This window comes from Caloenas nicobarica, chromosome 1 (assembly GCF_036013445.1).
Source record: "Caloenas nicobarica isolate bCalNic1 chromosome 1, bCalNic1.hap1, whole genome shotgun sequence".
NCBI classification, from domain to species: Eukaryota; Metazoa; Chordata; class Aves; order Columbiformes; family Columbidae; genus Caloenas; species Caloenas nicobarica.
Window position 1 is genome coordinate 68,354,387 of NC_088245.1, and position 125,474 is coordinate 68,479,860.

At 44.4% G+C, this 125,474-nt stretch overlaps 1 protein-coding gene across 1 annotated transcript; it reads right to left on the reverse strand.

The window, feature by feature from the left end:
• Window positions 1-4,950: 4,950 nt before the first annotated feature.
• On the reverse strand, window positions 4,951-105,782 carry IQSEC3 (IQ motif and Sec7 domain ArfGEF 3). The gene is made up of 14 exons (XM_065643995.1): window positions 105,289-105,782; window positions 60,021-60,101; window positions 40,928-41,216; window positions 33,613-34,706; window positions 27,484-27,645; window positions 16,720-16,842; window positions 15,919-16,085; window positions 13,683-13,822; window positions 12,688-12,813; window positions 11,460-11,559; window positions 9,214-9,375; window positions 8,328-8,420; window positions 7,625-7,668; window positions 4,951-5,388 (listed from the first exon to the last, which is right to left on the reverse strand). The coding sequence occupies exons 1-14, from the start codon at window positions 105,780-105,782 to the stop codon at window positions 4,951-4,953; spliced, it is 3,513 nt and encodes a 1,170-aa protein (XP_065500067.1).
• Window positions 105,783-125,474: the final 19,692 nt, after the last annotated feature.

The window sequence follows — 125,474 nt, forward strand, 5'->3', positions numbered from 1 at the left end:
TTTCACATTGAGTTGCCATCTCTTGGACAAGATTATTTCTTCCTGGTTTCCTCTGGATTTGTCCTCAGAGAGCCTGAGCGCTGAGCTACCTCCTGCTGCATCCGATGAAGAATCAGCAGCGGCGGCGGCAGCAGCGGCTGTCCCCGACGCCAGCGGGAAGCCGGGATGCTCCGCGGTCCCCGGGAGCCGACCCTTGGTGTGTGTCCCTGTGTCTGCGCACACCAATGGAGCCCGGGGGACACGGGGATGGGGGGAGGCTGAGGCAAAGAAGACATTAGCGCACAAGTGACATATCTCAATATAATTTCTAAAACTCTATTAATCGAACAGATAAAATACCTCTGGTCTATTTTTTTGTTATTTTGTTACAAAATATTAGCCATTTGGACTCTTCGCTAGGTGTGACCACACCACTTTTCCCCACTGAAGCTTTTCTTGGTGATATTTACAGCAGGAAACAAGTACAGACAGACAGGTGCTTTCAAAAGCCTACACACAGGTAACACTTCTGTTGTTAGGTTGTTTTGTTTTGTTTTGTTTTTTTGCAAAAGACACATTCAGATGGGGTTGTGAGTAGTGTTGAAGAGCTGGGTGACTTCAAAGCTGCTGTCCCAGGCGTGGCTGGGAAAGAGCGGGCAGGACAAGGACAGCTCTAGCTCACGAAACACGGCCGGCAATCCCTGGAGCCTACACTAGCACAGTGAGGCGGCTGGTGGAGCGGGACACGGGGGAGCTTGCTCAGCAACTCGCATTTCAAAGCAGAGACTGTGCCAAGCAGCAGCTTCCTTGATTTAGGGCTCGGATTTGTTTTGGAAACCTCACAAACACATGCAGATAGTTGCAGGTTGAGCCTTCTGAAAAACATGTAACAAAACTCAAACTCTTACAGCTCAGAGGCCCTCGAATACTTCCAAATCTGGCGGTATATTCCTCTTGAAGAAGTCTGAGTATTGATGAAATTCTAGTTGTGGACCATACTCACACCTTTCAACTACAGGGAGGAACAGAAACATGAACAGTTGGATGATTTGAAGGTCTTGCAGAAAGAACTAAGTGTTGCCACCACAGTGGCACAGATTATGGCATTAAAAGTACTACAGCAGTGAACAAACACTGCATTAAACCCGAATTGTTTGCACAAAGCTTGATTCTCCCGTCACATTTTTCCGTCCCTTTGCTACTGGTATAAACAGACTAATTTCACTGGATCTGCACCAGAATGGGCAAGAGAGAATCGGGCCAGGGCCTGACAGTTTGTGTGATGCAGCTCTCAGAACACCTTGCTCTCCGCCACCTTCCAGCAGAGCCACCTTTTGTTTGGCCACTGAGTACCCAACATTCACTGCAGAATGCTCTTTACTGGGTTTCTCTTTCCTCTCTCCCCTTTCTGCTTTTTTAATATAGAAAGATATTAATTCGGCAGCAAAAAGTCACTGATTTATTTGGGTCAGTCTAATCTCTGCAGCAGCTTCCTGCCTGATCCCACCACCTGGAAAATTGTGCTAGGTTCACGATCAGAATCACTGCTGCAAGAGCTGGTGATTTTTCTTTGGGCTGGTCCCTCCGGGCCAGTTGTGGTACATATTTTATCCTTCGTTAAAGTTGTCACCGACACACTCCTTCTAGCCTGCACCCTGTCAACCCTGTCTGTGTGCAAGGGTGTCTATTCACAGTACTACTGCTACACTGAGTCTGTGTGTCTTGCTTGCGTGTGGGAGGGCTGCGGGAGCAGACAACACAATAGATGAGATGAGGTGTAGACATGCTTTAAAGTGCTTGTCATCCTTCGAGACCAACCTTCAAAGGAAAAAAAACCAAAACCAACATATTTTGAAGCGAAGTCCGAAGGGCTCAGCTACACAGGAGAATTTAGAGCAATCTGTTCCACGACAACCTGGAATAGACTGTTTTGGTGTCTCTCCAGCTTAACCTGACAGAAGATGTTGCAGCCAGCAGGTTAGAAGACAGCAAGGGTTGTCTATGTTTGCTTCTCTGTCCAAAGCTCAAGGCCAGCAGTAGCCTTTGCAGGGTCAGGTAAAAGGAGCCAACTCGTCCTGAGAGACTGCCGTGCCACAGGTACCCCGGCACTTCGGTTAACGCACTTCCATCCTCCACCCAGCAAGGAGAAGGAAGCTTCCTTATTTCTTCTTTACATTCTTGTAGATCTCCCAATCAATTATTAAAGCAGCAAACCTCTCTTGTAGGAACTTCATAGACATTGTTATAAATATTTTATCTAAAAAAATTATTTCATCAAGTACCTTAAGGTTTTTGTTGTTGTCACTTTGTGTTAAGTGTCAAGTAAAATCTAATTTATTTATTTTAACACACACAGAGAGACCTTCAGTGGCTCACTGCACTCTGGGAAAAAAAAAAAAAGACTGCCATTCCTCTCAGGCACCGAAGTAACTGCTGAGAAGGGAGAGCAGTGCCAGTGTGTCCTGGATACAAGCCCTCTCACCGCAGAAGTGAGTGCAAATAAAATAGCAGCCACCTGCTACATTGGCCGGACAATGGCGAATGCCACACGAATGCCATCCCAGGAAGCTATGGGCAGGTTGGATGAAAGCCCAGCTGCCGTGAGCTGGCGGGGTGTCACCTTGGAGGGAGATAGCAGCAGACCAGGCCAGCTGTGCCTCACAGCTGGCTGGAGGGTGAGCCCTGGCTGGGGGTGAGGACCTCTCCCCAGGCCCAGCTTTGAGATGCACAGCATCCTCACTGCCCTGGGGGGCTGGCTAGAAGAAAGCTTCTCTGGTCTGGAGGGAGTCTGGGCTTCCCTTGAGGGTTTTCTAACAATCCTTTTTGTCTTCTACTTCCACAGCCCTCCCTGAGGAGGTGCCTGTTGGCTCCCGGTCAGTACATCTATTGCATATAAAAGCGACAGCCTAGTGCCCTGCTCCAGAGAGATAAGCAAACAACTTAGACCTGTTGGCACACCTGGGTACTTGGGTCAGTCTCAGAAATAAGGGGACCTGGAAGCGAGCAGGCTTCTGCCCTGGAGGGTTTCACTCCAGCCACTGCCCGCTTCCCTAACCCCAGCTGGGCTTATGCCCAGGGCAAATCTGTGAACTCTTTCATCTGAACACTTCAGCAGAGCGAGTAGACATCCCAAAAGCACCGAGGGGAGCCAGTCCCTGATGCACCGTGGGGTTCGTCACTGGCAATAGCCCCCAGAGATGAGCATACTAGCATAATCTCTAAGGAAATTGCTCTGTGGCTTTTACCCCATAAGGTAAAAACTAGTTTCCTGCATCTGCCTTCACTGCCTCTCTTTCCCTGACATTTTGCACATCCCCACCACTGCCAACAGCTTCTGCCACTCCTCATCCAACAGCTGTGTCATCAGCACCCAGTGCTCACATCTCAGCTTTGTACGGGAAGATAATTTCTTTCCCTCTTAAAATAAAATAAAAATAAAGACCCTAAAAGGCATTCTGTCCTATTTTAAAATCCTAAAGTTGATCTTCTTAAGCCTCGAAGAGAGATAGAGCGAGACCAAAGCCTTTAAGCTAATTAATACCTTCCCCTCCCTACTGCTCAAAGAGATATTTTTTTCTAAAAATACATCCATAGTCCATTTTTAATGCTGTCTTCCTTCACGTCAATGTCCTCAATAAAGCAGAGGAGCTGAGCTGTCTTCTCTATCTCAGGATCTTCCCCTCCCCTCACTTTGAAGCTGGGATAGGGAGGGAGAGAGGAGAAGAGGCCCTGGAGTCTGGTATCTGGGCAGCTGTTCTGTAAGAAGGGCTGATGGAGGCGACAGTATAGCCAGGCAAGAAATAGAGATGGGATACAGACCTCACACAGGTGGTCTCCAAAAAGCCCCTTCTGTCTAACACAGGAGGAAGAGCCCAAGTGAAGGGATCATCCATACCAGAAGGTGAACATAACACTTGGCTTTGCTTTCAGAATATAAAAAACAGGTGGGCAGGAAACACAAAACCAGCTTGAAGGAGGACAGCAGAGGTGGGTCTGTTTTATGCTAGAGGAGACAATCTTTCTGTGTGTGTGTGTGTGTGAGCTGAGGTGGGAGGGGACCTCTTGGTGCCACCTCTTTGGAAAAGTACTTATTCATTCCAGGAAGATCCCTGGGCTCAATCCCTCCCTTCTGCTCCCTCAGAACTGCTTGGTGTTTCCTTTAGTAAGCATGCGCCGTACATACGCTACCATACAGGTGTATTTACATGTGATGAGGTCTGCCAGGTCTCAGCAGAGGTCTCTGGTACAATGCTCCAATATAACAACAGAAAGAGTTTTGGTGTTCAGAGTGAGGCCATCTTTGCATTGCACTGCAGCTCAGGACAGTCTTTCCTCTCGAGCTCTCTTCCACTCATGCACTCCTTTGCTTGGAACTGGCTGCTGCAAGGAGATAGTATCTGAAGAGCAATGAGGAGAAAGCGTGAGCAGCGGTACAAGTTCTCAGCTCTAGCTTAGCAGGCAGCAGCAGCGGTGGGAGGGAGAACTCCACCCCCGGGAGCGCCCCAAGGTCGGTCCTTGGCACGGGTGAGTCTGTTTCTCTCCGAGGCTGGCGAAGTTTTGAGATGGGTACAAACCTATGGCCAGGTAAATGCAAGGCAGGGAAGGAGGCTGAGGAATAGCAAACGGAAGACACGGTGCCTATAAAGCAGCAGGTCATCAAGCCTCTCAGGAACAGGGCAGCAAAGTGCTACAGGGGACGACACGAGCACGGGAGGCCAGCAGGGCTGGCAGGGTGTGAGGATGTGTGGGCATGTAGGCTGGCAGTTTCTACAGATGGCTCCTCACAATTAGCATAATCTTGAGGGGAGACAGGGTAAGAGTTAGGTCAGTCAGCTTTTTTTTTTTTTTTTTTCTTCTTCTTTTACTAAAAAATAATTCACAAACTAGATCTCTGTAGGCAGAAAGGGTCCCCGGGAGGTCGTGGGGAAGGGAAGCAGGGAAGTCTGTGCTGTTTTGGTGCTGGTGGTGTGGCTACACGAGGCTGCGTGAGCCACTGGAGTACCTGCGCCTCTGAAGCAGGGAGCTGGGGGGACAATACTGGTGGGGGTGGTTGTAAGGGGGTGGTGGAGGTGGGAGGGGAGGCTGATGGACCAGCTTCATGGGGGTCCCGGAGAGCCCACTGCCCACACCGCGCCAGGGGGTGGAGGTGCAGGAATCGGAGGTGACGTAGCGTGTCAGAGTCTGGTTGAGGGCCGGCTCCATTCGAGCGAGGCACGGCTTGTCCAAGACAATGACTTTGACAATCTGCTGACACTGTACAAGTGTCCCTGCTGAGGCGGGGTGCGAGGGCACCAGTGCTGTCTCCAGCCGCTCCCGTGGCATGTTAAGATGCATGCTGGGCTGCATTCCACTCTCGGGCCCCAGGGCGGAGTTGTGCTGGTACGTTTGAAGCCTGTTGTGAATTGACACCTAGTTTAGAAACAGCCAAAGAAGCATTAAATGTTACAAGACTTTTCCCATCTGCTGCTACTGGCTGCCCTGAACCCCCGCCACCAGCCAGCCTCACGTGCATTAAACACCTCCCCACAAAAAAAAAAACAGAACGGGAACAACCCCTGGCTGCACAGTCCCCCCTAATGGTCCCATCATCCCCATCTAGGCCTAAATGCCCCTGTCCTTTCCAACATGTCAAAGGTAGCAAGGCCGGCGTTCCCAAATGCAGAGCAACTTTGATTATCCAAACAGCACAGGGAACGCAAGTCAACTCTACAAGTGGAGGCGTCCGTGAATTCTCATGGTAATGAACAGACCTGGGAGGTCATGCCCTTGTCCCCACCAGCAAAAAGGAGAGGGGAACCAGACAGCAAGGTTTCAGATAATCGAGGTTGTATGTTTCAGCAAAATGACGGTAGCTGAATCTGAGATAGAGAGAGACAGAGAGACTCAAGCCTTTCCCAGCTCCCTGCCTCTCTGAGTAGGAAGGTACACCACATGACTGGCTAATCTGTTTACAAAGGAAAAAGCAGAAATCTGATATACTCTAGCAAAAGGCAGCTCCCTCTGATCCATTTGATGGTTTGTCAGTGAAAGGCAATGATTTAAAAAAAAGAAAAGAAAAAAGAAAGAAAGAAAAAATGCTTGTCTAGCTCATACAATGATAAAAGAAATTCATGATGAAATGGCAGCAGATCAGATATCTCAAAGAAATGGAAATGCTCCTCTGCTGGCAGAGTATTACTTGGGCAGCTGAAAGGGGAAGGGAAGCAGGAGGTCATCAGGGTCCCCACAGAGAGATGCTGATAATGGAGTCAAATAAGGGAGCTCACTGAGTCCAGTTTGAAAAGGAGGAGCTGGCCTGGACTGGAGGTCCCTAGCAGGGAAGCACGGCACGAAAATGGTGCTTCCCAAATGGTGGATGAAGTTACAGCTCCTCCTGGCATGGACATGAACTGATGGAGACCCCAAAGTGGCCGGCTCAAAACAGAATGTCGGTCAAGTGATGAACCCTGGGTAGGAAACAAATGCTTGCAGACTGGCATGGTGCTTCCAGCTAAGCAGGGGTACAGATGGGCAGATGGGACAGTGGGCGTGCCCTGATGGTCTGGCATGTTGGGCAGCAGTGCCAGCAACTGGGAAGGAGGAGCGGTGGAGTGGCCAAGCTTCCCACCATGCTGGAACAAGGATGAGCTGTCTGTCCCTGCTCAAGCATGGAGGCTGCTCAGGCTCACTGCACAGCAGGACATAATATTGTATCGATATTTATTCAGGCAGTGGGACATCCCCTAGGAAAAACAGGTTGCTGGGCCTCAAAGTGCTAATGGCGTTAGGATACATGGAAGCCATTCTCCGCAAGGAAACTCTCCTCCCAACAAGAATAGCAAATTGGCTGGGAGAGGCACCTTCCCCAGGAAAGGGGTGTCTGTAGGGAAATGGGGTGCTCTTCAGGGAAAAGAAGCAGCACCCACTCCCCACAGAGAAGCTGAACTCTTCAAAGTAAATATACTATGACAAGAGGGGAAAGAACTATCCTGGAAAAGGGCAAATTCAGGGCAATGGAGATATTCCAGACAGGGAGAGAGTAGGAAGTAGTAGATAAGATTTTTCGGTGTGAAGATCACATTTTCCTGTTTCCCCATAGGCAGTGGGAGTATGGGTGTCTGTGAAGAAACAGGCAACCCACTGGATGCTAGACATCCCTGCAAAGACAGACATATACAGGACAGCCAAGCTCCCTACCTAGGAAGGTGAAGCTCTAGGGAAAGTCTCTGGTATATAAAGGCCATGCTCAGTCCCCTTCAAGGGGAGATGGAGAGACAGAGCTGCAGAGATTTTGCAGGAAAGCTGGGCTGCGGGGAACTTGCATGTGATGCTGCATGGAGTTAGCATGTCAGGGAAGTCTTTAGTGGGGTTCTCAGTCTCCCCGTAAGCAGTGGCGTGGGTTAGTCTACAGCGTTTGGGAGCTTGGTCCATGAGGGATGTTACAGTTATAAAAACGGATTGAAAATGCTTTGAAGTTTAGTTTGGATTTGAAAGTTGTATTACCCGTCCTAGCAGTAACTTTTAATTGTATCTCTGGAAATTGGTAAAATTGTCAGTCTGGCTGGGGAGGCATTGATTAAAACCTGAGAAAAGAAACAACAGAGAATGTGAGAAGAGCTGAAGTGAGAGAAAATTACTTACCTCAGCTGCTCTGCACTCTACTTACCTCCACTGTGCTGTCCGAGACTTTCTCTCCCAAATCCTTCTTGCCTTTGAAAAAAACCAAAAGATCTCACTTAGGTGGTCTGTACCTCTGGTCAAGAGCTGGCCCTCATATTGTGGCCTGGAGAGCTAAAGGGAGAGGCACAGGGCCAAACAAGACTCTCGAATGCAAGAAGAAATCCAGGCCCTCTTGCAACCTGATAGCTGCTTAGTGGAGTAGAGGGAGGCCCCTTTGAGGTCCTGTCCTTAGGTCCTGATCTCAGTGCCATTCTAGTGAGTTGGTAGTCACTCATCTCTGCACTTAATTTTTGCTGGCATGCAAGCCAAGGCACGAATGGACACAAAGCCTTCCATGCAAAGAGGCTGGTCCAAAGTGTTGGTGAAGAGGCTGGAGGAAGGTGATGGTGCAGTTACTGTTTTGTGTCAGTTCAGGGAAGAAAAACTGGGACAGGTTCTCTAGCAGCTACCTATGCTCCACCAGTAATGTCTCTTTGCTAGATGTTACAGCTACAGACCAGGTAATGAGACTTTAATGGCTCTTCTAGAGTATTTGAAGAGTGCATATGTTCTCATATTTCCACTATTCGCCCAAGGCTAAAGGATACAAAACTGATCATTTCTTTTCGCAGTTATTCTCACAGGAATCAGTGAGAACACATTTGAAAAGGCAGCACTCCTTGACCAAGAGAAGTTGGGTGTCCTCTTACCTGTTGGAGAGCCTTGCTTAGACTGCAGTTCCATCTGGGCTCCATTGGTCCTTAATGAGAGAGTCTTTGCCCCTTGCTGTTTCTCCAGCTCCCCTGCAAGACAGACATACAGAAGTGAATGAGGGATGGAGGGAAGGACACCAGTGTATTGAAGGAGCAACATGGGAAGTCAGCACGGAGAATTAATGCAAGAAAATGACAAGAGAGTGACAAGAAGGAAGGGAAAGAGGAACAGCCAAGAAAAAAAAATAAAAAAACAACAAAACCAGAAAATGGAGAGGACTTGACATGTGGAGAAACTTGTATATCTCCATACAACCTTCTGTGTATGACCTGCGTTTATACAGAATAGGTTATTGCTGCACAAGAGGGGACCACTGATGCTGAGCTACTTTGGCTCATCAGTTTATACACAAAAGGCCACCAAAGGCTACATGGACATCTAATCTGTGTGAGACAGGCCACAGAGGGACACAGTACAGACTGCTTGTCCCCTAGACATTCCTGGAGTGAGGGACAACTCTGCTAAGGCTACCAGACCTGTCCTGTACTTCCCAGATGTCTACAGATCATATCTGCATAGTTAAAAGAGTACAAGATGGAGAAGAGTCTTCTGGCTTCACTATTTCAGGCCACTGTATAACACATCCTGTTTCATAAGCATCATAAGTAGTTAAGTTCTTCCATTTCTCCTGCTAGCAGGTGGTGACAGAGTCTGACTGCTTTTTCCACCCTGTCAATGAACACAAGAACAACTCTGTGCAGACTTGTGCTACTCATTCTCTTTCCCGTTGTTCCTGAAGAACCCATTTCCTTTACCCTTTCTCCCTTGTACACAAAGGCAGTGTGATGGCATTGGAGTGTGAATTGTATTAGAGGCCCTTACATTCAATTCGTATCTGCTCCAGCTCTGTCACTTCTGCTATTGACTCTTTCAGATCTTCCACAAACTTCTGCATTTCCTCAGCACCCAGAGCACAGAAGTGTAGTACCTGTTTCTTCTCTGAGCCTGAAACTGGAGTCACCAGTGTGATACCATGGGGGTAATCTGTAAAGAAGATGTGTCAACAAAATAAAGAAGCGTTAGGCATTCTTGCTAGAGTAGTTGGCTGCTTTGGTACCTCTGCAGGACAGAGAGTTTCCAACATGAGCCCGAAGGAATGGCACACCTAGAGTTTGTCACACTGCAAACTGTGGGAACCTGCAGCCTTGCAGCCCTCCAAAGCAACAGAAGATAGGTCAAGCTGAAGCAGCAAGGCAAGTGCCACCAGCACCACAGCACTGCCAAAACCAGAAAACTCTAGCGCAGGTACACTTAGTGCAACGTTGGCTCTGGGAACCTGAGCACAGAGGTAGGACTGTAAAGCTCTTCTGAACAGTATATATGAGGTCAACAACACTTCTCCTGTGGGAGATACAGCATGAGAGGCGGGCTCCTGGAGTCAAAGCCAGAACAGCCATTAACATCCACAGTGGCAGGACTTCTCCCCAGTCTCTACTTTCATCAGCAGAGAACATGGCAGGGGTGTTAGCACAGCATGGGTGGGGAGATGTGCTGTGCGGAGAGAACAGTAAAGAGAAAGATGTGGGTTGGACTCCATAATCCTGGTGGGTCCCTTCCAACCCAGGACATTCTATGTGTCTATGGTTTATAGGTCTCCACTTAGTACTCCCCAACAGGCAAAACACATGGGGATGTAAATAAAAGGACACGCCCAGAGAGTGGAAATATCACAACAAAAGGCCTTATGTTTTAAAGGTCAGGTTGAGTGCAGAGAGGTGGTGGCTGGAGATTCAGCCAATGGAAGCAGGAGAACAAGAGTGTGCAGAAAACTTGCTATGCCTGTGACTGGACTTTCTCTACCTTTTGCTCAATGGCCAGTGGTTTCAATCCCTTTTCTTTTTCCCTCTCACCTTTACCCACATTTAATGTGTCTCCCTGTCCTGCTTTCTCCTTCACTGGTCCTGCATCTGCCTGCCTTTCCCACCATCTTCCTTTATCAATCTTTACTGCTATTTGCTGCCAGTCCTCAGCTCCCCCTTGTTTGTGTTCCAGTCCCCTTTTCCCGCCCTGTATCTGTCTCATCTGTTCAGATCATGAGCTCTTTAGGACACCTGCTTTTCTGGTTTTGCAGGGGATACACAACAGGATGCCTTTGCCAGAAGATCTTTGGGCACTCCCGGGATAGTCACGATACCCCTGAAAGCTGATCCTGGCTCTGATGGTGCCTCCTAGGGATGCTCAGTTATGAATGACTGTACATACAGGGATGTGAAAGCCTCTGCCTGCTACAGAGGGTCAGGTGTTAAGAGAGTGACTCATGCTGCCAACAGGGCAGAGGGAGGATGTAAAAAACTTAGTATAGCCACAGTACTGGTACAGTCTTCCTTCCTTGCAGCATGTTGTGCAGATGCTGACAAAAACCCCAGTGGGCATCAGTCATGCTTGCCTGGGACTGCTGTGCAGCCCCTCTCCCTGTGCCAGCAGGAAGCCTGCCTGTTTCTGGAACTTCTCCACCGCACAACCAGCCTCAATCATGACACGTCATGGCTCTATTCCCAGACCATCAAGGTCAGGCTGACTAGGGCTGGCCTCTTGCCATGCTTTGGTGGGTGCTGTTCCAAGGGCTCTGCTTCTGTCTTGGGAAGCATTCAGCACAGCCTGGCACAGTGCAGGGAGGCAGCAGGAGCACCTGAGCCTTTATCAATGTCAAAGGTAGAGGTGGGACTTGTGACTTTGGGCATGAGGGGAGAAGGGCTAAAGCTGGCGGCAGCAGCTTTGTCACCGAGGTTCTCCACATGCAGTTGGTTCCTGAGAGCTCAGTGAGATTTATCTGGGGATTGATTCCCTCATTCCTCCTCACTAGTGCTCTCTCTGCCACCATGACAAGCCAGATCCTTCAGTGAGCTTAAATGGAAGCTCGGATTTAGCAAGAGGTACCAGGGGCCTCTTCTCAATACACTGTACCTGCACAGTGATGTCCTCAGCACCAAGCCTCAGTTTTCTCCCCTCCACTTTTAACCCTGATGGAATCCTCTTCTGATGCACACTCACAGTGGGTGACACAGCCTCCTCTCTCCTTCTCCTTTTTCCTGCTAACCCTCCAGGCAATCAAGGAGCAATGGACTTACATTCATTCTCAAAGAGATGGAACTGCATCCCTAGCAGGCCGACTGACTTGCAAAATGTGTACGTTGAGGAGCTTTTCTTCTTGGGGCAAAGCTTGAGGATCTGTTGGAAGGAGAGAGGAATCATTTGGCAGGGTGCTGGGGAACAGTAAGGAAAGAAAAATGTGACCTGCTCAAAGCAAAAAAGCTTTTTGGAAGCTCTGTTACTTGTACATGGGAGTAACACTTGGTGACTGACAGGCTCTTCTACCAGAAAGCGGCCTGGCATGCTGCACTTGTGAAATTCTCTGTGCATAGCCCTGGGGCCCACTCAGCTCTCTGTCCCCCAGGAGTGCTGGCTTTTTGATGCCCACATGTCTGACTTTGCAAGGGTGATTCTCTTCACCAATGGCCAGATCAAAAGGCGAAGGGAAGCCTGTCAGAAATATCTGAGAGCTGGGAACAAGAGCATATATGAATGTTACGCTGCCCTCGCTCCCTCAGCACCGGTTCTCATGGACCTGATTTATCCCATGGAGTAGAGGGATAGCAAGGACCAGAACCTCTCCCCAGGTTCACAACTGTACAAATGGCTACAGAGGAAAAAGTGGGGAAAGCTTTCTTGTCCTCTGCTCCTACAAAAGGGTTTGGTTTTAGCCTAACATTTTCAACATCCACAGTTTCATTTTGCCATTACATTCAGCAGAACTTCCATCTTGTTTGGCATCCTCCCAGTCTCAGCGTACCTTTGCTCACTCCGGTACCTGTCTGAACTCAGTTGCAAGGTTGCTGGGGCAGTACACTTTTAAAAGTACTGTGCACATTTGGGGCTCCAGTAATACCTACTCTCCTACAGCCATTGCAATGTTAGAAGGCAGTGGTTTAAAAGTGTCTAGCAGGAAAGATTTAAAGTGCACGGGAGGGCTCTGTCTACTATAGTACAAACAGACAAAAAAATGAACCTCTCTTTCATGAAATGAACCTCCCTGCTGGCAAAGGCATGAGAGAGAGCAGTGACATTGCTTGGATAACTGCACGATACGACTGTTTTTTCAAGGGTTAGAGGAGTTTTAGATTTGGTAGGTTTTTAACAGTGAAGGATCCAGAGCTGTGTCTTACAATGTTGATGAACCAGGAGATGGCCTGTCTTTAGCACAGGGGGGAAATGGATGTTGTGGACCGTTTTAGATTTCTTCATAGAAATCAGGGCAAGTTTTATCACTGCAGTGCCTAATTGCCAGAACACACTCACCACCAGCAGGTCATTGAAGAGAAAAACTTCCCTCTGGTGAGCCGCCTGCTTCTGCACTTTGTTCACATCAGTCACTTCATACAAGCGGCTGCAGCAGACCAGTCGGCGATGGGGCACAGACAGAACCTGAAGAAGACCCACAAGAGCATGCAGGGGCTGAGGGAGGTGCCTCTGTGGGTCTCCCCCACCCTCAGTCAGCACAACCCTGCCTGGTGACAGTAGCACAAGTCAATTCTGCCCACTCTGCCCACTGAAATCATCTTCTCACCACCAGTCCCCAGCATCACTTTTCCTGTTGGTGCAATAGCAGAGAGAGCTATGCCTTTGTGATCTGGATAAATCAGAGGAGCATGACAGGCTATAGGCAACCCTCTTGCTCACACATCCTATCTTCATATACCTCTGGCTTCCAGTCACTGGGTGACTTTTCATCCTCTCTCACCCCGCTGGATATCTGCAGGTATCCTGGGCTTTGAGAAATTATTCTGCTCATTTTGTGTAAACAGTATGTATGTTTTTGCATTACAGATTCGTTACTGCTAAAGAAGCTGTCTCTGCATTTGAGGGTCTCTTAACCGCAGCAATCCTCAGGGAACTCATTAGAGATAGATGGGTGAAACTGTCTTCTATCAGTTTGCCTTCTGCTTCCTACATCCTCACAAGGCCTGAAAGTTTGAAACACTGCAGGGCTATTGTTGGAGCATTTGCAGGCAGGACCTACATTGGTAGGCAGGACCTGCAATGAGATTCTGGGGCAAACAATTACTGCACCAGATACTGTAAACTCTGGCCAAGGACATCACCCAAAATTAGGAAAGAAAGAGACAGCAAGGAAAAAGGTGTTTGGAAAAAAAGGAGTGAATTCATCAAGACAAGCAAGGAAAGTATTACAGAAGAGGAGTAGGTGCACAGAGGAAGAAGGCAGAAAAGAGGGCCAGTGAGGGAGGTGTGTGTGAGAGGAGTGAGTGTGTGCCAGCGGGGTTATGGGTGCTCACCGTTTTCATTCCAACTATGGACTTCTCCACTTTAGTGACATAAGTCACATGGTCCTCATTGGATTTTAGCTCTTTCTGCTGGATCCTCTCATAGATCCCCACCACCAGCTCCCGTGGGATGTCAGCACCGTCGTCCACCCCTGATAAACACAGAAAATATTGGGCAGGCTGGGCAGGGAGAAAAGGAAAGTGAAGAACTGGTGGTCCCTGACAAGCAACTACTACCTCTGCACAATGCAGTGCCGGGAAGACTGAAGGGAAAGAGCAAGAGTTTACTTTAGGCTGTTTTCTTTCTTTCTCTAAAGCAGCTAATGCACCAGGAGGAGAGACTGACATCTCTAAGGCCAATGCAGAAGATTTCATTATTCCTTTGCTCTGCATGGTGGCTCCTTTCCATGTGTTCCTTAAGGTTTTATAGCCACAATTTCACACTCATATATCTTGGGCCACTTAGCAGCAACCCCTGCATTGATTTCATATCATCAAAAGTGCTAAATGTGGAGGAGATCTATGGTGAGATCCAGCTGCTCCTCCTGCCAATGCAAGCATCAGCTCTCCTGTTTGCTTGGTGGCCTCCATAATTTTCCTTCTGTCATGTCTCCTAGGAGTAATACTTTCCTGTTACTCTGTCTGTGATATCTCTGTCTTGGCCCTGTCCCTTTCGTCTTTTACATCTCCTTAGATAACTCTCCAAATTTTGCTTTCTGACCCTTGCAGAGCCTGACAGAAAAGTTTTCTTTCACCCTTCCCTGAGCCAAACACCACAAATTAAACTGCCAATCTTTCCTCTGAACTGAATTCCTGCAGTCATTTTATTGATTTTCTCTGCTTTCCCTCCAGCTCCCTAGTCTGAGATGTACTACCCTGAGTGATGCAGGTGAGGAACTGCTGAGGAATGGGGAGGCATTGTTATCTCATGGCTCCCTCATCCATGTCCTTGCAAATGTAGCCTGAATGCTCCATCTTTTTTCAAACACAGGTTGGTGAAGCTGCTGACATGGGCATTGTCCTTCAGGTGAATCTGGAATGAACTCCCTCCCCTTGTCTGTAATGTCGTGACATTCACTTGCTCTAGTGAGTTGTGGTGTGTTACACACGGCAGGTGAGTGATCCTCGTGTTGGCTGAATTCATTGTGACGTGAACTGGCAGATTTTCAGGTACCCCTAAGTGTAAGTTAACATAAAAAAGCCTTTTGAGTTAGTGCTATCAGCTGCGATACCAAAGGGGATGATGACAGTTATCAGCCCCATTCAGTATCCCAGGAAATAACTTGAAAGAGGGTCTCAGTGTCACATCATACCAGTCTGAAGTGGATGACCAAATTGGGGAAGGTGTGGGAGGCTGAGATGACACTTTCTGAACAGTAGTCAGGACAAAGAAACAAGTCAAAGGAACTCACAGCAGTTCAAAATCTAGACAGGGATTTACACTGGCAAAATTTGAGGGAGCTTCATTTGAATAGCAGATGTGCAGTAAGAGACACTTGGAAGATGGCTGACTTAGGATGACCTAGGATTGAACATGGCTGGGAAATTAGACAAGAATTTGTCTAGACATGATGTCAAAAAGGCCAAACAATACTAAGCTGCATTAACGGATCTGAAAATAAGGAGGAGGCAGTGGCTCTATATATGAGTATGTTGTGATCACATTTGAAAAAGTGCTTTTAGCAACCTATTACCAAGATGGGAAGGACTGACCTTGAAAAACACAAGAAAATTGATTTGGGGAACTGATGTATCAGAAATTGTGAAGAGGTAATGTATGCATGAACTCTGTCAGGCTTACAGTCACTATAAGTAATGGCAAGCAATTAAGAAGGGGAAGATTTAGCCTGAGTAGAAGGAAAATGTGTTCATATATTCAAAGCAGCAAGGAGGGGAAGGGCTTGTTTAGCACAATCCAGCAGGGTCAAAGAAGGATGGAGCTGAACAATAGGAAAATGTAATACAATGGACTGCTTCCAAGCAGTGAGATCTATTAAAAGATGAAACCATTTCTCAAGGAAAATGGCTGGTTTCTGAGAAGGCTGGACAGCTTTTTGCAGAATACAAAGCTTAGATTTTCCCCTTCCCCGGTATCCTAGAAGACAGCTCAAAGGACCATCCATATCTGGCTCATAGGGAGCTGCAGCAGCCCTGAAAAAAAAAGCAGCTTCACTAGATTTTTGCTGCCTTCACTTAGGCAGAATTTAGAGCAGCAAGAGCGCAAAAAAAATCAAAGCAGGACCCTCACCTCTCAGATTGCGAATGAAGTCCTCCAGCATCATCTTCCTGTCAGGCTTGATGTTGGGGCTGTACATGTCCGTGTTGAGGAGAATGATTGCAAAGGCCAAGATGAAGATGGTGTCTGGGTTGTGAAACTGCTGGACCACATCTGGGTTACACATGCAGTACCTCTGGCTGCAGCAGAAGGGATGCACACACTTAACACGGAACATGGGAGTCCTCTGCTCCAGAGTGGCAATGGCTTCGTCACAAGTGGATCTAATTCACTCCACCTCTCACATTAAAGAAAAGGAACTGACTGCTCTCTGAAGGCAAATTTCCCCACCAATGGCTGAAGCAGGGCACTGAAACTTCAGCCTTCTTGTCCTCGGGAACCAAAAGAGCCAGTGGGACTAGAGACGACTACTCAGGCTGGTAATATAGGAGGTGCCTACTCCAGCCTGCCTTGCGAAGGGCAAAGCACTCCTCTGGATGCACCAAGGGAGCAACCCAGCACTCCTGCAAGCCTCAGTGCTGCTCTTCCTGTGAGTCACCAATGAACAGGGAGTCCCTTGCTGGCAGACATGTCAGGACTGGCCTCAGTCTGTCCCTTTGTGCCCTTCATGCCACTGAACATCTGACAAGGTCATGGCTCTGCTGTAGCAGTGGCACGGAGGACTCCATGCTTCAGTAGCCCCTCCATGATCACCTTCTTTGGAAGGGAGGTCCCTGGCTATTCAATTCATGGCTGCTGCATCTTTTCTGCCTTGGGTGTGCTCTCTGCTTCCACCTGGTTGCAGCAGTGGGGCTGCAGGGCTCATTCTCTTACCTGAAAGCCTCAATTAGCCGCTCCACCTTCTGCGCCTCCCCCTGCACGCGGATGTGAGCCTGGAATTTCCGCAGGGCTTCGTCCAGCTCCATGCCTGAGAAGTCCATCTCGTCTACCACACAGCTGTGGGAGGGGACAGAGCCTTCATCAGCACCTTCTCCCACAGATGACACCATGCAGGCTCCTTCACTGCAGTGCCAAGGCTCTGTCCCCATGGGAAATACCATGGGAGAGCCCCTGAGACACCACTACAGCTGCCCAGATCGTATTTAAAATGGGCAGTGATTTCAGACAAGTGATTCCTGCATTCTACAGCAGGTGAGCAATTCTTGTGCCTAGCCATATATATATACACATAAATATGTGCATATGTGTATATACACCACAATATATATATCATATCATATCATATCATACCATATCATACGATATACAGCATATATATTTACACATACACGTACAGAGAAAGTATATATATGTATTGATAGTTATCTGTATCTATATAGATACAGATATCTAGACATTTATATTGATATAGATATTTAGACACCTATATCAATACCAATATTGATATAGATCCATATATTTCTGCCTTTCCTATCATCTGGTAATCCTTCACACATTGTCCATTCCTTCCTCTCAGCACATGCACTTGTCACTACCCACTTGTCCATCCTTCTCTTACCTCTGTTCACTGGGCTGTTCCTGCATTTGTCCTCTCCTCACCTTCCATCCTGTCCAGTTTACATCCCCATTTGCAACCCATGCCTTCTTCACCACTCTTCACTCCCACTCAACCACTGCAGCAACAAGATCCATTATGTCTTTAAAGACCAGAGCCAGCTCAGAGAAAATAGGAAATGGAAGCTGTTGTACAGAAACAACATTGCAACATCAGCTGGCTTGTAACATCACGGCTGGGTAAAACTCTGCCCATGTAATCAAATACCACAAGTCCCCAACAATTAATTCTGCCCAAAACTCTATTAATTGTATACATTTCTACCCATTCCACACAATCTTTTCCATTTGCACCATACTTCAGTGCCATGCCTTCCTGCTATCTGCTGGAAATCCTTCACCTCCTACATCTGTTTTCACTTTTCCTTTCACAGTGATGCACTGCACACTGGTAATTCCTAGCTGATTGAAATACCCAAAGAAGGGATGCCACCTCTCTTGTTTCCCAGTTTATGAAAGTCTGACCATTAGTCTCCAAAACGTATGGCTGCAGTTCTTGCTGTCTGTATTGTCGAATAATCTAGTTGCTTTTAGTCTTGCTGCATTACATTTTGGTCATTTGAAATGACAACATCTTCCCCATGTGGCCTCACCATATTTGATTAGCGTATTCCTACCTTTTGTGTTCAGGTCATTACTGCAAGCATTAACCAAAAGACTAGACTCAGAAAACTCTGCTCATAACCTCCCTTAGACCCAACTTCCTATTTCAGCAGAGTATGTAGGAACTAATGTGTGTATCAGCCAACTGTCTCTGCCATTTATGATTCCTCTGCTAATTATCTCTCTTTCACTGTCAACTAATAATTTCTCATGTCAAATGCTTTGTTGAAGTCTAAAATTACCTTCTGTATGTCCCTTGTCTAGAAAACCAGTTATTTTAACAAAGAAAGACATTGAATTAATCTGCTCTCCACTGGCTTTGGTATGTACCATTTACCTTCCTATCTGTCATTCTTTCCCATAAATAAATTCTTGAAGTTCACATTCTATCTGACAGACCAAGAAATTCATGGGTGCCAAAATCCCATTTTCTTTAAGCCTTCCTTAAATACAAAGTTGCTAATTTGACAATCTTCAGTCATATGGTACCACCTTGACATTACAAGTGTATTAAAAATGCAAAGACTCCATCTTTTCTGCTTCTATATACTTTGGATGTTAATTCATCACCCTGTCCCCTCCCAACCTCCCCCTTTGTTTAACCCTCTGTATTGTGTTTGTTTTGCTTTCTCATATTGTAAAGGATAAACTGACCCCAAATTTAAGGTTAGGAGGAAATTTTCCCCAAGACAGGTTGTTTGGTACTGTTTGAGCAGTGGTACAGGGAAAATAGAGGGGGAGGGGATTAGCTCTCCTCCGGATCCTTCAGTTTCCTAGGATTATCTGGAAATTTTAGCTCTGCTAATAAAGGGATGTACTGTCATCAATTTCTTCTTCTTCCTTTCTATGATAAACTGGAGATATGTCTGTAGGTCACATCTATAGTGCTGCAGCTTGCTGTAGGCTATTGAGAAGTGTTTTGAGAGCTAGGCTGTTGCATGCCATGTGCAGCATTCTTGGAAGAAAAGTCTACTGCAAATGGGTGAGGGACAGGGTTCAAATGCTCAGTGATGTCTCTCCATTCCTCCATCCCCCTATTGATTCAAGAGTTGAGATATCATTGTTTAATTGGAGCGACACCCACAGAAGAGCTTACCAAGAGCCTTGGCTGAACACAGAGAGTTCAGTATCTTCTAAGGTTGGAGTCATTACGATCTCAACTAGGAAATGTGGGCTCTTTCCCTGCACAAACTCCATATAATCAATATGCAGGAACAACTGGTGAGGAGCAAGACCAGAGGATCAATGGGGCTGCTCTCACAGGAAATCTTACATGAAATCTATTTTTCCTCTCCAAGAGGCAGACTGCAGAAACACATATTGTTTCTGGCAACAGCAAACACTTCCTCCACTGCTTCTTTCCTTTATTATTTTTATTTTTCTCATACTTACACTTGCATGTCCCTTGGGTTGACATCAAGGCATTCTGCTACTTGGAATTTATCTTTGATAGAAAGAAAAGTTTTTCTCTGGTTAGTCATTATTGTGTTCACAGCTGCAACCACCTCTGCAGTTGAACTTTTGCTATTATTTTTTTAATCCTTTCCAATGCGTGATGTTTCTCAGTATTGACCCCAATGATTTTGCTGTTATTGTCTGCTTCCAGACGTGTGAAAGCAGAATCCTTACACACACCAGTGAGACCTGCTAAGGTCACCCTAGTAGCCCCAATCCACCAGCATTAAATCCTATATCTTTCACTCCCTCCCTTGTTGATCAATCCTTGTCCCCCACACACAGGCTGCTCTAACACCTCCTCCCCTTTGTGTACAAATCGCAAATAATACAGTCAATTCCCTTGATACAGAAATCATCAAGCCTTTATTAGGACACGTAGGACAAGGCAGCTGTTTATAGCTCTTTTCAAACTCAAACAGACATTGCTACATCAGTTATGCTCAGCATCTCCTTTGAGAGTTGCTTTCACAGACTGACAGATGCAGGTTTACTTTGTAAATTCTAAGATGAACTCCTGGGAGTCCCTTCCATTTGTCTCTCAGCCCAAAGAAGGGTACCTCTGTCCTGCTTCCTGAGAAAAGTTGACCAGGCAGAAAGGACAGGTTAGGAAGAAAGTTTGACTCAAGCAGAGTCAGCCAGAGCTGGCATTTGATTTATCTGACAAAGCCTGTGCCAAAGGCCTGAGGAACGGCTCCTAGAGGAGCCATCAGGAAAGGCTGCTACTTTCTGCTGCTAGACATACAGAAAGTAAGGTGGATCATAGTTGTCTGATTTTTTATTTTTTTTGTGAGCAAATTCATTAGAGAAAAGTCCATTCGAAGAGCCTTGTGCCATGGAGCTGCCATATTCCTGCTCCTTTTCTAGGTGGCTACAAGTTTTGCTGCCTCACCTGACCTCAGACTCCTGTACAGACTCCAGTTAGCTTTCCAAATGCACTGTGGTCCCCTGAAACGCAATGCGACTTTTCTTTGTGAAACCAGAGCAAGGAAGATGACATAGCATATTTTGGCAAGTGTACTGCAAGAAGTACATTGATCTTGTCACCCTCCAGAGCTGCAAAGTAAAAGGCAGTGTAACCACACATGAGGGGGGTGTCTCTCCCTAGAACTGGATTTTCCAGTGGAAGAGACAAAGGTTGAGCAGAGAGCAGATAACTCTCTGCATCCAAGGAATAAACCAGCAGCTTGTGTGCATGTGCCAAAACCAGTGCTGAGTTCACTTTCCCACAAACAGCAGAATGCCTATGAGATGCCTATTCCTGGACCACCAGGAGGCCTGATGGGTAATGAAGCAGAGGCCGAGTAATCACCTTATAAAATCTCCTCCTGTTTCAGCTCCTTCCTCCCCATGGATTTGCAGCAAGCCACGCTCATGGTGCATTTAGAGATGCCCAGTATCTGCAGGGATAGGACTTTGGATGTTTGGATCATGTTGCTGAAGTGAGTAGGGAAAGTGCTGACACCATGTCTCATAAATGAGGTGGTAGAGTTTGAGGGCTCTTGTGCCACCTGTATACACAAGGAGCTTGGTCTGTCCTGAGGCACTTGGCAGACAGGTGAGGGGACCAAAGAGTGGGCTCCTAATTGGATCATTCTGCTCATCTCTTACCTCTGTGGCAGCCATGCTGACTCCTAGGCTGCAGGGCACAGATCCCCCCAAAATGGGGTGGACATACTGGCATCAGACTTGCAAGGATTTAGCACAGGGCTAAGCATGGCAAAAAAAGCCTTGTGGCGAAAGGGTTCAGTGAAGGCAGGAAGCAGCTGTATCATGTGGGGCTGGCATCTGCTTGCCCAAGCGTAATGACCTACTTTCCAGCTTTTCTGCTCAGGTGACAGTGCAGCAGGAGCTGGGCTGCAACTAAAAGCATCTGTAATGAACCTGCAGCCCACACTCAGGGCGGGTGCAAGGGGGGAGGCAGCCAGGTGGAAAGTTTAAAACCACAAGGCACAATGATACTAATAAATAACATCCCTCTTCTCAGCTTCCCTAACCCCACAGCTTTCTAGAAGATGAACCAGGCTTAGGGTGGACTGCAGAGGAAGAGCTCAGCTCCTTGGATGGAGGCTGCCCTGCATGTGTTAACTGAGGCTCACAGAAAGAAAAGTGAGTAGGACTCACCGATTCCTTGCACTAGTGGGTATGGGTGTGTGTCCCAATGCTGCCCCCTATGCCCTCCTTGTGTGAGGGTGGTCTCTACAAGAGAGACCATGGCCCATACCAGTCTTCCCTTTCTGGGAGATGCTGCATTACATGTATTACCTGTTTTTTTCTGGGGCTGAGTCGCTCCTACTTACCCTCCCAGGGCTGTTGGTAGCTCACATGGCTACTCACTTGGGCATCCATTTCTTCCTAAGCAAGAAACTGCCCAGTATACTGTGCCTTGCACTCGAGCTGCCGTACAACGGGGAGAGCTGTTCCCACTCCTGGCACATTGGCCATGCAGGGGAAGGTTCTGCCCAGCCTTCATCTTCCCCTCCAAGGAGCATTGGGAATGCTGGTCCCCCAAGGGAATATGGAAACAGCTGTTTCCCTGGGTATCTAGGCAGGTTCAAGCTTCACCTTCAGCTTTTGCAAGCCTAGCATGAGAAAGCTGCTCTTGTTCACAAGTTTGGTCTGTACCACAGCTCTGCTTGCAGCAGGAGGTCAGAACTGCCTAATACTTTCTTTCCTCTGTCCTGTTTCCATAAAATCATTATCTATTTCTCCACAGCACAAGCTGCGGCACTGTGCTGCTCAAACTCTCCTGTAACGCAAGTCCCCTATTGATCCTCCATAATGTCCTCAGTGAGTAGAGGAAAGGAGGCTAGTTTTGGATAACCTGTCAAGTTCGCTCTGCCAGTCCAAGAGGAATCTAACGCTTCTTTGAGAGACAGTCTCTTTGCTGGGCTCTCAGTTCTGCGCTTACACTCCTAAGAGCAGTTTTTCTCTCCTTGACTTCCCATGAGAGAAAGAGAAGACAATACATGCTTGACAGACAGGAGAGCTGCTCACCCACAGGGAGAATGTGTCTAACAGCAACTTACAACCTAACACTAACCAGCCCCTGACGCAGTACAATGTCTCCTCTGCTTGAATCCCTGCCCCTTTCTCCTCCGACAGCATGTGTACCAGGACAGCCACTTCTGCACCTCCTAATCCCATGACCTGAACACAAACCATCCAGTACCAGCAGCACAGCTGGCTCCATTCATGGCATCGCTCACATTATCCTGTTCATGAATGAACTATTAATGGAAGCAATTCCTGAGTCAGAAACAGGTGGAGGGGAAGAATGAACTAAAGTGAAGGGAGGTATGAATGAAGGAGAACAAAAGCAACAAATAAACACAGCATGAAGAGTGCACAAAAAGAAATAAACAATAAATCTGAACATGTAATACAAAAGAAAGGAATGAAGAAAGGTTATAAGAATTATGATGTGTCTCATATTAAAAATATGCGCTAATGCCTTGGGCCTGACTTTTTCAAAGCAACAAAATTATTTTCCTGCAGTACTTGCCACGAATATTTGATAAAAAATACCCAGTACCAGACCAGCACTTTAATGGCCCAGGCTACCTTTTTACAGCTGTACTCCCTGGACCTGTAGACATTGAAATCCTGGGGTAGGTCCCCAGCGACTCATCCCAGCTGGCTGCAGGGCAGGTTGTGGCAACAGATTCCCAGGAGAAGAGGCTGCATCTTACTGTGGGATGCTGGATCACAGTGAGTGGTTGTTATTGTGAGATGCTCAAAATTGATTACAGATGGGATTTATCCCCTGTAACATAAAATACCTAAAAGCGAGGTGTCCAGCCTAAACTAGCACATTGAGAAAAACAACACTCTTGAGGGACCTATGTCTCTCCATTGACTAAAGGAATTCATAAATTGATGGAAGACACTAAACTCGGTGGTGGCTAACAATAGATGAGATAAATCCTACTTTTAAAGATTGAAGCCTTTTCTGCTAGAGAAAATGACATACTGCATCTGCCTAAACAGGCTTGAGCAGTTTAGTGTTATCAAAGGATGTGTGCCAATTATAGCCAGATAGTGTTGAAAATCCCCTGCTCTCTCCCTTGTTCCTCTGGCTAGTGTATATTATATAATTACTTGTGAGTTATCCAGACACCTTTTCTGGGTTCCAAGAAAATCAGTTAAAGGTTGAAAGACAGGGTAGGAAGATGGAAGAGAGAATACAATTTCAGGGAGTTTAGGCACTGGGCATGCAGTTGCGGGACGGCAAAACAGCATCCCGAAGTGCTCAAGCTTCATACTGTGCTTACCCGCACACAACCCCCTGCCCGTGTACATAAGAGGCTTTGCAGCCAGAGTGGCACTTCTCTGGAGTTTTGCATTTACTAGGTGGGCAGTAAAGAGGGATCATCTTCACAGCACCACTGTGCAATCCTGAGAGCTGTTGTCTGACTCCAGGAACAGGCAGTGGATGGCTTGTTTGTCAGCCAGCACAGCTTTAATATCTGTGGAAGCCAAGAGAAGTTTGCAGAGTATAGACTTAGGGCTGGACTTACAGCTGAGTCTGGAGTTTGCGACCTTGGCAGCTCTGCCCCACCTCCAAGTGCACAAGGGAGGCTGACACTTTTGCAGATGTTTTAAAAGCTGTCCTATTATTTATTCATGCAGTTGGGTTAATTCAGCCTGGCTGCAATAGAAACAATGCTTACAATACACTATTCTAACACAAGTTTTCACATCAAGCAAAAGCTAAACTAACACAGCAAGTGGCATCAATAATTGAAATGGCTTTTGGGAGAGAGAGGATGGGCCAGGAAAGCTCCAGGGCCAGGTCTGGGATGTGAAAGAGCAGAGACATCCCTCCCTGCACGCAGGCTTCCTCACTTGCTCACAGGTGGTCAGAGCCTGTCCAACAACTACTGCCTGCTCCCAGCCACCTTGCCTGGGCATTTGAGCTTGCCAAAACTAGCAGTGCTTGTTCTTCTGCCCACTTGGGCCACAAAAATGACTGTGACATTGGGCAAATTGTGCAGAAGCTACTGTAGGAGCCATCCTGTCTGTCTCGTGCTCTCCAGGGAATACCACGTACTGGCGTGCTAAGTGTGAGTAGATGTGAGGACTGCGAGACAGCCCTTGCAAAGTCTATTCTCCCAACCTGTGCCAGTGTTCTTGAGCTAGTTTGATTGGAGTTGGATGGGGAATGAGAGCCAGACGAGGTCTTAGACAGTTCTAAAATGCCAAAAGGTCTTTGAGCTGCCTCTCGCTCCCACACAAACAGCTAAGAAGTTGTGATTAGCCCTTGGGCTATATTCCACTGGAAAGGCCAGCACACTACACTGCACTGCCAGCCCTCTTCTTCCTGCAGCATGGACAGGAAAAATATCCAGGATTATAATCTTGGGCCAGAATATCTTCTGGAAATCCCTTGTTTCCATGCATGTCACACTGCTGGGTGTGCAGCCATTGCACAGCCAGCTCTCACAAGCAGTTGATTAAAATTTGCTTGCAAAAAACACCAACCACTACTATCCCCAAGATCAGAACTGACACAGGAAGAAAGTGAAAGTACTGCAAACAGTACAGCTACAACCAGTTGAACACGTGTGTTTTTTCCTTCCTGTTTTAGAACATTTTGTGTATATTTTATATCTACTTTTATCTTTGTCTTTAAGGATGACAAATCAGCAATTTATTGTGAGGAGGAGATGGCAGCACAAATTGTTAGTGCAAGAACATAATCTCTTGCCTGAAGAGATCAGACACAAGTTTGAACCCTGAAGACTCAATTGCTTGATATATGTCCATGTACACACAGTCCATGTCCAAGATATGTCTATGTACACACAGCCTCAACAGCTCAGTTCTCTTTTTTGAGCCTTGCTTTCTACATCTGTAAACAGGATGGCAGGATCGCTTTTTCATCGGACATCTGGAATGCTCCATTGAGAGGTGCAGTGGAAACTGAGAGTAGTGTGCATGCTGGAGTAGGTGTCCCACCTACTTTTATGGCCCTCCTGCAACATGCAGAGACAAAAACAGGCAACCACAACATAGCAACTCCTTGGCATTGAGGCTTGGAGGCAGACACCAAGCTTTACAATAGGAACTGTTCCCAGGAGCTGCTGACACAGTTTGTAGTCACATGTGAGGCAGAAGAACATGGTCATTTGCAGGGATGATGCCAAATTTAGGACTACAAGGAAGTGCCAGCCTATTGCTATTGCAATATTTCCCTGTCTGAGCAGAGGTTATGTTTGCACGTCAGCAGAGTATCTGTCAGGGGAAGCAGTCCACACATTGCTTGCTGGAGAAAGAGGCAATTACGTTTAATTGCAGCTCTCAGCATGAAGAGACTGGAGAGAACATATGTCTTATTGCTGGCCAAATCAATATCCATACAGTATATTAAAAAAAGAGCTGGAACAAAGGTCAGATACCTGCAACAATAAGCAGCAGCAATTGCAGCAGGAAAGAATTTTGAAATTTGGGCCCAGATTTGGCTCTTGAACTGGCATCCTCCAGTCTTTCCCTGGAGTAGAAGTAGTGTGTATATTGGATTCAGGGTCTCCATTTGGCTTGGTTTGAGAGAAACCACTGCAAAATTCAAGGGTGGTAGAGAACATTTTGGAGAGAATATAATAAAGGATCCAGTTCAAAGGACTTCTTGCCTAATGGAAAGGCAGGTCTCACTAAGGACTGTGCTTCTTTCTAGTAAAAGAAAGACACCATTAAGTGCTGGTCAACCCTTGATACAGGTATCTGAATGAGCTTGTTGCCCTCTGACTGCACAGGTCACATCACCCTGCATGGCAGCCCTCGCTTTCACACTCTGGTGCAAACTTGCCCTGCTTTCCCTGTAGCAATTCTCAGGCTGAGAGAAGTGCTGTCCTCTGTTTCTGCTGTCCCCTGTTTATCATACAGAGAGCTGTGCCTTCTCCTTTTCTCTCATCTGAAGTAGATCAGGACCAAGCAGGAAACAAAGGCTCATCTCAGTTCCTCAGGCCTAGCTTTGCAGAAAGCCTGTCATCTTGGACAACGCTCAAAACAACAATAAGATGCTTTTCTTCCCAGCACTGTAGACCCTGCTCTTCTGACACCGGGGGCTGACAAGTTAGCAATGGTTACAATGTGGAAGGCAGGGCAACAAGCAGGTGTTGAGGTACTATAGGTCTCTGGTATTCACAGGATTTTGCAGCCCAAATTGCAAGACTTGAAAGAGGAGAGAGATGTAGGCTGAGAGATGCATGGCTTGTGTGACCAGGAGAGGGTCATGGTGAGATGATTGAAGGGAACAACCCAGCAAAGGCAGCCACTGAACAGAAGCAGGGAAGAAACCTGAGATCTTGTTCAGAAAAAGGACAGCTCAGCCCATTGGAGTTTTTTATAGTGGGGATGTTCCTCAGTGCTCTGTGACTGCAGTGGTAATGAGAAACCCTTACTTAGCATGCTTCCTCACATAGGCCTCTTCATTACCACAAACAGGACCAGCTCCCCTTTTATTATCCCCGTAGTCCAATTGGACAATCTGAAAAGGTCACCCATCTCAAAACTGGACAGAAAGAGAAGCAGGTGTGGAGCCAGTATTCACTGCTCCCTGCTGGTCTCACAGCAAGGAGCAGATATTTTTCCTCCTCTGACTGTACTTCCCAGAAAGCATCAGAGGTGCTTTATCTGGATGGGGTGAGACCCCAGTCACAGAGTTTCCCAGCCACAAAACCTAGCATCACTAATTTTATCACCCAATGGTGCTGAGCTCCTGCTAGGTGATTGCAGGCCCTCTGAGGAGAGACTGAAGTGAAAGGGCTGCTGATATTAAGGGCGAAGCACATTGCTGTAAAATGCATTGAGAGGTGCCAGATAGGGAGTGGGAATGGTGAAGTTCCTGCAGAGTGGGGGTGGAGGGGCATGGAGGATGGGCTGCATGCTGGTGCAGCCAGGGATGGAGTGGGCTGGCAACTCCTTTACAATGCAAGGAGGAGGAGAAGAGGTTTCCACACTTACTCCAGGACATCCCTGTTGAACTGCTTCTTGCTGTTGCCTAGGAACTCCCCAATCATCTGGCGACTGAGGCCCTTCCGCTGGAGCAAGAAGTGTGCCACCCCAATGGGGGTGTCCGGGATGAAGCCTCGGGAGATCAGGAACTGGATCCCTTTGTCTGGGTTTCTGAAAGGGAAAGACAGAGACATGGTGAGTTTGCATGTGATGTCTTTGAGGCATTATTGCCTCTGAGTCACCTCATAGTTTGCAGCAATGCAGTCCTCAGTATGTGCATGGGCTCCTAGGAGTTCATGTGTTTGGCAGGGATGGGACTTGGTGAGGGCAGGGAAAAGTGACTTGGGGGAGTCCCCCCTGTTGCTGCTGAGGACAAAAGGATGCCATGGGACCTGCTGTGTCACTTGCACAGCATCTGCTGTCACCTGGCGATCACAAGTGCCATCCCACTGCCACGAGGGATCCTGCTGTACAGTACCAGTCTCATCAGTGACTCTCTTCTGCCATCCATCTGCTCCAGAGTCAAAGGCTTTTGTATCCTCCCTGCCCCAGCTTGGTTTGCTCAGGGGCACTATGAGGACATGATTGGACTGCGTGTCTCATGCGGACAGCACAGGAAATATCAGTAGGTTCAGCTGCTCCAAAAGCAACCCACAGAAAACTGTCCCCAAAGACCAGGGGTGAGGGCTGGGCACATGACTATTTGCTTTAGGGAAGATGGGGTTGCAGCTCCTGTAGAGAAAGACAAAGATAAAAACATGACCGTGAAAAGACTTAGGAGACATTGCTGCCACAGCCCATGGGCAAATGAGGCTCAAGGCAGAAAGGGGGATAAACAAAGGTGGGCACTTTTTCTGTGGAAAAACAAAAACAAAAACAAAACCAAAATTCTCTTTTTCATACATTTTTAGAGCTCAGTGTTGAGTGACACTTTCTACCTTCCCCACCTGAGCCTGGTGCTGGCTGCCTGAACAGAAATCCCATGCTCAGATTTGCTTATCTCTTCCTCCACTTCCCCCACCTTTAACTGTGTTGTTCTTCCTTTCTCTATTGATTTACCTCCTCAGGCAGAAATCTCTGTGTGTGGGTGGATGCGAGCATGCACCTGGAGAATGCCTTGTCAGAGCTGGGAAAGAGCTGTGTGCTGCTCTCAGACAGAGGGTTTTTCTCCCTCTGTGGCTGTGAATCCTCTCTGAGAACAGGCATGGTGCTGAGTGAGCCTGACTGCATGGTTGTGGGAGTGATTTTCTGCAGTGTCTGTGCCTGCATACGCAGCTCTTGGGGGGGTAGTGCATGTGTCTCAACAAGCACATGTTTGTGTGTGTGTCTATGTCCTGTACATGTAGATTTCTCTCATGCCATATGTGTTCATCAGAGCCTGTGTGTCTGCATATTTTTTTAGCAGGGCCTGTTGTGATAGGACAAGGGGTTTTAAATTAAGGGAGTGCAGATTCAGGCTAGCCATGAGGAAGAAATTTTTCACAATGAGGGTGGTGAAACACTGGCCCAGGTTGCCCAGAGAGGTGGTAGATGCCCCATCCCTGGAGACATTCAACGCCGGACTGGATGCAGCTCTGAGCAACATGATCTAATTGAAGGTGTCCCTGCTCATGGCAGGGGGTTGGACTAGATGACCTTGGAAGGTCCCTTCCAATCCTAACTATTCTATGATTCTAAATATTTTGGCTTTCTCCTTATGTCTCGTATAAGCACATGCTTCTATACATCCTGGGAGTAGCTGTGAGCCTGTGTGGTGCCTGCCCTACCATACAGACAGGAATGTGTGTGCATGTGTGTGTTGTGCAAGAGGTTTTCTTCCTATATTTCAGTCTGCTTCACTGAAGGGGGTCTGTCATGATGCACTGCTGCTGAGCAAATTAGTGCAATGCCAGGAAGATTTTCACATTCCTTTTGTTCTCTGAACTAGTGAGTGGGGAGAGGTAAGAGGGTAGCTTCTTCATGACAGGATGCCATACGCCCATCATTAACCCAAATTCAAGGATCTTTGTCAAGGCTCAAGGAGCTAGCTTGCTCAGGCAGTTTCCTGGGGTGAGGAAAGGATAGGATGAGATCTCAGAGCACGTGAATGCATGATATGCACAGGCACAGACTGTGACACTGTCAGGTGGTGAAGGATGTGGGTGAGCAACATATGTCTAGCTATAAGGGGATCAGCATTCAGGAGAATGGCCTGCTCCTTACAGGGGCCTCATGCGTATACAAAAAGTAGATAGGCTTGAAATAGTTCTGCTTACTCTGTAATGTCAAAAAGAAAATATCCTAGGCAGTGTGGCATCCCTGGGGAGAGTGGCTGGGAGAAAAAGTCACCCCATTAAATTCATGACCAGGAGAGCTTCGAGATCTGATATTGAAAAACCCAGGCCTTCTTCAGGGAAAAGCAACAGTGCACCTTCTGTATTATCACACGGATCTCTTGGTTCACCTTTAAAGAGCACAGGCAAAGTTCTCTGCTAAGTACAAAGGTCATATGATCAGGGCTAAAGTCAAGCTAAGCAACAGAGATTCACAAAATGCACCTCCACCTGCATACTGTGGTATTTGGCAAGGGACAGTATGGTGTCTGCAGCACGAGGATGATCTCAGCTACACTGGTGTGACTCCAAAGCCACTGGACTGACTTTAGATTCACTCCAAAGGTCCTGGAAGCTGAATATGGCCAGAGAAGTGCAGCTCATACAGTGGTGTGGATGTGCAGATTTCAATAGAGGTGGCACATACAATGCAAGAGGATGTAGGATAAAACAGTCCAGCTGTGACAGCCTTCTGCACTGCATAGACTATAACTCAAACATCCTTCCACACACTGTTCTTCCAGTAACAGCAGCCTTTCCTGATTTTTTCCCAGGATTCAATTTGCTCCCCACAAAATCCTGATAGCAATACAGGATCTCTGCCACTGAACACCTGCAGATGTACCCCATGTACTGCAGCATGCGGCTTTCACCCAGATGTGCAGCAGACAATTCCACTTTCATCTCTCCTGAGCCTGGTCCCTCCTATTTTCTTCAGTGTTGCAGGGGTGTTAAACACAGCCAGCAAATGCTGCGGGATTCCTCACGTCCTGCTGGCTTTCCCTCTGCCCACGCAGCCAGCTGCCCACACACATGGAGTTATTACAGCAGCGCTGCATAATGAAGCACTCTCCGTTCCAAGGATGCCACCCCCTCACTGTGGAGCGGGGATGAGGAAAGTGCCACAGCAGCACAGCATCGACACGTTCCCAGGGGCCTTCTCGGAGCCAGAGTGCTGCTTTCTGAAAAGGCAACGCAAGGTCGGATAGACTATGGCAGATGCTGCTGGCAACTGGAGAATTTCAGCTCTTGGTCCAGGGAAGCGGTCAGCAAAAAGGATGTGCACCCACGCATGCACGGCCTCAGCTCCGTGCCCTGTGGGTTGGTGCCCACACTATGAACCCCACAATGGTAAACTGGCTCCTTGTTAGAAATTGAAAGGGAAAACACCAAGCAAGTAACTGCAGAAAGCTGAAGGGCCTTCCCAGCCCCTTAGATGGAGGTGCACTGTGGTGTCACAAGGGGAGCCATGTGTCCCTTAGATCCCACTTAGAGAATAAAATAAAGACCTCACTCCCCAGAGCTAACAGGTCAGTTCCCTCCCTCCCTGTCCTTCAATATTTTGTCAAGAAAACAGCCTTACAGGCTATCACACATTATTTCAGCAGGTAGTCTCAAGGGAGCAGAGGAGGCCTGGCTAGGAAGTTGTGTTTCGGAACTCCACAGTAAATCTATTCCACAGAGACCTGCAAGATGCACTGAACCCAGGTCACTGAATTAAGGAGGATGGCAGAGCTGCTTCCTCAAAACAGACCTGATGCTGCTAATCTGTCACATGAATGTGTGCCAGGCAGATCGGGGGAGGAGGAGAGGCTGGGAAAAAGCATTTTCACTCCTGCTTTATCTCCGCATCAGTGCTCATGTCAACTGTACAGGAACCAACAGAACACGCACTGGCTGGAGGGACTCCTGCTGAGCACAGCTGAGTCTATTGAAACACAGAGTAGCGGAGACGTGAGCCCCACATCCCCCTCCGGAAGTACACCTATCCCAACACAAACACCAGAACATCTATGTGGACCTGGAACTATATCACAATCAACCTCCTCTGTGTCTGGTGCCTACCTTCTCTCATTCCAGCCTGCTTGTGTTCACCAGGCAAATCAGAGTGCGCCCGGAACCTGACTTTGATATATATACATGGACCCACCTGTTCACAATGCGATCTCAGAGCTTGTGAAATGTGCTCCTCAGTTCTGTAAGAGTCTCAAATTTATCTACTCTAACATAATTTCAGTCCTGGATGTGCTCTGAGCCCAGCTCTAAGAACTCTTCCAGGTTCCTGCCTCCATACTACATGTATATAAATCCTGTGCGTTGCCCCCTAGTCTGTGCAAAACTTCTGCCTAGGACTATGTAACCTTTAGTCCTCACTCTCACCAAAAGGCCCTTGCTAATGTGTGACAAAACATACTTCTAGTATGGGTGTGTTAAATCCCCAGCACCTTCATCAGGAGACTCAAATGGAAACCAAGACAGCATAAGATTGGGAGTGTGATGATGGAGCAAAACCCAGTACTTCTTATGGCTTGCTTTGAAGAGAAAAGTCTCATCAAAAGGCAATGTGAAAATCTAAAGCTCCTTATAGGAGCTCAGCTGCTTTCTGCCAATCCAAAATAGATTATACATGACCCCTCGAGTTAACCTCTTCTGACGGTAATCTCTGGACCGCTCTGCTTTTGCTTTCACACCTACAAACTTTTCATAGAATATCAGACTCAGATGTGTGAGAGACTGAGATGACTAAACCTGGTCTATCAGGTGAAAATCTACCCAAATACCAGAAGGAAAATGACAGCCAGAGCAGTCATACCAGGCTAGCTAAGCTCAGCTCTACCCTTGTCTCTCTCTCTTTACTTGGAAATGCCCCACTTTAAGTAACCAGGGCTGGGTTGTCACAGTTTAGCCCCAGCTAGCAATCAAGACCACAATAGCAGTTTGCTCACTCTGAAAAGGGGGGGAGATTTGAAAGGGAAGAGAGAAACTTGTAGACTGAGATAAACACAGTTTAATAAAATAACAAAATAATATTAAAATACCACTTCTACTACTAAGATATATAAAATGGAAGATACTCAATGCAATTCCTTACAAACTCTGTCTGCACCAAGCAGACAGACCCAGGAAGAGAGCACCCTGGTCCAAAACAGGTGATCTCAGGGGAAGAGAGAGAAAACGCCAAAAAGGCAGAAAGGCCCAGAGACCCACTGCAAACCAGCAGAACAGCAAAAGGCCAAACTAAGGAATTCCAGAACCAAACTCAACCAAAATGGAGCAGAATTTAAATGGGTCTCCATCTCCCTAGCTGGAAAACCCTACTCTCCTTAAATGTGAGGCATGATGTTAATGGCATGGAATATTCTCATTGATCAGTCTGGATGTCAGACAAGGTCTGTCCCATCCATGTCCCCCTTCCCAGCTGCCTCACACCTGCAGACAGAGAGCTGAGAAAGACCTTGGCTCCCAGACAACAACTAAGATAACAGTACGTTCTTACATTCTCTTTGTTCCAATTCAAAAACAGGGGAAAGTTACTTGAAGAAAAACATTTATTCTGTCCCAGGGTGTTATCTTCTTGTTCTCAAACTACATCCAAACAATGACTGTGCTAGCTATGTAAAGTTTCTAACTGCATGAAGAAAATTTCCTCGCTTTCGATCAAACCAGCACATGGATTTACATCCCCAGCTACACTTGTTCCTTTACAACAAAGTGGACCAGGAGCCTAGATCCCAGGCTCAGCTGGTGGATGCCAAATGGACAGCAACTGAGACTGAAGGTTTAGAATTCAGGAGACCATGGGCACTACTCATGGGGCACTTGGCTTGTTCCTCTGTTGGGCAGAAGATCAGGCCAGCACTTGGGGAACTTTAAAGAAAAAGCTCCTGGGCAGCCAACCTGTGGTCTGCATTGCATACCCAGATAGTCATGCCCTTGAATATGAAAGAACTTCCCTGGAGATTGATCCAGAGCAAGAGCCTACCATTACCTGTTCCTGTGAGGTATGAAATAGGCTAGGAAACACAAAAGAGGAAGAATCACTTACATATTAAAGAGGTTCAGCCCAATGCGGTAAAGACGCTTCCTCATGGTGTCTGTGGAAAGTGTGGGGGACTTGCAGCTAGCTGGGTTCTCGCAGTGGTACCTTGGGAGGCTGAGGATCATGGCCTGCAGTGCTTCTTTTGAGGACACCTCAGAGGCTGACTTGGCGGAAGTAGAAGTGCTGCTGCTGCTCAGCTGCTCTGAGTTGTCTGCATTCTCAGACTCAGAGCCTTTGCTTTGCCCTGTCTCATTGCTAGCATCAAACTGGAGCTTCTGCACGGCTGTCTGCCCAGGCTCAGCACTGCTCTCTCCTGTGCCATTAGTACTGACATTCACCTCGGTGAAAGTGTGGCTGTTCTGGAGAGCGCTGGACTCAGGTAAGTTCTCTGGGGCAGCTGGTTGTTCACTGGCTTCTCCCTCCCCTTCTCCTGGGCTTTCTTCAGCCTTGCTAGCTTGAGAGAGCTCAGCCTGGGCATTGCTGCTGAGGCAGTTTGCCATGGACACCGAGGTAGACGATGAGACAGAGATGTTCTGGTTGTCAATCTGGACTGTGACATCTCGAAAAGCCATCATGAGAGTGCTGCTGCTCTTGGGTAGGGTATCTGGCAGGAGCCCTTCCTCCTTCTCCTTGTCCTGCAGCTCAGCTTCTAAGTCTTGGTTTGGCTGCATTGAGCTGGCACTGAAGGTCTCCCTTATCTGGTATGAGCCCCCATCTTGGAGGGAGCACATGGTCTTCAGGCTCCAGGTGCTGAGGGCATCATCAATAGACTTGGCCAGTGACTGAACTTGTTCCGTGAAGGAGTCCTCCAGCTCAGTCAGTGCCCCACTGATGGTGGCTGGCAAAGATGGGGACCTTACCAATGGGATGCCCACGAAGTTGTATCCCTCCACCAGGGCTTTCTCAGTGGAGAAGCTCTCTGAGTTCTGGACCCGGACTTTCCTCAGAGAGATGCGGCGTGGCATGCGGCTCTCCAGCAGTGAGTTGCGGATCTTCTCAAAGTTCTTGCTGAGCTGGTACTGCCGGAAAGCAGTCTGGATGGTGCAGGCTGCCCTGCGAGATACCAGGTGACCGCCATATTTGTGCTCTAGCATTTCGATCTGAAAGACAGACAGGAGAAGTTCTTTTTTGTTAATTGACTTCTGATGGCTTTCTGTTACACCGATTCCTACACTGATTAGTTTGCAATCATTGTCAGAGGAACTTTTAACATTGAATTAGCTTTTGCCTGCACTGATGTGCCCCTGATTTCAACAGCTGGCCCCAATTTGGGCATGGCCAGCTAAAGCACCAGTACTGTGACCTTCCTCATAGCTGTAACATGATCATGCCCCTTCCTAGAGCAGCGGCCATACAAGCTGGAGCCTGGAGGTGCCCTTCCCTTGCAGAATCACTTCTGCTGGCCTTTAGGGCAAGCTCATCACTGCAAATACAGTGTCCCTGCTTGGCAGTGTTCTGGTAATGTCAAGCACCATCCCTTGTCTCAAAGTGTTACTAATGCTCCTCCCCTCCTTGGTCAGCTTAGGAAATACTCTCAGGGAAAGGAGAAACCAGTCAGAAAAAGGAAAGAAAAGTTAATTTTTAAATGCGGGAAATGTTGGCTTGATCATAGGAGCTAGTGATATGTATCAGCTTCCGTAGAAGTTAGTGGAGGCTGGGTTCGTTCAGTGTCTTCTAAAAAGCACTCTGAACTCCAAAGCGTCTTCCTTTCTGATATCTGAGTTTTTCAGGTGTCAGCCAGCAGTGAAATGAAAACTACCCAAGAAAAGAAAGACTCTCAGTTTTGAAAAGTAAAAAAATCCAGATTTTAAATGTTGAGACAAGATATTAAGAACAAGTAGAAGGAAGATTTACTCCTCCCTGAGCTGCTAACAACAAACACACATGTAAATACATACACACACAGCTAAGCTGTATCTCAACACGCTTCAACAAAGCAAGTATGTATGGTAATTTCTCTTCTGCAGTCTAGTATTTATACTTCCTGGTAATCCCCTCACTCTTCCTCTGCATCTGGACCTTCACTAACATGCTACAAGAGAATGTTAGATGACTTGGTTCCAGTGAGTAACTGATGGAGGACAAGGGGGACAGTGCGAAGACGATGGTGGATGATGTGACTGAAGAAAAATGGAGGATGAACTTGAATTACCTTCACTGAGGTTTGGGCTGAACTATGAGCTAAACTCTACATTGTCAGCACTTCACAGGACAGAGTGCAAGTGCAGACTGAAGTGTTTATATGTACGTGTGCACACACAGAAAAGCCAAAAAGAAGGTGAAGAGCAGGACTGGGAGTGCTGGTAAAATCAATCCTGAATTAACAGAGAATTCACTACATCATTCACATGGTGAGTATGAGCTCATTAGCAGATCCAAAGGATGAATTTTATTGATTGCATCCTTATCTCCAGACAGATACCACCTGCCCCTCAGCATGCCTTGCTGGCCCAGTACTCACAGGATGAAGGACTGAGTTCACAGAAGATCTGAGTTTAAGTGCAAACTGGTTTTCGTAGTCAAACTGAGACTAAGGCATGAACCTCAGCTTGCAGAGTCATGTCATATCATGCACTTCCTTCTTCTTTTCCTTTTTTGTAACACTACGCAAGTTGCAGATAAAACTATCAGTGAGTGATCTAGGTACAAGTGAAAGCCTGGAATGACAGCTGTGAGAGGTGTAAATCATCTCTGGCATCTTTCCAATACTAACTTCCCTGGAAGTGGGGGAAGATGCTATGACCTTAGGAGACCACAGAAAGAGAGGAACAACATGACCTCAGCCAGCCAGTCCTTGCACTGGTCTCCTGGCTGCTGGAGAAAATACTGAAGGTCTTGCCCACTGGCACCCCACCACCTCAGGGAGCAAGAGGTCTGGGGATCCTGCCGCCCTGGGTGGGAGGCTGCCATTTCTGGAAGTGAGCGGGTGGGCGGACACACATCCTTTCATATTTCCATTGCTGGAAAAGAAGGAAGGACCCTTTGCCTTGTGCTCAAACATAAGGTAGGCTTCTGTTTTCTGTTTGCCTAATTTAAAAAACATTGGCCTAATCCTTGCCCCGCTGTCCTCCCAGAAAGGGTCTGCAGAACTGATGCTGAAAATCACCCACACAGTTATCATGGATTCAGGCTCATTTACCACACAATCTTCCAGTAGGCTTTTGGATAAAAAAGGTGTCTGCTTATCCCCAGAGTTTGATGTGGCAGGAAAGAGGAATACAGGGACAAAAAGAGATGCTAGGTAGCAAGCAGAAGGGTTTTGCTGGGGTTCTTTGTCCTTTCTGAAATGACCATCTGAAATCTCACCATAAAATCAGCACTCTTGACACATCTCTTCAAAGTTGGCCTTCCTGGAAAGAGACTGAGTTATCCCTTGGCCCTTCCCTTCAGGAGAAAGGTTCATACAGATAAATGCAAATTAAACCAATAACCTGCAAAGGTCCCACTCAGTTATTATCGACAACTGACTGTGAGCACTTAATATAATGGTCTGGTTAATCAAAGTGTGGAGCTGATTGTGGTGGGAGGGAAAGAGGAACAAATGGGAGGGACAGACACAGCTATCTGAGGGACATGATAATAGCAAAATGCAAAATAAAGCAGAAGCAAGAGCCTTATAATTATCTGAGGTTTTCAAGGAGGTGACAGCCGTTCTGAAAACATGAAATTCTTAAGCTCTGATCTTATTAGAGGCCAAGACAAGATGTCATTGCTGATCTGAAGTAAAAGGCCAGTCATCTCACGCAAGGACAGTTCCCAAAAAGGCAGACTTTAATAACTACTAAGAGGAGAGATCCTTCTAAAAGTCTAAAGGAAAGATGCAAGCTGTCAGTACCTTGCAAAATCATCACCAGCTTTTTGCAGGCCATTATCTCAGTCCTCCCAAAGGGCTAAAGCATTAAGGAGCAGAACACGATATGAAGTGAGAGTAGTCTCAACCCAGTCTGTGCTCCAGCTCATGCCAGGTGTGCAGGGATGGGTTCTGCATGTGGTCCAGGGCCATCCAGCCCTGTCCAAAGCAAGGGGAGTCCTACAGTGACTTGTGGCTGGGGTAATAAGGACCAACGACTGGTCCAAAGGATGCTTGAGAAGGCTGGCAAAGGCAGAAGCAGCATTCCCATAGAGAAGTGCCCTTCCCCACCCTTGCTTGGTAGGAGCGGGTCTCCGTCTCTCTCTCCTCGATGCAGCCCAGCCATTTACTGTTTGCTGATGTCTGAGACATCCACATTTGCTATCAGGTCGAGCTAACTGACACTCCAGAGGAATTAAGGATTCCGCACAGCTGTTGACCTGTTTTCTTCCCCTCGAGAAGAGGAAAGGGCATCCATTAGCACCACAGCAGTCACAGGTAATGGAGATGTATGTCTGGCCTGCTGGAGGAAACTTCTCTTCCCATTTGAGAGGCAAGAAAGGCCAGACATGGTTGGCCTTCTCTCACTCCTAATAAACCCTATGAATCACAAGTAATTGCCTACTTAAAGCTGCACTTCTCTGGGGAATGATCTGATGGCCGGTGCCAAAGCAAGGGAAAAGCAGGAGGGGGTTGGGAGGATTTCAAAGAATAATTAGCTTAATACATTTCTGGGCCTCAATACGAACACTCAATTTGAGCAATTCAGGCCTTGTGGCTGAATTAGAAATGGCTGGGAAATATCCATTGCCATGAGGGATTGCACATGAAGGGAGCTTTAACAAGGTCAGCCTAAGGGAAGCCGAAGTGCCAGGCCTGGATATGGCCAAACATTTGAGGTGCACACCCCATGGCTTTGTTGCCCATAGGCATAAATTCATAAATATGCCAGGAGAGAATGGGCCTGATCTTATTCTCAGTTAGAACTGTTTTTTCACCCAGGTTGTCACTGAGCATGGTGACATGCCACCATGTTAGTAAGAAGAGAATCAGGCTCAGTGACAGAATCTGAGTCACTCAAGTCAATGCATGCATTGTAAAAAAAATTTTTAAGAAGACATACAGAGCATACATGCTCTATGTCACTCATTCTTAATGCCTCTCCCTCCCACCAGCCTTTCACAATGGAAGGACATTGCTATAGGAGTCATGTATTAATAGGACATTTTCCTTCACACATGGGACATCTGTTGCTCTTCAGACAGCAGAAGAGTACATATGCCTGAAAGCATGCTCCTCTCTTCTGTGATCCCCTCTATTTTCCCAACACCATAATAGAGTCTAAACATAAGGGAACTTTGGCACTTGAGTTTCCTTTCCAGCCTCCCAGCATAGTGTACTTCTGCTCTGTGCACTGTCAGCATGCTGTGTTTCATGAGACAGAGAGCAAGGGGAACCATGACTCCCCTCACCAACCGTCTAGGATGACACTGCACGGCAATGACTGGTAGATGACCGGCACCTCCAAGCCCTGCACCGAGGCTGTATGCTACTCTCCTTCATTACCAGCACTCGGTCCTCTCCCAAAAGCTAAATGTGACTTCACTGTGAGATTTAAAATGTCTCCTTCCACCTGTTTTTTCTTACTGTAAGTTCTATTAATGTATTATAATTTGTGCTGTTACTAGGGAACCACTGGGACAGTCTTGTGAGGGTTCTATCACCCTTATTCCGGTTTCAAGAGAACTACCTGACAAGGAAGTTGACAGGAATACCTATGAAAACACATACTAGAGGGCAAGACTGGAAGAATTAATACTCTTCACTCCCTGAAAATCTTCCCTCCCAGAACTAGAGGCAATCCACTGAGGACATCCATTGGGCTGGAGGAGCACATGTACTTTAAGCCCCCTTCGCTGTGAGAAAAGTGGTTTCACTTATGAGATAGGCTAGGTCCCTGCAAGGTCAGTACCGCAAGGCATCAGAATTTAATGAATGAGCAGATAACATGTCCCTCTGTCTCACATGCATCCAGGGCAGGTCTGACCTCTCCTGCAAGAACAGTGATAGGACAACATGACCTTAAAGCTTAAAAAACACAGGACAGACACTCCCCTGGACAAATCAGAGCAGCTCTAGGACACTGAGGAGGCTAAACCCATATATAGCAGCAAGATCTGGCCCACCCTGATGATATGCCACACCAGTTTGTGAAGCCAGTTAATTAGTATCTCTTGGTTTTTTTCCTGGTGTGAAGCAAGAATTCTGGATGAGTTGTGTATGTAGTATTTTAAGAAAGACGGAGCTAAAGAGTCAAGGTCTCTTTTCTGCTCAGGAATTCAGTGGGTCGTTGATCTGACATGTATGTTTAGGAACAGCAGCGATGCCCCGAGGGAAGTGGTAGCGAGGTGTCCCAGAAGCAGCAGCTTCTTCTGTGGGAACCTCATTAGCTAAGACCCTTCATCTGCAATAGCACAGCTCCCACTGAATTCTCCCACTGAAAGTAACCTGGATGCTTATGCCCCTCATCTCACATACTGCAGAGTCTGCATATCAAACAGCATCTGGTTGAGCTGCCATCCCAGGTAAAAGTCAGAAACAATTCTTTAGGTTTCGCTTTGCACAACAGCTCTCCTGGGCTGTAATCTGCAGAGATGCAGGGTTGGGGTGGGGGCACATTCCACCTCATTGCCTTTGAGTGAGGAGGCCAGCTGCTATTAGTCCCTGTCCCGTTATCCCCTGCTGTGAGCCCATCAGGAGGTGCAGCTAGAGGCGGGTAGGCTTCTGCTCTGGTGCTAGGCTGTAGCCTCGGGCACAGGAGGCAAAGCTTGCGAATTCAAGAACTGAATAATTTTCTCTCAGCCTGGTAAACCTGCCTGTCTCTTCAGCATCCATCACTGGGTTGAAGGCAGTGATGGTAGCAGTACACAAACATCACTGCAGACACCGTGCAGGACACTTACTGAACAAACCTCACTTCCCCTGAAAGCTCATGCTTTGAAGAGGCTAATGCGGAAGTGGGCTGGGGGCCTTCCCTAGTGTGATCCAAGAAAGCAAGATGGCTCTTGGAGAGTTCTCCCATGAGGGAGATCTTTTGGGACAATCAGATGCTAGGAGCCCTTCAGGCACTGTACGCTTGTCAGCAAGACAGCACCTCTGGATGTCACAGCTCTTGGCTGCCTACAACCCATCTCTAAGCCTACAGTCACAACTAAGTATCTTGGTCCATTTTGGACCACAGAACCCAGGCAACGAGGAGCTGAGCCCAGCAGGTTTGAGTGAAAGGGTGTAGCAGTCAGAGGTGGGGAAGCTACTTCTTCCATCAGCCCCACATAGCCTGTTCAGGCAGGGCAAAAGCTCAGGGTGCACAAAAGGCTAAAGTACTTGCTGAAAGATGTCCCACCGCAGTGTGAATGCAGTCCCACCCACCCCGTCCCCTTTTCCCACAGCCTGAGGAGGAAGCCTCTGTACCTGTTTATTCTTTAGGTCAAGGGAGAGCTCATAATCGGAGGCAGCTGCATGGGAACACGAGGCCGTCCCTTTGCTGCGCTGCACTCTCACTGGGGAGCCCGTGTGGTGGAGGCTCGCCTTCTGCACCAGAGGGGAACACCCCGCTGCCTGCTCTTCTTGGAGCTCCGCATGCTGGGCTTTTAGCGTCTGGGTGTCGGACCTGCCTTCCTGGCCACTCTGTCTGCCGGCCTCCTTCGGATCCTCCGTTTCACACCCGGCTTTCTTGCTTGTGGAACCGCTGGGATCGTCACTGTGAACAAAACGCAATGTTTCGCTTTTTTTATTTGTTTTTTTTAATTATATTTTATTTACGATTATCTTTATTGTTGTTCACTATACTCATTCACTGAGCTGCATTTTAAATGTTTAGGGAGCCTATGCTGTGAGGGGTGGGTCTCTCTCAGTGATGGATCAGGACTTCAGGTTGATGCAGCCAAAGCTCTGATCCCTCCCTCCCTGAGATCAGGCACCTGAGCTGCACACACCATATGAACCAGTCCTGTGACTGCTGGAGCTGCCCAGCTGCTTCTGCTCGTGGTGCTGCAGCTGGAGGTGAAGGGCCAAAGAAGGTGGCAAGGCCCACAGACACCTCTCCTGCTCCCTGGAGCAGCTAGCAGCAGGCAGTCACCCCTGGTGCCCTTGCTGCCTATTGCTCAGCATCTCCCTGTGTACCCCAGGGCTCCATCTGGCAGGAAGTCTGGATCCCAAGAATCCAGTTTTCCCCTGGAGTTTCTGTCAGCGACAGCACTAAGTGTGTGAAACCAGGGCTTGACAACAATGCACTCTAATAGAGGTGATATGTTGCTCTGGACAGGATGGTATTAGCATGTGTCTGATCCATTGAAGTGCTGAGGAAGTCTGTCGTTAACCTCTCTTGCCAAATATTTTCAAAACCCATCTAACTTCAAACAAGATTTTGGTATTCTGTGGGACTGTTTGAACCATGAGAGTGTTTGTTTGTTGTTACATTAGTCTCCTTCCCGTTGCTACAGGGGAATAACTTATGATTTCCAATAGCATACAGGCCAGTCCTCATGGACCCTGGGTTCTACTGCACTGTGTACATCAGATACAGCTTCACTGATTTCCAGGGAATGAGTATTTAGCTGAGAGCAACATCTAGTTTGGAAATAATTACTACAGAACCAGCGCACTTAATTCCATTGAAACCATGGATGTGTACTGCCTCGCACATTTAAACACCATTAAATTATTTCATTCACTTCTGAATCATATTTCTTTCTCTTGGATTTGCTCCACATACAACCAGCTCTGCTGTCATCTAGATAACAAACCATTTTATGATTGATGCTCATGTCAGAGCAAAATCACGGAAATTAGATATGATTTTGTGTAGTGCTCAAATTACTTTGAAGCATTTAAGTCTCATTTTCAAAAGCGATGTAAGCACTTAAGAGCCCAAGCCTTCTAACTGTAAATAGACTTTGCCTCCTAAGCCTCGGAGCACTTTTGCGTACTTACTAGTACTTTAAAAGGAAGTTTATTCTCTACAATGGCAGCTTGTCTGTTCAGTAGATTTAACAATCATATTTAGAAATATTCCCACAGTTTCTAAAAGGGCTCCAAATTTGGTGAGCCAAAGACAGTACCATAACTGCAGAACTAAGAAAGATGAAGGATTTAAAGGTAGAAAGCTTCTTCTTTTATACACATGCATGTAGTCACCAGTTAGACTTAAAAAATAAATTCACAGAAGAAACCAGTCTGTTATATAAACACTATATCACTAACTTTGTCAAAGCATTTTAAAACTACGTATCTGCACCCTCATCAATCAGGAAATGCCACCATTAAAATTAGTCCTTTTAGGTTGTACACCTTATAAATTTTTTCTGTGTTCTAGCCTTGTTACTATATAATTGAACACTCCTTTTTCTACACTTGAAGATGTACATCTAAAGTACGTACACATTTTTAACTCCTTCTGTTCTACGTCCATACATATTTCATGAAGTATTAATAAAAGACTTTTGCCTTCTAGCTCTCGCTGTAGCATTTTTATTGGCAGCCTCTGTTCTATCCATTCTCGTTTTAACCAGCATAGTAATTTCTATCCTCAGCTCAAGGGATGACGGGATGAACATAGATTTGATCATGTTTTCACTGAAGTACATGCTGAAACCCTCACAAGTATTTCAGTGGGGACCAGACTATGCCCTACAAAGCAATTTCAGCTAGATGCATAAGCTCTGATTCAGCACACCACATATCCCACATTGCTCTGCTGAGTCAAGGCCACAGTGCAGTGTGCTACACAGACTTTCTTTAGGGCAGATCAGGGCCCAAGGCTAGAGAATCAGTTGACTTCCCTTGGGGCATGAATGGACTCTAAATGCCAGCAAATATTCCCTGACGTGATGCTCTTGCACATATGCATAACTCTGTTTTTCTGAGGGCCTCCACTGACTGCTCATGATAGAACGTGAAGTGTGTGCGTAAGAGTTTGCAGCACTGGGGCCTGTTGCCCTGCAAGGCTGTACACCACCTCCAGTGTATGCTACCTATTTGATTTTTTATAGCACACAGTTTAGAGTCGGAAATATTCATAGTGACAGGATATCCCGCATGCACTGCTCATACAGAAGAAAAAACAGCAGGCTTTGTAGAATCACAGAACAACCTATGCTGGGAGGGAAGGTTGGAGGTCCCTATTCCAAGTCCTCGCTCAAAGCAGGGCCATTTTCATAGACAGATAAGTTTGATCTAGGCCTTCTCCGGTCCCCTCTTGAACACCTTCAGACATGAAGATTCCTCGATCTCTTTGGGAAGTCTTGTCAGGGTCCTTAGTGCACTAATAGACATTAATGGCCTCATCAGTCTTACCTAGGCCAACTCCAAATATCCTGCACAGCTCCCCCTTTTCAGTCCAGCCTGGAGCAGTCAGTCCCTGCCCCAAGAAGACTGTAAGGGTGCTGGTCTCCAGCTCTGCCACAGCCTTTCCCCTTCCATGGCCATGGACCCACTTGATCTGGACTCTGACCTGCAGAATGAGTCCCCAGCTTGACCTTGGACCTACCCATTGACGACTGGGCTGTGTCTGACCCTAGGTACTCTCACTGGAGCTGATTCTTACCCTGGCCAATGAAGCACAGGATGTTGGACCAACCCAAAATGCTCAGAAGCTCATCTGTCATCTAGGATATTCCTCAAGACACAGGAGAGCCCTAAGATTGCAAGCGCTAAGTGCATGCATTCAGTCACAGACATGTGAGAAGCACCACCAAGCTCAGCGCTCCCACTCATAGTGCTTAACTGAAGCCCCTAAAGACACTGTGCTAGGACAAGGACGTGAGCTAACCGCACGTACACGTATAACCTTGCCTTCCTCCTCCATGCATGCTCTGAGCCCACTGGATACACCCATTCAGAATGTATTGTGCTGATGCGTGGGATTTTCTGAGGGTCAAAATTCGGTCAAACCAAAATCAGATTCCACTGAAGCACTCAAAAGCATTTTTCAGCTAGATGTTTTTATGCCAAATATACACTTTTTAACCCCCTGCTGGTTTGGCTGTTGTGCTGTTCAGAAAGTAATAGCAAATACTCTTGCTGAAGTGGGAATAGTTTCTACATTCTCTTTTGTAAATAAATAAATTTTTTAAAAATACAGCTGAACCACTTAGTGGGAAAAAATCTTTCAAAAAAAGAGACAAACCTACTTCACCTTTGGGCAAGAGATTAAACCCAGGAAATTTCAGTGTCAGCTGGTAAAATGCAGTGACTACAAGCAATGGAAAAAAGGGGTAAAGACAAAGTTTGCTTAATAGTCTGAGTGTTAACATTGCAGCCCTATGGGTCCATTTACCACCCTGTATTCCTCCCAGTTTTACTCCCATGTTGAACCTGTTTCTGAGGAAATGTTGTGAGGAGGTCTATTCTCTGTTGTCCAACAGCAGCAATGGATGAAGCCCCCATATGAGAGACAAAACACACTGTTAGAGATCAAAACTGATGCTCCAGTGAACTATTAGCTAAAGCCTTAACAATCCTGACTTTTTCACTCTGTCCTGATAGATACAGTTGATTTGCATTGGCAGAGCACAGTTTTTGCTACTAAGTGAAGGCTCAGGAGCTACTGTAATCATAGCAACAAAAAATCCAACAGTAAGAAAAGTAAGGAGGGCAAGCATAGACACTACAGCATGGAAGATCTCTGGAAAAAAAATGTTATTAAGTAAATTATTGGGATTCACTTGGTTTCCCTTGGCCTGTGAGCAATCAACCTCTCTGGCTATGGGATGAAGGAAGGGACTGGAGCTATTGTATGTTCTGTTTCTTGGATGAGAAAATTTTTCTAACCACTCGTAATAATTAAAAGTCCCATGCAGAGTCTAAGGTGTGAATCCCAATGTCCTGGCCAAACTCCAACTAGGTTAATTTAATTCTGTATCCCAGCATCCGCCCTGCAGTTTCAGCTGTAATCAGTGTGCTTTACTTGCTGTCCTAAAGTATCATATACCACCATCTTTCACAGTCTTTACAGCTACTCTTGCATGATAAATGAAGCAATTTTCTGCTCATCATGCAATCAGGTAGGGAAGGTTTGTAATGTCTTTGAATTCTGTTTGATTGAAAGTTGTAATATTAATGTAAATTGCTTGCAATCAGATAAAAAAGAAAGACTACAAATTCAGCTGTTCTGCTCTTCCTAGATGTTCCTACATGACTTTTATGACCCATAGCAAGTAACTTAGTCATTAATACAAATAGATTTCATCTGCTGTAGAAAACATCTCTCATGCTTCAGGTGTCTCCTGCTACTTTTGCACAGTGACTTGTACATGCCTGCTGCAGACAGAAACCAGTTTTGTTAACAAAGATGATGACTACAGACAATCTGACTCCGGGCTCATATGAAATACTGTAGCTAGTCTAGCATTTCAAACCAGAAATAACAGGGTTCTGGGCTGAATCCTAGTGTTTGTTTCAAGAAAGCATGATGGTGAAAAAGCCCTTACTGAGACAATTCAGCTGGACACCCTTAAATATTTTTGTCTAGCACAGGTAAAAGAGGTTTCTGTTATTTAGCTTCTGTGTGCAGATTTCTCAGGAAGGTTTTCTATAAGGAGTACTCTGAGGGAAGGATGTAGTAAGATGACAGAGGAAAAATGGTATTAGGTAGAGGGGTTTTTATTACTTCCTTTTTTCTCCCTTCCTGGTATTTTGGAAACCTAAAGCCCAAATCAGTGATACTAAATTGTCAAACCAGAGAATTCCATCCACCCATTCCTAGCAGTATCAACTCCCCATGTCTGTACAGAGCTGTTGTACCGTACTCTGTCCTGGGAGAGATTTGACAGCTTTTCATTTCCTACAGCATCAGGAGATAGTGGCCTTCCTTGTATAAGCCTCACCAGCCTCTTTGCTGCTGGAAACATATGTTTCCAGCTTGGCAAGGATCTGTGATTCGAACTGCCAGCTGTGGAGCTGAATCATGGTCATCTGTTGAACCTTGACTGTCAGGCTTAAACATTCCCCATACCTGATGACTTAAGAAAGAACATGCAGACCCTTCCCCCCAGGTATTTCAAGACAGTTTCAAGCTAGACACAACACAGGACTTGGATGGTCCAGACATTACATTCCATTGCCTCACTGTCAAATACAAGAATCAGTTCACGGTCTGAGAGTAATTTTCAGAGCTCTCAGAAAGATGTTTACAGGGTGGCTGACTGACTAAATAGGGCTCTAGTACCCAGAGAGCTACTCTGCTCAAGGACAGTAATGTTAGTCCTGCAAGAAATTACAACTGAGCTTTCTCACTGATCACTCCACAGGTACACAGCTCTCATGAGGTCAAGACACAAAACTCATCTCTTTGTTCCTTCTCTCCTACAAGAAGAAAAATTATTGCAGATAAATAAGAGCAATAACAGAGTAGCAAAACCAGCAATGGCTCTTCTGGACTTAGCGATGTAAGAAACCAGTCACTCAAGCAGAAGACACTCACATGCCCTGTTGACAGGTATAGTGGTTATTCAAAAAGATCTAGCTAATTGAACAGGAGGAAGTTATGGGCGTGAGGTGTTACAAAAGTAGTACAGAGGCAGATCTCACCTCCTGTTTGTGTCCCTGTGTCACTCCAGGAGAAGACCACATTGCTGTTTCCCATGTACAACTTACCAAACGCCTTCTTCATGGTATTCAAGGTCAGTGTGCAGGACTGTGACCTGTAACTGAGGTAAAGACTCCAGGGACTAGTTGTGAAGGACCACAAAAATTTATTAATCCATTTCACAGAGATCCTTATGAGGATCAGTTGGTTATTGTATATATGCTGCTTTAAAGTACTGTAAGTGATTAGCATTATCATTATCATGGCCTGAGAGCCATATGAAACTTCAAAGCTTCAGAGACGTCAGAATAAAAAACCCTTTGAAAGTGGCATATGGAGAATTAGAAGAAGAGGTCACTGGCTAATGCCAAGAGAATGGAGTCCAGATCCCAAGTCTGCAAGAACCTGTATTCCCTCTGACTTAAGACATTTCAGCATTTTTGCTGTCTTCACTAGTCTCCCTGCTCAGAAAAAAAAAAAAAAAATCATTTGCTGAGTTAGCGGGGTCCAAAGTGCCTTTTCAGTTTATTTCATTTCAGTGTTCCCTGAGGACATCCGAAACATATGGTGAATGGGTTGATCAGAATTCAATGAAAAAAATGGCTGAGATAAGCTTGGTAATATGGGATCTTTTCAAGGTTCAAAGGTTTCTGACCTATTGGGGGTCTGAGTGCAGAAGAATTGCTTCTGATTTGCTTTTAAGTTCAGGTTTTAGGGTGATTTGGAGGCAATGCTCTCTGGGAGCATGCTGAAAATGATGGAAGGCAAAAGTTTCCCGCCAGAGAGGCAGGAAACTTGGAACTTGATCTTGGCAAATCATCCTCTGCCAGCCGAGCTGCAGCTTTCACAGACAGTCTCCCCCAACACAGACAAATATAGGAACAAGATTCCGATTTTGTCTACATTCATGTAACACCTTGCAAAGCAGTGGCATCAAGCCATCTTCTCACACTAGTTTTACCCAAGAGGAATTAATGATAATTAGGCAAGCTCATTACCCATCCCAGAATATATTACTTGTTTCATAAAAAGGCTGGCACACACACCTGTAAAATAGATTTGACAGTACAGGATGTTAAATATATTGGAAATCAATTAAATTTAACATCCTTTAGCACAGACTGAACCAGGTAACATCTTTTCAACATTGTTTAAAGTGGTTTCAGTGAGTATTATTACAGAAAATATAATAATACTAGCAAATGCCTCATGTCTCACAGGGTCCAGCATGCCAAAGTCAGGGCCTCCATTTTGGATTTGGTATTTAAACACGATCCCTGTATGCTGTGTAATTTCCATATTGTTGTGTTCTTGTGCCTTTTGCTGCAGAACAGGAGCTAAACTTTTCTGATGCACTCCATGCCTTCCTGGTGCAAAAATGATTGTCCAGGTGTCAGTCTGGGCTGGCTGCCTGTCTGAGAGCCAGGCTCTCCGTGACCGACTTCAGCCACTTGAGGACTAGGACCTCTGCTTTCCTCATGGAAACAAACAGGCTCCTTCAGAGAGTGACCTGGAACAGCAAAGGCAGCTCTCACTGAATGAGGAGTGTTTCTGGTGCAAGGCTGGCTGTGCTGGGTCATGTGGTTGTCACACAGAGGTTTTTTTCTTATAGTTCTTGGGTGACACGTCAGAATGACACTTGGGCCACCTACCCAGCCATGCCTCCTATTTCACCAGCTGCAGGAGCACAGGGCTCAGCTTAGAAAGGACAGCCCCTTTCTCAGCTGCCCATCACACCTTGGTGCTTGATGCCCCAGGCTGGTTCCTGTGCTGTCTCTGCTGGTTAGACTAGGAGGAGGTCCCACAGCCTGTCACTGCAGAGGGGGTTACTTGTGTCTGTGTCAAAAAGGGCACCTGTGCTTATCACTGAGGTGTGAAAAGCACCAAGTGGACAGTGGAGGCACAGGGGGGTCCGACTCTGCAGGGTTTAATTACTTTGACTTTAACCCCAGACGTCTCTTGCCTCTGCAATGTTTGGTAAACACGACCTTTTAGAGAAGGAAAAAACAGATGGCATCCTGCATTAGTGTAACTGCCCACTCAGCACCCCAGGAAAGAGAAACTTGGCTTCTCAACAGCAGTCTTTCTGCCACTTCAACTCAAATCTCTTGGCTCCTCATCCCTCAGGCAGGTTTGAGCATCACCAAATTCGCTGACAAAAGCCTGCCGGTGCAATCATGCAGAAGATAGAATTTCACTGCTAAAATGAGATGAATTCAGGGCTGGGAGGCAGCAGAGCCTCTAAAAGGCAAGGAAACCTTGCATATCCCTTCAGCCCATTGCTCTTCCATTCCAGCTGCCTGTGAGCTGAGTGAGGGACACAACTCTTGGCATTTATAGACCTAGGCAAGGGCTTCTGTAGTCTTCTTTTTCCACCTGTTGTGACAGACCCTGGGTTGGACTGCACCTCTGGGTTCCTTCCTGAGGGATCAGTGTAATTGACTACTGAAGGCAGTGAGTGAGCAGCTTCACAGGAAGATCTTCATGTAACCCAGACAAATTTTGTTTCTGTTCTCAAGAGTCTCAGCTCCTTCATCTCTTGTGATCCCTGCAGCCCAGTAGAAGGCCACTGCTTGTGTCAAATCAAGGAGAAGGAAGCCCTGTCCTCTTCAACATAAAGAGTAACACAGCCTCACACTATCACCCTCAATACAGACAGTCCTAAAACCATTCCCCAGCTTTAGGAAAGCAGATATGATCCAGATTTTAATTTTGCCAATGTGTTCAGATCTAGAGTTTTGGGTTGGCCTGTGGTTGAAGACCAAGACAGAAACAGCATGGTTTGCATTCCTTCCTCCTTTCCCCAATCCAGTGAACACCTCCACAGCCTTGTGCAGCAGGCACAAAGCTCTACTTTTCCAAGTTCTAACCTATTTTTTCACTGCTGCTTCACTCACACTCTGATCCACTTCATGTCACTTCTCTTCCCTGAGGCCTTATTCCCTTTTCTATCTTTCTTCATTCCCATGTGGAAAACAGGATGACTTAGCAGCTTACACATTTGGTTGTACAAGCTCAGATTACCCTAGGGCCACTTAAAATTTCTTCCCTATGAGGAATGAAAATGATTCCCATCCCTATACTTTGTACTCAGACATGGAACTTTTGAGGCAAGATCATTAAGAAAAGTAGGAGTTTGCCTTGACACAACCAGCCCTATTGCGTTGTTGAGCAGAATGATGCCTGGTGCTAAATGGCATTATGCCATTGAACTGCACCAAAGTCAGTGGAGGATCTAGCCCAAAATGCTACATTTTAAGACAATCTGTAACATGCTTACCAGATCCAGTTGTTTTGTAACAGCACAGCATTACTTTTCACAATACAACCTGCACTATCTATTTTTGTGCCTCTTGACCTCTCACTCTCTCATTAAGTGTATTCTGGGAAATTACAGGCATTCATTATATTTTGCCAGTCACCCCGGCAGACATGTACAAAAAGGTACCAGGAATGTGTACATAGGGTAGCCTATCCCCACCTTCCCTCTTTCTCCAAAGGATGGAATGAGAGAAATTGTAGACAACCCAGATACATAGGCAATAACAACAGCATCACAACCTGTTTACAGGAGAGCAGCAACCTATCAGTGTGGGACATGACAAAGGTGACACATGGCTCTAGTCACTAGGCAAATACATTTTCCATGTGATGATGGTACAATCTATGTATGGAAAGAATCAAGGTGCTAACTAGAGATGGCTAAAAGTTACTAGAACACACTTCCAAATGGTGTGGCCAGAGTTAGGTTCCTCGGTCTCAAAAGAAAAATCACATGGAACTCAGCTCTTGTTTATGTCTTGATGTTCTTCTTCAGGATGATGTTTCCTCACAGAAGATGGTGTGGCCTCCAGCTCTTCTGCAGATTTTGAACAGACCAAAAATCTCCCAACTTCTTTACACCCTCCCTCAGCTATCTAACTGTTTGCAGAGCCCAAATACAATGGACTGAGCTACTGTAGAGTGTGCTTCTCTTCAGCCTCTCAGATCCTTCAGTTCTTCGTGAAGCATATGAAAGCCTGGCAGGGCTACATGCAGAAGAATGAACTCTGGAGCACAGACATCTTTCCAAAAGGAGAGCTTATTGTATTTGAACACAGAGCCTGCCCCACGGGGATGATCAGAAGATGAAACTACATACGAGTGAGTTAGTGTTGCAGAGCACAGAAAAGACAAAAGGCTTTTGGATTGACATCACGCTGCAAGAAAATCTGTAATAAAAAGCCACAGCCTCATTGCTGTCACTGCCGAAGAATGCTGGCATGAACAGGAATATTCCAGCCAAGGGACCTGCTCATTTATCTCCTGTTCATATATTCTTGCTCCCTCCAGTTTCTTCTTTCATTTACACTGGTTTACTTCCTGCATTTCCTGCTCCTTCTCTCGTGTCGTTCTCCTTCTCTGTACAGCATGTTTGCCATCCATTTTCCTTCCAGCAGAACTGTTATCTTTGTGGGGGTGAGTCTGTCTGCCTTTCTTTCTCCTTGTCTCTTTTTCCGTCTCTTTGCCTTATCTCTCTCTGCCTTGTAAGCCATGAACAAACGAGTGGACAGAGGGTCCACAGAAACCACCTGTCGAGTTCAACAGAACACACCTTAGCATATAAAAGATCTGGAATGGCCCAATTCTGAGGGTGGGTGCATCTCGACTGATGCAGATCTGGTCAGATGATATCCGTAGAGTATTAGAATGAATGGCGTGAGCTCCACCACAGTCCATCTGCTATTACTTTATCAAAAGTCTATGCCCATTTTCCAGTGCTAGACATAGGCCTATTTCCAAAGCTGTCATACCCTCTTCTTATGCATCTCTGTGGTGTTATCAGACAGAAAACACAGGATACACCAGGTGTTTATGTTGCATTCCACTGGTACCAACAAGCTGCCATATTAGAGGCAGGGAACTCTTCGCAATGCAGGAGAGAGAACACGAGGATCATCTGCGAACCATGAGTGAATCACCTAGTGTTAAAGCAACTAGCTTATCTCAATAGCTGTTGAAAGTGGCTCCCACAAATGTAAGGTTGTCTATGATCAATTCTCTTTCACTGACATTACCACTCCTGTGGCCCGAGAATCACAGAATCACAGAATCACAGAATGTTAGGGATTGGAAGGGACCTCAAAAGATCATCTAGTCCAATCCCCCTGCCAGAGCAGGAACACCTAGTGAGGTTACACAGGAAGGCGTCCAGGCAGGTTTTGAATGTCTCCAGAGAAGGAGACTCCGCAACCTCCCTGGGCAGCCTGTTCCAGCACTCTGTCACCCTCACTGTGAAGAAGTTTCTTCTCAAATTTAGGTGGAACCTCTTGTGTTCCAGCTTGAACCCATTACTTCTTGTCTTTTGGTTGTCACCGAGAAGAGCCTGGCTCCATCCTCGTGACACCCACCCTTTATATATTTATAAACATTAATGAGGTCACCCCTCAGTCTCCTCTTCTCCAAGCTAAAGAGACCCAGCTCCCTCAGCCTTTCCTCATAAGGGAGATGCTCCACTCAAATGGCAAGCGCTGTCACATGTGGGAGAAGAGTACCTGAATCCAAGGCTGAATTCCCCCTAGTGCAGGACCCATGTAAGCAAGAGAAGCAACAGAGGAAAAGGAAGGACTAGAAGAACATGTGGCCAGGCAATGGCCACATACAGCTTCAGGTTCTCAAAAAACATTTGTGTGATGGGTATCTTTGTAGTTTCAAAAGAGGATACTACAGATGGGTTTTCTTCGGCCTCTGTCTCCTGCCATCTTCCTCCTTCCTGAAGAAAGGTGTTGATAGAGGCAAATACAGCAATCCATGTGACAGGGAGACTCCAGTTTCTGCCAGAGATTTTTTTTCCTGTTGAAGAACCCACCTACTCCTCACTTTAGTTCCCCACCCTCATGTTCTCTGGACTTGCCTGAAAGTGGCTGTACCAGCCACTAGAGAGGAGCAAAGAAATGCCTGTGTGGGAGATCGTGCCAACATGTTCTGGTGGATCTTCTTTACAGGACTGGGACGCTGCATCTGAAAGCCACCTCCTGTTTCTTTGGATGCTTCTAGAAAGAACCATTCCTCCCAGGTCATAGTACCAGAAGAATTGACAACTCTACCTCCCTGCAAGAGATTCCCAAGGTTGTTGGTAACTATGATGTTAAGCATGTTCTCTAAAGCATTTTTTTAATATAATTGTGTTTCCACATTTCCCCTAAATACCTTTGTGGTTCTGGACCTAGGCTCCTGCAAAGCAATTAAAGCTGCTAGTCCCAGCTGTACAAAACAAACATAAAAAGCAAGGAATCTAGTCACTCCCAAGTTTAGGAAGAGTTCAAATCTGGGTCCAGACATAACTCCTTGCCCACATCTCTGTGTCAGACTGAAATCAAAACTCTGACAACTGTGAGCCTGAGCAATATTTATGTGAACTTTGCTGACCCATCCCTGCCTGTTTGCTGCATCTCCACAACCTCCAATCGTAATATCTTGAATGGGATTATTAAGTCTACAGGGATAAAAGAATAAGAAGTAGATGAGCTGTTAAGAAGCAGGAAAAAATCCTCTCTTCATGCCTGTGACCTCAATAAGAAATAAGAAAATAAGCACAAACAGTATATGCTAACAGAGCAGAAAAGTTGCTCAAACTTCTCCCGTGTGTTCTCAAAAACAGTGCTGTGGAAGACTTTAGCATGAATGAAGTAAGTAAGATTGGAGAGCTTTGTGTAAGAAGTCATTTATCCTCAGAGCACACAAGGCACAGACCATGGGCATAGAGGCTTGCTTTGCACTGGCATGTCCAGGTACTGAAAGCCTGACCTGAAGTGTACTCCATTAAGAACCAGAGGAGAATTCAGCCTCCATGGTCCACTAAATGTAGGAGCTTGCACTTGGCACTGCCAGCTGGGGGCCAATTAGTTAGTGTTGTTATGCTGTTCTGATTTGATACAGACTAGAATCATTAACATGTTTCACACCTGAGCCAGAGCCACTTAATACCTCTGAGCTGAGAGGAAGCACTGACCTCCAGATTATATATTCAATATCCCGCCAGCGATCCTAAGACAGAAAGGCTAATTTCCCATTTCATGAACAGGATTTGCATTCTTTCTGTCAGGCAAGGTCAATCTCTTACAAGTTCAGACAAAATATTAGGTAGCTCAGTTGTTTTTCTGTAATGCTCAAAGAGTGGTGGATACTGGTGAAAAATCATCGTTCCCCACCTGTTTTTTACCAAGATGCTTCAGTGGTATCTAAAAGGAGAATCGCCTTGTAGACTGGTTCCATTCTTATCAACCTCATGGGCCTCAGCCTTAAGAGGTATTGCACTCACAATCCAAACAAAGTCTTGTGGATTTCTCAGGAGGATCTAACTGTTAGAGGACATAGAGTGACCCAAGGGCAAAGTGAGAGCTGTACTGGGAGGAGAGATGCTCCTAGGCTACAGCAGTGGGCAGCCAAAGAGGGACACGATGCTGTGTGCAGTGGATAATATTCATGGCTCTTTTGTGCCAGTGTCTGCCAACATGATTTCACAGGACAAAGAATAAAAGCATGTTCAATGGAAACAGATTGTTCAGGTAATGAGACATGAAGAGTCAGAGACATCAGACCTCCAGAAGTAAATTACATCAGATTTTGGTTTTTTAACCATGTGCTGCTTAGGGTGCAGCATATTCTTATGCAGCTCAGAGAGCTGAGCAAAGATCTTTGAAGGTTTGATTTCAAAGAATTGTCCAAAATCTGTCCATCCACTTTTCACCCTCCCACATACGAAAACGGAGCAGTAATTACAAAGGACCTCTTCCACCAAGAACGCACCTTTCCGTTTGAGTACTTTGGTAAGTCAGAAGTGGATCAAGAGGGAATTTCACCAGAACTGCAAGGAAGGCTGGCTTGGCCATGTAGCCAATGGCTTACATGTCTTCTTACCGCTAATTGGTGCTGTGATGCCAGGCAGTAACCAATCTGCAACAGTGACTAATCCAGTAGGCACGTTAGAAACGAGCACACAGCTGTTTGAAGTCTAAATTATATTGAGTTACAATTTAATTGGTCTATAATCATGAAGTAAACACTTGCCAGTTGCACTAATCATGTTTTAACCCTGATCTAAGCAGCAGTCTCCCTACTGGAAAGTGAGGAAATATTATGGGAGAATATGAGTAGAATTTGCCCAACTTTTCCATAGATCTTTCTGTAGATGTTTCAGACCCTAGCCCTTTTGCTCAGTACATATCCAAGCCCATTCAGAAGACTCTATTCAGATCCCCAACTTTTCCTCTACCTGGGAAGACACTGTTGCCTTCGCCTTGAAAGCAGGTCAAGGCCTTGTCTCTCCCACAAATGCAGGTGGAACATCCTCCCTTCCCAAAGAGCTATCTGGAATCTGATCCTGCCCTTCACACAAATGTACCCAGATGCTATTCAGTCTCCTTTGTGACATGATCCTTCAGCGCTCCAGTGCTACCCCCATGTTCATTGCCAAAGCGGACCTGCCCCAAGCGCTTAAAGTTTTATGTAAAACTTTTCCCATCACTGGACCAGAGGTGATTTTCTACTGATTTCCTATTCAGCACCGCAGGCGAGCCAGAGGCAGGCTCTGAAAAGCCTGTGAAAGGCAACTGAATGAATATACTGTTCCCTCCAATTGTGACTCCATCATTTCCTTTCATTACTCTAATAGAAACAAATCTTTCTCATCTCAGCCCTATTACCTCACACAAAGGAAAATGGTATGTAATCCTGTTAGAGCTGGGCTGCTGCTGGACACATTTTAAGGTCATTGTTCTGGGATGCCAGTCTCCACTATGTGAGACTGGAAGAAGTGGAAAATGCAATTACTAGGCTATTCAAATCCCTAGAATGAAACCCTGCCGTTAACAGGCAGAAGCCAGCAAGAAAAAGAGCAGTTGCTTTATGAAATTATAGGGTTTGGCTAAATCAGAGTCTAATCAGCACTTCAGTAAAGGGGCATGGTTAGCTCCTACTGCCATCCATGGAGTCTCCTCATTCGCCTCAACCTGATCTTTGGCATTCCCAGTGGAAGCCCAACCTCCAGGATGGCTTATGGTCATGAAGCCGGTGGTGTGCAAGTCCAATGGGGACAACCGTGGTCCACATCCAAGATTTACACTGTACTTTGAAACGGGGAAGCCCTAAGAGTTCAGCAACAGGAATCTGCCTGCTGCTGGCATCACTTCGTACTGTAATTTGGCTCTGAGCTTCTTGGGGACAGATTCTGGGATCAAATTTGTCTCCTAATATTCATGGCCTACAACACCAGTCTTGCTGATTGCTAGTGCAACCCAGCTAAGCAGCTAGGTGGGAAATTCGCATTGCTAAACTCATGGAGCTGTAACCCCCCACAATGAATTCACATGCTGGAGGAGAGAAGGGGCTAGCACTGCTTGTTGGCAGGCAGTGAAGCAAAGCAGAACAATACAAGTGGGAAAGATTGCAACTGCCTCATTGAGTTGGCTTCTATTGAGTGGTTAGACACTGACATCTTCCTAATCATTCCCACCCAGGTGCAGCCAAGGCGTTTTTAGCTGGATGAGTAGCAAAGAAAGAGTCAGAAATCTTGCAGGACAAACATTAGGGAAGACCACACAAGAACAACAATGACCATCACAAAGCACGAGTAGAGACAAACTTTCATCCCAGACTGTTCCTGACAGCCAAGCTCCTACTGTTATGCCCTGTGTTTTCTTTTCCTTCTGCTCCACACTTGAGCTGGTCTCTCCTGCTCATGCTGGTCTCTCCTGCAGTCAGGCAATCGCTCTGCCTTGATGCTCCTCTTTATCTTCACCCTACCTGCTGTTTTACCCTCCTGCTGCCCTCAGTCTCCTGTTCCCTCAGTCTCCCAAAGGATTTCTGTCCCATAAGATAAGGCTGGGTTCCTGCTGAAAGTGGGACCATTCTTGCAGGTCCCAGAAGGCAGTGATGTGGGCTCAGGTAAGGTTCCTGGAAGAGGAGGAGAAAGCAGGCAATCTCCACTGGAGTCTCCAAGTCCCTTGAAGAGACAAGAGTCGTTTCTCTGTTTATGCTCTTTATTAGTCCCTATTCTCTTTAATCGGCTTAGACTGATGAGCCAAGGCAGCGGCAGGGATCAGCCAGGCTGTTTAATTAAAGGATTGCAGCTCAGCCCTGCAGTTTGGGGGTTTGTGTAAATGAGCTGCAAGTACATTATTTAATCTGCTGCACAGAGAGGAGTTGAGGCATTAATGAAGCAAACTCTAATTAAAACTAGACGGCTGATGGTTATTAGTGGCATCAGTTCTGACAGGATTTATCTCATTTAGGGAAACGCCTGATCATGGAGGGGGAAAAGAAAGAATAAACCCAAGCTGGTTTATCAAATTCACCACAGCACCACTTGTGACTGGCTGTCCATTCAGCAAGGCTCAGGAGAGCTGCACAGGGAGCTCCCATGTCCCAGGGTTTCCCATCAGGAGCCCTGATGAGCTTATTTAGGGATATGCCTGGCTCACCCAGAAACTGATTGCCTATTCAGGGTGTCTGACCCACATATTTTAGTCTTGATTGACTTTTGTTCTGCCTTGGTTCAATGGGGAGCCTGTTCATGATTTGAGCAGGGTGACAAGCTCTGTAATTGATATGATGAGCTTCTCCCAGCAGCGTATTGAGCTGCTCCAGAGCAGCATAGCTATCAGCTACAGGCATCAGCTCCACGGTGACTCCATGTTTTTCCCTCTCTGCCAATTTTTTTCTCTTCTCACTGCATTGTATATGTAACTTCAGATATGAAGAAAGCCCATGGCTGACTGCAAGACCTGTCAGAGGTTAGGAGGTGTTTTCTGGCCAGCATAAAGCTGACCGGGGAGTTTAATAGTCCTCCATGTGCTCTGCCTTTCTTCTGGCACAGTGGAAGTAGGGATATTCTTCTCTCCTGAGACAGTCACATAAAGAGATTGCATATAAAAGCTGCTCTGTTTCAAAAAACAGAAATTCTATTTCTCACCTTCAAATAGCCATGGTGGCTTCAACCATCTCTATCTTTACATAGAATATTGTGTCACAAACAGATTCAGGACTGATATTGGGGCTGGGGGATTACAAATGGAGCAGACAAGATAAAGCCTTGGGAAAAAAAGTAAGGAAAGAAAGCAAGAGGTCTGCAGAGTGGGACAAGCTACAAAATACATAAAATAGACAGGCACAGATGAGTATGAGAAGCCCTTTAACCGGAGGCCCAGGTGCAACCTGCTGCAGGGGTCACTGACATTCATCCCCACTTCTGAGTTTCCTGGCTTAGACTCTTCTTTGCATGCAACTTGCCAAAGTTGTCAAATTACCGAAACAAATGATTGGTTCCTGTTCAATTTACCTGTCAAACCCTAGATAAGAAATTTGGTGGTTCCCAGCACAAGGAGGGCAGGCAAACTCAGGCTCAAAGGATGGGTAGGGCCTTTGGGAGTCACTGGGACAAAATGAAGGCCTGAAGTACGAACATGACAAAAATGACCCTAGAGCTTAAGATGCTGTAGGAGTGATAGCCTTGTAGGATCAAGAAAATGCTAGAAACTAAGGGAACTATGGCAAAATTAAGCCTTGGTTCAGACAAAATACAGCACATACATAACCAAAACTTTCTCCAGAAATGCAAGGGAGGTCCCTACCACAGAAACCTCTGCTGTCTCCTTGCTAGGATCTCCCCATCTGCCACAGAGGTGCAGCTGCAGATGTCCCATAGGGCTGTCATGAAAACGAAATCTTTGAAAGACCTGAGCACAGACATCATGGGGGTCAACCCTTACATCTTCATACACAAATAGGCAGTAGGGGTCCTGCTTCTTTACCCTGTCTCCAAGTGTGGCTGAATCCTACTTTTGAACATATGCACACACACAGACAAACAAACACACAGACACACAGACACAGGCACAGACATGCAGACACACACACACATACTCCCCATTCTCTTCACCGTTGTCCAGCACTCACACTTTTCCTTGGAAGGAAATCAGAAACCACAGTCTGCTCCAGTGAGCAGAACAGACAAGAGAAATACCATTTAAAAAATGCTGTAGCTTCACTATTGCAATTCAGCTGCCCAGTTCTGTTCAGAGCCCTCCCTGGTAACTCAGGCTTCTCATACAGATGCCAAAGTTCAGATGTAAAAGTCTGGCAGTGTGATGAGGGAAATCTTTAAAGAGAAACCTATTTGCTGTTGATGGAAGGGTGATAAGGCATGAGAAAAAGGAGTAGGTCTGTGAGATGGAGGTGTAAGAAGTTGTGAGAGGAGAAGGAGATGGCAAGGACAGAGGGACAAGGCCAAGCATGGAAGCTATATGCAGTATATGCAACTCAAGTATTTTTGAAGCTCCTTGGACCTTGGCATTGATGTCATTCACTGATGAGGGAGACCTATGACAATTGCTGCTTTACTCATACCTGGCCACACTGGATACAAGTTGGTTAGAGTTAATAGTACCTGCCTATAACTGTCCTTCACTGGCAAGCTCAAACCATTTCAACACATGTCAAACTGTGCTCCCACCTTGTCTCAGGGTGCGATATAGAACCCTGAGTTTGTTTGGTGACTTTTGCTGTAGCTTAAAGGTTGTGGGTCTATACTGGTGTGTGTCCAAGCACCTTCTAATGTGGGATAACTAATTCAAAGAAGAGTGAAGTATGTGTATGTCGGTGTCAAAGTGATGCAGAAGGGTAAGAAAAGGTACAAGTGTGGATGTGTATTGATGGAAGTAGATGTTTGAAGAGAGGCTGAAAGTATGTTTTTGGAGGTGCACGGGTGTGTGTGAAAGGAGGACAGAGGGGTTTTGTGAGCAATTACACAACATTATGAACAGTAATCTCTGGGAGAGGAAAGAGAGGGAGAACAGGGCTGGGGACACAGGACATAGGGAGGGATGGAGGAAGATGGGCATGTATAATATGTGAGTTTTTTCTGGAACAGGAAGATTAGTGATAGATGATAAGGAAGTATGGGATGGAAAAGAAAAGATCTTGCTGGCAGCAATTTCCCACCTTGGTGAGGAGTCTGGAGATGAAGGCTTCTGCTCTGCATCAGCTGCTGGGCAACAGAACTGATGTAAAACAGTTTCACTCCTGTAAGAAAAAAACAAACAGTCAGTGTTCAGCTCACTCAGCAGAAAACTCAAGGGACAATGCCTTTCCCAGGGCTGTTCCAAGGGGACAGTAACTCGCAGTGATGCTGAAAGAGAAACCTGATTATTACATGAATATTTTGCAGTTCGAGGTGGTGGGAAGCAGGAGAGAAGGGGGCTGACAATTCTGTTCACCTACATTATCTGTCCTGCTGCTGATGTCAAGCTGTAGAGAATGGGGCAAAACCACCCAAATAAAAAGTTTTCCTTTTATCAGTATCTGTCTCAGGATCCCATACATCTCATGAAAACCAGTTTTGCCTGTCTCTAACTTTTATTTCTTTTGGGACAGAAACGTCTCCTTAGATGTGTTTCCTTAGATGTGTTTCCTATACATTATAACGCAAAGAAGTTGGTCTTTTGTTGAGAGTGGCTAAACTATGTCTGCAAACACTTTTCCTGACACCTCTCTAGAGCACAGAAATGGCCTCAGCACATCGGAACTCGGCATTACCAGAAACACTAGTGGAAAACTGACAGGACAAGCACAAAAGTCTGAGATCATGGCAAAAGGAAGACATCACAGCAAAGAAAAGCAAACCATAAGTAGTAACAATTTTATCAAAACAGGAAAACAAGAGGCTAAAAATATGTTTATTAGATAAGAAAGGCAAAAGAATTCATCCAAAGCAAGAAATCCTAGACAAAACTTCCAAAACTGCTCACTAATCCTGAGTGACTTGTTCTTGGATCCCTTGCCTGGAAACGTGTAAGGAGCCTGGTTTTCAGGGGTGTTGGGCACTTATCACAGCATTGGAACCCAGTAAGAGCTGCTCAGCACCTCTGAAAATGAGATCCTTTTAAGATACCCTCAGGAAGGTTCTCGAGGTGTCATAGGCAGCACAAATCAACAGCCGATTTTGAACACACTGACCTTCACAATGAAAAGGAGTCACTAAAACCAGACGGTGTCAAAGGGGGAAAGTGCTACGGGAATGAAAAAGAAAATGAAGACGAGAAGAAAATCAGGGGAAATAAAGCAGCCTGAATCCTCAGATGGCATAAAATCACTCTGTCTCTGAGTTAGTGGAATAGCACTTAGAGCACAGGGCTCAAATGGGGTCATCTCCTTTTAAAAATATTTTTTCAGCTTCTAACCCATACACAAGCAGTAAAGCTTAGTCTCCTGGCTTGTCATGGGGTCTCACATTCTTCCAAAGGCCCTGCCACACTTTCCATCACTCTGAAGTGTGAAGCTTATCACCTTTATCTTTCTCGAAATCTGACAGATATGGCCACCAAGATACCTAAATTACAGTTATTATCCTGCTACCAGCCATCTCCTCCCGGCCTCCCAGCTAGCTTAATATAACAAACTGCTTAGTTCTTCTGTGTCCTTGGCTTCCAACGCATTCTCAAAAGGAATCTTTCCTTAGAAACAACAGGATTGGAAGGAGCAACACAGCAGGTGGAAGATGAAAGCGTTAGCTCTACCTTACTGATCTCTGTCCATGCCCTCAGTCCCTGCCTGTAACATTGCAACCTGCTGCAAAAGAGAGAACATGCTTGTGTGACATATCAAATTCAACTCTCTGTCTTCCATTTCTGTAACTACCCAGCTCACATCCCTTCTCTCCTGCTAGCCTGGTTATTGCTGGCTCTTGCTATGTTGTTTCTAATTTAAACTTCTCAGGTGGCAAATATGTACCTGACTGGTGTGTCCATTACTTGTGTTATCTTTTTACTGAAGCAAGTGGTGGGATCACATTTAGGCCTATGTTCAAGCAGGCTCACACAAATACTCCAGCTCCTACATCTTGTCATTCTGCTTCCAGATAGAATTCATCAGGAATTTTCTGATAAAATTTTGGTTTTGCATAAAACCACTGATTCATCAAATTTAAACTATCTGGTGAAAACATCTTGGGATTCTTCAAATTACAGGGCTTTACTGGAATTTCCTGGCAGGCTGCTGGAGGGCCATGCCTCCATATCTCACATCTCTAGTGCAGCCATGCCATACAGGTAGCCCATCAGAAAGAGGCCATCAGGTTTTACACCCAATCGTTTGTTCTGCCCAACTCCCAGAGCAGCAATGCTGGGAGCTGGCTAGCACAAGAGGTGAGGAGCACCTGCGCCCAGGCAGTCGGCTCTGCAGAGCAGCCCTGGAGTCACAGACACCATCAGCTGCAGTGTGGAAATGCGCAAGGCTCTCAGCTGATTCAGCGACAGCCGGCAATTCATTCTGAGGACCATGTTTGGTTTCAGGAAAATTACATATTGGCATTTCCTACTGAATTTCATCTCTACAGAAACCCCTGAGGAAAAAAAAAAGTGTATTTTCAGATGAAAGTAGCAATACATTTTGAAATCATAGAATCATTTTGGTTCGAAAAGACCTTTAAGATCATTGAGTCCAATCATAAACCTAACACTGCCAAGTCCATCTCTAAACGATGTCCCTAAGCACCACATCTAGAATCATAGAATCATTTCAGTTGGAAGAGACCCTCAGGATCATTGAGTCCAACCATAACCTAACCTAACTCCAGCACTAAACCATGTCCCTAAGAAGCCCCTCTAAACACCTTTTAAACACCTCCAGGGATGGTGACTCCACCACTTCCCTGGGCAGCCTGTTCCAATGCCTGACAACCCCTTCCATGAAGAATTTTTTCCTAGTATCCAATCTGAACCTCCCCTGGCACAACCTGAGGCCATTTCCTCTTGTCCTATCACTTGTTACTTGGGAGAAGAGACCAACACCCTCCATGCTACAACCTCCTTTCAGGTAGTTGTAGACAGCAATAAGGTCTCCCCTCAGCCTTCTTTTCTCCAGGCTAAACAGCCCCAGCTCCCTCAGCCACTACTTATCAGACGTGTTCTCTAGACCCTTCACCAGCTCATAAATGCAATCTTCCAAAAAATGGATGCCCCAAATTTCAGCCATTTCTAATTTCAACACTTCCCTAAGTGAACTGCACTGTTCTCTGCTTTTATTCAAACAGCAGATGCACAACTCCAGCTCCTAATTACACATGAAGAAAGCAAGCAACAGGGAGGGAAAACATGGGGAAAAAGAGGAAGGAATAAGGACAGAAAAAAACTGAGAAACAGAAACCTGTCTATAGATGAAATGCCTTGCTAGTTAATTATCAGCATAGAAACACAGGGAAAAGTAAAGGGGAAACAGGGAAAAGAAGAGTGTTGTGAAGTTACAGGAGTTTAGGCTCAGTCTACTCTGGGAATTTTAAGAAAAAGCATCTCACAGATACTCTTCAGAGAATCAGTATGCTCTGAGCACTGCAGCAGCACAATCAGCTGTTGACTCCTGTTCCCATGATTTCTCATGTGTTTAACACTGACCTTAGGTATTTTCTGCCCAAACTGGAGTCCTCTTGAACCTCTCAGATCCCAAGATCTCTGGAGTGGTTGTTTGCCTTGCATACCACTACCAGATGTTGATCATGCCCACAGGCAGAAATCTGCCTCCAGGCCATTTGGGATCTGTAAGTGCCCTTCCAGGGGCCATGGCTCCTATGCAGAAGCCACCAGGGAGCTGGTGAGGAGCAGGCAGTGCCTGATAGAGGTAAATATATGAGGTGTAAATTGGTATTCCAAGACTGTGCTGAAAACTCTTGCCCTGATTGGGGTCGGGCATGGATATCTTATTACTCCTATTAAATCTGAGTTCCCCAAATGTCCAAGAACAGTTTGAGCTCTGAATCTATTTAATTTCTCCTTTTACAGCTTGCTTCTCTTTCTCTTTCATGCTACCCAGGCATACACCATAGGGACTGGGTTCCACCTTGTAGACTATCCCTGTTCATTATCCTCTTTCTTTCCATCTCTTGATCCTGCATAGATCTGATATTTTGCAAATCCATGCCCTCACGTTTGCAGCACAGCATGCATAGCCCAGACAGGAGCTAGGAGATGAAGGTTTAACGTGATATGGAAGAAGTGGACCTGTTGCCACTCTGAAGAGGCTGTATTAATTGCTACCTGGACAAAGCAGCTCTCATCTGGGTGTAAAAGGCAAATGTCCCACGGCCTTACCGTCACTTGTAAGCCTAAAATAAGTGTCCCAGCAAAGCAGCCATCTTCTTAACAGTGTAAGTCTTCAGGTAAGATGTTATTTCTGTTGCTGCAATTCAAGAGAGCCTGGCAGGCTTGTAATGGCAGGCAGCTATCTGGATTTCATTCCCTCTGGCGGTGTCAACCTTTGCAGCTTTAAAGTGAGTCTTGAGATATTTAGTATCTGTCTTAAGTTAGACGTGTAAAATTTTTGATGGTGTTTTGCTTGTTGTGGGTCTTTTTTTCCTTTCTGTGCTTTCTTTTTATTTTGTTTTTAAACAAATCTTGCTTCATAAGTCAGAAAGGCTACATGAAATTTGAATGTGCAGCCTCTGAAGAATTAAACACCAGAAAGCATAAGGTTTGTTTTGCCTTTGAAAAACAGAGAGGAAGGCAACGTGTCTTCAATCCCATGACAGTGGATTTAGACTCATTATTTGGGGTGCTGATCTGTAATTTTATTTTTCTTTTTTAAATACTTCAGGTAGGTGGCAGTGGTCTACCCGTTAAAAGGGTAGGTCCAGGGCTTGCTTTTTTGCCTTTCTGTCTCTTCCTCTATGTCCTCTGCCTTGCCTTCCTCAGATTTGTGAAGCATCACAGAGACTGCAGTCAAACACATGCTGTTGTGGGCAGGTCAGGCAGGTGACTGGGAAGACAAATTATTTCTCCCATCTTCCAGGATACTGTTGAACTGTTTACGGCTTTAAAATCAAACAAATTATTATCTCTTGGGCTGGATCCCAATGAAAGCTTGGAAGGGAAAAGCCAGCAAGAAGAAAAGGTGTTCTGAGTAAGTGAAGAGGAGTTGGGTGGTACAAAAGAGGAAGAGGCTAACAGGGATGGGAGCGATACCGAAGGGCCTAGTGAGGTAAATCTTGCCAGCACTATGCGAGTTGTGTGTCAAGAAGCAACAGAGGACAAAGGCAAGCATAGATGCAAAAGGAGGACTGGAAACAGCCTGAGCCTGTCAGTGCCTTGCTCTGTCTAGCTGGGGTGCATGCTCTGGAGGCAAGGATTTGACAGTCCAGACCTATCTTAAATGCAGAGAAAGCCACGCTTGGCCCAGCAGTAACGCGTGCTGTCAATTGAAACATTAGCCTCCTCTCCTCTTAGAGAAAACAACTGTCTGTATCTTATTCAGTTGTCTTTGGCATTGCTCCTGACAAGAGGTATCCTCCAGACAGCTGCCTGCAGCCTCAGTCGGGGTATCTGTGTATGAACTGTCTGGCCACAGCAATTCCCGCTCTGTGATGAACTTTGGGGAGGCCTGTGCCAAACCTCCTGGCTAGCACAAGCTGTCTAGTCAGCTCAGGAGTTAGCTCTACCTTTCTGGTTTCTTAGAAAGCTGGACTGTGCTGCAAAGGGACTCTCTGATTCATGGTGCCTTGGTCTTTACAGCTATGGATCCCAAAGTGTGAAGCCTCTTTTCTCTTAAAAACGGGTACAAGAGTGGAGCTCCAAAAACTGGAAGTTTCTGTGGCTACCTAGATTGCATATCACAGGGGCAAGGGAGTGCAGACTTCTCTAAAATTGCCTTAATGCTCTATCTTCCCTTAAGACAAATGTCTGGATCTTTATGTTCATTTAGTGTTGTTGCCCATCCTAAGTACCAGAGCTTACTAATTTGGCGCTGATGATAGGTGTCCTGAAACTGAGACGCCTGTATGCTGAGAGCTGTATTATGGTAAACAAGTCTAATCACTTTTTCTTCTTCTCCTGCCCCATGCAAAAGCAAACCTCCAACCCAGATAGCATAAGGAAAACAGTGGTGCTCCCTGCTCTCCATCAGTCAGCTTTAATTAAACAAATATCCAGGGTGGCCTGCTCCCATAGATAAAGAGCAGCCCTGTGTTTTTCTGCGTGAATGATTTTTGACTACAAGAAATGCCAAAGCAAGACAGAATGAAAATTCCTCTCACTACAAGTACACAGAGCTCGCTTCTCCCTAACACACTTGCACTCCATCATGACTGCTGCCCTGGCCAGTTATGTAGGACGGCTTGCATGGCCCCAACTGCAAGAACAATGAAGACCACTGTGTTCTCCAGCTGCCCATACTTTACTAACCTCTGCAGCCTGGCACTTGGGCCCTACTGGCCTGCATATTCAGTAGCCTTGCCCGTGGCCCAAGCGCACATCAGTTCTTAGAAATCTGACAATGCTGAAAGGCAAATGGTGCTCCCTCAAGAAATGTTCTATCAGTAAATAAAGAGTCCAACTCATGTAGCCTTTCTGGTTTCTCTCTAAAACTCCACCTTTTGAAGAAATGCTAGAGGCTTTGACCAGAAGTCATTGTTTGTAGTGCTGGATATCTCAGCTTTCCTGGAGTCTTTTGCTACTTGTCTCTTATCTGGCATTTTTTCAGATAGCTGCCAAGAGAACAGATGGACTCACAGAAAATCATGGCCTAGAACAGGAAGATTAAAGGCAGAAAGAGTCAAAGGAGAACCGAACGTCTCAGATGAAGTTTTCCTGGCTGTTATGACGACTGGAGAACCACAAACAGGAAATATTTAGCAATGCTAAGTTTATGAAAGGCCTGCTGCACGACCTCCCTCAAAATGTATAGCTCAAAGCTACCCCTACTTAACAATAGAGCTGTGATACAACATAGCTAAATTTAGCTGCAGGCCTTGCTCCTTCTATCATCTCCCTCCTGTGCTAGATCTATTTCTGACTCCAGTCAACCTGGAACTGAGAGTTGAAGTGAGACCTGAAAGAGGCAGTGTTTCCATAAGAGTAAGTTTTAGCAACTAGCTGGTTCTTCGTTGGTTCTTCACTCTTCACTACAAAATGCCCTCACTAAAACTTCCTATCCGTCTTAATTATCCATGTCTATTATAGGTCATCAGACTGGTATTTAGGAGGGAGCTGAGTAGGGGCAGAGTTTATGTTGTAGGGAAGCCATACATGATTAAAAATAAATTCAAGGTGATTTCTGGAAGGGAAGTTCTTTAACTCCCTGTAAGTCTGATGATCTCTTCATTGTTATGGGATACTGTTGATGGCAAGAATTTGACAAGATTCAGAGAGGAACTGGACATTTTAAAGACTATCCAATGAGAATACTTGATGCAGATTCTTCCCAAGGCCAATGTATAGGACTCAAACTTTTCAGCATTAGAAGAAAGCTTTTATGGGTTTCCCATGGCTCTCCACCATGACCCTTCTTGCTCTTCCCTCTTGAATATCTGATGTTGGCTATCTCTGAAAAACAGCTACACAAACCAGATTCACAAATCTGACTGTCTGAGAAATGCTGTGTTAAAGGGCAAAGGGCTTAGAAGCCAAGGTATTGAAGTGTAAGAGCACAACAAGACTGAAACGGTAATTTTATTTTACATTCCCAGTAACTACAACAATCCCAGTCTAAGTGTCCCTGGGGTGCATTTCAGGAATGGACTGATTTGGTAATCTTCTCTAAATTCTCAAAGGCTTCTGGATTAAGTAAAAAAATGTCCCAGTATTAATCCCCAAAGAGGAGAATGAGACTGAAGCAGTCTGGAGTTCATTTGCATGGTAGATTGCTGAGGATGAAACTACAACAAATGAAACAGGAGGAAGAATTTTGCAAATTATAATAGGAAGATGATTTGGAATTTGTGTGTCTTGACCCAGCAAGCTCTTAGGGACACCATAAGGGTCCTTTGGTTTTCCTTCCCCTTCCCTAACTTCTTAGCCTCCACCTCTTCCTACATTCCGCATCTTTTGGTTTTATGGCTATAGATTTACTTTGCTCTGCAAGTCATCACTGCCTTAACTCCCTCATGAGAACCAGCCTCTCAAGTGGCAGTGACTGTTCTTAGTCATTTAGCTATCTGGAAGGTCAGTGCCATATTTGTAAAGGGCTTGCATATGCCACTGTAGTCTATGCAGAACTGCTTTATATCTGTTCCACATCTTCGTCATTGACTCTCTGGTCTGTTGCCTACAGGGATAGATGTTCATGTTTCTGTGTGCAGAGTGTCAGTTACATCATCTAGATTTAGGATTTTCTTAATTTATTTCAGACCAAGGATTGTCTAACTCTGTCTGTAACCCTTCATAGGCTTAAATATCCAATTAATTGTATAAAAAAATGAAGATGTGTGTAGATGATGTCTAGATGCCAGCACGTAACTACTGCCTACAAAAACAAATTGCTGAAGAAACTGCCTGGCAGTGTCAGCACGATCAACAAAAGTATAACATAGACATAGACGTCCAGCCTTGCCAGGATGCATGGTAGCTCTTCTTTCAGTTCACTTGAGTGCCTAGCATTCCACAGCTCTTTCTTTAGCCTTCTCAAAGCTGTTCTTCCTTCTTCCCTCCTCCACCCCCCAAAGTTGTGCTGGGAGGGGCGAAGAGGGAAGAACTTAACAGGAGCATCTATTCTCTTGACTTGGTTGCCAAAAATGAAAAAGCACATAGGCTTTGTAGTCTGGAAATTGGCCTGCCTTGAACACCTCATGAGTGTTGGAGAGAATGTCTTCTTCCATGATGTTTCTCTAGCAATTTGGTGATCAAAAGATCAGTGCTCATCCCCTAAAACCTACTTAGCACCTGCTTAATCACCATATTGTTTCTCGGTACAAATTTGTTTTAAGTCATACATCCTTTGTATAGCATTACTATAAATTTGTTTTTCTAGTGCTAGGGGATGGGATGAAAACAGGATTCCAGTTGACAAAGTGTTTCCAGTTTCTCACTAGAATACATTGATTTTAGAGACCCTATAAAATATCTTACAACAAATTCATCTCAGTAGCATAAAATACCATATGCATACACTACTGTTTGGAAAGTGAAAATTCAATGTGACATGCTGACGCAAATGTGTGTCTTTGAGCTATTGTTGGTTCTTCAGAACAGCACAGCTTGGAAGGATAAGCACAAGGCACCGCACTGAGGAAATGGAATTTCCTGTGCTGGAGGAAGAAAATCTGAGCCAATGCTGCTGTGATCTGATCTTTTTTTGGTTAACTAGCTGGGTTACTAAAACAGATATGTCAAATATGCCATTCATTTATCACCATCTGCTTCTAGGAATGGAGATATTAATGCCATATCTTCCTGAACAGTTGGTTTCTCAGCTTACTTTAGTCCATATATGTGCCAGGCATTTCTCCTGTATCTCCTCACTCTCACCTTAAAGGAATTCTCAGGAAAAAGCATGAGCATGACTGGTAGATGAGTGCATGGATTTCAGAAAGAATTCAGGGTGTTTTGCACTATCTCCAGTGTGAAGAACATGACTGGTGGACGAATGTGTGTGGATGTGTATTAAAGAGAGTCTGAGCATGTAGTGTGAGCTGGTATTCATGGGTTTGGGGTCAGAGTCAGACATGTGTCTGGGAGATGGTGAAAATGAGCTGTGGCCTCTTGTGTGCAGGCTCGGTGGGGTCTGCTCCTCTGCCATAGACCTAGACACTCTCTTTTCTCCTGTTGGTGACAGGCTATTTGGCAGAAATTTCCTTACTCAAGGATCTAGGCTCCAGATGTCACTAGCATGATGGAGAAAGATTAGAAAGATGTCACCTGTGGATTCACTGTATTCAGTGAAAATTGCTGCTGACAACTCCATTTTGTTACCCAGAAACACTTGAAGGAAATCTAATCCATTTGTTAAGCCCGCAAGGAGTGGTTGGGCTAACTGCCAGATTTTTCCTACGTGCTAGAAATGGATGAGAGCAGAAAAAGGAATGGAAGGAGCAGCTGGTATTCACACACACCCCAGGAATCAACTGGAGGGGGAGAGTCCACACTGCCTTCTGGGTCCAGTCTGCCAGATAATCTCCTTGTGACAGCCAGAAGCAAAGTCTGGGGGCAGCTTTTGGACCCACTTTTCATGCCACATGGTGCATTACTCTGTACAGTTCTGTGGCTCTTGATGCTTCAGCTACAGTGGGATGAAATAACTTACTTAAGGTGAACTAAGGATGATACACTCACTCTCAGTTATCTGTGGACTAAAGTCATTATAACCAGGGTCAGTCTAGATGACAGAAATTGTCCACAGGAGGAAACTGAAAGGTCAAGTATCTACTGTACAAAGAAAGTCTGATCCTTAAAGAAGTAAACATAATGTATTGCATACACATGCAGTGCCTTAATAAAAGGCAGCAGCTTGAAGAGATTTGGAAACAATACTCAACTTGGACAGAACAAAACATTGAGATTTGGGAAATGTGTATTGCCTGGGAAAAGCTAGCATTGCTGAAAGCTTTCTGCAGAGGGGTACTTGTATCTGTGATGTAGCTGTGTTGGTCTCTCTTATAGAACTCCTAGTTGAGGAAATACTTCTTAGGTTTATGGAGGATAGTTCTCATGCTCTCCTATTTCCTCAGTGGAAGTGATTCACTCAGAAGCTTCTCTCTTTACTATTACTTTCTTTCCTAAGGCACAGTAGGAACAGGGATGAGGGAAATGATTGTACTTGCTAAGTAATTCCCAGGAAGAAACTTCCTGGGTGGAAGAGGGCTCGTCATCAGCTGCTAGAGAGGTTGCGGGGTGCTGCCTCTCCTGAAATGTCTTTGAATCACATGTCAATGGGGAGTTCATTCACTCCATTTAAATTGGATTTCTCTCCTCCAGAGGAACATCAGCCACACAGAGCATGGCTGTCTGCTAATTGGATTGGCCCTTTGTGAGCGTAAGAGGAAGAAGGCAAAGAGGCCATGATGGGAGGAACTGCTGTATGTTGGACTATGCAATAGCCCAATATGCACCATCAGTCTTGTTTAGATTCTCTTTCAATGATGGAAACAGTTGATGACTTACTGTGATAGACAAGTTACAACAACATTTGCTCTAACTTGCTAGCAGGGTGAATAGTGGTACTCAGGAAAAACAGCTACTCTGTAAAAGAGCAATCTGATATTACAAGTGTATGTGCACAGCTAATCATGTGGAGGAGATCCTCTAGTGACACATGCAACACTCACTGGGATTGAGCAAAGGTTTAATAAGTTGTAGCCAAAACCATACTTCAGATATCACAACTAGGAGGCTGCTATGTAAATCTGAAGCATTTGTGAGGGGGAGTTTGTGTATGCGCCTGAAATAATTTCAATTAAATAATTACCATAAACAGAACTTCTATTGATTAATTTCTTAATGGAAAGATGGTATATTCATACAAAACTACTTTTCCAAGACAACATGTGCCGTTTTCCAAGACAGCATCCCTTACTTCTGACTATCTTCGATATGATCATTTCTTTTAAAGGTTATATATGTAATGGAATAATTACAGGTCTGAAAATACATGCTGATAGCAACCTTCTGTAGCTTTGAAACATCTTTTCATACCTCTTCTGTTTTGTAGTATGCAAAGGCCCTTTCTTCTTTGTACAAATAATAGATATATAATTACATAAAACGGAAATAGCTGGCAAAAGCTCACTCTTAATTATACCGATGAGCATTCTCCATATCCCCTCCAGTTCTTCATATAATAATTATGGTTTGTCAGCCTAATACCAATGAGTACGTTGTCCTCCTAAAGAGATCCAAAACTAGCACTCTGCCTGAATGCCCTGCAAGCAGAATAAACACTTTTTTTCTCATCTCCTATTTTGGGCTAATATGTATGAACACTATAAAAAAACCTAAGGCTTCTGTTAGTGGAGCTGGCAACCCTTTTCACAATTACCAGGACCGTGAGATATAAATGGAATTTAGGTCTCTTCCTCAGTTAGAAGAAATTATTTTTACTTCTTGAATAAGTGTCAGGATTGGACTCAGTTAAAGGATTTTTGTTATGACTGAGTATTATATCTGTTTTTAATCGGGCTTAGACTTCTTACTGGCTTCACACTCATGTGGCTCATGTTTAACTCCTCAGCACAGGATGAAAGCCCTGGAATTTTCCAGAGGCTAAAATCAAACTGTCCCTCCAGACCGGAGAATGACACAAAGCTGTATGAAGGAGTGCTGTTCAATAATTCAAAAACCCATAAACATGCAAATTAGCTGCATACACAGAAATGGCTCACCACTGAGCTCTTCATGCACCTTAGCAACACTGTCTTCTGTAGACTTGCTCCTGCATGGACATGCATGGCCAGATTTGCAGCTTGTATCAGGCAGTTCTGTGTCCTTGCAGGCAGCTCTGTATTCAGTGCAGGATACCAGAGTAGCATGACAGTGAATTGCACCAGCTATAAAAGACAGGCTTAAAAGCTTGTTACTACCACATTGGGCTGATGCACTAAATTTATGTAGCAGTTTTATTCTGTGTACTCACCAAAGATTACCAAGATTGTTCTGTGGGGTAAGCCCGGGTAGCTAGTACTGAGCTGCTCAGACTTTCCTGCATGTTGAGGTTGGACACAAAACATTATAACAAGAGGAATGCAGTGAGAAACATCATGGCTTGGCTTGGCTTGACTTTGCTTGTCTTGTCTTGTCTTGCAGAAGGATGCTTCAGGCCCTTGGTTTGGGGCCTTGGCTATGGAAACCCAGTTACTACCAGACTTGCAGGTATCTGGGGCTGTTGCATCAATGGCACCTACAACTGAAAGTGGAGTGAGAAGGACAACAAGGAGTACTAGAAATGTAAAACTGGACATAGGCTGCTTGGTGACATACACAAGCCTAAATTTTGCTGTTCTCTGATCCCTCAGAGCTGACCTGCTTCTGCTGTGAAAGGGAGAAGAGCAGAGGAAAAGGGCAGGACCAGTTGCAGAGCTGACTGCAATGCCCCAGATGATAGATAGGAATAGTTACCATTGATTCTGGGGAAATTAAATTTCCTCATTTCCCTTCCACACATACCCATGTGCTTCCACCAGAGCCTTGATATATGGAAAGCAGAAAGTGTTCAAGGTTGCTTGTGGACACAGCAGCTGTTTGACACCAAGGACAGCTGAATTTGCATATGTAATTGCCCTGGAAGGAAAGTATAATTTGGCACGAATGCAAGTGGGGAGAGGATGCAACTTTTCTGCTCAGCACTTGACCCTCACTTATACTTGGTTTTGGGTTAAGAGGAGATTTCAGTTTCTTGAGGCTTCATAAACTCCTGACCTTGCTAAGGTAGCAGAAGAAGAGGTGGAATTAATGAGGTATCCTAAGATTTGGAAAAGCTATGGAAGTTGTTCCCTTTCCCCACCTTAACTGCCCAATTCCTGGGATCTAAAAGCAGTAGGACATACAACATGCTGTCAAGTCAATTTATCAAGACAATGACAGTTTAGGTTAGTCTTAGTCCTAGGACCTGTATTATTTTATACTCCCTCTCTGATGCAGCAGCACTCGGAAAAAATCACCACAAAAATGGAGAAGGCATAACTTCTTAACCTGATGTCTTGCATACACTAATTGTTCATCAGAACTGAGAAGCAAAAGTTAGCTTACACTCATATACCTGGCCAAAAGAGCAGTGCTACAGTCAGTGATGACTACAGGAGGCTATATAGCCTGCATCTGCAACCAAATGTACATCTCATCTTGAATTAAATGAATACCACAGGATCTCTCTGCCGTGCCTTATTGCAGCTAGCTTGTGCCTTGTGGGAAGTCTTAACTTGCTAAAGCATCTGACTTACAAATCCATTACTGTTCTCTACTCAATAAAGCTTTGAGCTTCCCACCATGTGCTGGAGTCCTTTGTTTCCTTTATTTGGAAAAAAATATATATACATAAGGTGTGGTTCTGGAAACATAAACACAAGAGATTTTCTTGTATTACAGAAGCCTGATATCTGCAGAGATATTTCAGGGAAGTTGCAAAAAACAATTACTAGAAATCAGAGTGAGAAGCTGTGGGAATGATTCTGGTTCTGCTCCTGAAACAAGCTGGCTGATGCAGACTTTCTGACCCTTGTGGTACTTACAGCTGGGCAATCTCTTCCAACAACTGAGACTTGGCAAGTTTGCTTCAGTCCCCTGGTGCCAACAGGGCTGTAGCATAAGCTGAAACCATGTGGCTCAGCATAAGCTGGCAGTGCTATTTGTGCTTTCACACTTCAGCTGTGAAGCTACATCATGATGGTTCCAGACCCTAGATGCTGGGATGTGACAATACTTCCCATCTTGGGAAGAGGTGACAGCAGTGGCAGTATCTGCATCTGCGGTTACTTTAGCACTAGGAGCTGTTGAAGTCTTGATTCTTGTGATGAATGGATTCTGCCTACACTCTAGCCTTGGAAGATGTGTGGTGGGGGAAATTCCACTTTCGGCAGCTGCTGTTTGGTATAAAAAGTCTGTAGTGCATGAAGAGATCCCAAAGCTGTAGAAAAGGTGTTGGGAAGACACAATGAAGCCTCTCACAGGAAAAACAACCTAGTAAAAATAGGATTTTAATCAAAGAAGTGTCAAACAGTGGGAAGCAGAGAGGTAGAACTCTGGATTAGAAAGGAGAGCTGTCTTCCTTCCTATTCTCTAAGCACAGGTATGAATTGGTGAAAGCAATTATCACATTCCTAGGCTAGGAGGGTCAGCCTTGCTTGTAGCTGAAACACAGCCCCCTGCATCCAGGGAGTAGCTACACATAGTTGCTCTCAGGGTGACTCCAGAGCAAACAAATTGTGACAGAGATTCATTAGTCACTGGATTTCTTTCATGGTGATTAAACAGAGCTTACTCAATGTGTCATGGAGACTAAATACTCTCCCTCCTGTGCAAGGAGGGGTACTCTGTCTCCAGGGTCACCTAGTTCTATGCTGTTTACATGTGGTTCTGCTGCACCATCCCAGTCCTACCCTACAGGGAGATACAATTCTTCGTGCCTTGTGTCTTGATTCTGGATTGCCAGAATTCCAGTCTTCCCACAGCTGCTACTTGCTCTTCTAAAGGATTAGTACCTGATTGCCTACACAGTTAGCAGAGACCAGCAAATTCACACAGAAGAAATACTCTTGAAATGTATGAAGAAGCCGGAATGCTGTCCTGGCCTCCTGCCTGTGTGCCCTTGAGAAAGGTAGAATTTGAGTTGCAGCTGCAGACCAGTAATTAGTCTCTACAAGCTGAGGCCTCCAAGGTCATTTTGGACAGTGGTCTAGAGACCATCTGTAAAGTGAAATTCTTGCTAGACAGTCAGCAGTCACCTGATTAACAACAACAACAAAAAAAGATCGAAAGTGATTCATAGCGGCAGGCAAGTAATACTGAATAATATCCATCCTCGCAGCAAACTGACGTAAAACATCTAAATGGTGTGAGAAAGGCACATCCTCCTTATTTTTTAAATAAAAGTTGTTCTGCCTTGCTTGCAAAACCAACAAGAAAATAACACTGAGAGGCAAATCTACCTTTTATACACTTGCCTTCTATTTGAACTACAAAGGCATCTCCTCAGGACTTTCCTTATCCTTGCCTCCTCCCTGGTCATGATTACTTCAACACAATGGCCAACATCATATCTGGACTAGATGAAAATAGTTGTATTGATAGCTCCATGTTCCTAAGATGACCTCTCCATCAAGTAGCAAATCTCCCAGATCAGACTAAACTTAACTCTCTTTGCATTTTATTCCCCTTCTCTTTGTACCTCTCGTTAACAGTTGTTTCTCAGCTGAATGTTGATTGCTTTCACCATCACACTAGTCAGTGCTTATTCAAGCCATACAAACTCATACTTCACTGATGTGTTTGTTTCTCCTTCTACCCATCATATTTTCAAATTAAGCTTGATGCTAACAGATAATCTCTCTGATCTGCATGGCAGCAGTTATGTCCCCAATACAGCTCGGATGGAGCTCAGTACAGTGGTCCTTGCTGCGATCTGAATCATCATAAGCAAGAGATACTCTGGCAAGAGGACAATAACAGTAGTTACTACAGATTATGTGGTGGGGTGCTCTGATAGGCAGTTTCTATCAGGAGGAATTTGGCTTTTGCAAGCAAGGATGCATTATGTGACATCTACAAAATGACCAAAGAGATGTCATTAAAAGTACTGGCGTACATCTGTATGTGGTAGAAAGAAGCACTATATTGCAGTCCTGAGATACAGACCTTTTGTATAAAGCTGAATACAAAAAAAAAGAAACCAAAGCAAAGCTGATTGTTGCAAGTCAGCATTTTCTCTCTTTGTTTGTATGTTTTAATTGTGCTGGTGTGGAATTCTCTCTGCTGATGCCAGGCTCCCTCCTTTAAGGAAGCATGGCAGAATGTGAGGGCTTGGGACAGCAGGTACATAAAAAGATTTAGGTTTGTCTCTTTAAATGACAGGTTCTAAAGCCTTTTCTCTTCCTCCTGCAAAATTATCCTCCTCTGGTTAACTGTGATATTGACTGCTTTGCTACTTCACTCCATGACTGTCTGTAAAGGGCAATGCCATACTTGGCTGTGTTTATTTATTTTCTTTCTGCTTTACTCCACTATTTGAAGCATATCTTCCAAATTCCCAAGGTTGAGGTAATTGATGCCCCTGTGAGTTTCAGGGCATTTGCTTGGGTTTTGCACCTTTATGCAGAACAACTGAATTCTTTCACTCTTTTAGGCATGTTGAAGACCATCATTTCTCTTTTTCCAAACTAAATTAATGGAATAACTAGAATACATAAGACATTTCAGACCCTGTTTCTATGTCCTGAGTTACTAGGTGCTTTAATTCCTGTATCTCTAGAAACAACCATCGCCTTAAAAATTTTCTTGTAGGGTACCATTTTTCTCTGCATTATACAGTACTAAGACAGTGAAGACCATATTGCTGGTGTTTCAACCCAGCACAGACAAGGTTCACTGGAAGAGTATGTTGGGATGTTCCAGAGGGATGTTATTTAGGAACCCGAAAGGTCTTAGAATAGCAAATTTTTTTCTTTTCTTGCTAAAGTAATCTTCTTTGAACAACTTCAGTGGAAGAGACTTTCTCTTTAGTTCTTATGATAACAGGACTTGGATCCTATTCCCACATTCACTTTCAAACAGTGACTCATTCTTTGTTGGATGGGGTCAGAATTTCTCATGTTGAAAAACAGGTTGCATTACAGACTGGAGTCTCACGGTTAGGCTGCACTTGGAATGGACCACACTTTGCTAGCATTTATTGAGATTTCATAATGGTTACTGTCATAGGACGGCTTGAGCCTCTTTGCAAAACAGCGCTGAATTGTATAAAATGCATCAATAGAGAAAAAAATAGGAGGGTTTCACTGCTTCAGCCACGGGGTGTAACTGTATGCCATGATTCAATTGCATGTTTCAGGTACCATTGTTAAGATGCTGTCTGGAGTAGTCAGCTTTCACTGCTTGCATGGCTGAAAGTGCCTAGTTGGTTTGTGTGTTTCAAGGTATGAGGCTATTTAAGAAAAAATCAATAGTCAAACCCACAATGAATTTGTGTTACAGTGAAACTGAAGTACCAATGGGAGACTGGATTTTGTGGAAAAGAATCATCTCAAATGACACTTAAGGCAAAATACAACCATATCATAAATTTATTGGCATCAATGGCATTGACATAGTCTCTGCACAGATGTATCTGGTTTGGAGACTTGTAGCTCCAATCTAATCAACAAGTTTAATGGGAATGTCAGCCTTTGATATCAGGAGAAGCAGGATTCTTTTCTTATACAGTAGTTAGGCAAATGACACTAATTGGGTCATTTTATAATTTATTTACTCAGTAGCTGTGTGCATGAAGTGAAAATCAATGAATAATATATTCAATGAACTTTGTGATATTTCTTACCCTAGGATCAGTTTGTCCATCTCTATTGGAGAATTTCACAGGTGCCATGTAATGTTTCCATGTAATTCACTTATCAACAGTTCTAAGACATGACCAGATATTCTGGTAAGGTTGGAAGATATCCCATAAAAAAATAAGCAAAACATAAATGTACTAGGAGATTCCCCATAAGCGAAAAGACTGGAAGGATTCCAGAAGACCAAAAGGTTTCCAATGATGCACAGGGAGACCTCTGTATAGATTCTGAAGTACAGAACATAAGGGAGGAGTTTGGAGGCCTCCATGCAATTCTTACTCTTTTCAGAGAAAACATATGATGTTATCAATATACTAGCCGAAAAAGGATAAATAAAGCTTGTAATGTCTTTGGCCACCTATTTGCTTGTGTAGGCATCAATTCTACACCTAATCATCCTTTGTCCTTGAAGTTTTTTCCAGGCAGAATGGGTTTGGTGGAAAAACAATGTACCCTGGCAGGCTATATGCAGTCCTTTAATATCACACTCTTAAACTGCAAACCCTGGTCTTATTAAACTGTTAGCACTTCTGGTACAGTGAGAGAGACAGATAGAGCCCCAGAATTGTGATAAGGTGACACATGAATACTGTTTCCAAACTTTATAATCTTTCCCAGCACATACAAAAGAAGCAGCTGGCCAAGAGTAAGGGTTGAAATGGAATCTGATTGTTATTCATCTGGGATCTCCTCCAACTCCCACTAAAACAGTATTTCCACTGAGTTTGTATATGATCTGATTTCAAGTCCCATGCAGTGAATCTCAGCCAATTCAGCTCTTAAGGGTTGTCCTGACTCAAATGCTAACTATCTGCATTCAAATGAAAGCTCTTCCTACTTAGGAATAGATCTCATTCTTGTGTCTGTTGCATGAGAAATGTCATTTATTGCCATTTCAAGCAGGAGAATGAGTAAACAATATGGCTTCTCACTCAGCGGCCTCTTCTAGCAACGCCTATGTTGTCCTCTCTGTCTTCAATCTTTTTACATTTGTAACACTTTCAAATGGGAATATTTTTCTAAGGGTAGCAGAATCAATAACCTGATCTTAAGAGCCCCTAATGATTCTGTGCTGGATACTTTTTGAATATGGCCTTAGAGAGAGATTATCTGTGCAGGCATGCAGTTCTGAAAAATCTCTGGCTCACATATAATCCACAACATATGATCCAGCACGAGCCACAAAAAGACTGAAGCAACAGCAAGAGAAGTGTGAACTGTCCCACTTATCTGTACAGAGTCTGTGTGCCAGTATTACAAAGTTCTACATGACTTACTGTGTCCCACTAAGCTGATGCTGAGAGCAGGCATAGCTTGCAGTAGAAGCCAGTACGTGCTTGGCTTTTAGGAGAAAGAAGCAGTAGTTCTTAGCTGCCTCATCTCCTCACTGAGATCAGTGACCTCTTGTGGGTGCTAGGAACATCATTTAGGAATGTCTGCAAAGACTTTTGATCCTTGGACTGAAGACACTTTGAAAGAGTGAAGTGGTGGTGGTGGCTGCAAGGATACTTACCCCTGCGTTCCTCTGGCCTGTCCCTTTGGGTGAGGGGTGATGATGATTTGTTGAGGTACTCCATGGAAACCTGAGCTACCACGGCCTGTGCTGTGCTTGTTCTCTTAGGTAAACAGGAAATTTCAGACCTTAGTAACATCAATTCTGAACTTCTCAGCAGGGCTAAATTCCATTTGAAGGGAAAAGAGCAGCAGGAATGATCTCTATGTTTAGTTATCTCATATCTTGTCTTACATCGTCCTCTCATGAGTGTGCCAGAAGGCCAAAAGGAGACATTTGATTGTCATGTACAACCTGCATAACAGGATTATCTGGTTGTTGATATGGCATGTGGAAGACTCAGTGAACTGTGTTCCTTTTCTACCTAGTTCAGAGCAACTGGAGAGACAAACCTTTGCCTTGAATCTGCAGGTCTGTGAACCTATCCCTCTCTCCCTTCCCAAATGAGCTCTGAATCCAGAAAACTTACCTGCAAAAATGCTAAGCTGGATCTGCATTTCAGCCTCCACATTTTTTTCTTAGTCTTCTCACTGGCAAATTGCACCAATACATTTGGAATGCCATACCCATCTACAGATTTAATAGTCAAAACATATTTAAATACCAAAATCTACATTAATCTCTGTCAGAGACTAGCAGAACGCTTTCACTGTTTTTGGTTTCCTTGAGCTTTCCCAGACAGCTCTTGCCTCTTTTCAGGGTCCACCTTCCACCTACTGGGATAGGAAATTGTGTTGTCACCCATATGTCTTAATCGCTATGCTTGCTTTGAGGTGCTAGAAAAATAGGAATGTGGGTAAACAATTTAAAACTGCTGTCCTGAGAACTCTCTCACCAAACAGTGTTTGTACCCCAAACTGTTCCACCTAACCTGACTCAAAGAGAAAATGGAGTTGTTAAGCATAACATGGGACTATCTCCAGCAGAGGCTCTCAAGACCCAAAGCTCAGTGCTGGCTCCGGGGCAGCACTAGGAATGTTCCAGTATGGCTGCCTGATTCATCCTATATTCTCATTTTTAAAGTTGTGGTGCCTTGTATTTTGTCTAAATTAAAATATATTCTTGAATTAAGATGATATCTAGAATTCAACTTCAAAAGCTGTCTCAGAAACTGTCTCCCCTTTGTGACAACAATGCAGTCCCACTCATTTCTTTGCTCCATAAAGTGCTGTCAAACATGTCCAGTCATCCGGGGCTCACCGCAGCAAAACTGTTCATCTTTCAAAGGCAGCATTCTCAAAACTCTTCACAAACCCCACTGGCAGACACTTCATGCTACCCCCTGCAAGGAAAATGAGTAACAGTCCTCTAGACACACTGGGGGATGCTAAAGTAAAGTGAGGCAATACAATTTGCCCACTGTCACATAGCAAGCTTGCCTGTAGCTCCTACCTTTCTAACACCTCAGTCCTGGTTTCTAAGCAATAGCCCAAGCTTCCTCTCTATTCAGCAGCTGAAACTACTGCAAAAGATTAAGTGGGTACTTGACACCATACTGAACAGGAGCCAAAAGAATTAATTTCACAGGAAAGGAAGAAACCAGCGCAAAGAATTCAACAAGTTGGGAGGTGATTAATGTGTGTACTGATTAAGAGAGAGAAACAACCTACACTTAACTGCTAAAGCTTGTAGTTGTCAAATCTAGCCCTCCCATACTGCTTCTCCCTGCCCTGATTTGTGATAATTTGCAGAGCAAAAGGTCTCCTTAAATGAGGGAGAAACTTTCTAAAGAACAGAGCGCAAGTCACTTCTACCCAATAGCTCACCTGACCAGGTGTTCCCCTAAGGGTCACTGTAAGTTCTTTTACTGGATAGCAGCCCCAAGGAACAAAACTGGGCACCTCTCTTTGAAAAGAATGGCATCTGAATCCTGATGCTCTTCTAAATAGCCTAAACTGTGGTCCCAAAAGAGTATGTCTGTCTCAGAAGCACTATGCTGTACCTACCTGAATTAAGTATTATCCTTGCTCTGATAGGGCTGCAGATGCTATGGAACCTGTCATTGGAACAGCAAATGAGCTCACATAACCAGAAAAAGACCTTGAACCTGAGCAGTACAAACCTGGTCCCTCCAGGCTGAGGAAACCAATCCATTCATTACAAGTAGAGCAGGCAACACAAAATGAACTGGAATTAAATAGTTCAGGTCACTAATAAACCACAGGAACAGGAATGAAGCTGACCTGTACTGCTCAATTGTTACTAATAGGTTAGCTTTACAGGTATTTCAACCTGTCTCCTCCCCTCCAGAAGAGAACATATAGCCTCAATAACACAGGGAGAACCTCCAGTTATTTGTCAGCACACCGAATAAGCAATGCCTTTCTGTTGAAATCACCACCAAAGCTCATAAAAGTCTTGCAGCAGTGTACACATGGGCACAGCAGCATTTGGCTAAACATCTGCTTGTATGTTCAGAGTAGAAAAATGGAGCGCCTGATGTCTTCTTATGGAGAAAGAACACTCTCCTGCTTGAGCTAAAAGAGCATCTCTGTGAGAATGCATAGGTGTCATTGGGATTATTTTCTCCAGTCTCTACGCTTACTGAAAGCACACATTCTCCATCTCTCCTACTACACCACGAAAAGCAGATGCACATATGCACAAAGAAAACTAGAGATAAGGATATATCTAGAACTTGGGTCTATTTCGTGGGATCATTAAAAATGTTAACTTTCCCCAAGGCACACATTAACAATCTACTTGACTCCTCATCCCTTTCCTGCTTCCATTCAGGCAGAAGGTGTATCAGGAGGTGGGAAGTACAGCGTAAGCAAGATACTTAATTTGGGTTGATACAATAAAATAATCTGACTGAAAAATTGCAACATTCCCTAACAGGCAACAATAAATGTATTTTACTAACTGATTGTCACTAATAGTACTGCAAGCAAAGGAAAAAATAAAGTGGAGAGCCAGTAAAATGGAAGCCTCAGCCAGCCAACAGGAACAAACAGCAACAAACTTTCATATAAGCATGAGACATTCTGTCCTTATCAAACAACGTAGACAAAAAAAATGCAGCCCCCACGTAATGAGGTTTTTTCCCTTCTGTGCTTGATCCCAACACATATTCCTTTATGTGGGATTTCCAGTATGAGGGAAGAACATGAAAGCAACGGGCCATATAGTGCACACAGAATGGAAAGTAGCCTTTTCCCCCCTTCCATGTTGTTCTAGCATTGTGCCTTGTCTTTGGTTTTAGGTTCGAGAAGGTTGTTAACCTTTGCAGATTCCCACAGGTTGAGTTCTTCCGCTGAGCCTGCCAGAAGGAAGTTCATCTTGCTGTAACTGTGCTTAGTCATATGGAAAAGCCAGGAGTTTTCATCACATTGCAACTCATGTCACCAAGCCTGAACACCACACCACTGCTGTGCAGGCTCCCCCCTCCTGCAGAATAATCTCGCTGCTTGGCATCAGTGGAAGAGCTTTCAGAGTTGAGAAGTACTGGCACACTTGAAATTTCAGCTAATCCCCTTTCAAATGGCATTGTTGCTATTCTGGGAATAATGAGTAGGAAGTTTCCTTTCTCTGTTAGTGGGTACAATTAGAGGCAAAATTGTTGAGTTGTTTTCTGACAGCTCGCTCCAAAGATGCCACGACCCATACCACTTCTGGTTGAACCAAAAGAAGTCAAGGCATTGAAGTTTTTGTCTGGATGGCAATTCATTAAACAACAACGGGTCAAAAATTGCTAGAATCCAAACATTCTCCTGACAAGAAGTGCTTTTTTGGCCCAGAAGGAACACTTAAGGATTTTTAAATGTTAGTTAACTTTTTCTAATGACCTTCCAGTGGAAAATTTAGGAACAAAAAACAGTTTGCTGATTCTTAAGTATCATATTTTATTCAAAGATACGGGTTCTCATGAGACCTTATCATACACTGAAAATGTGTGGGCAGTTTCTTAGCCAGTTTTAGTGTTCATAAATACTCTCAAATGGTGCCAGAGAGAGATTACAAGAACTCCTTATGCTTGTGCTCAATGGAAAGGGCTTCTGAATTCCAACAAATCTGTGTTACTTCTTAACATGGAGAACCTATCCTCTTGGAGACTAGCCACTAGATGCTGTTATTCTGGTAGCACAATTCCATCATCATGGACTAAGTGCAGTGTTTTCTCCCTCATTTGGTAGCATGATCCATCTCAGCTTAGGGTGGCTGAACTTCACCTGAGAAGTGAAGTTTACCTCCTTGTAAAATGGTGCTAGAACAGTTCCAACCTACCGTGAAGACATGCCAGCCTCCTCTCCCCCACCCACCCCATCTACTGGCACTAGGATGTCTGCTTTCACGCGGCAGCTGTGAGAAAGACATTGCAATGTGATTCACTGATCTGGGACACACCGTGTGCTCCTTCTCATGCAGTAGTGGTGCCCATGGATACACATGTGATTGCATTCGAATTGGGGAGGGGAAAATGTTAGAAACCTGATTGCTGGACAAGATGTGAAAGAGGTAAAAATTAATGTCTTGATGCTAATCTGAAGTGTCTTGAGTCCTCAACCTGTGTGAGGGGAATAGCTGGGAAAAGAAATCAGTGAAGATACTTTACCCTCTGTGGCACTACTAATATCTTTTGTAAAATTAAGGTAGAGCATCTGTTTTGAATAAAAACAGTAAGTGACTTTTTAAATACTTCTGTTAATCCCCTAAATGTTTTATAAGGGTGGTAGGAGGGAGACAGAAACAGAGAGAGTGCCATTGATGTCTAGCCATCTCTAGGTGGGATTTGGCAGTCAGCATGCTGCACAGCTGTGTAAGGAGGAGCTTTGAGCCAGGGATATCTAAATAAGACATTTCTCTTGCAAAATATACTGGAAGATCACTTAGGGATCCAAGCTGGTTGAGGAGGATCTAACTGCTCCTTTTCCATGAGTGTTAATGGAAACTAAACACCTGAAATCTCTTGGTGACTTTGGAATCTGCCATTCAGATTTCAAATCTGAGATTTGCTGCTCTATTATGAGCTCCTGAGAAACCAGTTTCTTTGCCATTGCACGGAAGCTCATTTGAAAACAAATGCTCAGATCACTAGGCCATTTTGGGTAGGAACTAAGAGCTGTCCTGCTTGACTATAGATTGCAGGTAAGCTGAAAATCCTACATATGGCTGCAGCATCTCCTCAGAAATCAACATTCATCAGCAAACAGATAACTGGTTTCCTTAAGCTTATTCTGCTGTCCTAGAGCAAGTGTACAGGCTGGATTATGCGAGTTCCCACAAGAGTATGTCATTCTACTGCTTTCAGATCCTTCGTAAGCTTCTATGTGATTCTTCATCACTTTGCACTAGTCTTTCTGCACTTCTGACTGAATCGTTGCAGTTGATTGGATTACAAAGAGGGAAATTACCCTTTCACTTGTGTTTGATACCTTAGTTTCCTCTTACCAGTAGAAAATGCAGCATGAGGAACCTTTATGTAAGAAAAAATGTGAAAATACTGAGAACATGCACAAATTGAGGCTCGTCTAGCTCAAGACTGGCAGTTAAAAATGTTTTAGGAATAAGACGGGCTGTTGCTTGTGTCATATTCTTGCCACCTGCAAAGGTATGCTTCTCTCCTTTAAAAAGAACTGGAGTGAGATCCTTGTGTTTAGAATGATAAAATCCATAGCAAAGTCAGATTCAGAACGACTCCAAAGCAGACAGGTCGTGACAGGTTTTCGCTGCAGTTGCTAGACCTCCTTCACTGAGTTGAAAAAGTCTGTTTAGCAACGCTCAGTGGCCTACAGCCACACTTCCTCAGGCTGCACTCCTGTCAGCTCTTATAAGCTAAGTGAGTCAGTCTAGGTGTGCAGTTGGATTTAAGACATCCAATAAAAACCAAAGGAGGAGCTGCAGGAAGCGGTCGTCTTCTTCCTGACTCACCACTGCACCAGTGCCATGGCACGGTGCTATGTTGTTTGGTGTCTCTAGCAAGATGTAATGCTGAAGTCACTCGAACTCCTAGTAAGACTAAATGGATTTGTTGTTGTTCCAGGCTTGCATGTCTGAACTTGGAGTCTTCTGTCAAACTTCCTTTGGTTAACAGAAATCACTGGGGCTATGGTCAAATGCACTGGCTAACAAGCCTGGTCTCGGTTAGCCTAACATCTTGCACAACAGATTTTGTGGAAGAAATGGCAATTCTGATGACAGGCAACTGCTGCCTTCTGTTCCAGAGGCAGCTGTGTCTCAGTGGCAGGTAATGGTCTGTTCGAGTGCTCAGAAAGGTTTCTGTCAATGGAAATTAATATTCTTCTGGCTTGGAAAGAAAGTACAATGTCCCTAGGGGCAAGAAGGGAATTCCAGTCTACAGCCATTATTTGATGGAACTGTTTCCAATTACAAATCCTCTGAACTCCTTAATTCACAAACTCTTTTTCTAAGGGGAATAATACTTCTGAAAAGTCTCGTTAAGGCTGCGTATGGAGGGAGAGAATTTCTTAACTGCTTCAGCTAGTGCTTCAGTGCAGGGTATGAATGCCAAAAACCCCTCTAAACTTCATGCACCTATGAGAAGCTAATAGAAATTTAATTGCACTGCTGTGTAAGAGCTCCTGTGACGTGCACAACAAAGCCTCTAGCAGACCATAGAACTGGGATCATAGAGCAGAAGTGGAATCCATTGGAATGCTCATGGGCACCTTGAGAGCATGCTTGGAAGAGAAAGTATAGCATGGTTGTGTCAAAGGGATGCTCTGTGGATGATTTGTGGGACTGGGCACTGCTAAGGACCATGCACAGAAGGGAAGTGCATGCCAGACTTTCCTTAGGAAAACTACATAGCAATGAGACTAAGGGCTAAGCTGCACTTTCACACGTGTACAGTTCTGCATTACACTGATTCTGGAAAGCTAACAGCAGCTAGCTGGAATGGATAACATATTAGAGATTGGCAGGATATTCCTCAATATCCTTTACTCAACAGTTTAGTGTCATAGCCTTACATTTTCCTTCATGATCCTTAAAATGGGAAACACAATTCTTTGTGTCCTTCCCTATCACCTTCTTCTCTATAACCCAGAGCTGAACTCTTAAACCTCCGAAATGTCTGCAGCTAGACTGACTCCTCAACTTTTAGAAGTTGAAACACAGCTGAGGGCAGGAGGTGCTAAGGAGATGCTAGCAAGCAGAGGAGTGATGGTGTTTTGAATGTCTACAGGGTTGTGGGTTTTCTCCTTTATAAAGTACCCAAAGCTTTGTAGTCTCTATGTAGACATGAAAGATGCAGGACACCTTAGTCCAACACAAGAGATTGGTCTTTTCACGTGCTAAGTGCTCTGCACAAAATTCTATAAATGCCTGGAAATAGACTTAGGTTCTTCAGTCGTGGGCTCCTGAGGTGTTATGGTTGGGGAGAGAGGAGTTTGATTATGTGTACGTAAGTCTGTGCCACTCTTTCTTTTTTCTTCTGGGAGATCATAAACCCAAAGTATTTGTCATATTATTTCACGCCGTTTCTCTGCCTATCTTATTTTCTAACCATCCATCTCTCCAGGGGACAGCATGGCTTACTTTCTGAGGTCATTGAGTTTGACTAGCCACACCTTACTTCTACAGTAATGAAGACTTGTGTAGTATTCTTTATTTCCTTTGCTTCCTTTCTGGGACATTTTCTGGTTCTGGCTTTTGTCCTTTTGTTCTTTTGACAAAGGATGCAAGTTTGTTGGAAAGTGTTTTGCTGCCTGCAGTGCACGTAGAATAAAAGTGCTGTAGATTTTTGTTACTAGGTTTCTACTGCATGGCTGCTTTTGTCTCCAAGGAACTAGAATTTCTAACAGCTGGTACTGAGAGCTGCAAGTGTCAGGACGAAATTAGGAGGTGCCTGCACTTCATTCCCCTTTCTCAGCCTTTCTCTTGCTCATAATGGCTCAGAAAGACTGTGGCAGCCTCAGCATCTCAAAAAGATCCAGGTGAAGGCACTTACATTTATTGTTTGACCTCAGACAAAATAAAAATCCTCTGTCATTCTGGTTATGTTATGTTTTTGACCAATGGGAGATTCATAGGAAGAAAAATCTACAAGGTACAAGACAAAAAAAGGAAAGGAACAGAGCATGATGGAAGTACAAGAGGTAGATGTAGAGTATAATCATGGGGTTTGGGCATCCTAATTCTGCCTTGGCAACTAATTAAACTAGGGCTTTTACATCAATCCAAGGAGTGATCCAATGAAAGATGAGGAATTGTTAATAATGGAAGGAGATGGGCAAGACAGTCAGGAAGAAAGAAAAAAGGGAATTGTACAACCTTATAGAATTGAAATTCATATGCATCTGGAGGTTGGTCTTCAAAGAAGAATTTGTGGGCTTCTCCACTGATGGGCTCCATATGAAATAAAGCTGTGAAGTTATTGTGAATCTCCAGGATCAAGCATACTAGCACATTTGAGAATGGGAAACTTGCCACATGACCCTTAGCTCTCTGTGAAGCAACAATGCTGGCATCTGAGAATGGACTGCTCAACATGCAACAGTAATAAGGCCACCTGGCCCAAGAGCAGAAACTTTTGATAACAAAATGCCATCTTGCAGAATGTGGTGAGGCTTTGTGACTCCTGGTTAGCATGTACCTCTGAAATGTAGCAGGTCTTACCAAGTTGATAGCATTAGCTACTAAGCCATCTTCTCCTTACAACTGTTTGTTGGTTTGCTTTGTTTTGTTTAATTAACCCAGCCTTCTGAAGGAGAGGGCTATGCAGCAGTCACTCCTGTGTTTAACTTCCTTCATAAAAACAACTGCTGTCAGACAGTGTTGGGGTTGGAGTGATTACAAGATCCTTTACAGAAATTACTCTCCTGAAACTCATTGGTATTAACAAGTTCTTGTATCAATGTTCTCTTTATTATCTCTCCTTGGGAAGGCTTGCAGTCTGTTTCAAGACCCTCAGTCTGTTAAAGGATGAGGCAAAATGAAGGCAACTGAGTAAGTATGCTAAAAACTAAGCATGTGTTACAACAAACTGACTGTTGAATTTGTGTGCCCCTGTAAATGCTTTCTAGGGAAATGCAACGCAAAATAAAGTGTTTTGCTTTTTGTGTCTTTAGCATTTATAAAGGCTGCCTTCATATGACATCATATTTTTAATTTCATACTTCCTTTGGTCTCACAGTTGTTATTCAAACTTACCTCTATTTTCTTTTGTGTCACATCCTTGCTGAAAGGAATATGGGCATTTTGGTCTTCACAGTGCGTGTCAGGGAAGAAATAGGGGATGAGAGGTAAGGGTAACTTTTATTCCATTTTGGGAAGGTTTTGATGATGATAATTTTATTTGAGTGCTTTTGTACTTGAATACTGGAGTGTGGAAGGAAAACAGTGTTCATGTGGCACTCCTATTTGTGAGACTCCAATATCCTTGACTGAATCCAACAAAAAGGAGGAAATAAGGGAACGAAGCCTTCATGTTTTGAGTGTTTGGAAAATAAAAATCTGCTGTTGGGACTAAAAAGGGCAGGTTAAAGGATAAAAATCTTTCTTAATGCACCTTTGTTTCACTCATGATAGGACAAGGATGGGCATGAACTTTGAGATATGCAGCAGTGCACGGAACAGCTGCTGTGGCATTGAGACCTGTGCTATGTTCACTACCATAACCAGTTGTTCTCTTATAGGCAACAGCCACTGTTGGCTATCAGCACTACCCTTCTTCTTGTTTGCTTATTCAAGATTTTTTTTTTTAGTTAGCAATGCAGCCTGTATTTCTACCAAGGCTGAAATAGCCTTCGCTATTAACTGTTCAATCCAGCTACTAAAAGTTTAATTAAATCTGCATCTGTTGCCTGTGGGCCCATTAGAACTCCAAGGCCTCTGCTCTCTCTTCCCTTATGTCTGTGGCTTCCACTGAATTGGTTTCATTGCCTTCAATGGTTACTCTCCATTTGTGCCAAGGTAAACAAAACAGGAATTATATGCTAAGCGTCTAGAAGACATTGAGAACAGACAAAATATGTGAGTAATTTTCTTGTTTAGATCTATAGTTCATTCTGTAGCAAATCTGGTTTGGAGACTGGTTTGTATGCTGCTTGGGAGATAGCTTGATCTATCTTTTCTTGAAAACCTATTCTTATGTAGTTAATAATTAAAACAACAACATCAAAAGCCTGATTGAGAAAAATGGTTCAGATTCTTCATTGTCAAATCCCCAAACAGCTAGTGAACACATACCCAGAAATCCTGTGCCGTGGAAATTCAGCAAGTTTTCCTACCCAAGAGATTTTCAGCTACCTATGGAATTGTTACGCTCTCTCCACCATCATAGTTATGGTTTGGTGAGTGACATGGGGCATCACAAGTTCTCAGGGGCGCATAAGCCTGTGTGCAATATGCAGCTACATAAATAGGTGCAAGTATTCCCACTTGTGTGCCAGCATTAAAACAATATTCCTGTCTTGCAAAGCAGGCCAGAAATATCCTCAGTGGATGGATTTGCTATTATTAACTAGAATACCTATTAGCAAATGAGGCGATTTCTGGCTTGGTGCTAGTGGAAATCACAAGGCTGAAAGGACAAAGAACAGCCTGAACTATTCAGTGAAAAGGAGTTCCCTGAGAAACAGAGCTTTACAAAGGACGAGGGGAAAGGAGGGGTCAGTAGCAGGTAATCAACTCGCACTCATCATCATGATGGACAGGATAAAATTGAGATGTCACTTTTCTAGATTCTTATTAAGTTCTCTTTTATCTAAGTTCATAAATATGAAGCTAAAGAGCCTTTCCTGCTGCATTTGAGGAACTTCTTTTTTTCTTCGTAATTTGTATGAATATCAGTGCTTGGGGAAGTGAAAGATTAATAGCAGCTGCTTGGCGCCAAGAGGAGCGCAGGCAGGCTTCCTTTGTGCAGCTCTGCAGCTTCTCCTCACCTGCAGCACCTCCACTCAATTCTGAGCACCCATGCAGCTGCCAGTACACCCCAGCCCTGCTAGCCCAGACCTGTTCATCCACACAGCTCTGCTGCTGATGCAGAAAGCTGCCTACATTATCACTGTTCTCCCAGTGTGGACTGTCCATGCAGCTCTGCTGATGCATTAAAATCCTGTCTTACTCTTTCCCATGTTATTCCAGTCTTGCTTCTTCACCCGTCTCACCATGCACAGTATTAGTTAATCCTTTGCACAACACTCAGTCTTCGTCTCACACCTGCAGCATTGCTTCCTCCAGTTCTCCATGTCTCTTCCTCAAATTGCAGACCTCTCACATTCATCTCAATTCTGCCCAGCAACTCCTACCTTACAAATGCAGTTCTGGACTTGCACAGCGCCTCTGCTGAGCCAACTTAGGTTTGCCACCTGGAGAAACACTCACATAAAGGGTACACATATGTCACTGATCTCACTCTAGTTTATCTTAAGGTAGACCCATGGTGGCCTACTGGCATTATAGCCACTCCATGGACTTTCTTGCCATCAGAGCTCTCCCCACCTAGCAGAGGGCAGTGGTTTTAGACAAAATGTACTGTTTCAGTTTAAATAGGAACATCCTGTGTTATGGTGTTAGTAGCAACAAGCACACCTCCAAAGGTTGTGTAAAAACAAAGCCGTGACTGCTGATGATCTTACAGCACCTGCCACACTGTCTGTTACAACAGCTCAGAAATGGAGTGGCAAGAAAGGATGATACATCTTTTATTAATAGCTCCACTGTGGGTCTGATGGTTGATACTGACGAAGGCTACACTTGATTTAAGTAGTACATGTAACTATGGCTCTTTGTTTCAGTGTATAGCAGGAACTGGGTAACAGGTAGACAGTCAGCATTTTCCTTGCCTTCTGAGCACTCCCACCTGTGTTTTTTTGTGCACTATCAGAAGTTTCCCAAGCTCAACTTCCTTTTGCTTAGAAGCCTCTACTTAGTTTTTCCTTCTTATAGCATGACTTCTTTTTTGCTTGCTCAGAGCTTCTTCTAAGCTGTCTCTGGAGCCTTCTTAGTCCCAGGGTCAGAATGTGGTAACTTATTCTTTGAAGTACAAAACACAGGAGCTGATTTTTTGATGTGGTCATCACCACACCACTAAACAAAACAATTAAATGCAAGTTCTTTTAAAAAAACACAGGCCAAATCTTCTCTTCCATCTTTCCTATTGATGCTTTTGCTAATTCAGTGGGTTTCTGAAACACATATAAGTCACCAGATGTAAAAACTGGATATATGTGACATAAAGCACATCTCACTTGGACTGTTCACCCAGCCAGTTTCGAGTGAGTGTATATGTTTGTATATTTTTGAATCCTTCATTACTTCACTTCTCCACAGAGATGTACATCTATAGGGAAAGGAAGACATATTCTCATGGGGATACAGGTGTAGAATTCACATGCCGCTTCACCATACCTATTCACTGTTCAGTACATGCAGACATGCCATGTTCCTCGTTGTCCAAACAACTCTCTGGGAATCCAGCACCAGAAATCTTCATCATAGCCTTGTTCTCAGCAGTGCTGTATTCGTATGCTGCCATTATGGTGTAGCTGCCACCTACACTATGCTCGCAGCAGAGATGTAGAATGGAGGTTTTGGGAGGAAGAGAGGGTGTAACTCAATGAGAAAGAGGAACAAAGGTGAGCTAAGTATGGATGAACAGGAGGTCTGGAAGGAGCCAGTGAAGTTTGGACAAGGGCTCCAAGCTCTTTTCCTGAAGGCCAGTTTCATTCTTGCTGACATCTTCACAAAGGCCGCTGTGCTACCAGGAGCCACTCAGGTCCTAACTTTTCTTCATGACTTTAATAAAAGGAGTAGTAATAGAGAAATGTCATTAAATCAGTCATATTTTAGCTATTTTTTGTGACATATCTCCAACTAGTGCCATACTGGATCCCAAAGGAATAGTTACTAATTGTGCCTCTGGTCAGTGTTCATCTCAGGGAATTCAAAACAGCAGTAAATAAAACCAGAATGAAGAAATTAAAAACAGAGCTCGAAGATAAAGGAGAGAGAATGAGGTCCTGATCCTCTGAGGTGCTGAGTCCTTTCAAATTGAGGAAATTAGTATACTCCTACAGTATAAGCTGAGAGGAAAAAGTAACAAACATAAAGAGCTCCTTGCTGGTAAGAGAAAGGAATTCCAGGAACATCCAAGGCACATTCATGTCCTGAAGGCATTCCTGCCCTTGTTCTAGATCTTCCTTGCCATCTCTGCCATAACCAGATGCAGCCTAGGTCTACACTGAATGCACTCCTTGACTATGGAAAATGTATTCAAGCTGTATAAGAATTCCCAGAGTGTGTCCCCCTCTCATACCTGCACGAGAGTGTGCCAGAGAGCACCCTTTGGGTTTGGAAAACACTGGAGCCTGCCCCATTACTAAATGAAAAACCAGGCAGGATGCAGGAACCCTGTCAAAGAGATGTCCCCAGGTAACAGCTAATCAGACTGAGCTAATGAAACATTGCTAACACCAATCTCAGTACCACAAGCAAGAGGGATGGGGGAATGCAAATGCTCCTCTTATTGAAAATTAAAACCTCAGCCCAGAATCCATTGAGCCACACATATCTGTCATGCAAGAGTTCTCCTCGGGTGAGGCAGGAAAAATCTGACAGAGTAAGACTTTGAGACTGTCTGCATGACTTGGTGATTGCATGTACTGCTGTGATTGTGTCAAGGGAGGAAGGGATGGAAGCAGCAGTCCCCAGTATGACTCTGTATTTAATAGAAAAACAGGGTGAGGGAAAAATATAGCTGTGAGAAGAAGAAACTGTGTCTTGCTAGGCAGTGGTTTTTGAAGAAGGTACTCTGTCAACTTATTCACATGCACAGATGTGATAATTACTTTCCGCTTCCCTAGCTCACATGCAGTGCCTACCTCTGTGGGAGGCTTTTCCTTTTGCTCCCACAAGAAGAATATTTTTGGTGTCTTCCATGTGCTTGCTGAGCTTTCTTCCATCAAATCAGACTGAAACAGCAGAGACTACAGACTCTTAACCTACCTTCTCCCACTACCCACTCCACTCATCATTCTGTGCAACTCGTAACTGGTTCATTGTTGCGAGAAACAAAACATGCTCCAGCATATGTGTGTGGTTTCTCACACTTTTTTGACTCTGCCACATTTACACCACTTTTTTACTCCAACACATTTTCTTGCTGAACCAGCTGCTTTTGTAAACCTTGCTGGAATTGCATGCCATACACATTCATAGCCCTGCCAACCTGAAAACATGTGTCTCAGTTCCTTCTCAAAGTCAATATTACCTTCAGCCTCCATTGCTGTTTCTTTCTCGTGTGCATAACATCATGAATGGCCCTTAAGGATTTTTGGCCAAGGTATAGATCTTTAATTGGCCAAAACTCTTCCTGATATCAAGCTGTCTGGGGAGTGAATCAGATTTCAGGATTTAGAGCAATGTTATTTATGCCACAGAAGTGACCTTGTAACATTTTAACACTTCTTGTTCTGTTTATCTCCTTCTTTCAAGGCACTGTAGCCTACTTGACAGATCAGAGCCCTGAGACACAACAGGTTTTACTCTCAGCTTTGACTAGCTGAGTGAACACAAACAAAACATTTTCCATGTGTTCATCCACTTCTGTAAAATGAAGACTACCTTTGTCAGAACTGAAGGGTCTACTGGTTAAGAGTAATGTGGAAGAGATAGTATTATTGTTATTATTATTATTATTATTATTATTATTATTATTATTATTATTATTACTACCCATTTTTGCATGGTATTACTATCATTCATCCTGCAGCAAGGTCTTGCTATGGTTAGAGGTGTACTAGAGGAAAAGTTTGCATACTTGCTACTTGCTGCACTTTTAGGTATTGGTAGGGACATCCGCTAACAATGTTCCACCTGTGAATAAGTGCATTACTTCCCGAAGCACTTCAGAAAATGTAACATTACTGTGTATATGTGCTCATCTCTGAAATGCAGCTGTTTCTGGTGTGAGATATGAGAGTTGGCCACAGCAGCCTGCAATGAAGCCCTGTAAAAAATGACAGCAGAAGAACGGCCCTGATTCTTTATGCTTTATAAGTCATATTATCATTTGTGCTTGAGGTAGTGGGATGTAAATCGCCCAGTGAGGATGTTATAGCATCTCAAACCGATGTCACACAAGAGAAAATAACTTCACGAGGAAGAAAATGGAGAATGGGCCTGTTGTCAATTAAGCAAAACCGTGAGAGGAACATGATGACAAATTTACACCAGCACGTGAACAGGGATAACACCTTTGCTCTCTGTGTATGTATAACCTGTGAAAGGACACAGGTGGTCAAGGTGCCCAATATCTAATCTGAAAAAAGAGGTGCTAATGCCAGGCAGAGACATCCTGAATACAATGTTATCTGCAGGCATGCTCCACTGTCTTCTCCTAGCACTCTGGGTATTTATTGGAGATCTTCCAGATACTGCCTGACCAGGTTAAACTGCATTGCTTTATGAGATCTGATAAACCTCCCAACCCACAGTGATGAGAACTAGTCATACACACTCTGGGCGTACAGTAGTGGGCTCTTTCCTTAAGCCCAGGAGTTGCCTACTGGGGAGGTGGCTTCAATCAGTCAGTATCTGTTAAGGTTAATGTTCAGTGTGTGCTGTTTATTATTAATTTCTACCAAGTAAGAGGCTTCATAAAAATAGAACTCAAAACCCTGTCATTCCTTCCCTCCTCCCAGCTACACCAAAGCATCATTACAGTCGCACACGTAAATGAACTGGGCATTCAAAAACTTCACAGACTCTGCAGGATAAGATCATGGGGCTCTTGGCCCTCCTGCACCCTACAGTTTCCACTGGGGCCTTTCCCCTTGCCCTTGTAACTCCTCCCCACTGATGTCCACTCTTCCACCAGCTTGTATGTCCCTGCACAGACAACCTCTGCAGAACCCAGAAGTGTGGTATACCCTATCTTATGACTGCTGCAGAGGCTTTGGAGAGCATGCAGATGTGCACACCACTGGGAGGTAGTCCTGAGGCAATGCTCCAGCCATGCTGTCAGGCTTGACATTTGAAGAGTAGGTTAATATAGACTTAAAAGCAGCCTGAAGCTTTGCCCTGAGCAGACAGTAGAGACATACCGTAGATGTCCCTCATCCTCTTCTTCCCCTCTTCCCCTGTCACCAGTCTGATCCCTCCCTTGAAAATGAGTAGATTCTTTCTTCCACCTTTGGGAGGCCGAATACCTTTAAATGTCTGAGACTGAAACTCTTTGCCAACGCTTTTCATCCATCAAGGATACAATTCTGGTATTCCCTATCTGCTTGGCTGTGTAAGAGCTACGGTAAATGAGGTGATGAAGGTGGTATAATAGTTCCAGTCAGAGCATGTCTAGTGAAGTCAATATTTATGTATTAATCTTGACAAAGATGAGAAACTCACTCGTTTCTTGGCAGAAACAAGGGAACAGCAGCGGATGTTGCTGCAGCTAACATGGAGATCAGTATTTTCCCAAATGAGTAATAAAGAATTATTGGGGGAAATATTACAACAGTTGGCTGTGCCATCCCAAATGATTGCCATGGCAAGTGTGCACAAAATCTAATAGGCTAATAGCTAACTCAAACTGACTAGCTCCAGCGCTGGGACAGAAGTCAGTTGAAGATCTGTCACATGAGAAGTTATGTATGAGTGTTATCTCACATCTCTTCAAATTTGAAGTCACTTAGTTAAGTGAGTTCAGCCACTCAGATTCACAGTTAAGTGATAATGGAATCTGGCTCTTAGACTTACCTAGATTGTAAAATAGTGAAAACTACTGATCAGAGCCTACCTACATCAGGAGTTTAACTGGATATAGGTTTATTGGCACAAGACATTATAGAAGAAAACTGCTTGAAGAGAGATCTGTGGCATGAGAAGAGAGGAGAAAAGAGAAGAGATTCCTCAGATTCTTAGCTATTTCAGATGAAGGTTGGTGGTCCAGTGTGCATGGACATCAGCATAGGCCCTCAGGACAAATCTGGATACTCAGTTACTATGGTGAAGGGGGCTGTGTGAGTACCTAGGCAGAGACAGACAATTTACTGGTGTCCTACTGGGAATGGATTTGCAAATTAAAAACCAGCAAATGAAAGACAAGGACATTTGTGAGAATTTTGAACTGACTGCAGAGCCAGAACTTCTCCTGGAACAGCCCAAGGGAGGCAGAAACAGTGTCCCTCACAGACAAGGAAAAGCAAGGAAAGACAGGTCTGAGCTTGGTTTCATAACTGAAGTGGAAAGGTAATCTCTATAAAACTGGAGAGATACCCTCTCTTTTGGCAAATGCTATCATGTATATAGTCCATTAAGAACCTCAGAGGCAAAACCACACAGGTCTGGGAGGCAGATCCAAGGATGTTCCATGGCGGCAGTGCCCACTCAGACAAAGCAACACCAAGGTGCTGGACACTGAGGCTGAAGGAGGTGCTGTCAGAGCAATTCTCCCACTGGAGCAGGATACTGTGAACCACTTTGGAGGACTGCCTGGAAATCGACATCACAAAGACAAAGAGATTGACAGCAAGGTCCTGAATTTTAATAGAAAGGTCAGAATTTGAACAAACGTCCAAAGTACAGCAAAACCTGGAGAAAATCACAAGCCTCCTTAATTTCAGTGTCAATTTTCTACTGCTCTTGAAAAAGACATAGATGCCTTAGTGTGTTTCAGCAAATATAAATGAACCTCTCTAGTAGTAATGGTCTCGGCAGCAGCCCATGCCGACACAAATGTTGGCAGGTGGATTAAGATGATCCACCAACTTCATATGCAAAGCCAGGAGGAGCAACAGACTCAATTTCCCTGTGGTAAACCTCCACCTAGGTAGCCCCTAAATTCCTATAGTAATTTCCCAATTCTTTATAACTTAAGTATTCCAAGACTTTTAAGAGGCTGTTGCACACAGAACACCAGCTCCAAGAAAGGGTCACAGATTTGGAGTGGGCTGTTCAGCCAGTGAGCTAAAGCAAAAAACTCTGGGTTTTTGGTCTTTATTGGACTTGGTCTTTATTACCTGGGTTCCTAAGCAAAATACGTTTTCTGTGACCATATCATCTTTTCATTTTACCATCTATGTATGTGTGTCTCTTTCTTTCCATGTGTGAGTTTGCATGTCTATGTTGGTTCCCACTTCATAAATGCAGATCCTACTGTGAGCTTCAACCAAGTCCGAGTAAGGAACAGTGATCTCAGAGATATTAACCTCTTAACGATTCCATGAAAATAGCTGGTGGGGTGTAACAGAGAGAACTCTGTAGGTTCTCCAGTGAGAAAAAGGCTGGCAAGTGAACTGAAGCCATTACTCCACACAGAAGTCTACATGTTGGAGAGAGATGTTATAAAAGCCTCAATACCAGAAGAAGCTTAGAGCAAAATTCACATCTTGTTAGGCATCAGAAAATGTAACTGTGACACCAGTCTTCTTGAAGACGAGATTCATTAGCTCTGCAGCTCACAGACCCCCTTGTTTTCAGCTAGAAGAGAGCAGGAAGGATAAGGTTTGCCATTCTTACCTTCTTATTCAAAATCACTTCGATTTCACCAAAATGTCCCCTCTTAGATGTGACTAATTATGGAAAATATTGATCCCCTTCTATCTTTCTCAGAAAGTGCAACTTCAGAGCACAGGAAAATAACAGCTGATCAATGAGCATAATCTTAGCAAAAGCAATAAAAATAATACCTGTGAGAAGCAGACTGAGGGTGCATCCACAGGGTAGAGAAAAAACATCAGAGTAAATATATCTTTATAACTCTGCAGCAACAAAACTCCTACCACCCTATATTAAAATACCATAAGAAAACATTACAAACCTATTATACAAAGAATCAGAATGTTGCTTAATGGTTTCTCATTGTTTGCCTATTTCTGTGATGCGTTCCTATCCCTTGCTATTGTCAACACTCATTTACACTAGTGGATGTATGTGTATTTGTGTGTGAAGGCAGATCCACAAAATCTGGTACAGATCCTCAGGTGATGTAAGTTGTCGTGGCTGTATTGACGTCAGTAAAGATGCACTGATTTCCTCCAGCAGATGATTTGCTTTTCTGTATGTAAAAAACACAGAAACTAGGTACTGTTTCAACTTCGCCCTCAGACACTTACTATAGACAAATGGTCACGCAAATAAATTCTCTCCTCTACGTGCAAATACACACATTGCCTTGCAGTACACATTGCAAGTAATGACAAGAGCTTTATGCTGCTTCCTATGCTGAAATTTATAAAAAGGACCATTCCTGGTCTACCTGCCCACTCTTATCTGTAACAATAGATCTCAAACTGCTTTGCTACAGATCTTAAAATACACAGAGATGAAAGACTGTCCAGCATCACAAGTCTGTTAAAAATACATCTAGGAGGAATTAAACTTTGATCTTAAGACTGTCAGTTGAATGCTCTAAGAGATCTTAAACAGAGCCATTGGGCAGAACAAATTGCATAGTCAAGACTCTCATTTTCTCACCTACAGCTGGCTAAACGAAATCACAAACTCCAGAATAGATTAATACAAGAATATCACCAGTTTGTTAAGATACAGCTATTTGAGGGGAAAAAAGTATATATAATTAAAAAAAAAAAAAGTATGAAAAGGAAAGGGAAAATGGTCACATTTCAGGCTCTGTCTTCATAAATGACTCTTTTCTTTCTTCCTCATTTGCTTTCATATGGTTCCATGAAATGTGGACCAAGTAATGATCACAGGCTACAGGTAATTTTATAAAAAATGAAATATTTTCCATCCGTTAAACAGAGGAATATTTCTGGCTTCCGATAATGTTTTCCTAGGGGAGAAACAACAAAAGGTTTCATAACCGAGAATGGAAAAAGATAAATAAACCACTGCTGAACTAGGAAAGAAAGGAGAAAACGAGCAACCTATCAAGGCATTTATAGGCAAAATAACAGGAAAGCAGAAGATGAATAAACCCTACGTACAGAAAGATTAAGGTAGAGAGACAGTAGCTCTCTTTTACTGTTTCTACTTGGATTCCAAGGCAGCAGAAAAAAAGAAAAAAACTGGGAAATTTCTACAATCTAATACATCTGTTTGTCTAGAGGTATTTTTGCTTGCAGAAGTGTATTTCATTTTATCACATAAACACTTTTTTTGAATGAGTAGGTAGAAGCCATAATTAATAGAGGACCAGACTTCTAGATGACAGGCTCTGGTCTGGTACCATCTAAGGACTAGAAGAGCATCCCTAAGCTAGATTTCTCTGTCTTACTCTGTGTAAAAGTGCAAATAACTTCAAGTACAGTGTAGGTGGGGATGTGTACAGTCTATGCCTCATTTAAGTAGCCACTTGCTGCATAAACTGTATGAACCATGCCTAAATTGTATATTCCTGTGTGCACATCATTTTATGAAGGACATGGAAGTATCAGTTGCTTGTTGCAATCTCAGAACAACAGGTGTCCTTCCACACCGTACGTGCTGCAAAAAATGGGACAGCCAGCCCAAGAGTCACCTGGAACTGAGTCCCTGGCAGGAATTCTCAAAGGCATGGTTAATACCCATTCGTTTGGACATTTTCCTATGTGTACCTCTTCCAAACAGCCATGTGTGAATCCTTCCAAATGCTTTCAGTGTTGCCACGTGAACCCACTGCTCCCAAAGTCCTCTCACAGAGCCTTACCTTGGATCTGCCTTGGAAGTGACACAAAATGGGCCAATACAAAGCGTATGGAAGAAAGGTACCCTTGCCACCAGAGAAGAGCAGCCTGGCTGCAACAGAACATAGCTGAGTGATATAAAAATATCGCGAACTTATCAGAAAAAAAAAAATAATGCATTTGCATCCCTCCTCATTTAAGCATTAAAGAATTCACCTTTTTTGCTGTTGCTTTCAGCCTTCGACTTCTCTTGTTAAATGATTATTAACAGTCTTTGCTACTCCAAGTACTGCTCTAACTGGCTCAGGACACAGATACACGGGTAGTATCTGTCCAAAGCACCGCTGGGCAGTATTTCACATAGTTTCCTTCCTTGTTATTACTTCCTGAAGCTCTCATCCGACCAGTGAGATTTCCCACAATAGTATTTTCAGCCTTGATGCTGTGCTGCTCTGGCTGGGACTTTATACAGCATCATATTGAGGTGCTATCTCTGCAGGTGAAATTCCTCATGCTGCCTTTACTCAGCAATTTTCTACCTAAAACTTCATCCTGAACCCTTCCTAAGATGAGACTTTTTATTTCCCTCACTTCATCTGTTATTTTTGAAATATTGCCGTGAATCATTAATTCTGTATTCCTCCAGCTGGGATTTTACGGGGCCTGATGTAGGTATAACGTAGATGCGTTCATGCCATAAAGTTATGTCTCAGGGTGTTTACAACGTGAATGCAACCAGTATGGATATATCTTTAAACGGGACACAGTCAGAGAGCGCCTACTTTCTCTTTTCCTCTCATTATGCTCCTTATTTGAAAACCATCTAAGCAGGGCTTTAGCATCAGTGTAGCTGTGCCAATGCAGACCTCTATCATTCGAAACCAGCTTACGGCACTCTACTCCAAACAACTTTTGACGCTGAAACAAAACATTCTTGGCAGGGATCTGCAGAACCCAGGGTAGCACCAATGCAACTCCTTCTGCTGTGTGGAAGCTCAAGGGAGTTAAATCCTAAAATAGGTTGGGGGAAATTCGAAAGAATGAACGTGGAGTGCAAAAATAGCATTCCTTGTGCACCCAGAGTGAAATAAATGGCTATCTGGGGTACACAAGCCATCCAGAGTTGTTCTGGTCTTCTTTTTATTTTCTTTTTTTTTTTTCTTTTTTTTTGTGCTGGTGCAATGCGCAAATATAGCAAAATATGTTAATAGTAAGCCATAATATTTACAGTTATTGTTAGTATCCATTGAAATCAGTGGGATTTTGTGTAATGCTTTTACCCTGGAGATAATCCATAGAATAGAACATTAATGCATAGTTAAAAAGAAAATTATGGAAAACAGCACCTCTGCATATGCAATATCTTCATTTTAAAGTTACATAATTGAGCTTTTGAAATTAAACAAAAAAATAGCAAACAGCCTCAGACCAGAACAGCAACTAAGTGACTCTACCATTGTCTTTTTAAACTTGCCTCTTTTTTAAGATAAAAAATACTACGATAAAAAATAAAATAAAATAGTTTTCAGTCCAATGCAAACCCAAATGAGTTTTAAGACCTCTGGGAAAATGTGATTTTAGGAAATTTCTTCTAAGAGTTCTAAGAGTTTGTTTTGTGTGAGGAGGTATCTTGTAGACCAAACATGGGCTAAAGATTTAAAGGCAGTGCTTGGATTCTTTATGTCGTGCTAGACAAATACTGTTTCTATGTCTTGTTTTCACTGTTGGTGACATGGTTAATACGGCTTTAATGCCACTTCAATGCAGAAAGTTTGTAAATTGCACCCATGTCTTTTGATGGAAGGAACTATAACTGAGTGTTAGCTATTATTCTAACTGTATTTATCGAAGTGAGTTTTCCAGATAATGCATAGGCTCAAAATCTGAAGTCCTTCCATAGGCAGCACTCCTACTGAGAGTTTCACTGATAAAAACCAGCAGGATTAGGGCCATTTAGATGTAATCTGCTAAATTCAACTCTGTGACATTTCCCTGATACTCAATGAAAGTAGTAGGGATTGGCAAAGAAGGTAGTATTCCAATAAAGAAGTGAAGGAAAATTTATACTCACAGAATTTGACAATACTTTGGGATGGTCCCTTAAAACAAGAGGCTGCCTAGTAAGGGTGATCTAAGCTATGCTAATTTGGCAACCTGTATTTTTGAAGAAAAACATTCCATGACGAATGACCTTATTTTTTGTTTTTAAAGCTGTGAGGCGCTTATGCAATAGAGTCCTAAGGTAGAAAGAGACAGATGCCGCAGAATAATAATCAGCCTAATTCTTGCTGAGAATCTCTGCAAAAATATTTCTCCTTGCCTCTCTTTTCATAGGTAAGCTCAGTGCTACCTTTCTCACACAATGACATGCAGCAACAATTAGTGGGCCTCTGCACAACTCAGGAATTCTTCCCTTTCTAGACAAGGGCTTGACTTTGTTCCCTTTCAAAATGTGGGAAAGAAAGGGGGGGGGTGAACTGTAAAAAAAAGAAAACTTACTAGGTTTTTTTTAAAGTGACAAAAATAAGACTGAACTCTTTAAAATAATAGAGATGCTTCAGGCTTTTTTCTTCTGAGCCCCTTAAAGAAGCCTGCTCCAGCTGACATGAATAGTGACACACGTCCAAAAGCTCAGGTCTTCACTTCTATCCAGAGTTTGAGGTGAGCTGGGCTGCAAAAAAACCTCAGTTCTGACTCAAAATGAGCAAAATCCCTGGGCTGTGTCTGAGGTGAGAAGGGCCAGCGCAAACACACTTAAACGTGCTGCCAGAACCTCCTGTTTTGTGAGAGGCAGAGGAAATTCCATTACTGGGCAGTGACAGCCGGGAACTGCCTGAGCGCTGCTTTAACCCTTGCTTTCAGCTGCCGCATCCTGACATGCTAAAATATAATTTCTGTTCTGTTTAGAGTGGCCATTTTCTGTAGTGAACAGCCAGTTCCTATGCTCTTGACTAAGAGAAAAACATTTAGATTAAATTTCAGGGTTTATAATAGACAGGAAAAGATGTTTGGATGTGGGGAGGAAGGAAGAGAGTACAGATACTTAATCTTTGTGGGTGTTAAAGTTTCTGTCCCCTGCTGTCACACAAAAGCAAAAACACAACTCTTAGGCTGGCCAGCTGGATCACAACAGATATTGGGCATGCTTTCAGTAGGTGGTGAAAGATTCCCCCCCGACTCCATCCAAGTTGCCTTTAAGTTATATTTTGCAGTCTTTGATTTCCTTCTAACAGTCAGAGATGAGAGAGGATGACATCCAGTGCATACAATCAATGGGGGAAAAAAAAGAACCTGCAGGAGTGAGAAATGTAGACTGGTTTGCCTCTCTCATATTTCCTTTTCTATACAAAGATTTTGGTTTGCCTAAGCTATAGAAGGAAACAGAAGCAGTCTATTTTAATCTTCCTGAGGGAAAAGCACTGCAGGGATTGCTCTGTTATCCCCAGCAGTAGCCCTGACTTTCCACAAAAAGGCTACATCCATCCCTCCATCCATCTATCTGTCTGAAATATCAAGATTATCATATGATATACCAGCAATCAGCTGTGTTCTTAATGCACTTCTCTTTGTGTGTTTTCATATAAAGAAAAAAATCTACATTTCTTCCCCCAATCAAACCCCATTGCAAAAAAAAAAACACCACCAAAACCCACTCAGATAAGAAAGAGGTATTTAGACTTATGCTTAGAAATCGATTCTTCAATCTGTGTAATGACACGTTAAAAACTCTGTTCAGAAGAAAGGAAAGCCTTTGCCAATACAATATTTCTAACAGAGCCCTCACTGCAGGGATTCGCTATTAAATAAACAATGAGGTTTCTTAGTGTTTTGACTTCACTGATTTAAACTATGCTATTCTGGATTTACATCAATCAGCATGAGTTGAGGATCTGGCCCTACGTATTTTCAAAACTCCATCTATTGCATGATGAATAAGGGCCAGATTCTGCAAATGCTTACTACATGTATTAATACTCTGAGTAGCCCACTCACTTCCTTTAAGTTGTGATTACAAAATTGAGTCTTACAGCACACTATTTTAAAAGTATGGATCTGCCTTCTGGGACTGAAGCATGCCTTGACTGTACATATTCCTTTAATAGTATTTCTTTCAATAGTAATTTCTCTACTGATTTTCATAGAATCACATAATGGATGCTTAGCTGTTACGAAGTGGTGTAACTCTACCTACACCAGCTGAAAATCCAGCTCCATGTTGTAGCTACGTTTGCGTACTCAAAACAAACATGAGAGAGAAGGGTGCCTTTTATTTAAAGTGTCAAAAGAGACAAGGAAGATGTTTTGGGCTATACAGTGTGCTGTGTACTCCATTTGTTTTGACATTATTATAGACAAAACAATAGAGTTTGTTCTGGGAAAGAAATTCCAATCTAGTTTTACTACTTACATTAGCGTCTTCCTTACATAAAAGAAGCCACATCAGAAACTATGCTCCTTCTCTTCCTAACTTCACTAACTCTAGCTTCCAACCAGAAAACATTCCCCTGCTTTCAAAGTGCCTAAACAAAGGAAATTACAATACTGAGTCCAGTTGTAATTACCAGCTGGTGAACTGGTGGAATATACTGGATACATAATCCAAGAAAATTTGGCTTTTCAGTAGTAGCCTCTTCCACCACCTATAGTGCTGGAATGCTCATCCTTGTTTACTATGCATGCACATAGATCATTATTAGTATTCAGTACTAGTAGTCATGCTTTTTTCACTGAAGAGGAAAGATCAGCAAAAAATACTCTGTCCTTTTGAAGAGCTGGACGGGTGTCAGGTGCCACTCACAAAAAAGAAAAAAAAAAAAAAAGACAACCCACACACAAGTGTGATAAGCATCCTAAATGTCAAATATATGTACAGCATCTGAACATACATGCATCATGTGCAATATAGTGTATACCCTAGACCCCTTACATCAGTTAGGGCAGGAAAATCCCAGCTCATCCCAGGGACGATGGGGGTTTTTTTGACAGATACCAAGGACTCAAGGCAAACAGAAGCTGCCACAATGCTGCTGTCCTTTGCAAAGCTTCCCCCTGCCTGGGATAAACCGCACTCATCTTTGATCAAAGACTTATTTATTTGTGACAGACGACGAGGGCACGCCGCTGTGTCAGCAGCCCGAGTGGGTTCAAACGGGCCACGGACACTTGCACATAAAAATAGAAGCGGTGAACGAGGAGGCAAACGCCTCTTGGAAGCAGCAGCAGCATCCTGGCTCCTCGTTGCACTCTGCCTGCTCTCCTCGGGAACGCAGCGAGGGAGGGATTCCCCACCCACCCACACACTGCCTCTCTCCGTGCAAGGCTGCAGGGGGGATAACCCAGTTCCCTCTTGGAGCCGGGCCCGGAAAGAGCCCGTTACGCTCCCGGTCCCCAACCGCCACCCCTGCCCGCCCCCTCCTCCCGCTCCTCACTTACTCCGGTCTCCTGCTCAGGACGCCTTTGCCGATGGCCTGGGGGGGCTTGTGCTGGAGCAAAGCGGGGCAGCAGCCCTTCTCCCTGCCGTCCTTCTCCGCGGGGTGCTGGTGGGGCTGGAGCGGGGGGTGCTGGTGGCCGGGAGCCCGGCCGCTGCCGCCGGGCCCCGCCGGTGCCTGCTTGCCCGGCGGCGGCTGCGGCGGCTGCTGCGCCGGGAGCTGTTGGTGGTGCTGGAGCGAGTCGGGCTGGCCCGGCGGCGGCGGGGGCTGCTCGGGCGGGGGCCCCTGGGGCGGCGCGGGGGCGGCCGGCGGCTCGGCGGGGGCCGGCTGCTGCCCGCGGAGGCTGCGGTTCTCGGTGCTCAGCTCGTCCAGCCGCCGCTCCAGCTCGTCGATGCGCTGGCGCTGGGTGTGGATGAGGCTCTGCTGGTTCTGCACGATGGCGGTGAGCTCCTTCAGGTAGAGGACGGCGCGCACCGGGTTCTCCAGCAGGCTCTCCATGCCCCGGCCGCCGGCCCGGGCCCCCCTGCCCGGCCGCCGGCGCTCCGGCGAGAGCGGCGCGGGCTGCGGGGAGGCGCCTCGCCGCCCCACGCGCACACACACACGCGCGCGCGCGCGCACGCAGCCGCGCGACCGACGGCCGCTCGCTCACTCACTCACTCACGCGCGCGCGCTCGCTCGCGGGAGGGGAGGAGAGGCGGCCCGCGCGCCTGCCCCCGCGCGCCCCGCGCGCCACGCACGGCGAGGCGGGGGGCAGGGGAGCGGGGAGGGGCGGGACCCGCCGCACAGACCCCGCCCCCCGGCCGGGCCGCGCAGGCGCGGGAGGGGCCGGGGCAGAGGGTCGGGGGGTCGCGTCCCGGTGCCGGTGTCGCCGAGAGGGCTCCGAGCGCGGCGGTGGCCGCGCCGCCCACACGGCCCCCACCGCCCCGCCAACCCTCAGCGGGGCGGCGCTTCGGCCACGTCTGGGTGGCGCCGACACGCTGCGGTGCGGAGCGGACCCGCGGCGGGAGCGGGCAGCGCCCGCGGGGCCCGGCCGTGCCCCTCCGCCCAGCCCTTCGCAGCCGCGCCAGCAGCCGCTCTTCGCTCCTCCCTGAATGGCATCTCTTAAGTGCTCCTAGTCCTTTTTTTTTCCCAGGATGACTTAGTGATTTCTTTTCTTTTATTTTTTTTTTTTCCAAAGTGACTCGAATAATTGTGGCTGGAATAACTGTGTATCTGGAATATTGTGTCCAGTTCTGGGCCCCTCAGTTCAAGAAGGACAGGGAACTGCTGGAGAGAGTCCAGGGCAGGGCCATGAAGATCAGTAAGGGAGTGGAGCATCTCCCTTATGAGGAAAGGCTGAGGGAGTTGGGGCTCTTTAGTTTGGAGAAGAGGAGACTGAGGGGTGACCTCACCAATGTTTATAAATATATAAGGGATGAGTGTCACGAGGATGGAGCCAGGCTCTTCTCGGTGACAACTAATGATAAGACAAGGGGCAATGGATACAAACTGGAACACAGGAGGTTCCACTTAAATATGAGAAGAAACTTCTACACAGTGAGGGTGACAGACACTGGAACAGGCTGCCCAGGGGGGTTGTGGAGTCTCCTTCTCTGGAGACATTCAAAACCTGCCTGGACAACCTTCCTGTGTAACCTCACCTGGGTGTTCCTGCTCTGGCAGGGGGATTGGACTAGATGATCTTTCGAGGTCCCTTCCAATCCCTGACATTCTGTGATTCTGTGATTCTGTGGTTTTGGCTGCCCTGTGGATAGCAGTCGTATTTTTCACTTACCTTGTTAGCACACTAAAGGCAGAGCTGAATCTGAACCCGAGAGAAGGAGTTACGGAGGAAAATGGATGTTAGAGGAATTTGCTGCTGCCCTGCAAGTTTGTCACCCCTTTTAGTCTTTGGTGTCCTTTAGATTCTTGGGAAGAAAACTAAGACTTAGCGTTGAGTTTTGCTGGGAGGCATGGGGGCTGTGGGTGTTAATACCAGAGAAGAGACAGGCAAGGCCTTTGCTGTTAGACTCTGTGCGGGTTTTATTTGTTTCTCAGGAAATACCTTCCCTTGCCCTTCCTCATCCACAGCCTTACAAGTCTGCAGACTTACAACCTTGGTTGTCTGAAACTGTCTGTGCGCTTCCTATTATATTCATTCATAAGTAACCTGGATAAGGCTAATAAACTTACTTTGCAGGAACTCCTGTGTAAATCCATGGACAATTTTTGTTGATTTCTGTAAAGGGCAAAAAAAGTGACACCCTTTCCACGCACTGTGGGCGCTGAAGATCCAGGATGTGTAATGAACAGTCAGACCTGTTTTTAGGCAAGCATGTCAGTAGATTAGACTGAGCATACAAAAGGTACAAGGCCACAGAACAAAAAGCAACCTTTTTTTAAGTAAGTGATTATAAGTATAGAACTACTCTGGTTTTGCTGTTTCAGATCAGCAAAACTTGCACTGTAGCAAGGATTTCCTGAAGTGAGAAACCGAGTAATGTAAAGGAGAATCTCTGTTTCAGATGAGCTGAAAGGTGTTTTGCCAGTCTTTTCTGTTCACAGATAGCCCTGGGAATGTAAACTGATGCAAACAGGTTCACCAGGATTAGAAGCTGTTCACAGACTCCTCTTAAAAAAGAACTGCTATTCACAGTTCTCTTGCAAGCACTTAGAGGTGGCTTTGGGGATGATGAAACATTGCTATGTGCCCCTGTGTGTTGGGGGAAGACCCCGAAGTGAACTCGGAAGAGTAAGAGTATTCAAATCCCACACACTTACGATTTTACTGGAAAATTTTAGTGGAGACCTTCCTCCATCTCATTGATTAGTGTGTCATTAGTGTGTAATGACAGGGGATTGACTGAGCAGGAACTGGCATTGTTTATCAACGGGAAAGATGGTTATAGGCGAATGTGAAAAAAGGCACACAGAGAAAGACAGGGGAGGTGAAAACACCTAAGCTATATTTGGGGAAGAGTGAAAGTGATCGTTTGGGAAATTGTGCTGGTGTGCTGTCTCCTTTCAGCACCATTTCAGTCTTGCCTCACAGGAACAGAGTCCAGGGACACCAAGGGGAATAACATGTTTTTGGCGTTAGTATGTTCTGGGAAACAACCAAGGATGGCTATGGGTACATTCACATATGTATGTACATGCACTCACAGAGTGACTTTGTCCTCATCAGGAGAGGGTTCAGGCAGAGATTGTTTATCCTGCAGAGTAGAGACGGCTGTTTTAACTCCTCAGGCAAGTCCTGTGCAGAGTTCTGTCTTCACAGTGGACATCATGTTCCTTTGCAGCTCAGGTGGATAAAAGCGATGAAGAAATAAGGGTCATTGACATCATACTGGCCTACCCAGGTATAGTCAGCCAAGTTGTAGCATGTATTCTTAAGGGAATATGAACTAAAAAGAAAAAAATCTTCCTGGTTTGGATGATTGAGGGTGGGGCAGAACAGCTCGGAAGTCTTGTGTCATGGTATTGAATGCCTATCAGAAGATACGACTTTTACTGCACGAGGTGGAGCTTATGTATTTGTTCACTTTTTCTGCACCTTTAATTTGCTTGACCAGCCTCATTAGCCTAGTTTCTACTAATAAATCTTTGTCATAAATTAAACAGAGACCTACAGCCATGGAGTAGTAAGCTAAAAACAAGCAGGCTGGGAGAATCTGAAAGGAACCTGTATTCTGTGTGGGTGTGATGATGGATGGACAAAACCAGTTTAAGACCAGCCTTCACCTTCCAGGTTTCTACAGGCAGCACGTGCCAAAGGAAAATGCAGCAGAATGCTTTTGTGCCTACCATGAAAGACTATGCAGGGATCTCCTTACAAATCCTCAAGAGGTAATAGAGTTGCATAATCCTCCATAACAGGAAAATTCAATGAAGACAGGGTATTCATTCAGGAGGAATCTGCGAAGGTATCAGAAGAAACCAAATGTCTTCTTTTACTTGGTAAGCAAGAATCCTGCATAGCGAGGGAACACCTCCTCTTTTATCCAGCCATCATTGTGTCCCTTTGATTCCGCTGCCACAATACCTAGCATACGTCATTTGCAAAGCTCTGCACATTAGTGAAGTAAGCTTTACTGTGCCGCAGAAGGTGAATGGTAGGATTGTAGCCATCAGAAATAGGGAAATAAGGATGCGGAGTGGTTAAATGATTTGTCCAAGGCCATGCAGAAATCTGGGGGAACAGATCTCTGATTTCAAACATCTTTGGCATTTAGCCGAATCTTTAGGTCATTAAATGCTGCCACTTCTCTCTTTAGGAGAGATGATAGCTAGAGAAAAACAATGGTGAAGATAAGGAAAGTATGGATTCTGTTAAAATTATTTTTGCCATAGATAATTTGTTGCTATTATATTTTTCAAAGTCTTGATTCTTTTCAGCCCAGAAAAAATAATAATGAATAATAATGGATTAATTATGTTATTATGGAATAAAGTGCTTCCCTTATCCACTTAGCAAAGTATTTGGGCATTGCACAGACAATTACAAATAAAGTGCAGCAGTAGTAATTAAAATAAGCATGAATTATAAAAACAAAACAAAATGCAAATGAGTCAAGCCCCAGGATTCAATGGAAAGGTCTAATATTATATGATTTAATTTTATATTTATTAAGCTATTTAATTCAGTCAGAGGAGAGTTAATCCATAAATAAGGGTATACTAATAAGCATACACGATAAGGAAGGTAGTAACATCTTCAGGTGTTTCATCTGCAGAAAAATTTTTACTCCAGAGGGTTCTTGGAACATTTTCTGAGAGGTCCTAATCCCACTTTAATTTGCAACAGCTCACTGAAACTTGATGCGCACGAATCGTTCCAGCCTTTTGACAGGGAGAGACTTCCCGTGTTTTTCTGTTTGAAATTCTGTTCAAGGCATTTCCCTCCTCTCAATATCAGGAGCTCCTCACAGCAAATCCAGGCAGTCTTCTCCCCATTTCTTGCATTTGACCCCATTCCCCTCCAGCTTCCATGCCCAGGCCTTGCAAGGTAACAACTTTCTCCTGGTATTCAGTATCCAAAGTGCTACCAGTTTGTGATGGAGGACATATAGCTTAGGTTTCCAGCTATGATTTTATGGTCTTATTCTCATAAGCTTATGAGCTTCTGGTAAGGTTTTTTGTACTTCTATAAGACATGTATTTCTGTTGTCTTTCTTTAAGGAGAATCACGTACAAGTGCACCGGAATGCAACAAAGGTTATTGGTGTTCAAGGTCAAGTCCTTAGTCTTCAATGAAAGGCAGATTTACTGTTGGCCAACCCACCTTACTTAACTGAATGTTTTCTCCCCTTCCTCCTGTCTTTCTCAAACCATGGCAGAAGCTTGAGTGAAATACCCACAGCCAGTGTCTCCCACCGGATCCCTTCTCATCCAGTTCTTAAGAAGTACACGAGGAAGTGTAACACAAGTCTTATTAAAAAAAAAGACAGAATAAAAGATAGGAGGGAAGAGACTCAAGATTATCATGGTCTTGTATTGCCACCTTCCTTTCTGATTTCTGGGGGAAGACAGGGTGTTTTCAGCCCCACCTGGAAGTTAGCAGCTGCTTGTGTAGAGGTTCTCAGAACTGCTTGCAAACAGCCTACAGACAAAAAAAAATTTCTGCAGGAATTAGATGAATAACTTCAAAATAGAAGATAGAATCAAGACAATCACAATGTACTCATGTATAATTCATGGTGGGGAAAAAAAAAAAAAATCTGCATCTCCTGAATGCTTCTTTCACGCAGGCTTCTTTCACTTGAGGCCTCATCTGAAACTATTCAGATCAATGAGAGATGTTTCACCATATTGAGTCTAAGCCAAGTCACTGTCTTCTTACACCTGTTAAGCAGATGGGAAAAATGAAGCTTAAGACCAAGTAAAGTAGGCTGGCCCCAATCACGTAGGATGCCACGGAGGGTCTGTAATTAGAAAGCATTGGAGGCAATAGCAGTGCTTCCTCTGCTTCTGATGAGGACTAAGTCAAGGCAGGAGGAGTCCTCTGGTGTCTTCTGCCTCAGTCCAGCACCTAAAAGGCAGGTGGCACAGTCTGCAGTCCTACCTCTGTTCTTTAAACTGAAATCTGCAGCAAGGTGAACTCTTTCTTGTTGGAGCTGTTGAATTGTTAATTCGCGCTGATATCACAGAATCAGAAGCAAAGGGAAACTATCGTGTTCTATAGATCAAACATAAAGAGCTGAGATGTGGTAAGGACAAATACTTCAGATTCTTTCAATGTTGCTTTTTTGGTTTTTTGTATTTTTTTCTCTTCAGTGGAGTACCACTAAGCTGACATAAATATTTTAAACAGCTGCTCATCAGGAAAAAGGTACAAATTCTGTATTGTAGTCTTAACTGAGATGTATAGTTTTGACACATTTAAAAATCTTTACTGTATTTGAACTGTGCTACTGCAGCTTTGTATTATTTACTGCAAATTAAAAAGAATCAAGGTCCTTCTTCAGAATGCCCTTTCCCTTTTAATCATAGAATCATTTTGGTTGAAAGAGATTCTTAAGATTGTTGAGTCCAACCATAACCTAAATCTAGCACTAAACCATTTCCCTAAGAGCCTCATCTATATGTCTTTTAAACACCTCCAGGGATGTTGCTAAATGTTACATTATCTCCTGTCTTTTTCATGAAATTAAGCTTTGACCATTTAATTGGTTAATTCTAGAGAGCAAAAGCTATTCAGAGACATTTTCTTCAGTCAGTCAGGTTTTTGTTTGAGCTGACAGTTGTTCAGTCTATTGTAAATACTGCAGTAAAATGAAAAATGGAATATGAGCTTGATTCACCAAATCTTATCTGACTAGTCTCACTGAATTACATGGAGATTTTCAGATGGGACAAGTTTGTCTGATCTGACCTTGCATAAGACACACAGAAAAAAAAAAAAAAAAAAGAAGAAAAAAAAAAAAGAAGAAATGGAAAAATGTGAAGTCTAAGCTCGTACTCCAACTAGAAGCTTCTTCTGCAGTGGCAGAGATCAAATACTGACAAAAAAACAAAAACCAGGCATGAACAGTATATATTTCAGATAAGGCTACAATATACCATTTTCCTGATGAGCAGCTCTAAAATATTTACATGTCAGCTTAGCTGTACTCCACTGAAGAAGAAAAAAAAAATTGAAAGAGTCTGAAGTATTTGTCCTTACCACATCTCAGCTCTTTATGTTTGATTTATAGAACAAGATGTTCTCCCTTTTTTTTCTGATTTTGTGGTATCAGTACGAATTAACAATTCAACAGCCCCAACATGAGAGAGGGAGTTCACCTTGCTGCAGATTTCAGTTTAAAGAACAGAGGTAGGACTGCAGACTGTGCCACCTGCCTTTTAGGTGCTGGACTGAGGTAGAAGATACCTGAGGACTCCTCCTGCCTTGGCTCGATGCTCATCTGAAGCAGAGGGAGCACTTTCTGATTGCAGACCTTCCAAGGTGTCCTGTGTTTCACCTTGAAAGCCGTGGTTTGTTTGGTCTGTGCTCCTGTTCCGTAACAGGGGTAAGCAGGTGCTGACTTCTGAGGGAAATTAAGGCCAGGACAAATCAATAACACATCTGGCCTGATGTGCTACACACCATATGATCTCATGCAGCTACTGAACCTGGAACATGAGTTTAAGAAAAATGCATCTCCAGAAATGTCTCTGGTACCACTGTGAAGGTAGTACAAGGTAGAGCATTTCTCCCATTCCTTGATATTTTGTCACTATAGTCCTCTGTCCTTGTTGACAAGTTGTAATATTTTTCTCATTCAAATTTATCCTTTTTACTTTCCAGCCGTGAGTATTTATGCCATTCTCCACTAGGGTAAAGAGCTCTTTAGTCCTAAAGCTTTTCTCTCCTTGAAGGTGACTGATCAGGTCAACTGATGATATTATTTTTAGCAAGCTAAACGGACTGAATTCTTTAAATGATGCAGGGGGTTTTTTTGAGTCTTTTTTTTCGGCTTTTGAGGTAATCCTTCAGACTTGCTGATACACAGTGCAGTCCAACTAGAGGCAGGCCAAATACTTGCTGAAGAGGTCGCTGCTCAGATGTGTTCCTGTCTCTTGTTGCTCATTATTTATGGGGTCAGGCTTCTGCTCAGGTTAAGCTTTGCCTTCAAATCTGCTAACAGACAGGATCCCTTGTGCTCAGACATGCTGACTTTTGATAAATATTTCTGTGTTCTAGTTTCGTTTCTGAAAGAATTTCGAGGAGCAAACGAAGAGACAAAAAGGATCCTGTGGCTCAAAACCAACAGAACTTGCTCCAGGCTCTTCTTTGAGGAACACAGCAGAATTGCTTCAGCCAGCTACCACCATCCACATTCCTGCAACTGACTCCATATGGTAGGACCCCTGTCTACCCAGCCTCTGCAAAGGACACAAAAGATCACTCTGTTTTGGGAGGCCCAGGTGTAAAGAGCAGGAGATAGGTCAAGTGGTGGCAGATCACAGGTCTCGTTTTTGTGTTGCATGCATTAGCCTAACATAAGGTTAAGCTCTAGGTGCAAGCCGTACTGTCTTGCAGATTTCTTCACAACTGATGGGATTTTGGCAATGGTTGAAGCCAATCTAGTGACAACGCAAGCAGCTGAAACCTTGCAACATTTAACTTGGCCAGAGAGAAATTCCCTACTGATTTTCTTGCTACTATATTTGCCCATCTCCCAAGTAAAAGCAGCCTAGCAGCCTTTTTCAGATAGTGAGCAGAAGTATCTTCTCAACACTACACTCATTTTTAAAAGAAGGAAAAAAGAAAAAAAAATCCCAAAAGCTCGCAGCATCACTTTTTCTTCTTTCCATCCCATGCACAGATGACAGTTCAGCTACTCCTTCCCTCTGCAGCACTCTCTGCAGCACTCACCTTGGGAAGGTGGAGAGAGACATGGCAAAGGCTAATGGGTCTTGTCCCTGGAGGGACTTAGGAGCCAGAAGCAGTAACAGTGGCTGGATGGTGGGGAGAGAAAACCCACGTGTGAATTGGGAAGCATGATACATAGGGAGACCATTGAGAATTGTCAGGGGACTGAGGATGCAGAGGGTGTCAGACGTTGGAGTGGGCAGAACTGAGGTGGGAGGAAGGCCGATGTTTGGTCTGCAGGCCAGGCTGACGTGGGAGTTGTGGAAGAGAAATGAATGTGCAGTGGGAGGCAGAAAGGTGTGAGGGCAGGAGGTATCTGAAGTGCCTTTCAGTAAACTGAAGAGAATGGCTGAAAGACATGCTGAGTATACTTAAAAGGAAGACTCAAAACTTGAAAGTTAGGTTGGAGTCCACTGTGTAAGACTTAAAGAGCATATAAATTAAAAAAAAAGTCAAATGCCTAGGAAAGACAATGACAGTGGGAGCAGCACAAAGTGATGCTTTTCCAAAATATGCTTCCAACCAGACTTCCTGAGCCAGAGGTGATATCCCTGCATTAAAAAAAAAAAAAAAACCTCAGTAGTTTTCTTTCAGTTTGGCTGGTCTCACCTTGAATCTGTCTGAATTTTTAGCATTCACATCATCCTGTAGCAGGGAGCATCAGATCTTTGCCCTAGCTGTATTTACCTGACACTCTTTCTACACGCTACTGAGGAACAAGGACACCATCGCATACCTGAACGAGAGATCAAGGCCACATGAGCAAACAGAAGCCTCTCTCCAAAGATGCCACCATGCAGGAGCATGTAGGTACCTGGGGCTTGGTCAAAAGACAACACCAGTCTTTCTGTTGACTGTCTCCTAGTTTCAGGTCTGGATCCTAAAGCACACAGTTATTTGCCGATGTCTTAAGTTATTATTTGTTTAAAAGCTTCCCATCTGGTCAGGTTTGTACTCTGTTTCGTACACATTTAAATTACTGCTGGATGGATGTGGTAGAGTAATGATTTTGGAAACACTCTCATTGTTTTTTTAATTTCTTATGTGCTGTGATTTTTTACAGAGATCAGCACAAAAAGGCAAAACACAACCAACTGTGACAGAATATATAAAACAGCATGAGCTGCCTACAGATAAATGAAAACAGTCCAAAATAATAGAGACCGATGTGAATCATGACCAATAAGCATATTTGTAATAATAAACATGTCATCTGTGTCAGATAAACAATTTACAAATATTTATTAAGACATCAAACAGATTATTAATAGAGAGACATCCCAAATTCACATCATGTCTTTCAGTCCTAGGAGATATGAATTAGCAGCCAAATCTGCCAAAATAAATCTGGCACTCTCACAGAGGTCATCATACCTAACAAATTAAAAAAAAAAAAGGGGGGGGGGGAGTACAAAGAAGGAGAGAGCAGACCAACATTTTTTTTCCTTCTGCTAGTATAACATAGAGAGATCAGGCTGCATTAGTGCTACTAAAGATGATATAAGCATGATGATGATAAGAAAAAACTGGAGGCAGGGTTGAGGGAGAGGCTTCCCCTGGTAGCTGCAGTTCTGACCCCAATCCTATAAGCTGCTCCAGGCAAGCAGGTACATGAGGCCTCATTTTGAAATCAGTGGGTTCAAGCCAAGCACAAAAATCTGTCCAGCCAGAGCATGAGCCTGCAGTTACCATTTACCTCCTTTTGCCAGTCTTTCAGATGCAGATAACACTTTGCTGATGTAACATGAGTTCTGATGTCATGAAATAATGTGACAGAGTATTTATTCTTTGACTCTGGTGGTTGCAGAATGACGCCAGTCAGTTGAAAAAGTGAACCAAACTTAATTTTTAGGGGGACCTAAATAAAAACAGCTGTTTCTTAATGCAAACCTGGCACTAGTGCATCACGCAGGTGATGGATGTACAGTCCTGAGCTTCTGGAAATGGAGAGGCTGAGGTTGTAGCAGCAGTGGGAATTCTTCTATAACCTACACTTTATATGTTTCACAGCATAAACTTCAGGACATAAACAGTATTATACCAAACTGAACAAAACAGGCTTATAAAATACCAAATGTGACTGAGACAATATTGGTGTTTGACATTAATTTCTTTTTATTTCCTTCTCTCCTATCAAGGTAATGGTGCATACTCAAGGCAAAGTTCCTGCTGCTTCCACACAGATATATTCAAAGACAGAAAGGAGGAACTCATAACATGACAGTCTGCCTGTCCTGGATGGGTCTCCAAAGAGGAGCAGGAGTAAAAACTACATCACTGGTAGTACTAGTTCAGATAAACCCAGGGAGTTACTGTGATGGGAGCCCAAGTAGAGATGACGTTCTGGCAACTTTTTACCACCCACCATGCTAATTGACCCTCTTCATCCTTGCTGGCACTTCCAGCGGTGTCACTGCTGCTTCCGCTGAACTGGTAGGTAGCCCTGATTGGAACTTGTCCTGCTTACACAGCTAACCTGTAGCCAGCAGACTGTTTGTTCATTGGGCTCCTGGAAAATTAAAACCCTCTCCTATGCGTAAGAGTTGAGCTATCTAGAGCTGAGAACAAGGGTTGACTACATGCTTTCAAAGTCAGAAAGTAAAACTCCCATTGACTTCATTGGCATCCAAGATTTCATCCTGTGTGACGACTGTGTTGCTTTCCTAGTGGTTCTGAGGTAGTGGTGAACATGAAGTATTTTGCAGTGGGAGAGACAAGGTAGAGAATTGTGCCACAGTTTGTGTGACCATAGGGAATAAAGCCTAAAATTAAGAGCTCTCAACTGTAAATACCAGTCAGCACAATAAGAGGTAGGTGCTGCCCCTACTCCCCACTGCAATTACTGCCATCACTGCCAGGCCAGTCTGAATTTTAAGGAATATTCTTGTAGCTGGTTTATATTTTCATTTGCCTTCTGGTAAGTCCTACTTAATCATTTTGAGGTACCCAAAAAACTTCCCCCTCTTCCTTTATGTTTATGTATTTGGATCCTGTCAGATAGTATTTCCCACCCACAGCAGTTGTTTTGTGAAGGTCCCCAAGTCCTTTGACTCTTCCTTACGAAACAGTTTCTTGCTCCTAATGCTGTTTGACTTACCTGTCCTGGCCATCTCTGTGCTTATCCTACTTCCCTGCATGCTGGAAAGGTCAAGTCTGTAAGTCCCCCGTGCCGTACATGAGCACGTCCACAACCACCCGCTTCAAAGGCAGGAGCACCCCAAGGCTTTGCAGGCAGAGGAGACCTGGGCTGTCTTACTGCTGAGAGCAGGAGGCAGCTCGTCTTTGGCCATCCAGCTCAGCACCTCTGCCTGGCAGCAAAATACTCGCACAAAAATAGATAGAGGCTCCCTTGAACAAACTCACGGGTTGAATTCTCTTCACTCAACAGGAAATTTGAGGATGTATTCGTGATCCATACAGATTTGAGAACATGTCTTTTGTTGTTGACTGAAGCTCAGCCTGCGCTGAGAGGTTAGGAGCTTGACTGTGGTCCTGTCTTCCTTCCTGCTGAAAATTCGTGGTTCCTGGCTTATGTCAGCAGATGTGCTCACCTTCTATCAAAGGCCGTGTTAAAATGGATGTAGTGAATTGTTTGTCAGAAATTATTTGCCAAAATAATTTCTGCCAACACAAAATTATTTGTGAATTTGAGATGCACTCACTGTACATTTTGGACATTTAAAACAATGGAGACAAAACTATAGGAATGACAAAATGCTTCTTTTTGCTCTGTTTTTAAACAAATTGTTTGGATGTCCTAGATGAAGTCACGAGGTGGTAGGGACAGCGGGGAATCCCACACCATCACCCAGCCACTGTCCTGTTCAGCAGCTTCTGGTCAGGATATTCACTTGGACCACGACAGAACAATGTCACATGCCATAGGATACATAAATGCAGCCCATTTCTCAGGGAAGAGGCTTTAACATTGGAGCATAAGGTGCCTCCCCTTCCTGCTCTCCAATTCTTATGAAACTCCCCAGATTTGTGAGTTTTAGGGGTGTTTTGCTGTGGTGTTTTTGGTTGGTTGGTTTTTGTTTGTTTGTTTGTTTGTTTGTTTTTCAAAGCCCTTTGTCTTCTCCCAAGAACAGGGCAAAAAATAAAACATGAAGTAGTTATTTGCTGATGCTTAACTTTATTATTTTTTTTAAAGAATGAGCTATGCAGTTTAGCTAGCACATGGAAGTGCTATTAGAAATATTTATTAAATAAATGCACCGGTTTTATTATGAAACAATGACAAAGATACTGTTAAGGTGGTTGTTGTGTTGCACACAATGTTATTTTCGCCTATTCACATCTCTCTAAAATGGAGGGGGGAATTAGAGGCTGAAGTGGGAGATACATCCTACTGCTTTGTAAAATGAAAAGGAAGATTATATCTGTAGGTCTTAGAAACAGAATTAAATAGCGACCTGATCTTCTAATACAGATGCAAAATAAATTCGTGTTTCTAGAGAACAATCTTGTGAAATTAACATGGCGCCTTGCTATACAATTATTACAAGGCAGTTAATATGGCATAATTTTAAGGACCACCAGGAAATCTGGCCTGCAGCACAGAGGAATTATAATAGGCTGTTATGGTAAGCTTTGAAATGAAATAACTTCATGTGAATACTTAACAGCAATAAAAAGCATTTGAAAGACTGAAATGCAAGTGTAATAACGTCACTGGAAATGTTTAAAATGTATTTCACCGCCCATTCAAAACCAAAGTATTTCACATAAGAATTTCAAGTTTTCACTAGATTTCCAGTTGAGCAAAAACTGGAAAAACAACTCTGAAGGTGATGCCTATGCTCTTCTATGAACCTAGTCCTTTGCGCTTTTTTGCATATACGTGGAAAAAATGGCAGAATGGAAGTTGGTCCCAACCAGCCAAATAGCAAATAATTTACCATAAAAGTATGGAGTTTTTATTATTAACCAAATACACTGAAAACAGTTTGGTTTGGGTTTGACTTTGGAAAAAAAGCAGAGTTTAATTTTTTGGTTCAACAACTGAATCAAATAATCAATTATTCACACAACCCAGCCATTTGAACACCCACTTAAATCCTAAAATAGGAGCTTGCCATTCACAGCAAAGAGTTTGGATGAACTTCTCCCTGGGGTGAGTCTCATTCCCAGGGAATATTGATTTCTTTTATTTGGTTTTTATATTTGAAAAGATAAAAAATTGTTTCCAGCTTGAAACAAACTCTGCAGGAACAAGCTTTTATTAAACAATTTTTTTTGAGTGCACATTTTTCTTTACCATGTATTAGTTAATTTTCTGAAATATGCTTCTAGGAGGCAATGTTGAAAGTACAATTAAATGGTGCAGGACTGAGTCCTAACTGATGGTGACAATAATTAAAATACATTATTTAATGAAAAATTTTTTTTTTTTTTCCTCTTTCATCCCTCATTATTCTGTTTGGAAACACACTGTCCTAAAAGGTATTGAGTGTCCTGCTGTCACTATTTAGACAAGCATTTATCAGTAGGTTCTTAATATACACTAATATTTTCAGTAGGCTTTTATTAGAACATCTGTCTCTCTCTCCAGTTATATTTAAAACTAGTCTTTAATGTAGGGTCTTGTATCTCTTTTAATGCTTCTCTTTTTATTAACTTTTCAGATATATTCAGAAATCCCCTAATTTGCATCCAGCAATTACTTATGTCTTGAAGCATTAAAATGTACATTGAAAAACATAGAAGTTAATGTAGGAAACAGATAAAATACCATTAAAAGTTCCTGGTTTAAATACATGTGACTTGAAAAATATGAATTTTTAAAAGAGCTATTTTTGAAAAAGGAAGATTTGTTCTTGAAAATTCCATCATTTTTTTTGTCTTCCTTTAGGAATTAAAAGTCCAGAAGACTAAAAAAATAAAAGGCATGTCCAAAGCTGGGTAGAGAGTGCAGTGAATTTTCATCAGAATGATGGCATTTATTTGAGCCTTTCAGAATGGGAAAAAAAACCAAAGAACTTCACTTTTTTTTTTTTTAACACAGTCTAATATTTAGCACCCACATTTTTCTAAAGGAACTTAGCAGAGGTGATCAGAATCAAAAGAAGGATGATGTTCATGGTGACTTGCTAACACGGTAGCTGGTAGTTGTAACGAGCTCTTTCATCCTTGGGTTAACGTCATCTTCACGTGGCAGAGGGGGATTAGTCAGTTCGTGACAACTCCTAACTTGATTATAGCAATGGAAGATTGGCTCAGCAACGGGGCTCATGTCTGAAACAAAGTGGAGAAGGTTTGGATAGCTGGGTTGCGGGTTGAATATGCAATGGTAACAGGGATTGCGTGGCCAAAAGCTGCACGTCTGAGAGTGTTGCAGATGTCTGAGTCTTACATGTGTTGACTTATATGTCTGAGTCTTATATGTGTTGACTTCAAAATTAAACAAGTAATTTGTGCCTGTTAGGAGCATGGAATATGCCTTAGAATACTTGTTGCTTTTCAGTTATGGCTATGGCTGTTCTTAATATTTCTCCCTTTTTTTTTTTTGACACCTGGTATGGGCTATTTGATCTCTTGCCAGGTAGCCTAGTGGGAATACTCTGTTCAGTTATGCAAGAAGCATGGATTTGATCCCTAACTCCTGTTACCACGCTCTCAGGAACACATGGTTACAAAAATAAAAGCATTAGCCTGCAGCCACACTGCTGTGCACTGTGTTCTCATCAGATCTCACGTGTTCAGCAAGGTCAGCCCTGCCCAGGACTCGCAGAGCTGGGGGTGCTGTGGGGATGTGGAAAGGAGCCACAGAATAAAAGGATGTGCGTGAAACACTGTCCTCACCTGTGCTTCACTCCAGCGAGTTTCTACTCTCTTGTCTATTTTTTGTGGTTTGTTTTGGTTTGGGTTTTTTTGTGTACCATTATTTCATAAATTTGTTTGCTTGCTAGTTTGTTTGTTTATTTGCTTATTTGTTTAAGTCAACGGAGGCAATTACTGTGAGCATGCAGAACGGTGTGTATGCAATGCTAAGAATGGCATTTTGGAATTCATAGCTAGGAGTCTTCCCAGCAACACTTAGGACGGAGACCGTTGCAATCCAGCCTTGCCTTACACACCAGTTCAAGGTGCATCAATATGAGACACTAGTTCGGTGTAGCTGTACAAAAAGGCACCATTTTAACCTATGATAGCGATACACGGGTCATTTGATACTCACGTGTGCATCGAAGAAGTTGCATTATTATTGTTAATCATGTTTTTTGTTTGTTTGTTTTTCCAGCACTGCCTGGAAAACCACAGCCACAGCCTGAGCTCTACACAAAACACTGCAGCAAGTTGTGCCCTGGAGAACTTACAGTCTGGTGGGCAGCACAGGCAGGGGATGTCAGAAGGGCTCTGGCACTCAAGAAGAATAAATAATGTAGTGCTGGCGAGTGATGTTTAAAGCTGTGAGTCCAGGGCTGAGGAGGAGGTTTGGAGGACAGGGAAGAAAGTGTAGAAGCAGAAGGGGTTGAGGAAGGGACTTTGACAAGAGTGGCAGAGAAGGCGGCGAAGGGGGACAGATATGGTGCTTCTGTCAACTTCAGGCTCTAATTTGTTCCACTCCACTGCATCTTACCCCAAAGCCCCATTGCTAGGAGGGAAGAGGAAGGCCACATGTTTGAGAGGAAATTTGTGTGTGGGAAAACGGTCTCCACAAATCTGAGTCAGAAGAAAGCTTGCACAGGAGAGGTGGCTGTAGTTGGCCCTTATTTTATCCCCCTGCAACAAGAACACTTCAGAAGTAATACAAATATTAATGTTATACATAGAGCATCTATAACTCTAGGGGGTAAAAACAAAAAAGTACTTAGCATATGACTTTTGTCCCCAAATGACAGAACATCATTTAGTTATCTCTAGTTTCAACATCCTGTGAGCATATACTGATCATTAGCATACACTCAGAGGAGCGGCTAATTGTCACCAGACACAGAACAAGGGACAGTTGTTCAAGGAGGATCTTGCCTGTTCTTCTAGGGCAACGCTACAAGCAAAACATGAGAGTCAGACCTGAAGAAAAACCTGAGGTCCAAACACTTCTAAATGGTAGGCGAGCTCAACTCTATGTCCAACTGCAATAGTAAAACATTCCTCAGATCTGAAAAACTGTAAAATGGGAGGAAAGTCTGGAGTAAGATCTGATCTGTTTTCTGGCCCTCTCCTGACCTTGTCCAAAAGCGACTCAGCCACCTCTGCCTGAATGTTTGACAAACACCACTCAACAGACTAAAAGAGATTTCCAGCATCTTCAAAACGCACAACCACAGCAGCATTCTGTATTCTCCTCACCTTCGCTTTTTACATTTTCCTTTCACGTCCTGAGTTTTGTGTTATTAAATTTTGGTGTAAAACATTGTAATAAATAATAAGTAGCAACATTTTCCATCCTAAAGATATCAAAGATGGGGAAATATTATTGTTTCCACTTTCCTAGTGAGGAAAGTGAGGCACTAATTACTTGCCCAAGGTGACTTTGCTCTGTAAAAGATACTGCAGCAAGAGACAGAGCAAATTAATGTAATGTTTTGAAGGTTGGGTTTGTTGGCTTGCAGGTTTTTTTGGTTGCTTTTTGTTTGTTGTTTGTTTGTTTGGTGGGAAAATGCAGTTTCAGAAAAGTGAAAATGAGTTCAAATAGAATGTGAATCTAAAAGAGTTGCCTCTTGCACATGAATTTGTGGCTGTGGCACAACAGATGAGTGATCAGTTTGTGTACAGATAATTGCAATGAGTCTAGCCTACAGGAAAAAACTCTTTCTGCAAGAGCTCTGGACACGGTGGAAGCGCTTGAATATTGTGGTGACAGAGAAGCTAACAGACAGAATAAGCACTCTAGACAGCCAGGGAGAGGCATGCAGAGGCACAGAAAACCTGACGTGCCCTGAGCTGCTCTGGATCAGCCAGTAGCTCACAGTGAGGATTGTGCCGGCAGCTGACAGCAAAGCAGAGCATGCAAAGCCCCTGCGCAGCCTGCAGGAAGACCTGTGGAAACATCTGGCTTCATTTATTCACCTGGCTGAGGGCAAAAGCAGGTTTTGACTGAGGGTGGCTCCAGGTCACTTTCTTGCCACTGTAGAACAAAGTGACTGAAAGTGGCAGTGCCCCCCTAACTCATGTTTCCTGTTGGTATTGACTTGGGCAATGGCTCTAGGAAAGCCAGAAGGCATTTTCCAAACCAGCAATGAGTGCATTTCCCAGCTGTAAAACCTCTGCCACACTGTCACGTGTGACTTGGCACAACCACGAGGCGCTGCCTTTTGCACCCCATGAAAAATCCTGTCTTACTGACTGCATGGGAAGAAGGGCATCTGTCTAAATCTTCCTGTACGTGGGCAACAGTGGGTAGTAGTGCTCCTTTTGTTAGGGGGGAAAAACACTGTGCTTGATTTTATTTTTGTTGGCTGGAACTTGCCAATGCAAAGCAGTGGCAGAGCAAGTTTGGTGGCCACAGGTGCCAGACATCTCCTTGAGAGCAGCCCTTGCTAAAGTAAGAGGATCCTGTCCTCGGGACCGCTGAAAATGAGCCATTGAAAGGTTACGAAATGCAGCCAGTAAACATTGCTCTGGAGAGAGAAGAAATTGCGTCCATTATTCCACTGGCTGGGAATGGTGTCTCTCAGTCTCCACCAGCCAGCTGTGTGGGTTGAGACGTGCTGGAGATCAGTGCCTCTGCGATCGAATTAAACACTGTATTAAGCAGCTGCTCTCAGCACAAGTCTGATGAGGAGCGGCTGAGGGAACTAGGGCTGTTTAGCCTGGAGAAAAGGAGGCTGAGGGGAGACCTTATCACTCTCTACAACTACCTGAAATGCGGTTGTAGCATGGAGGGTGTTGGTCTCTTCTCCCAAGTAGCAAGCGATAGGACAAGAGGAAATGGCCTCAGGGGAGGTTCAGATTGGTTGTTAGGAAAAAATTCTTCATGGAAAGGGTTGTCAGGCATTGGAACAGGCTGCCCAGGGAAGTGGTGGAGTCACCATCCCTGGAGGCATTTAAAAGGCATTTAGAATGAGGTTCTTAGGGACATGGCTTAGTGCTAGAGTTAGGTTATGGTTGGACTCGATGATCTTGAGGGTCTCTTCCAAGCGAAACAATTCTGTGATTCTATGATTTGCCTCCAGACTCTTTCTGTGCTGTACTTACACTTCCTTCTGCTCGGTTAGATAGGTCTTGTCTGCACAGGTTGATGTATGACAAGGTTACACAGGAGTTCACTATGATTTACAGCCTCTCACTCGCTACCAGGGTCTTCCTGGTGCTTTGTCCAGCCCACAGCTATTGTTTCTCACCTGGGCCTCACTGCATCCCTGCTGCTCCATCACCTTTCTGCCCAGCCGACCTAATAGAATCATAGAATCATTTCAGTTGGAAGAGACCCTCAAGATCATCGAGTCCAACCATAACCTAACTCTGGCAGTAAACAATGTCCCTAAGATCCTCATCTATACGTCTTTTAAACACCTCCAGGGATGGTGACTCAACCACTTCCCTGGGCAGCCTGTTCCAATGCCTGTAACCCTTTCCGTGAAGAATTTTTTCCTAATATTCAATCTGAAACTCCCCTGGCGCAACTTGAGGCCATTTCCTCTTGTCCTATCACTTATTACTTGGGAGAAGAGACCAACACCCTCCATGCTACAACCTCCTTTCAGGTAGTTGTAGAGAGTGATAAGGTCTCCCCTCAGCCTCCTTTTCTCCAGGCTGAACAGCCCCAGCTCCCTCAGCTGCTCCTCATCAGACTTGTGCTCCAGGCCCCTCACCAGCCTCGTTGCCCTTCTCTGAACTCTCTCTAGTACCTCAATGTCTTTCTTAAGATTCACTGTCTTCCCTTTCTCTCTCTGTGTAAGCTCTCTTTGTGCCTTGTACTGATGGATTTTTGCAAACCTGCTGGCTCCTCTCCCTCAGGGTGGCTGAGCGGGGGACATGGGAAGGGGCTGCGTCAGTCTGCCGTCACCTCTTGCTTCCTCTTGAATTTTATAAATGCATCAAATTGGATTTTTATCTGAGCAGCAGAAAGCATTTGAAGGGCTTTCCGTCAGCAGCATATAAATAAATATGGATCAGAATAGATTGGATTGTTGCTTCTTACATCCGCTTCCCTATTTTGTTTTTGACAGGTCCTGACACCCACACACAGGCTCCTTGCTCAGACGTGGCTAGATCTGCTTTTTTTGTCTGCTTTGAGTTTTTGGCAGGATTTTCCGTTCCTTATAACCTTCTTCCCTTACAGAGAGTTTCAGCAGCTCTTACCCTGGTCCTTAGCTCTTCGGCCTCGCACCCTTATGTTGTCCGTGCTGATGGGCCCATCATTAAGACATCAGAAGGGCAGCTCTGTGCCCTCCTGCAGGCTCTGA

Excerpts from the sequence above, each read along its gene's own strand:
- IQSEC3 (XM_065643995.1), bottom strand. The coding sequence starts at position 105,782 with ATGGAGAGCCTGCTGGAGAACCCGGTGCGCGCCGTCCTCTACCTGAAG. Across the intron at positions 41,217-60,020 it reads TCTCCAGACTCCTCACCAAG|TGACGATCCCAGCGGTTCCA; the intron begins GTGGGAAATTGC and ends TTTTGTTCACAG. Across the intron at positions 13,823-15,918 it reads CTTCATTCGCAATCTGAGAG|GGGTGGACGACGGTGCTGAC; the intron begins GTGAGGGTCCTG and ends TGTGTTTATCAG.